Source organism: Lasioglossum baleicum, unplaced genomic scaffold (assembly GCF_051020765.1).
Source record: "Lasioglossum baleicum unplaced genomic scaffold, iyLasBale1 scaffold0021, whole genome shotgun sequence".
NCBI classification, from domain to species: Eukaryota; Metazoa; Arthropoda; class Insecta; order Hymenoptera; family Halictidae; genus Lasioglossum; species Lasioglossum baleicum.
In genome coordinates, this window is record NW_027469081.1 from 51,655 (window position 1) to 165,753 (window position 114,099).

Below are 114,099 nucleotides of genomic sequence, written 5' to 3' on the forward strand. Positions count from 1 at the left end.
TTATGTTATAACACTTATAACTGTTACGAGAATATCGGTACTGGCTGGCAGTTCTGGCTTATATCGGTTACGGTTACGATTTTGGAGAACCGATATTATGTATTTCGGTTCAGGATTTCGGTTCCGGATTTCGGTTCTCTGTCATTCTGTATTCTATATTGTGTTCGACCTAATATTTATTATTTAAACAATTTATAAATAAATAAATATTTATAATTTGTTTCTATATTTATTGTTTGAAATACCATTTCAATAATTTAAAACAATTGTTTAAATAAATAAATTTTTATAATTTGTTTCTATAGTAATTATTTGAATTGTTATTTCAATAATAATTTATTGTTAAAATAATTGTTTAAATAAATAAATTTTTATAATTTGTTTCTATATTAATTATTTGAATTGTTATTTCTCAATAATAATTTATTGTTAAAATAATTTAAATAAATAAATTTTTATAATTTGTTTCCATATTCATTATTTGAATTGTTATTTCAATAATTTATTGTTAAAATAAATAGATTTTTATAATCTATACAAATTTGTTATTTGTTTTTATTTATTTAAACAATTATTTTCACAATAAATTATTAGAATAATATAATTCACAAATAGAAAAATATATAAATTTATTTATTTAAACCAGTGAGATGAGCAACCCCCGCGGACTGCAGTGGGCCAAAAGTGAAAACATAAGAATACGCGCGGGCCGCAACCGGCAACGGACGCAATTGTTGAAAGTAACAATTGAAAATCGACGACGAAGGCCGCCTCGCCGCGCCACTGGTGGCTCATGTCGGGCGAAGTTATTTTGTTTTCTGGTTCGAAAAAAACGTCGACGTTACAAACTTGAAAGGTTGGTTTCTCAAGATAAAAGTCTGCTCTATCGCGTGGTATAGTTCAATTTTCCGCTGGACCCTAATTTTTTGAGATAAATTGAAAAATATCCTCAAAAATTGGTGCAAAAGTAGTGTCTCTTCGTCTTCAATCATTGTTTAAACATGTTTAAACAATCATAATGTATTAATATTGGATATCACTGTATTCGGGAAAGTCTACAGAATCTTTTGCTGTAAAGAACAATTCAATATCTTTTATAATAACCACAATATTTGTTCAAAGTTGAAAAATATGTTCTTTTTTCAAAGCCATGTTTTTCAAAAACTGTGCGTATAGGAGAAAAATTAAGGACAGATTCGGAATCAGCGCAAAAAACTCTATAAGAAGGACCCAACAGTATATTGAAAACAAATTTGGTGTTGGACAGTGTAATCGGTTCTCCAGAACCGTTAGGCCTGTTGCACAGTCGAGCGCAATTTTCCGGTCTCAAATACGTTCTAAAATTCTAAAAAAAATGTTACATATTTTGGATCCTAAGACGCATTTTATAGAATTTTTTCAGATTTTTTGGTTGCAAACTGTGGTCGTAAATAATGAAAAACCCCCCAAAAATCGGAAAAATATAGATTTCTAGAAAATATGAAAACATGCTTTTTACTGTTTGGTTCCTCGATAAAGTACTACAGCAGGCAGTGTCGTCAATTTTTTTCAGATTTTTTTATTGTGGGACATCATTGTAAAAATTTTTTCGACGTTTCTGCTGTGAGGAGGAAAGTTATACTTATTGATTTTACCGCGGGTGTATATTAAGTAATTTTTAACGTTATTACATGTTATTATACATTACAAAACGCAATTGTTTGACCTAAGAAATGCGATTTAATAGAAAGAAGAATTGTGTTCTGTGCGCGATATATGTACATACTGTGACTCGCAAAAATTTTCGGACGCTCTAAAAATGATAACTTTTTTAATATTATACTATACGATTTGAACTTTTTGGGAAGCTAGAACAATTAGTTTAGTACAGGATGTGAAAATAATTTTTTCAAAAATAGTAACTGATCGGAATTGTAGAAAAAATGAGAGACACTTGGGGAAACTAAAACACCTGGCAGAAGACTGTGAAGGGGTAGAAAGAATTAACATAGGTATAGAAAAGATAGTACAGGAGAAAAGAGTGGGAGAAATTGTAGAATGGGTTAGGAGTATAGAGAAAAAAAGGAAAGAATTAATCACAAGGGATAATCAAGAGAGAGGCAGGATTAGCGGGGAGACATTGGGATAGATCACATAGACAATAAGGTATTTGATGTGGCATGGGATATGGATGGATGGGTGGAGGAACGGATGAATGGATAAATAGAGGGATGAATGGCTTCGAGAATTATAATCCATGTCCAATTTCTGGGCCACGAGGCTGAAATAAATAAATAAATACGTATTTACTTACTTACAAAAAATTGCATTTTACAACATCTTTATATGGGCCGACATTGAAAATTTAATAAATACGTTTTGTAAATCTGTGTCAATTAAACATATTCTGAAAATTTCGTCAAAATCGGTCGACGTTGCAATGAGCTACAAACGTTTTAATATAAAATAATAATTCTTAAAAAATATTCTGTTATTTTACACCGATATACCCGACCCGACCCGTATCATGTTACAATGTTTCACTCCACTCCACGGCGACCGAAACCCTCGAGCTTCACTTCCCTTTTCTCCGTTCGTCATCATAGAATAGTGTTTCCTGAAAATTGAATGTCTCTAGCCAGACTCGAGTTTTCGACATTTATAGCAAGCTTGCTATAATCGTATCTTATTTGTCAAAATTTAGTTTTCCATTTAAAATATTTTGTTGTTAAAACTCATCAATAGTTTGAAATAGTACTTGAACAATATTAAAAATGATACTGAAATATTGGAATATTACAATTTGGAATGAAGGGTCTAGCCGGACGAGGTAGTCCTCCGAATTATTTAAACAGCCGTTGCGCCATTCAATTTTCGGTCAATTTTTCCCATTTACTTGCATTAATTTAATCATATAATTGCATTTAATTGAAATTGATAATTGAGATTTTTTCCCGATTTTTTGGTTCAAAATGTTAATTACACAAACTGAAAAACACGGAAAAATTCGACAAATGCAGATTTATTTGAGAAACTGAAAAGTAGCATTGATCATATTTTTAGACTAGCAACATACCAGAACTTTTTTTACGGCAGCGCGTAAACGACAAAGAGGGACTTTTCAATGACTCCAAGAAAAATGATAAACTTATTGACTCCGAGAAAAATAAAGAACTTAATGACGCTGAGGAAAATGAAAAATTTAATAACTCCAAGAAAAATGGAAAACTTAATGACTTTGAAAAAAATAAAGAACTTACTGACTCTGAGGAAAATGAAAAATTTAATAATATCCCAGTTAACAAGCAGTCTTCAATGCCTCTTAAAAATGCAATTAATCATGTAGGGATTGATCAGGTGTTTCTCGCTATATTAAAAAATATTTACAAATCCTTTGACAAATTCTGCTTTGTGGCGTCAGGATACTGCTTTCGACATACCATCACAGTTTGTATAGTATACATATATTATTTCTCCTCTTTGTTTCTAGATAAAATTTTATTATGATCCTCCATTAGTTTAACGCCCCGTTCAGCGGTATCATTGACCACCTTCAGTCCATGTTTCAGTCAGACTACTTATTACTCATAACAACTTCTTTTTCCGATATTAGAACTATTTTTACCACGTTTTTATTAGCTCGCTTTCTTGTTCTTCTGTAGATTGGAGCGTATTAATGAATTTATTTATATATAATATCTCTGTCAGTTATGTATACATATATGAAAAAACTCTTCAAACAAAAGTTGTAGTATATAAGGAGGTGGATATAGTATCAAAGAAAAAAAATTTTTTCAAAGTCATTATTTAAAGTTTTCAAGGTCACGGATGTTTTTTCTATCAACAACTGTTTATGCTATATATGGATTCTTAAAGAGAAAAAAGACAAATTCAACGATATATCATAACGTCTATTTATGTCATGATTTAAAAAATTCTCATTTTCCATTAAAAACTCATTTTCCCATGATCCAAACGGCCCCAAAATTTTTCCAGACCATTTTCTCAACATTTGTCACAATTCTGGTTTACGGGACCAAAAAAATTTCATGGTCGAAAAATAAGGTCCACCTTAATGTTGCATATACGTAAATTACGAGAAGCAGTAAAGAGTGCTTAACGTCGAAGAAGAAAATCCGGGTAACTAAAACTTAATATGTACTACATTCCACGTTATTAGAATAATTGTAGTTTAATTATGATATATTTTAAAATTGATATAATTATATCAACATTTTTTATTTACACCTAAAAACGCCACTGTCTCGGAAGGAAATGGACATTCGAGAGAAGCAATGAAATTAGAGCATCATTGCGAAAAAAGATGAGTTTGCAATAACCTCAATATACATTTTATGAAATTCTATTATAATTATAGTTATGATTGTATTTTTTAATAAATAAACTTGTGTATGCTAGTATAAAATCAATTTATATATATTATACAATTTATTTTATTATTTGTTTGACAACTAATAAATCTACAAATTGATTCATAAACTAAAAAATACTTCCTGCATTTTCGTATTCTCCAATCAGTCCAAATAAATACCATCAACCTGTTCGCGATCATATACCAATTTTTATTAATGCAATTATGACAGTAACAAAACGTTTCTATTTAAAATGAATACATATTTTGAACATAGTTTTTACATTTTTAATTTTTTGGAAGGTTAAAAAATGTAATTAAAAAAGTAATGAAAAATAAAAATTAAAAAAAAATCCCCGCTGCACGGGGACTCGAATGCTAGCTCCAGATTGCGATTCATACGCTCGACGGCTCGACAGCCGAATTTCAGTTTCGCTTCCGCCGTAAAGCAATAGAACATGGCAACATGGCAAGTGCTAAAAATAGATTGTGGCTGGCATAAGCGCACAAGCAGCGCACACGGATATAGTAAAGGTACGTTGGGGAGTGTAGCGCGCGGGCGCGTTGCTAACACGATACAGTGTCTTCTGTGGTGGCCTCTGGTGGCCTCCTGTTCCTCACTCCAGTCAGAATATATCCTAGAGGGCGTAAGAGAAATATTCGAGCGACACAGATGTCGTCAGATGTGCTAACAGTAAAGTGGGTTCTGTTTCTTGCTAAAGATGATGTAGGTTCTGTTCCATGCTAAAGATGATGTAGGAGCTGTTCCAGGCTAAACATGATGTGGAGACAAAAGCGGCACGGCCAAAACCCGGGCGTGAGCACTCTCATATACTCTCTGCTGTTAAAGACTGCCAGCCTTACGGGAGTTGGCGGGACTCGAATTTTTCGGTGTTCTCTTACGCCCTCTAGGATATATTCTGACTGGAGTGAGAAACAGGAGGCCAACGACGGAATTTCGTCGGTGCAGAAGACACTGTATTGGTATCGTGTTAGCAACGCGCCCGCGCGCTACACTCACCAGCGTACCTTTACTATATCCGTGTGCGCTGCTTGTGCGAGCCACAATCTATTTTTAGAACTTGCCATGTTGCCATGCTTTACGGCTTACGGAAACGAAACTGAAATTCGACTGTCGAGCCGTCGAGCGTATGAATCGCAATCTGGAGCTAGCCTTCGGGTCCCCGTGCAGCGAGGATTTTTTTTTTATTTTTATTTTTCATTACTTTTTTAATTACATTTTTTAACCTTCCAAAAAATTAAAAATGTTAAAACTATGTTCAAAATATGTATTCATTTTAAATAGAAACGTTTTGTTACTGTCATAATTGCATTAATAAAAATTGGTATATGATCGAGAACAGGTTGATGGTATTTATTTGGACTGATTGGAGAATACGAAAATGCAGGAAGTATTTTTTAGTTTATGAAACAATTTGTAGATTTATTAGTTGTCAAACAAATAATAAAATAAATTGTATAATATATATAAATTGATTTTATACTAGCATACACAAGTTTATTTGATCTTCTGTCTTCCTATAATAAAAAAACACAGTCATAACTATAATTATAATAGAATTTCATAAAATATTGAGGTTATTGCAAACTCATCTTTTTTCGCGATGATGCTCTAATTTTATTGCTTCTCTCGAATGTCCATTTCCTTCCGAGACAGTGCGTTTCTAAGTGTAAATAAAAAATGTTGATATAAAATGTATCATAATTAAACTACAATTATTCTAATAACGTAGAATGTAGTACATATTAAGTTTCAATTACCAGGATTTTCTTCTTCGACGTTAAGCACCCTTTACTGCTTCTCGTAATTTACGTATATGGACATTAGGGTGGACCTTATTTTTCGACCATGAAATTTTTTTGTCCCGTAAACCAGAATTGTAACAAATGTTGAGAAAATGATCTGGAAAAATTTTGGGGCCGATTGGATCATGGGAAAATGAGGCGCAGCAAATTTGAAAATTTTGAATTTTTTAAATCTTTACATAAATAGACGTTATGATATATCGTTGAATTTGTCTTTTTTCTCTTTAAGAATCCGTATGTAGCATAAACAGTTGTTGATAGAAAAAACATCCGTGACTTTGAAAACTTGAAATAATTACTTTGAAAAAAAATTTTTTCTCTGATACTATATCCACCTCCTTATATACTACAACTTTTGTTTGAAGAGTTTCTTTATATATACATAACTGACAGAGATATTAAGGGGCGTAATTTGCATTATTCGGAAGCATACAACTGCGCATATAGCTATTTTCATAGCTACATGCTGCCGAATAATGAAAATTACGCATCGTAATCGAAAAAATAGGACTTTTGAGGCAGATAGCGCCCTAGATCGATGTTTTATCTAGCGTTTTTGACTAGTGAAAAACCCCGTGTTTGTATTATCGAGAAATGAGTAAATGAATATCTTGCAATCCTGGAAGTCTCTCTACTACCTTAACTAAATTCATTAATACGCTCCAATCTACAAAAGAAAAACAGTTAAAATATCGGAAAAAGAAGTTATTATGAATAATAAGTAAACTGACTGAAACATAGACTGAAGGTGGTCAATGATACCGCTGAACGGGGCGTTAAACTAATGGAGGATCATATTAAAATTTTATATAGAAACAAAGTGGAGAAATAATATATACTATACAAACTGTGATGGAATATCGACAGCAGTATCCTGACGCCACAAAACAGATTTGTCAAAGGATTTATAAATATTTTTTAATATAGAGAGAGAAACACCTGATCAATCCCTACATGCGATTAATTGCATTTTTAAGAGGCATTGAAGACAGCTTATTAACTGAGAGTTATTAAAGTTTTCATTTTCCTCAGAGTCAGTAAGTTCTTTATTTTTCTCGGAGTCATTAAGTTTTCCATTTTTCTTGGAGTTATTCAATTTTTCATTTTCAGTCGGCAGGTCGAAAAAAGGCGTCTACCTGGAAAGTATTCCGAACTTAATGAAATTTTGACACGTCATTTAGGGGTACTCTGGGGTGTCGAATCTCAGTTTTCGACCTCGAGGACTCTGTGCTAACTTGGGGAGGGGGAAAAAACCACTACTTTTATTACCTTGTTTTGGTTTTTCGCCTATCGGGCTCGAGTCGGGTACGCGATACATCAGACACATCGGGAAGCTTATGACTAGACTGCGGATTTTATGCATGTATGACAAAAATGTACACGTTCAATTTAAAGCAGTGGACATGTTAAAAATATTTAAGGACATCAACGTATTAGTTTCAGCTTAATAGGATAATTAAAAGAAGAATACAATTTATATTTGGCTCATGTGCCGTGCAATCAATGCAAACATTTTTTATTTTGCATAAAGATCCGCAGTGTACTCATGACTCACTTTTGTCGGGCGGCTTCTAAAACAATAGAACAAGATCGCGCGAACGAGTTATCGCGATACCCGAGAATCAACTGTGCGTTCTTATGAAATAGATAATAATAATAATGGTACGTATTTCTTTCATAACTTGTCCATAATGTGATTTTTATATAAGTACATTAGGTATATTCGGCAGACATGTGCATGATCGTTATTTGTATTAAAATTTGAAATAATGCACGTTTCACGTGAAAAAATTATAAGAAAATATTTACAACGTGGTATGTAATAAGTTATGATAACTTTTCAGTGGGTGATGTTTTTATTAACTGTTAAGTAACCTACTTAACTATCATTAATCTTACACAAATTCTTAAAAGATAATATATAGTATACAATATAAAATAAAATAGAAATTAACTTAAAATAAAATCATATAAAATAAAAAACTAGAGGGTTATTGTTGCTCGCTCGCTTCGCTCGCTCGCGAGTAGGGTTGTTTTTGCTCGCTCGCTTTGCTCGCTCGCGGATAGGACTGCTCCTGCGAAAGGGTTAGTGGTACGCATGGCTAGTAGTACCTATAGCTATTAATGTTTTTTTTTATTTGGTGTGTGACTCTCCACGAGCCACACAAAGAACTTCCCGATTCGTTAGTTGCAGTATATTATTATCATTATTAAGTGTACGTTTTAAGAAAATTATACGTTTTCAGGGAAATTCAATAGTTTTCTACTTATCAAAATGTTTGCTATATGGCGTCACATTAAACCAGCATCGTATGCTCGTTGCTCGCTTGGTTCCTTGTTATAGCATACTAATGTTGCAAAATAAATTGTCTTAATTAGTTTTTCGCAAACGATACAACTCCTCATTATCCGGGTTTGCAGTAGTGATCTTGGTTTTCTTCGATACTGTTAATTTAAATTGTCCCAAAATATATAAACTGCGCTCAATTTTGAAACTCTGCTCAGTGCTACATACAATATTTGTAAAGTTCGCCTTTCTGATTTTTTAAAATCCAAACATACTTTCTCGTATGTTTGTCCCTGACTTTTATGAATCGTAATCGCTTCAGCAGGAACCACTGGAAATTGACTACGTGTGATTTGATATTTTTCCTCACTCGACATATTTACTTGATTCGATATTTTTATTATTGGTGTAAAATTTTGATCAATATTTGTGCATTTTTCATATAATCACGATAACGAGTTCTTACTTTCACTCCTACTCTGGCCAATTGAAAATCTAACCACAATATAGACGGAATTTTAGTATTTTCTTGAAAAGTAATAAATTTTAATATTCCGCATGTGTGCTCCATTAATCAATCCGTTTTCAACATCAATGTTATTAATAATTATCATATAGTTTATATTAATTTTCAATTTAATCTCAGTTAATAATTCGTTTTGAACTGATTGTTTTTTTAAAGATTGTAATATAAATTTTTTTTGTACTTTCATCGATATTCTTTGAAAATGTATTCTCGCGAGTAGAGATGATTAACTCACTCTTGCATTGGGATAATTTTCGATTATTGTAAGCGGAAACATCATCGTAAGGTACAAAAAAAAATTTAAAAAAATTTTTTTTTTTTAAATTTTAAAGAAATCGAAAAAAATTTTTTGGTGTAATTACGTTTGTTTCTTCGGTGGAAACTTTCCGTTCTCTCGTACAAATTGCATTGTTGAATGAACTTCTTTCGAAAAAACTAAAAAAACTAAAAAACTACTTGACCAAAATGGACCAAAATCTAATCAGCTCTAAGTTACAGCGGGGCATATCGATTGCATCATTCATCATCCTGATCGCGTTGTTACTTTTTCTGAAAACGTTAACGAAAAATTTGATTACATAGAAACGGCCATACGCGCACACACACGAATATGTGTCACACCATACAACGCGCACACACCATATACGAACATTTTGCTGAAAATAGTCTAAAATGACTGCAATGACCATGAAACGTGAAGATCTGCTAAAAAATCGATTTTCGATTTTCGGGGTCATTACAATAACTTCCCTATAAAATCGGGAAGTTAATTATATAGAGCCTATAGATAATACAGAATAAAATATAAACACGAAATATAATACGTATAATGTTTATATTTATATTTCGTTTTTAATTATTGCCATACTTTACCATATTGTAATCTTCTAGGTGTATTGTATAACTTCCGTAAAGACATTTTAATGATATTATCGATACATATCTAAGTTCATTCGGAGAAAATTCGTTAAAAAGCTAGAAATATTGTCTTTTAAGTTTTTCACATGAAACGTGCATTATTCAAGCTTTAATACAAATGAAGAGCAGGCACGCGTTTGGCGAATATACCTAATGTAGTTATAAAAAAACCAAGTATATTAAAAATCACGTTATAAGTAAAGAAAGAAAACCATTATTACCATTATCTATGTCATAAGAACGCAGAGTATTTGAATCTCGGATAACGCAATAACTCGTCCGCCCGAACTTGTTCGATTCTTTTCGTACCCGCCCGACGAATTCGAAGTCGAATCGAAGGGCCGCCGCCGGACTTTCTGCGACCCGACCCGACTCGACTCGAACCCGAACATCGAGCGGCCCGCACATCCCTAAATTATTTATAATTATAAATATATTATATTAAATGACCTATATTATAATAACCTATATTAGGTAATTATTATCACACTTTAAATAAGTAAATATGGCTCAAATTATGCCGTATTTAGGCTCATTTTAATTAGAAGGATCTCACAAATACGTTGGTAATTCCGTAAAAAAGATTGAAAAATAAAAAACTTTCCTATGTGCATTGGTGTAATCGGTACGCAGCCTTTTGAACTGTGTCGGCTGCCTCGTACCTCAGTCCCTCTTTGTCGTTTACGAGCTGTCGTAAAAAAAGTTCTGGTACATATGTTGATAGTCTAAAAATTTCTCTAAAAAACCTGCATTTGTCGAATTTTTGCGTGTTTTTCAGTTTGTGTAATTAACATTTTGAACCAAAAAATCGGGAAAAAATCTCAAATATCAATTTCAATTAAATGCAGTTATATGATTAAATTAATGCAAGTAAATAGGAAAAATTGACCGAAAATTGAATGGCGCAACGGCTGTTTTAATAATTCGAAGGACTACCTCGTGCGGCTAGACCCTTCATTCCAAATTGTAATATTCCAATATTTCAGTATCATTTTAAATATTTCAAGTACTATTTAAAACTATTAATGAGTTTTAACAACAAAATATTTTAAATGAAAAACTAAATTTTGACAAATAAAATACGATTATAGCAAGCTTGCTATAAATGTCGAAAACTCGAGTCTGGCCAGAGACATTATTTTCAGGAAACACTATTCTATGATGACGAACGGAAAAAAGGGAAGTGAAGCTCGAGGGCTTCGGTTGCCGCGGAGTGGAGTGAAACATTGTAACATGATACGGGTCGGGTCGGGTATATCGATGTAAAATAACACAATATTTTTTAAGAATTATTATTTTATATTAAAACGTTTGTAGCTTATTGCAACGTTGACCGATTTTGACGAAATTTTCAGAATATGTTTAATTGACACATATCTATAAAACGTATTTTTTAAATTTTCAATGTAGGCCCATATAAAGATGTTGTAAAATGCAACTTTTAGTAAGTAAGTAAATACGTATTTATTTATTTATTTCAGCCTCGTGGCCCAGAAATTGGACTTGGATTATAATTCTCGAAGCCATTCATCCCTCTATTTATCCATTCATCCGTTCCTCCACCCATCCATCCATATCGCATGCCACATCAAATACCTTATTGTCTATGTTGATCTATCCCAATCCCAATGTCTCCCCGCTAATCCCGCCTCTCTCTTGATTATCTCTTGTGATTAATTCTTTCCTTTTTTCTCTATACTCCTAACCCATTCTACAATTTCTCCCACTCTTTTCTCCTGTACTATCTTTTCTATACTTATGTTAATTTTTTCTACCCCTTCACAGTCTTCTGCCAGGTGTTTTAGTTTCCCCAAGTGTCTCTCATTTTTTCTACAATTCCGATCAGTTGCTATTTTTGAAAAAATTATTTTCACATCCTGTACTAAACTAATTGTTCTAGCTTCCCAAAAAGTTCAAATCGTATAGTACAATATTAAAGATACAATATTACAATACTAATACAATATTAATAACGTTAAAAATTACTTAATATACACCCGCGGTAAAATCAGTAAGTATAACTTTCGTCCTCACAGCAGAAACGTCGAAAAAATTTTGACAATGATGTCCCACAATAAAAAAAATCTGAAAAAACTTGACGACACTGCCTGCTGTAGTACTTTATCAAGGAACCAAACAGTAGAATAGCATGTTTTCATATTTTCTAGAAATCTGCATTTTTCCGATTTTTGGGGGTTTTTCATTGTTTACGACTACAGTTTGCAACCAAAAAATCTGAAAAAATTCTATAAAATGCGTCTTAGGATCCAAAATATGTAACATTTTTTTTAGAATTTTAGAACGTATTTGAGACCGGAAAATTGGGCTCGACTGTGCAACAGGCCTAACGGTTCTGGAGAACCGATTACACTGTCCAACACCAAATTTGTTTTCAATATACTGTTGGGTCCTTCTTATAGAGTTTTTTGCGCTGATTCCGAATCTGTCCTTAATTTTTCTCCTATACGCACAGTTTTTGAAAAACATGGCTTTGAAAAAAAACATATTTTTCAACTTTAAACAAATATTGTGGTTATTATAAAAGATATTGAATTGTTCTTTACAGCAAAAGATTCTGTAGACTTTCCCGAATACAGTGATATCCATATTAATACATTATGATTGTTTAAACATGTTTAAACAATGATTAAAGACGGAGAGACACTACTTTTGCACCAATTTTTGAGGATATTTTTCAATTTATTTCAAAAAATTAGGGTCCAGCGGAAAATCGAACTATACCACGCGATAGAGCAGACTTTTATCTTGAGAAACCACCCTTTCAAGTTTGTAACGTCGACGTTTTTTTCGAACCAGAAAACAAAATAACTAATATAGAATATTAGAATGTAATGGAGAAGCGTTTGAGCATCTTCTTCAATAAAGACATTTTTTGAAAATATCTCGAGATCTAATAATTTTTTGCCATGTGTACCCCAATCATTTTTTACGTAGAATGAACAGAAGAATCGATCTGTGTAAACAACAATATGCATTTCTACATAAAGAAATGATGCAATTGTTAATTGCACATGCACTGCTGCATCCAAAAAAAGTTAAAGACCTACAGATGTAGTTTTCTTCGAACCATTTATCTTTCTCCTTTTGCATTTTTTTGTAAATGCAATAATAACCGAGTTATGACTTGTAACAATTGCGTGAATCACCCTGTATACTTAAAATTTAAAAAATACGTTTTATAGATTTGTGTCAATTAAACATATTCTGAAAATTTCAGGGTAACCCTAAAGTTATTCTTCTAAATTTTCGTAGAAAAAATTGGTTTTCAATTTGGTTTAATTAATAATAACTGTGCCTAAAAATATGAAAAAAATTGGAGACAGTATTGATGACAGTAAGTATTTCATCATTAAATTAATTTCCAAGATGGTGGCTTTTAAACTTCGATATAAAATCTGTGTTTCTTCGAAATCTTCCGGCTTTTCTATTTTTTAAAACTAGAGTTTGCAACAAAGGCTCGGGAAAAATTAAAATACTTCTATGAATATAATTTATATTATTAGAGATTTGTATATTAGTTACATATTTGATATAAAACAATATAAACTGTATGTCCTAATCCTGGCCAATGATGATGTACGATCTGATCAGTGATGGGATTGTTGGCGCTTTTCACGCGCATGCGCGACGACTCTAGCCTCAGTCAAGTACGAAGATCGGGTACCTTGGTCGCCCTGCTAATTTCCCGCCATATAGTCTCCCACTACTTTCCCCCCCAGTAGTTCCCCACTTTCGGACGTAGACGTAGACACGGCCCTGACGAAACTCGCGCATGCGCGCGAAAAGCGCCAACAATCCCATCACTGGATCTGATCCAGTCTAAAGATGATGTAGGATCTGATCCAGGCTAAAGATGATGTAGGATCTGTTCTAGGCTAAAGATGATGTAGGATCTGATCCAGGCTAAAGATGATGTAGGATCTGATCCAGGCTAAAGATGATGTAGGATCTGTTCTAGGCTAAAGATGATGTAGGATCTTGTCCATGCTAAAGATGATGTAGGATCTTGTCCATGCTAAAGATGATGTAGGAGCTGATCCAGGCTAAGTACTAGACTAGGGGGCAGCACTATATGGGCACGGCCAAAACCCGGGCGTGAGCACTCTCATATACTCTCTGGTTAGTATATTCTCTATGATGATTTGTATAACATGTGCTTGTTCGTTATGTGCGTTGGTTTCAGTTGGTTTCAATTGTTTCAATTTGAATCTGGGAAGGCGTCATTGTGCGTCATTTCATTTCATAAATAGTTGTTTAGAATAAAATAAAGTACGATTTCAGAACCATCGTTTTCTACGTATTTGCATTGTCAGTGGAGCGATGAAATTGATTGCACTTGAGTCACGGTTTTATACTAAAAATATTTTTAGATGCTGTTTAGCATTTACACAAGTAAGATGTTATTATAAGGTAAGTTATTTACAGGAATCCTGTGTTCTTAGTTTATTTCTTATATGTACATACATTGTTGTACATAATATGTTTTTGTTGTGAATAAAATATATTGTACACGTTCAAGCAATGTGATACTTGTATGAAATATTATAGTAAATTGACATTTGTCTAACCAATAAGTAATAAGTACCGCCTATATTTTAGACTCCGGATTTTATTCCGGATTTAGACTTGAAGAGTATTAATATATTATTTTCACCACAAACGTTTTATTTTGCATAAACATGTGGAGTCTAGTAATAACAGTTACCTTTGTTTCATGTGATTTTATTCATTTCAGATTTTGTAATGTGAAGAATATACCATACTGAAGTTGAGAGAAATGTCTGGAACCCGTGAAGCTGATCAAAATAGAGATAGTAATGAAATGGAAGTTGTTGAAGACAACGCTATTATAGATGCTGACGATGAAGGTGGATTAAGAGTAGACGATGATATATACATTCCACCACCCATTAAAGCCACTCATGAACTTGATGTTAATGGCCCTAGGCTCATGATTATCAAGATTGTCAATAAGAACTTTAAAAGTTATGCTGGCACTCAAACAATTGGTCCATTTCATAAGGTATACCGCAGAAATTTTTATAAAAAGCATGCATCAGGGTTGGACAAAAATAATCAAACAAACAGTCACGAATAATGATATACATTGTGTCGCGTATCACACAAATTCGGCTTATACCAGTAGAACGACAAAGTATTGTTGGGAGATGACAAGAAGGTCTCTGGCAGGAATGCGGTGACATAGGCAAGAATGTGCACCCGATTGGTTAGCTTGGAAGGAACGTGCCTTCTATTGGCCGAAGCGGGCACACACTACTACTAGTATGCAGAACGATAGACCCCACTTGCCTCTGTGCCATCCTGGGGACCTTCTTGCCATCTCCCTACAATATATAATATTAATCCTCGATCGGCAGGAGACAGATAGAAAATTTATTCGAATAAGGCTCAACTCTGGTACATATACATTAATACTAAATTTCCTTTTTTGTAGTGTTTCACAGCGATTGTCGGTCCGAATGGTAGTGGTAAAAGTAATGTGATAGATTCAATGTTATTTGTATTTGGATACAGAGCTAGTAAAATCCGGTCGAAGAAGCTGTCAGTTTTAATACATAATTCCAGCCAACATCAGAATATCAACAGCTGTACAGTGTCTGTTCATTTTCAAAAAATCATTGACAAGGTATTCGCTACATTTTCTATTTAAATTACAAAACCGATTCTAAAATATAAATTACTTTGTTATAGCCTGAAGCAGACTATGATATTGTTCCTAACAGTGAGTTTAGCATATCACGAACAGCATTTAAAGATAATTCTTCGCATTATGAAATTAATAATAAAAGGGTGCAATTCAAGGAGATTGCAAAGCTGTTGAAGTCCTATGGTGTGGATTTAGATCACAACCGTTTCCTAATCTTACAAGTATGGAATGCAATATTGTTTTATCAATGCTTTCTATTTTACCGTTATATGTACCACCAAATTACATTCACCCGCAATTACATGGTTCACTTTCTAATCCCATTTGATATTATGAAATATATTAATTATGACTGTAGAGAGAGAGAGAATATTGATGAAACGAAGAAAATTTTAAAATAATCTATAGATAAATATACTGTGTGATAATTAGATTGCGGATCTTTATGCATTTATAGGAATATTGAGTAAATTAAATTGAAAATTGTTGGAAGATTTAAAAAATTGAACATGTCAACATATGATTTCTCTCCTCTATTAAAATCATTAAGGGAAAAATAAGATTCTATTTAGTTTCTATTCCTTGCAATCGATGCAGACAATACATTGCGGATCATTTTGCATAAAGATCCAGTCTAGCAGTCTAGTGATGATACACGTGATAAGAATACTTTCTAGCCTTATTTCATTTTAAGCCACACAATTTTATAAATTCTTAAATCCTACACTATTATATACTGTATAGGGAGAGGTTGAGCAAATAGCAATGATGAAACCTAAAGGGCAAAATGAAAATGATATTGGTATGCTTGAGTTTATGGAAGATATAATTGGGACAGTACGTTACAAGGAGCCATTGCAAAAGTTATCAGAAAAGGTAGAACTGCTTACAGAATATAGGGTTGAAAAGTTAAACCGTTTGAGAATTGTTGAGAATGAGAAAGCAGCTCTGGAAGAACCGATGCAAGAAGCAGTGCAATATTTAGAATTAGAAAACACAGTGACACAGATAGAACATCAACTTTATCATTATAAGAGGTACCTTCTTAATACTTATATGTATATGTATACAATATGATTTTATGAAATTTATAAAATTCGTTTTTGTAGATTCAAAACTATGAACGAATTAGAACAACAAGAAAATGAAGCTAACGAATTAGATACGGATGTTGCAGATCTTGTAAATAAAATTAAACAAGTTCATGATGAAAGAAGCAAGCAAAATAAAATAATCGAGGAGAAAAACAAGAAATGGAATAGCTTACAACTGAAAAAAGATGAAATTTCAACACAGTTTAATAATATTCGGAAACATGATGAATCGCTTCATGCGGAACTTGTGGAAACCAATAAACGTCGGAAAGCTAACATTGCGACATTAAAAACAGTAAGCTACATTACTATACTCTATCTATAATGAAAAGGTTGAAATATGAAACATGTAGCTTGTATAAATGAAATAATTAAATATTATTTGCAGGAGAAAGCAAAGGTAGAAGAACTCCGTAATGTGCCTGAGAAAAGCATGAAAAATATTCAGGAATGTGAGCAGCTTATTGAAACTAATGTAACAAAGAGAGAACACGAGGAATCAGTACTGGAAAAGTTAATGGTTGGATTACGTGAAAGAACGGAACCACTGTTAAACGAACGTTCTGTACTTGAAAAAGAATTAATATCTCTAAGGAAAAACGTTGACGAAGCTCGAGCAGCTTTCAATCTCGCCCAATCTGAATTTGAATTATATATTTCTGTGGAATCGACAGAAAGAGACAAGCTGGAAAAGTTGGAAAATTCTTTAAAATTAACAGTAGACACTTTAGCAGAGAAAGAGCAACACGTGAAGAATTTACAAACAAAAATTCCGAGTACTCAGCACAATTTGACCCAAGCGCAACATGCGTTGGAGGCAATAAAGCGTACAGAGATTGAAGAGACCACAAAATTGAAACGGATGAGAATGTCGTATGAAGAACAAAAGTGTGCTATGCAAGCAAGTCGATCAAGAAACAGAATTATAGATAGCTTAATGCGAGAAAAAATGGAAGGGAGAATTACTGGAATATTCGGAAGATTGGTAAGCAGATAAACAATTCCATTCCTTGTGAATGTTAATTTTATTTAAGAGCGTTTTTCTTTCTCTTCAAGGCAATCCTTTTCAATTTCATTAACATTTCGATATACCAGGTGTTTCTGAAAACAGCCCTTCCAAATGATATTAACGCGATTCATTAAAAAAAATTTGTTGCTCCCCGTGTGATGTCCCAAAGTTGCACAAAATTTTTGTTAACCGTCAATGTTGTCTTCATCTCGCTATAACTTTGTAAAAAACCAACATAGCAACAATTTGAAAGAGAGCATCTGAAACTAGAGGTTTCAGGCTTTCAAACAATTGTTTAACGATATCGATACGGCAATTTTTGACGGACTTATGATCACGTACAGTGGGACTAATTTTTCGGGTTCGAACAAGTGATCCTTTAATTCTTTTGAGAGAGGAGTGTATTTAGAATATACCAGACGAATGTCGTTTAATTTTCAAGGCTTGATAAATTTATAATTAGACTCCGACTAGATTGCAAGACGCAGGAGCTAAATATAAATTGACATTCTTCATTAATAATTTGAATGTGGTGAAAATAATATTTGAACACTCTTTTGAATCGCACTTGCTCATTTTTGTGTTATGATATTTAATTTGATAATTCTATATATAGGGTGATCTTGGAGCTATAGACGGAAAATATGACGTCGCGGTTTCAACAGCGTGTATGCCCTTGGACAACATTGTAGTAGACACAGTATCCACAGCGCAATCATGCATATCATTTCTACGTGAAAATGATATAGGACGCGCAACGTTTATCCCTCTAGAGAAACAGCAACGTCTATTGGACAGATGTAGACAGAAAATACAAACACCTGAGAATGTACCGAGGCTGTTCGATCTCATACATGTCGAAGATGAAAGGGTACTGCCGGCGTTCTATTATGCGTTACAAGATACATTAGTGGCAAATGATTTAGATCAAGCTACGCGTATTGCGTACGGCCAAAGACGGTTCAGAGTTGTTACACTGAAGGGTGAATTAATTGAATTGTCGGGTACAATGAGTGGAGGTGGGAGAACAGTACTGAAGGGTAGAATGGGTCAGAAAGTAATTCGAAACGAATTATCTGCCAACAACATTGAAAAACTGCAACGGAATTTGGACAAACTACAGGAAGAGTGTACTAAACTTAGAACCGAACATCAATCTTTAGAAACTCAGATTCATAGCCTAAGTTTAGATCTAAAAGATATGGTTGTTGAAAAAGAAAAACTGTGTATCCAAACGAAAACATTGCGAGAGCAAGAACCATCTTTACGACAGCAGCTGAAAACTCAAGAGAAAAAGGTTGCAGAGTCTGTCGCGGATCCGAGAAAGGTCGAACAGCTCAAGAAAGGGATGAATATAGCCGAAAAATCATTGGAAGAAGTAAAAGAGAATTCAAAATCTGTTGAAAGTGATGTGCAGCGTATTAGTAGGAAAATAGAGGAGATTTCAGGAGGTCGCGTAAAAGATCAGCAGAAGATGATAGCCAACCTGAACAAAACGATTGAAAAAGCTAAGGCTGAGATTTGCAAGTTGCAGGTTGCAGTGAAAACGTCTGAAAGGAATTTGAAGAAGGTCGAACAACGCATAGATAATCTGGAAAACGACGTACAAACCGCTGAACAAAGACTTCGCGATATTCAGAATGAGAAGCAAGAATTAGAGGTACAAGGGAAACAGTGTTTGCAAGAGCTCGAGCAACTTAACGAAGCTCTTACGGAAAGGGACACAGGTATGTCATCGCTGAAAGAGGAGTTAGAAAGCTTGCAAGCGCGGGAGAACAAAATGAAAGGCGTTAAAATCGATTTAGATCAAAGAATGAAAGAGTGTAAAAGCGGAATAAAAATGTTAAAACAAGAAATTTCAGAGTACACTCGAAGAATTGCTGAATTGAAGCTTCAAGCTATACCTGGCCAAGAGTCAGTGGAACTAGGGGAATTAACCGAAGAACAACTACGCAAGCTGGATGAGAAAACGCTTTTGAATGACATGCAAAATGCTAAAAAGAGATTACCGACCGATGTTCCGAATATGCAGGTTATCGCAGACTATAGAGAAAAGGATGTAATATATTTGAAACGTGTAGCGGATTTGGAAAAAGTAACGGGGAAACGCGACAGAATGCGAGAAATTTATGAAACCGCGAGACATCGTAGAATTCACGAGTTTCTCGCTGGTTTTGGGCTAATTACAAATAAGCTAAAAGAAATGTATCAAATGATAACATTGGGCGGTGATGCGGAATTGGAGTTGGTCGATTCTTTGGATCCTTTCAGCGAAGGAATTGCCTTTAGTGTCAGACCACCGAAGAAATCGTGGAAAAATATTTGTAACCTTAGCGGAGGTGAAAAGACATTGAGCTCATTAGCTCTTGTGTTCGCGCTGCATCACTATAAACCATCACCCCTCTATTTTATGGACGAAATCGACGCTGCTTTAGATTTTAAAAATGTATCGATCGTTGGAAATTACATCAACGAGAGAACGAAAAATGCGCAATTCATAATTATATCGCTGAGATCGAATATGTTTGAGTTAGCGGACTATCTTGTCGGTATATATAAAACGTACAACTGCACGAAGAGCGTTAACGTTGAGTTAAGGAAGTATTACGAAAATGGTGAGATCGCGCCACCAACGCAAATTACATCGAAAAACCTTTATACCAGCCAAATACAAAAATTCAGCTTGCTCACTCAACAAAAGGAGAAAGCTGCAACATTAAATCCTAGTAATTTTAGAACCTCGGAAAAAAAACAAGAAGGGAACAGAGACAATGCATTAAAGTAAGTACAGATAATTGATGTAAGATTCATATTTTTCCTTTTCTCATAAGATTCATTATTTTGCCAATCCACCTTAAAAGTGGCATTTAAATAGTGACTCATCCGAAGAATTAGAAATGAGTTAGACACTCTGTTTATTCTTCCATTTCTTGAAATTGTTTAACGTAGTATTTATAATACACATAAAAAACAGGTAGAGGTATTTCAAAGCTGAAGAAACATGAAATAAATTCATGGGGAATTCTCCATTTCTTTTTTAGTTCACTCGAGTTAGGATTGTGTCCAACACCGCAGAAGACACCAGTACAAAATCGACGATCTAAAGACGATTCCGCATCAGACACAGACAATCAGGACATCGGTGTAACTCCATCAAAAAAGAAGCGTAGGATATGAATATTGTAAAAACTGCTTTTTATATTTTACAGGAAAAGTTTAAAATTATATTGTACGTGAAAATAGAACTGTATAAAGGAACCGACAATTTTCAGTTGTATCTAATGATTAATATTTGATAATATGAAATGATTAATATTTTTGTGCAAACTTTGCGTATGTAATAAGCATATGTTATATTTTATACTTAAAACTTTATTTTAGTATTGATTTAGTTTAGTTTATACATTCTAGCATTAAATGCTAAGAATTGTCTAACACCATTTTCGTTCTGTGTTTAATTGCTTCCAATCATACCTATATACTTTTACGTACTGTCCAGTGAAAGAGCGTAAACTGTATAATAGCGCGATTTTATTCCGTGGCCAGTATTCGTCGGTCACAAATAAATACTTATTTACTCATTATACCTTACCCAAAATTGAACTCTTATGGATAAGATTGTCAAAAGTGCCCTTGAGCCGAATTATATCGACGATGGGTCGATTTTCATTCGACAGGGACGATAGGGCATCAAGAAAAAATGTACTGAGTAAAATTTCAACCCTGTATCTCGAGCGGGAGGGTAATTACGGGCAGGGCCGGCCTTCTTTATGAGTCTGACAATGAGTATCTAACAAAAATAACTGGATAAGAACTATTTTGAATGCCATATATAGTATATCTGTCCTTTCCTACAGGTGTCATTAAACAAAAAAAATAAAAAATCAATTTTTTTTTTAATTAAAATGAAAGAATAAAAATTTCCACCGTTGCTCCCAACATTTATTTTATTGATTCGAAAATGCTTCTGAAACGACAATCTATCCACTGTTCTTATTTGGTTATACATATTTACAGTTGTCGATTTGATTCGTATTTTCCAAGGATAATTGGCCATTGAACTTCTTTATTTATAATAATCCCCAGTATTTGCAGCTTTGAAGGGTATCATTTGTTAACGCTGCGTTCAATGTTATTGCCAGCTGATTTACCGAAATGCATCTCACAGGACAAGAAAGAGGAATACAGAAGTAATGCACAATGTTTATACAATATAGTATATTGTCACATTTCGCTTGTCCTTCAGACCCTCCTGTTTTTGTTCCTCAGACTTATTTAGATTCTAAGCTACTGCGCTTCATGCGATCCATTTTCTTTCTCGAACGTCACATAAACGTCCAAAACAAAAAAAAAAGAAACGCGTTTCGTTTCTTTCTGAAACGCTCGCATGACAATATGGCATGGTTGCAGAATTTTTGCTGTTCAGACTTGCTCATCTTTCGCTCTAGAATTCCTTGCAATTTCCGGTCTATATCTAGCATTACCTTCTAACTTCCGGATTCCTTCAAAATCGAAGTCAGCGATCATGCGTTTCTCACTGGCGAAAAAAATTGTACGCTGTCATATTACTGATATTGTATGTACAATATAAAAATAATACAACGTTCTTATCTTCTTGATTCTAATGTCAAAGTTCACGCGTTCGAGCATAAACGATGCAACCACGGGTCATGGCACGCACAGCGAACTATACAGACAACAAACTTCTTCTTCTTCTTCTTCTTCTTCTTCTTCAAGTACAGGCTAATATTTCGCAGACCCGGAATACATAAGAAAAAGAAAAAAATAAAACAAAACGATCAATAGAAAAATGCGGTATCTGGTTTCACTCGTGTTCGTCGCTTACTCAGTTTCTCCGACTAACTAATTAGTAGATGCTTATTGTCACGCATGTCGGAGTGTCTATCGGCTGCTGGTCAATTCCCATGTAAAAATATGCGATCTTCGTTTAAAGTAACACTTTACCGTTACCGAATTATTGTACTTTTACTATTGAATTCGTAATCAAATAAATTCTCTCGTAGTAATGTATTGTAATAGCTTTTTTCCGAGATTATTACTTGTAGGAAAAAGATTGAAAATGCAGTGGCCGAAGAGTTGACTTATTTGAAAGAATATCTAATTCTACTGTCAGTCCTTGCGCGCGCGCGCGGTTCTTCTCTCTCCCTCTCCCTCACTCACAAATATGTTCTATTCACCTTTTGAAACTAATCAATTGATATATGTATAGTGATCGATATCCAATCATGATAGTCGACCTGCATCCGTTAAAAACTGAATAAAGAATATTGCAATATTTGCTTTGGGATAATTATCAAAATTTGCTGCAAAGAGATCGAATTTGTAAAAGCCGTTCGTGACGTAACGTGTGAATCTACAATCTACTTGAACAATGTTCATTTTGAAATATGTCTCAACTTCCTTTAAATATAAAAATTTTATAATGACAAGTAGAATATGCTGAGCTACGAAGAAAATAACAATTTGACTCCGATAGACACTCATCTGATGTATGTTTGATTTGATGGGAATCCATGATGGACGAAACACGAAACGTGCGCCTTGTATACATAGAGATAGAGATAGAGAGAGAGAGAGAGAATATACATATACACGTAGGTAGCGGAATGCGGAATGCGGAATGACGGAAACGATTGCAACCGATACAGCTCCGGCACAATATATCTGCATTTTGATAATAGGAAATTTTGTTGACATTACGAAGATTCGATGATTCGTTATAATCGAAATTCGTCTCTAAACTTGAATGAAAATGCTTCCGATGAATCGCCGAAGCTAACTCGATGCACTAAAACTAAACCATTAATGTCGTTTAGAGCCATGTGCAGAGAAACGCATCAAGATGGTTTCTTAGATTATATTGATGAAACAGAAAAGTCCAACCTGCCAAGGTGTGTCATTCCCTCGCTACTACGCTATACGCAATCGGAGAATAGAAAATATTTCAAGTACATATGTACAATTGGAAAAATTATCGGAAGGATATTTGCGTAATATTTGTAAAAGGGAAGGGATGGAATCACCTTGACAAGCTACCTACTAATCGTTCATCTGATCCGGTTTTCTAGAACACTCTGTAGAAAATAGTTGGTCCGAAAAATGTTTCACTACCGATATGCTCGTGTATTTTTCGAATTATGCACTCGAGTAATTCTTTGAAATTCCATGAAATTTCAGTTTCTCATTCAAATTCGACGTTCTCTGTTTCATTGTCAGATATAATCGAACATCGTACGGGCACGGGCGCGGGCGCGGGAGAGTCACGGATTTCCGCTTCGACAGGCTGCGCCTATACATAGATACCGCGTTTAACAAATTGCTGTGCTATTTTTACATTGCCTAAAATGTATTATTGTTTACAGTCACACAATAGTACATTTTGCCGCAATGCATATATCCGTAACGACAATCGCTTTTATCTTTTCTAGAAGATCTGCTCTGAAATGTCCACGATGTCGGCAGTCGTTTCCAGAAATCAACGGCGACTTGCGAAAATGAACGTGCGGCGCTCGCTATGAATTCAAGATGATGGTGGATGAGGAGAAAGCTCGAGTCTTGTCGACACGATGGAAAGCGCGATGACGGTTGCGAGATTCAACTAAATAACTTGGAAAAATCAGACAGGACAATCTTACGAGCTCTGTGTGGCATTCTAAACCATCTACAATCTACATAATAGATCGTTAGCATCTTCTACGCTGTTAAGCAAAAACATGTATCTTAACTAATACCAAAGCAAATAATAAATTCCTTCAACTCTCTCTTGTATTTAGAAATAATAATGTATAAGCACTCTCTAAATCATTTTTGGAAACATCAGCCGGTTAACGGATCAACGCTAGACATGATTAATACAAAATCTTCGAGGAAAAAAGTGAACCGAAAAGTGAAAAGTGAAAAGTAACCGGGTTCCAAATGAAAGACTCGAATCACGTAATTTAGAACCGATGCAGACATCGCTAGCTTCAAAATTCAGGGGCAGAGAGTGCAAATAACTACCGCGATATGTTCGTCAAATTAGGAACTCTATTCCCGCTAAAAGAAACTACAATTAATGAGCTAATCTAATTGTAAGTTAAAAGTATTCACCGCCAACAAAGACGAGAAGGTGTACAAAACTCGTAGTTGATTTAATCTACGTCTACGGTAAAGAGAATCCGGGTTTCCTTCAAAAGCGCTTGTAAACGTATAGAAAATAGAAATTGTGGCATTTCCGTGATTAACAATATACAATTATCCTAAATAGCTGATAATCGTAAAGGAAAGAAGGACCGTAAACCAATCAAGAACTGATAAACTACACAACGGACTAAAGGGAGAGAGAACGTCTCACCGGAAAAAACACATACATCATGCATACAGTTTGTACAAAAATACGCGAAACGATAAATAGGAAAACGCGGGAAACGAAAATAAAACGATCCGATCCGATCCGACGAACCGGGGCTAAAAACCATCACTACCGCAGATCTAGACTTAAAAAAGTATAAAAAATCTAAATCGTCGAACGACGCAAGTATTAGAGTATGCTCGCGCGAGATATACTCTCTTACAATTATACATACATATAGCAACTGCGCGCGCATTCTTGTGCACGGTCGTAAGTTTGTCTGCGATCCATTCGAGAGAGAGAGAGAGAGAGAGAGAGAGAACCTTTCCGGGTTCCGTAGTTAATTCGTTAACACAAGTTTGTCCGTTAAACCTAAACGTATCCTGCATAGCCAGAATCACTTCTGTGGTTGTACGTTCGAGATTCGCTGATCGCAGCGAATCAGATTTGAACCAGCGATATCTTTTTGTTAATGGAAAAGTTGCTCGTCAGACGCGGTATAGTGGCTTCCATGGTGGGGCGTGCGTTGTTTCTTCGTGTTTGTACACAACATACTATCATTTTTAATACATATTTTTCGGTTTTTATAGTTGCGAGGCAGAAAATGAAAATTTAGATAGAACATTGATCTGGTTGAAAATCGGCTCAAGTAGAATTTACTAAATTTCGAAAATATATCTAAAACGCGAAATAAATAGACTGCCTGTTTAAATTAATATTCTATCGATGCATATACTATTTGTACAACTTTCTGCGTCGTTGTTAGTATACTTGATACCTTGAACAAACAACTTGAACTTGAAAAAGTCCGCGATTTTCCTCTAATACAATCAAATTCACACAGATCACACGAAACTCATAAAATAATCTTTTAAAACTTGGAGCAATGTTTATAATACATCTCCGAATCTTTGAAACCAGTGAACACTCCTTTGTGCAAACAAGTATACATACATACACACATACATACATACACATACATACATACTTACATACTTACATACATACATATGTATACCCGCCGCACGCCGCCATCGATAGCAGTAAATGCAAATACAATATTATTATTATCATTATCATTATTATTATGCGACTTCGACAATAAATGTCAGCGCGTAACGATAGCGTTGCCGCGCGTCCTTCGTTTTCCGACCCCCGATTTTCGAAAATGATCAATCGAAACCGAGGATCATAAATCGCAGAACGCTTGTTCGGTGTTCCAAGAGATGGCATGGCGGATAGTTAAAGAAATGTAATAAATTATCGATTAGTTACTATTGAAAAAAGATTCAACTCTTAACTGAAATACGAGCTAGGCTTAATGGAAAATAAGGAAGGATCGAGATAAAACAAAAATAATGATGCGTGTAATGCAGGAAAACTAATCAAGGAAAACAACACCGTCGGGAATGTCCGCCATATTGCGATGGGTGGGAATAGTTTATCCAGCGGAGGAGAATATTACGCGCCTTGTTTTAATGCTTACTTTCGAATATTGCTATTCGAGTATCCCTCGGAAAGGAAAATAATTCTGTTGATCGATGAGACGATAATATTGCACCTCCAGTGGAATCGTTTTGGTCATACGTCACCGCGGATATACATATCTTGAAGCCTGTTCGACATCGCATCCAGAGGACGACATTCGGAGCAAACGAGATCTCGTGGTGCGCGCGCGTACGCATTGTTGAGCAACTTTCGAGGCGCTCTTGCAGGACGTCCTGCGTCAATATGGCTGCCTCTTGTGTCAGGACGTCCTCGCGTTTTTTCCTCGAAGAATGATATCCAAATTGTATACGTATTTTCATTCGATTATTTCATATTTCAAGATTTAATATCGTCGATTCAGTTGTATTTTGGAAAGCCCACTGAAGGATTTCTTTGGGTAAACGTAGCTTTGAGGGGAGCCATCTCGGATGACACCTTCACCTTGACATATGTTGTCAAGGACACCATTCTGCACAACTTTTCTTTATAAATGAACCGTCGCTCGGCCTTAGTTCCCGAGATATTCGCGAAAAAAGAGCGATTGGAGCAGCTAGGAGTTTCAACTGGTTTGCTTACGAGCCGCTACACCCACCCATCTCGGATCACCTTGACCCTTACATATATTGTCGAGGACAACATTCTGAACAACTTTTGTCATTACATCTACCCGGTGCTCGGTCTTAGTTTTCGAGATATTTGCAAAAAGCTATTGCTAATATGTACTATGTATTTTCGAATCAAAAGTTGATAAGAATGTTGTCCTTGACAACATATGTTTGGTCAAGGTGAAGGTTATCCGAGATGGTTCCCCTCAAAAAGCTACATTTACCTTTCTTTGAATTTCTGACCTTCTTGGAAGGTCTGGTTTGTAAATTTAATGATAAAATTTCGGTCCAGCCTAAAATTAAATCGACCAGTGCAGTCCTGGTTGAAGAAATATTTCTACATCGACTTTTTCATAGACACACATATACAATAATAACAATGTCCTCCGAGCGCGAGCGTCCTGAAAATTTCCCTTCGCCATTTCTCGTTTCCTTCGAACCGGAAGTCGTCCCTGAAGAGGTTGAAGACACGCTCTGACCGCGGTTAAACCTGAGCTGGTTTCGACTTGCCGACGACCAGCATTATCTTCTGCAGGAACTTCGTGGTGCTTACTGCAATAAAACAATAACAAACGTTGTATTAATTCGTTGCACCGAAATCAAACCAATAGCCTGCTTTTCAAAAGCGAAACACAACTGAGATGTGTACACGGCCATACGTCGTAATTCAATTATATTGTTCATATTTATAAGGCTAAGCTAATAAAGCTAAATTTCAAAGGCTACGAATAGCGCGCCTCAATTGGCTCTCGAGAATCGAGAAGTAGGACCGCCACGGGAGACGGGAGACGGGAAGCGTAGCCTTCGAAAATCGACCGTCGCGCGAGTCAATAATTCCGAGCCCTGACATAGGTGTATGTATACACCACAAATGAACTGATAATAAATCTGAATATAAAAACGAATGGTCGAATAGGTGATGCATAGTATATGTATACATATGACACGTGTAAAGTGTACATACAGTGAATATACAATATACATACATATACATACACCTATATTACTATGTATGTACATAGTAACAGTGGAATCATCATTTCAATGAAAAAGTAGTAGGGGTGCGCGGGTTCCCGCATATACGGGTTCGGGTCGAGCCGGAGAAAGTCGAGCGAGCTCGAGCGAGTACTCGAGACATCTGAATGTTCGAGTAGCTTGATCGCATCGAGTAGCTTGATCGCATCGGGTAGCTTGATCGCATCGAGTAGCTTGATCGCATCGGGTAGCTTGATCGCATCGGGTAGCTTGATCGCATCGGGTAGCTTGATCGCATCGGGTAGCTTGATCGCGTCGGATGCTTGATCGTCACGGATAGCCGGAGACATTCGGATTACATTATTACATAGATTAGCCAAACTCGGACGCGATCTTTTTATACTCGTGATTAAATTTGATTTCGGTTTCGGCTATGATTCTGATGATATCGATGATTTTTTATAATGTTATACAAATCAACATTTTGAACAAATAATTACAAAAATTTGTATTATTATGTATTATTAAAGTATTATCTATTATTATTCTTTATTTGAACAATTTTTTAAATAAGTAATCTTTTATAATATTTTTAAATAAGTAATCTTTTATAATATTTTTAAATAAGTAATCTTTTATAATATTTTTAAATAAGTAATCTTTTATAATATTTTTAAATAAGTAATCTTTTATAATATTTTTACAAGAACGCTAACAGTCGAATGATTTTAATGGCTTTGTTCACGCGACAGAAACGTGCAATTTCCGCACGTCGTTTGTTTTAGCCTTTCCTTTGTTTTGACGGTTAAAACGACTTTGTTGCATTTCAGATTATTGAGATACAGCTAATGTCCGATACTAGGTGCTGTCCGGGGCTAGGGGAACTCCCCCTATATAAATATATATATATTACAGATATTTATTTATTTAAATAATCGTTTTGACAATAAATTCTTATTGAAACAATAATTCAAATAATGTAAAATAAACAAGTTTCTATACATTATAAAAATTTATTTATTTAAAAATTGTTTAAATAAATAATAATAAATAGCTATATAAATAATAAGTATACAAACGGATTTGTATACATTATATTTTGCAGCATAAACATTTATTTAAATAATTGTTTAAATAATAAATACGTATTTAAATAATGAGTATATAAATAAAATTGTAAATATTACAAAAGATTACTTATTTAAAAAATTGTTCAAATAAAGAATAATAATAGATAATAGTTTAATAATACATAATAATACAAATTTTTGTAATTATTTGTTCAAAATGTTGATTTGTATAACATTATAAAAAATCATCGAAATCATCAGAACCATAGCCGAAACCGAAATCCACAACCGAAATATATATATATATATATACATATATTGTATATTTCGTCTTATAAAACCGAGTACATAATTTAGGACCTCATTAGTGCGAATTACGAATCGTATGTTTAATCACGAGTATAAAAAGATCGCGTCCGAGTTTGGCTAATCTATGTAATAATGTAATCCGAATGTCTCCGGCTATCCGTGACGATCAAGCATCCGACGCGATCAAGCTACCCGATGCGATCAAGCTACCCGATGCGATCAAGCTACCCGATGCGATCAAGCTACCCGATGCGATCAAGCTACCCGATGCGATCAAGCTACTCGATGCGATCAAGCTACTCGAACATTCAGATGTCTCGAGTACTCGCTCGAGCTCGCTCGACTTTCTCCGGCTCGACTCGACTGTCGGGTTCCCGTAAATTTCGGGAACCCGCGCACTCCTAAAAAGTAGTCATATACAATTACGAGTATAATACGACGCACGATGCACCTCAGATATTTTTTCTTTGGAAAAAACAGATGATACAATTTTTTAATTACTACGTGCAGTCGTCACACCGAATACAAAACTACGAGGAGAATACGAATCACTGATACAATCAAAACTGAGAGTTTTTCTTTCCTTTCTTTAAAAGCAATTTTAATTTAATCCTACGGAAATCGCGATACATTTTATAAATGTTTAAACATCGTCTCAAACCAATACTACAATGTACAATACTAATTTTTTTGTAAAAAAAACACTAGTATGTACGACACGCGATATACAACAATTGTAATAAAAATATTTTGATATTCACACAGTAATTTTGCGATAAGTAATCGGGCAGATTTTAATCTGTGTCCGGTAATTCTAGCAATCGTCAAAAGTTCCTATGTTCCACGAGACATTTTATGAAAGTTGTCCTGTCACACTCGGACGACTGTCGGTATCTTGCCAGTCACCTGTCATCAGGTGACGACCACACGAAAGTGGACAGACGAGATTGTTAGCGAGAGAGAAGAGCGATTAGACTCCTTTGCAGAATCACTCCCACAATAATAAATTGGATACGCTCGTCGTTACCGGTGCACCGGAGTGTGTACAAGTTAGTGTGCGTTGTTCTGTTAATGCAGCATGCAAAATCAACGGTGGAAGATGTTTTAGCAAACTGAGACGATGGATAATGATAATACATAATATGTTATTGCTTGCAGCACGGATGAAATCGGGATTATCGAAAAGTCGTAAAAAGTAATCGCTGAGACGTCAATTCGGGTCTAGGAAAATAAAATCTGTTTACTCGCTTGCCGCGACGCGACGCGCGTCGCCAGTCAGCTGTGCGATAGTGTGGTTCAAAGAGTCAAGAATGAGGCACGTGGAGTGCACTTGTCGCTATGTTGGATTTTTTCTTCTTCTTTTAGAATAGGAGAGACCGAGGCAAATGGATTTTTCAGAGTTTCATTTATGCAATTTTTGTTTGAATCGATTACATAAATTACGCTGCTTTAATCATGGTAAAAAACAAAGGATTAATTAAACGTTCCCCTTAAACGTACCGCCTAATCCGCTGGAGGAACGGTGGAGGTACGGTAACATTTTATAATATTATTGGATTAATATTCTTATAACATGTGGCTTCAGGGCCCGCTCTAGGGGGGGGGACAACCCGGGCATTTGCCCGGGACGCCAAAATTTAGGGGCGCCATTTTGGCTCTGGCTGTAAGTGTGACAAAAATAATGATGTTTTAAATATTCAATTAATAGAAAATTTCAGACTACCCTTGCCAGACAATTTTGCTAAAAAAAAAAAAGGTCATATTGTTCACCGCGGTGCTTAGTGCTTAAAAAGGGGCGGCAATTTGTTTTTTTTACCCGGGGCGTCGTAACCGCTAGAGCGGGCCCTGGTGGCTTCTTTCAAGCTTTTTCTCTTCTGGATGAGTGGAAAAAGGATGTTGATATAAAAAAAAACAACAAGTTTCTCTTTGAGATGTCCACCGATCCAGAGGTGTAGATTCACCCCTAGAACGGATGACCAATACTTTTTATACACCCGGTACTATTGTAGCCTTAAAGGAAATACATGTCCGCACATGGCGCATATACAGGGTGAGTCCGAAGAAACAGAACACCTAAATATCTCCGTTACTTTTCGTTGTACAAAAAAACTTCTTAGGACAAAGTTACATTGTTTGAAGGGCCACATGTAACGGCGTAAGGGAAAAAATTTTCGAGGTCATTTTTTTTACAAGATTTCAAGGTCAGCGATATTTTTTTTAATGGAATGAGGTATTTTTTAATACATCAATCGATGCAACTGGACATTCGTTATAAAAAAGTACTAACCTATGTATGTCGAAAAGTTAGTAGTTGACGAGATATTTCAATTTAAATAACTCTAAAACATTATAGTTAGAGTACTAACAATAAGACGTTAGCGTTTACTTGCTAGTGTAAATTGAAGAGTTGATATTGAAATTGAAGTTGAAGTTAAAGTTAAAGTTGAAATTGAAAAATTGACATTGAAATTGAAATTGATATTAGCGTTTACTTACTTGTGTAACGTCTTAGTACGACAGTAATGGTGTTTTAGAGTTATTTAAATTGAAATATCTCGTCAACTACTAACTTTTCGACATACATATAGGTTAGTACTTTTTTTTATGACGAATGTCCAGTTGCATCGATTGATGTATTAAAAAATACCTTATTCCATTAAAAAAGATATCGATGACCTTGAAATCTCATAAAAAAATGACCTCGAAAATGTTTTCCCTTACACCGTTACATGTGGCCCTTCAAACAGTGTAACTTTGTCCTAAGAAGTTTCTTTGTACAACGAAAAGTAACGGAGATATATAAGTGTTCTGTTTCTTCGGACTCACCCTGTATATGTAGATCGTCCAGAGAATTGCATCGCGTACCAACCCTCCCCGATCTCTCCTACTTGGAATAATCGTGCGTGTCGTGCAACGAGTACGGCGATATATCGGTTTCAGAAACGGATTGCTTCGCGAATGTAGCATGCACGGCGATCGAAAAAGCAACAAGCCCCCGAGAGAGAACCTGTCCGTGATTCGAAAATGAATGCTAAGCATGCGTGGCTTGACCAGAGTAAAATTATGTTGAGTGTGTTCTGAACCTTAGTCTTTGGTCCGACGACTACCATCAGCTTCTGCAAGGTTTTGGTAGCAGCGCCTGCGGGAATAAATTAGTTGAACAGAAAAACGGAAAACGGAAAACAGAAAACAGAAAACAGAAAACAGAAGACAGAAAACAGAAAACAGAATACAGAAAAACAGAACAAAACAATTGATTAAGACTTATTCTTCTTGGTCCTAATTTATCGATTCTAGCCAGGAAGAAGCGAACATAGTAACACGGGGTCACGGGGTATAGTAAACTCAACAACTCAATATGTAAACGATTTAATCGATTAAAAGGCTAACATTAGAAAATTTTTGTTAACATTAAATCTACCACTGCCAGTCGAATGTTACCGGCATTATTTAACTTATCAAGATTCTTTCATTGTGAAAAGAACGATACATTATGTGAATCATTTTAACCGTGTAATTTTGTTGAAGGGACACATATCGGTACGGTACGCGTGTTTACGATAAAATAAAGTACGATAAAATAAATTTGGACAACTAATCATTTGACCAACAGTGTTAGGGGTTTAGCGTTGATGGATGTTCAACTTACCGACTCCTTTTTGGAAGCATTTTGGTTTGTTTTTCCATGCAACGAACACGAAATACACTGGCACGGATGTTAGGATCATCAAGCAACCGTAACCTGAAAAAAGGTATCGAATGAATAGATTTGTCGGTTGTTTTCGATCAATTAGGGTAGATTGTTTGTTACCTGTTTCTACTGGACTGGCGTACATGGGCACGATTGTCACGAAGAGAGTGGCAATAATGTAGAAGACTGGGAACACGAGGTTCACTTTGATTGGCCTATGGAGATTAGGCTGCGCCCATCTCAGCCATGGGAGACAGAGCACCGACACGCCGATGCTCAGCTGTAAACAAATAACATAATTCGCTATTATGCATCGATATACATTTATCTCAAAATTACCTCCGGAGCCGAAAATGGGAGGTTCCTGAGATCATTTCAAGCGACATTTTCCTTTGAAAAAGACGCGTGCACGGTGGCACTCGCGAAGAGCATCGAACTCTTTCCGCGTCGGAGTAAGTAATTTCGTTCGCTATCGATACGAGTTATAAAAGTGTGCTACGAGTTGAACAATTATGTGAAAGTGTGGTGGTTGTTGTATGTGGTAGTCAAATGGATTTACGGCTGAATAAGTGAGTTTCTAATTCAATAAGTTTGTGCTTCTTCTATCGTTCGGGTAAAGTTGCCGATGATGTGGGTCCTCGTCCTCACCGATTTCGATGACCTTGAAATATGTTATAAATTCGATGTTTTAAATATCTTTTTCTTTTGAAATAAAGCTCATGGAAATCGGCGAAGAGATAGTATTTACATCGATCGATTTACAATTACAAATTTTTACAATAACATCGTAAACTAAAGCCGATCGACAGAAACTGTAAAGGGAAATGTTGTTCAGAATCATGGTATTGACAACATATCCAAAGCTTATATCGCGAAATTGGCGAGGATTCATATCATCGAGAAACTTTTGTTCGTTGCGATATCGCGGCGTGCCACCGACACTCGGCTGCCGGTGCGCCGGGCTGCACGCGTCTAGCTCGCGCTCTGATTGGTCCGTGTTTTTCGTTAATAACTCGTTAACGAAGCCGCGGACGACATTTTTTCAAAGGAAAATGTCGCTTGAAATGATCTCAGGAACCTCCCATTTTCGGCTCCGGAGGTAATTTTGAGATACCCTGTATTTAATTGTAGTATCTGATTATGCAGTTTTCAGTGTTTGAGATGGTTAGTATTTACTGAGGACTAGGTTACACAGGAAAAAAAGACGAACAAGAGAAACGTAAGTTTAAAGTTTAAGGCATGCGGGAACGTGGTGGTGGTCGCCTTCGTCCCCACCACTGCTGCTTGTCGTTAAATTATACGTTTATTTCGTAAACGTGATAATCTGATGAAATTTTTCTCTGATCGTCCAAGAAGCGTATTAAATGCGTGCGAAGGTAGAAATTCAGAGACTGGATACATACCCAGGTAGCGAAGCCAACATAGTTGATCAGAGCGAAGATGTCGGAAGAGCAAAGGTACAGCATGGACAGGAGAGCCTGGAAGAAAGAAAAGCAACATTTCAATTAGCAGTTCCCGTTGTTCGAATTGTTTTCCTCGATTTCTACAGACTCGAAAATCCCTGTTGCAAAATCCTGTAGAGTCGTTCGAGAGGACGCGGACGCAATCAGGGCAGGAAATTGCAGGCGGTAATTTGGGAAAATGACTTTCGATTATACCATACATATTAGACCTAAGATCGTGCGAACCGCGATGGCTTTTCACCTAGTTCTAATTTTGTACTCGTTGCACTAATTTTCCAACATTTCTATGACGGTTTGGCATGGGGTGTCGGTCGTAGTTGTATTCAATTTTTCCAAATCCTTCAAGATGGTGGAACAAAATGGCTTGTCGAGGCGTAAATATCTAAAGGATCTAAAATCTAATGTACAACTTTGTTAGCTGTTAGTACATAGTTAGCTATTTATACATATGTATAACGATATAACATCTATCGCGGCTGCTCTTCACTTTACCGGACTCAAAATTTCTGCCTTTCTCCTACGAATTATGATGTGTATTTGGTATGTAATCCAGTAGATTTGTACCCGGCGCGAATGGAGATCGAAGTTTCGAACCTCTAGGATCAATAGTTGAGGAGCTATGGTCGCTTAAAGTTGAGCATATTTCCAGTTTGTTGACAGGTAAGGGCGGCTCGCGGTCGTCACTACAAACCAATATGGCGGCCAATATTACATACCAAGTACACATCATAATTCGTAGGAGAAAGGTATTAATTTTGAGTTCGGTAAAGTATAAAGATTACCACCCTCCATCGCTATTATCTCTTCTTTTGTAAATGTTTAGAAGCTTCTCGGGAAGCTACATTCCCTGCTACCTCGAGACGTTGATACATATGTCCGAGAGTCTGTAATTATTGCGCTGCATCAAAGTGCAACTTTTTAATAATCGTAGATAGCAGTAATTGCATTAATCAAAATATGAAAAACAATTCCTCATGAAATGTCGACGTACCATGCAGAGAACGGCTGGTGTTGGCGTAACCCTCGACGTCTGAATCATTGTCAGTATTTCAGGCATCTGACCCTCGCAAGCTCCTGCGTAGAAGAGACGCGAAGACGTCAGAAGAATTCCATTTACTGCTCCGAACGTCGAAAGGGCCACGAACACGGGGATTGTCCAGGAGAACCAGCCAAAGAGACGATTCGCGAACGTCTGTCACACAGAACACCTTTATGTATATCGCACAGAGCTATATGTACTTACGATAAGAAGCGTTGTAGCGTTCACTCGCGAAATTCAACAAGAAAATTCTAAAAACATTGTACCGTTGAGTTCTGACAAAAAGTGGTGGGGGGGGGGGGGGGGACAGAAGCAAGAGGGGTCATCGTTCCGCATAGCAGTAGTTGTACTATGTGTTTGTGTGTGTGACCGCTTCGGCCAATAGAAGGCACCTCCTTCCAAGCTAACCAATCGGGCGCGCATTCCTCCCAGGGACACCTTTTTGTCAGAACTCAACCGTACATGTATGTATGTATTAGGGTGGACCTAAGCTATACTTGGCGAAAAATTTTTATCGAGATACAAAGCACGACGCCCCCCAGAATGGTTCTCTTTGGTGAGAAAAAAATTTGGGCAAAGTTTGAAATCGATCGAAAAAAAGGATCACGTGGCGCATTTAAATTGAAAATTTTGAAAATTTTGAAATTCATCGTAACTATAAAGTATTATATATCGTTAGATTTGTAATTTTTTTTTAAATAAGAATATGGAAAAATTATATGACCTTAATCAAAAAAAAAAATAACGATGACCTTGAAATTTCGAAAATTTCATTTTTAAAAAAAATTTTTTTTATGCCATTATATTTACCATATTGAACAGTGCAACTTTTTCCTCTGACATTTTTTCGTATAACCACAAATAACAGAGATATGTCATTTTGTATTGTACTATTGTACTATACATGTGAATGAATATTTTGAATATATTCTACAGAATAGTGATAAGGAACTATTTCTTATATTCTAATGTAAGGCTATCCGCTTTTAAGATGGCAAGGACAGAGCGGGTCACCAAATAATACGCCGATCAATGGTGAAGCCGCTCGCCAAGAATGCATTTTATTAAATGAACAGACAAACAATACAAAATCTAGAGAGAGAATCCAAACTTGACAAGTCACTGGAAGAACCGGTCCTCAGACCCGAAGTGGCTGTAAGGACCCGTGCTGCCAGCGTATTTTATGACGCTACCCCTCTGGGTTTCCCTGAGAGGGAGGTAGCTGTGTGGTTCGCCTGTGCTGCAGACCCTCGACGTTCGATTTACATGTTTTTCGCTATTGTTGTTTTCGTTGCGTCAGGATATTGCTGGCGGTAATCTTTTACCATTTGCAGTACCAACTGCTTTTCTTCCTCATTGCGAGCTAAAATTTGATTGTATGTAATCCTGTATTAGCTTAACGGCTCTTTCTGCCGAATCATTGACCACAGGTAAAGCCTTAACTATATCTAAACCTAGTTTGTAAGAATCTTCATCTTGCCAAACTACTGGATCTTTTTTTAAAAATTCTGTCAATATATTAAATCTACTAAAAAATTTTCGGCTTTCGTCTGATATAAAACCTGAAATGTCCTCTTGCATGTGATCGGCCACATTAGTTGGTAAAATGACAAATTTTTTATAATAATCGCCGCTACTAAAAGGTCACTAATTGATCAAGAAACTCTTGTTCCTGTTGATCTTGTATCTGGGATCGTCGTTTACAACTCTTTTGTAAGACCTTCCACTTGTGGTATAATGACTCCAATTTCTCGACACAGCGACTGTTTAACTGAACTGGAATTTTGGCCTTTTCCCACAACACCTCCACTTCTTTAACAACAAGGTGTGCACTAGACCGAATGTTCAATTTCACTTTCCGCAAATTATAAAATAGCACTCCTAAAACTTGTCGTTTCGATGGCAACTTAGCGTCAATTATCTGATTTTCATCATGTTCTAATAAGAACAGTTTTTCGCGACTTCTACTTTCCATTGGGCTTCTCAATTTATATAGAAATTGAGTAGTCTTCCTGTATGACTACTGTAACGTCTCGCGTCTGCCAAATCTGGATTGAACGACGATGATCACGAGTCCGATTTTGTAAGTTGAGGTGATAGTTGATCAAAGACAACACTTGAGGTTGTATGTTCGCTTACTCGATACTGATGATTACAGTTCGTTAGCTCAGACAGATCTAATCGGTGGTTCTCTGATACATCTAAATCTTACTTCGGTGTGGATGTCGTTTGTTTGAAAAAGCGTGATGATTGGTTGATGGAGTTGAAAGTAATTGGTGGAAAAACTTGTAAGGATAGGAGTAGGAATAGGAGTGGGAGTTTAAGTACGGGTTGTTATAAAATTTTTAACGAGGGTTTACATCTGTTTCCCGGGTGTGCGCTTATGAATTTCAAGATAGGTAAAATTGTAAAAAAGTGGACTTAAGGTCCACGGGGTACATCTGGAGGTAACGTAATAAATTATATTCGGTCATAGGTAATAAATGGATATGTTTAAATATCTGTTATTTGTGGTTCTACGAAAAAATGTGAGAGGAAAAAGTTGCATTGTTCAATATGGTAAATATAATGGCATAAAAAAATTTTTTTTTTAAAATCAAATTTTCGAAATTTCAAGGTCATCGTTATTTTTTTAAAAATTAAGGTCATATAATTTTTCCATATTCTTATTTAGAAAAAAATTACAAATCCAACGATATATAATACTTTATAGTTACGATGAATTTCAAAATTTTCAAAATTTTCAATTCAAATGCGCCACGTGATCCTTTTATCCGATCGATCTTAAATTTTGCACAAATTTTTTTCTCACCAAAGAGAACCATTCTGGGGGGCGTCGTGAAAAAAATTCGTTGGTCAAAAAATAAGGTCCACCCTAGTATGTATACAAAGTACAAAGTAATGGTCATCCGTCGTAGGGGTGAATCTACACCTCTGGATCGGTGGACATCTCAAAGAGAAACTTGCCGCAAAATTGTTTACAACAAAGAAAATTGTTGTTAAAGTTCGTTTTTCACATCAATACCTTCTACTCGTCGAGAAGAGAAAAAGTTTGACAGGGGAGCCGAGGAGCGAGCTCGAGGCACGCACACGATTATGTCCTGTCTCATCCACACGATCGGGTGGACTGTAGTACACATGTATAATAGGCTTTTGTCTACACGTATAGTTCTACACAATGAAATTTTGAAAAAACTTTAACAGCTTATATCTCGATAACTATTTGTTTGCGGTTTGCGGCTTGCGGATTGCGACATGTGGCTTCTTTCAAACTTTTTCTCTTCTAGACGAGTGTAAGGGGTTGATGTAAAAAACAACTTCACCAACAATTTTCCTCGTTATAAAGAATTTTGCGGCAAGTCTGTTTTACTAATGACCACCGATCCAGAGGTGTAGATTCAGCCCTAGAATGCATGACCATTACTTTCTTATACACCCTTATACAACTTGTTTTTTCATTCGATCCGATGCAATACCATTTGATCCTTCACCAAGACCCTTCTCTCGCGGAGAAAGAAACTGTGCGAACGCGCAATTACCATTGTTTGTTCATTCCAACGTATCGTTGCCCATCGCCAATTTATCGAGGCTATAAATACCACGTAATTACCGATGTGATTGGATTTTGATTACGCTTCTGTTAACTTACCACTGCCACGGCCTCGCTCCCCAGCACTTCGACAGGACTAAGCGTCGTGTAGAAGGCCACGTTGGTGAACACGTAGACTAGAGTGACGAGGATGCAGGAGATGCCTATGGCTCTCGGTAAATTTCTAGAATCACAATAGAAACAATCAAGTATTAATAATTTATTAAACCCTGGCGCCTCGTAGCACCGAGTTCGACAACTCGAGATCGTGAAAACTCTTAAGATAGAATACATATATCAAATGTGTTCAACTGTTTTGTTTAACAACTGAGAAATTGTAAGACGAGGAAATAGAAGGCGTTTCCAATTTTATCGTTAAAACGAGATTTGTTTTACCATTCAAACTGATATATCTCTGTTTGAAAAATCACGACTGGTAGGACGATGCGTTAAGTTAAGGTTAAGATGATAAGGAACCCAGAAGCGTGTACAGTGTACAGTGTACATAAACACGGTTGCGACGATGGTAATTGAACGCCGAGAGTAAGGCGCAAGTTCATTGATCGTTTAAATGATTCTAATGGATCGTTCTCGGCGATCGATAGTAGAAAATATTTGACCTTGAGGGGCTTGGGACATGGAACAAGAGCCCTTGTTTGACCACCAGCCTCTCCCAGTCAATAGAGTTGAGCATTGCGACCCCCTCTTTTAATTAGTAGATACGCAACACCGGCTGTTGCAATCCCTATTAATCGTTGCACGAGATTTCACCGGACACACTTGGGGTTAGAGACGAGTTAATTCCTCTTTCAAACGGTGTTTCCAGTTCTTATTCCTGTATCGAGATTTCCATAGTTCTGTTTAGCTTCAGTTTAGTATGCATTGTACATACTTTGTACTACATGCGATATGCAAAATTGAATTTCCACGGTTGCTGCGTCTGAAGAAGTCTTAAATTTACTCTTACCAAACGATTTACAGGTTGAAAATTTCGAATTTTCAAATATCAAAATGAATATGCATCTGAAAAGTTCCTCGTTTAAGCCGTTACATTAAATCTTGAAATTGAAATTGGAAGACAAATCTCTTTAACCATTTTATTGAAAGCGATTCTCTTTTTTTTCTCGTTCTCATAATCTCAATGCACAATGGATTCTTGTCTAATTGGGATCAAAACAATTCGGCCGAAGCAGCTGTTCCCACTTGCGTTAACTTTTATGGTTACTTCCCCAATCAGCGTATCCTTTAAGATTTGCCCTGAACGGGCGCGTTTGTCCTAATTAACAAGAATCCACGACGCTTTCCTATTAAACGGTCTCTTGTCTTATCGTTGGAACGGTTCTCTCGACCAAACTATGAAAAGAGCCGCGAAATCGATTCCGAAAAGATCACGCGTACTCGTTGTAGATAACGTAGATCACGTTTAATCGTCGATCAATCCTAACGAGCTTATCATCGAGGCTTTGAAAAAACAAAACGAATCGGTTGCATACTTGACGGGGTCCTTCAGCTCCTCGATGATAAAGTTCAAGTAGTTCCAGCCATTGTAAGCGAACAGTCCCGAATAAAAGCTGAGTGCTATAGACGTCACTTCTGTGTTCGTGTTCTCGAACGTGAAATACTGCGTGTTTCCTGCGAAGCAAAATGCACACCATCGATCAAACGCGAATCGGTCGAGCCAATCCTTCGAAACATTAATATGTACACATTTCTGTCATGTCGTATAGTCAATTATGTATTTTCATATTTTCAATTTTTTCTATTCGACTTAATTCCATCGATATATTAGAACATTTCAACAATCGTGCAGTACATAACACGAATTGCTAGCTTGGTTTAACGCTACGATTTTCTTCAACCGACTGACACACGCTCTTCGTACAGGAAATGCCGGGTTTTCTACTGCAACAAATTCATTTCTGTTTTTTTCTTTTAATTTTTTTTTTGTTTTATTGTTTCGTCTTGCGTAGTGCGTAGTAAGCAGTGACTGCTGAAATCGTCGCGCGTGTCGGTGAGCTAATTTATCGGAATCAGAGGAGTTCTCACGACAACGTTAGTCTCAAAGGAGCCATTTGCAGGGCTAAATAGGTCAATTCAAGTGATTCCTTGCAACGAATCGTCCCCGCCTGTTTAATCCACCTTTTTGATTGGGCAAATTGTCTCGTCCGGCACGTGAAAAGACGCCTAACCGTCTTACGTTGCGGATCAGGGTGGCGTGGGCGACGGAACATTAACTTCTTCCTCGTTCTTGCGTTTGCTGTTGCTGTGTGCACCCGAGACTAAATCATTCTTAAATCACGAGCATTCTCGAATATCAGTTGCCATCGCTAGGCCATCGATCTCGAGCAACTCTTCGCAACGATAGATAGCACTCGATCGAAAGCTCTAACAATAACGATCGTACGATTGCATGTATTCTATTCTATGTAGTATATTTCGGTGATTGACAGGACTGGAAACACTGCGAGACCTTGTAATCCGAGGCGAAAGTCGATCGAACGAAGGAGAAAAAGATTAGCGATCAGCGAACGCTTCTCTCCGAGGAGAAATAAAAACGGCCAAGGATATATCGTGCACCGCGCGCGCAACATTTCGACAGTCCGTTGCCGAAGATAGTTCGTTGAACTTACCGGCGAATAGCTGATAAGCACCGGCGAAGATGATGACGAAGAGAGCCAAGAGCTTCGCATAAGTGAAGATATCTTGTACTCGCGTCGCCCATTTCACGTCCCAGCAATTTATGAATGCTAGGATGCCTGGAACAATGTCGAACATATATCTTATTTCCAAGGCCTTTATCAAAATTTGAATTTTTAGTAACGTTGTGACAATAACTTGAAATTAGTGGCAATTATTCGATTGTTAAGCAACTTGGTCAATTTGTAAAACTGCAAGAATCCGAATATGTACCTTGTTACTCCACACCTCCACCCAAAGCATAATTCTCAGTTCTTAAGAAAATAATAATACATATAAGTATAATACATAATAATTTTGAGATAATTGATGTAAAGATTCGACCAATCCAATCTCCAATCCAATTCATTAGACATTTAATGTGCTATTTAAACAAGAATAGGTTTCTTTATCTATCGTTTACCACATGAATAGATGCGATAAAATAGATGTTGAAAAAATCTATTGATCGCGCGTTTAACGAGTCCGTTCAGAAAACTCGTGAGACCCGACAAGATTGTATGCATGTATTGTACACCTATGTAGAACATATGTTAACAACGACAGATGAATAGATGGATGGTTGATCAAAGAATGCGTTGCTCGGAATGGACTGGTTGATTAAACAAACAATGAAAGCTTATCGATGCGATCGCGTTTAGCATTAGTAGGTAGAGACAACCGGTATGTAGTATATTATGACTACTGACACGCGACCCTCGACTACATACATACATATGTATGTATGTATAATGGTACGTTGGCCGACTATCGTCTACATACATACTACATGCTACATACGTACATACATATACATATGATAAGCTAGGATCTCCCTGTGCGTTGATTGCTTTCGTCGTGATAAGAAAAGGTTAGCGAATGTTAATGAGCGATGATAACATAATGCAACGGTGACTGTGGACTTTTCTGTCCTGTAATTTGACTCATTTATGTCGCGAAACGCCAAGATTGTTGATTGATTGTTGACATGTATCCGATGGTTGAAAGCGTAGCGCTCTCTACTCATTGTCAGCCACCGAAGCACTGTTATTTAAGTGGGACATTCCTTTTGTCTCGAGATACACCTGAACCTATGCACTTAGTAGCCAAGTATTGTAGGTACCTACATTTGTAGATTGTTTTTTATTTTTCTTTTCTCTCTTTTTTTTTAAATCAATACTTGGCTAATTGTCTAGACATTAATAAGTCCTACTATTATCAATGAGCACTATTTAAAATTGTATAGTTGGAGATTTTATAATATCGTACAGGTCGAGATAGAAAATTGAGATTGTCTCAATTTCAATAATTAGTGTAATTACTCCCAATTCATCATCAGCTAAGCGCAACCAATGCCGGAATTTCTAGTCAACGTGTACACATAGTCAACGTGAACAGGGACACCACCATAGATTGAAGATGTTGTCCACAAGCTCTCCACAGTTGATTAAGCGTCGATCAAACGATATCGCTTGCCTTCGAATCGTGATAGACGAATATGATTATCGTTATCGATATCGAGTCGCGATAAACCGGTTACGGAAGCGGGCGGCCCAACGCTGGAGACTAACTGGCACCAGCTTAGCGAACCATGACGCTGGACAGGGCAAAAAGAAGTGTAGATTTATCGACCTATCTGACTGTCCGTTGGCAAACCAGAAGGGTAGTTCACCCTAACCGGGCCACCGATATACTACCTACGTATGTAGACAACCACTAATTGTCAAAGGTCAGATTAGGTAGGCACCTGTCCTCTTTTTACATTATCTGCGTTTTTCAGACCACCGTTTGATAAAAGTGATGAAAGTGTTGCTTAGGTAGTCGGGGCCCTGCGACCTGCGTGTCCTTGGCAGATTGGTTGGCAACAAGAAAGAAAAGTTAAAAACGCCTGCTGATGCAACATCTCGAAGAATATCGCGAGATTCTTTCCGCCTGGTCCCCTCGTGTCTCTTCAATCATCCGTCCCGGCGCGGCGCGCCGCGCCGCCCCGTCCTGCAACGATCGTTCCTCTTTCTTTGGCCGATCGTCTTCGTCGAAGTTGTCGTCGTCGTCATCGCCGTCGCCGAGCCGCGTCGGTTCTCTTAGTTAGACTATTGCCGGTTCTCGGTGTCTCGTTCCGCCTTGTACCCCCCTTGGCGAATTATGCTGTTGTGCCCACCAGTTGACACGTTATTAAAAGATTGCATTTAATCGTAATTGGACGCGATTGCTGGCCGCGGTCTTTTCGTTCGGCCGAAGTAGTCTGCCTGGATGAGACTGTGCGACCGCTCCGTGGGCCCAAATCGGAATTTAGATAGTCCGAATCGATATGTAAGTATGTAAGTCGATTATTCCAACGGTCTAGGAGAGGCAGGGCCGCGCCGGACGGTAGGAGGTAGGAGGGATATGTACCCGCGCGCGTATTTATGTTTATACAATCAATGATCCGAAATCAGACGTCATTTACTAAACTAATTCTTCTAGCCTTACAGAGAAATTCAAGTCGTTTGGTCCATTCATAAAAAAATTATTCTGATTTAAAAAGTGTGTTGAATCAGTTATGCTCCTTACTGTATATGCGGATCTAGCGATGTGTGCGTGTGCCACCACACTCTTGCACGGCCGCCAAAATCGCAATGTACGCGCAAGTAGCCGTTTTTAAGAATTGTGAAAAAATACATCTTTAAGATTGGGTTTGTAGATAATGCTTCATTTTGCCCGGTAATCCGAAACTGGAAGGAAAATAAGAATTTCGAAGGGGCGTATTTTTACGATGGAGAAAAAAATGTATTCATAACATCGTGAAAACAAATAGAAAATCGAAGAGATTTGAAAAAGGTAAAAAGGGCGGATTGGGTGGTTCGTTATGGAGCGCATCTTGAAAAAAAAACAATTTTGATGCATCGATGCATTGGAGAAACGCAGCCGTATATTTTTCTTTGAAATGGATAGCCCAGACTTCGGAATGCGCCAGCCGCGATGCAATTCTGCACCCCCATCCTCTTTCACCCTGCACACTGCAGACTGCACACATTCCTGCACAGTTCTGGACCCATATTTCATCCCGAGGCGCATTAGGAACACAACTTTGCATCTGATTTCGAGAACCGAAAGGCGGATTGGCCCGAAAATAAAACAAACAATGGCGAGAGAAACCCCATTCGATATTATGGTGGATGCTGCTTGCGAGCATTCATATTTCCAGGTCATTGTAGTACATATGTATGTATCTCGTAAAAAATGAAGAAGCTACTGAAAGAAACGACACTGTCACTGCGTCGTTTCTTATGGACGTAGCATTAGCTTATTGGGGGAGCTCATCCTCGATATTTATGCCGTTATTTAGAAGAAACTTCAAACAGGACAAATAGTGAAATACTTGGTAGGAAGTTAATTTAGTATCGTGTACAGTGTACAGTGTACAGTGTACAGTGTACAGTATGAAATTAATGTGGTACATACCTATTTATCGAACAAGTAGCACCCTCTGATCCTCTACATTCTACATGTAATTAGGAGTCTAATAATTCCTCTATACCAGAGTTGGGCAAAATATGTAATTAGATACAAAAATTACATACTTTTGTATCCGAAGCAGAAGGATCCGAAGCTACGGATACATTTGTAAGTAGTATCTATATCTACTTCAAAGATCCTTTCGGATAAACAAGTTTAGCAATTCACTTGTTAGCGGTTTTGATGCCGAGATACCTGGCTGGCCGTGGAGTTGCCCGGCCGTGTTTATTGTACTATGTATGTACTATTGTGTTCTGGGCTCTGGGCTCAGGCCTCGGGGCCCTCAGCCTCGGAACGTGTTCATTCAGCCTCGAGCTGATCAAAAGGATCTTGAAGGATCCGAAAGGATCTTTTTGCCCAACTCTGCTCTATACATACATACTCTGTGTTTCCTACTATTTTTTTATACAAATACTGTAAAACAAATTGCTACGTTCTGCAAGGCGTTACGTCGCGCGTCGCTGCTCAAATGCTCTAAACAAATTACAGCATCCAGAACCCATTTGAATTCTAGAACAAAGCCTACGATAAGGAACACATCGAATTGTACTAGGAAAGTATCCATCGCAGCAAATTGATCCCGATCGTCGATGATTTTACAATACACATAATGATCACGTAAACTAACGATTCTCTCCATAATTGTACGTCCTGTTGCAAAGATCGATTTCCCCTTGGAGTTAATCATTGATCTGCATCACTGCAAACTCGTTCTGGGTACTCTGTAATTTCCTTTCGCACCACTATGCACTTATGTACTATGTATGCGCGCATAACGGAGAAACAACGGTAATCTACATTACATACAATAACCATTAGAATGAAAATGTTGCTTCGAAGGAAAAATATTATGTTCTTGTGGAAAGCTTTCATTTGTTCCGAATTTTTTGTGAATTTATATTCGAATAAACTACCGCGATCCGCTTAGAAATATTGATACATATACATATGTATTGTATTTGCGTAACGATAACGGTGATACCAGGCGAAAAACCACGTGTAGCTAAGAGGATGTTCCGACGTGAAAATGTCCTGGGAAGGAAACGGAACGACTTCCGCCCGTTCCACGTTCCTGTAGAACGGACCGTTTAATTTCCGACTAATCGCGGGCCAAGCTTCCGGCTCTGGCAGCTTCGTCTCTGATCCTTGAATCGTCGCGTCGCGCGTCGATGCGAATAGATTCCGGTGAACCGACAAGAACGCAACGAGCTCCTTTTAAGTATTTGCTCGGGTTCTTCGGGATCGTTATTAAATCCTTGGGGAATTCCTCCTCGCGATCGTGCGATGGAAGTATGTACATATTCTCCACGGTGCGGTGCGGTGCGGCATCATTCTTGTCTCTTAATTTCTGATTCTCTATTCTTCCCTTTAGTTAACTTTAGTAATTCCACGAGTTTGAAAACAACATATTCGTTTCCGAATTTCTCAAGCTCTATCTTACTATGTAATCTATTCTTCTATGTAAATAAAAATGTAAATGTTGGTCTGTTCATAATCTAACAATAAGATCTCCGAAATGGCTGAACATAAATAGAAAGCTGGGGTTTGAGCCATTAGACGCGGCGCGGCGTTTCTTGGGGAAGGTTTAGGAGAAAACCGCATTCGAAAAAGTCCATTCTTTCAAAAGTTGTGACATCATTAGTGGCCAAAGACGACTTTTTTGCTCCCTTTTGGCCACGTTTTTGCTTATAACTTTTGACTGGTGGCACCTATATTTAATTTGAGGTACTCATTGGGTGAGGGAGAGAGAGGGAGATAGGTGAATCTAATATATTAAGTAGAAAAGTATGTCTGTTGCGCTTTCTCTTTTCTTTCTATTCCATTTAACCAGATTGAGCGACAGCAACGCGTGGCCGGGTACAGCCAGTTACTAATAATAAGTTTGCAAACTCTACCGAATAGCGTCTCGACTGAAAAAATCGAGCATCTTGTTGAATAAGCAAAAGAGGCGTATTTTTTTATGATCCCTTCTTTGCAGGGAGTCACCGCAGGAATATCGTGTTCCCGAGGCGCCCGCACCTTCCCGTTCTTCCGCCTCGATGTCGCGTCGCGTCGTCGCGACCACGGCTCTGCCTATCGTTTTACATTTTACAAGAACATCGCGTCGCGTCGGTAACACGTGCTTGCAGAAAGGTCTCCGGTATCTCGCGAATATTCTCTACGGTTCCAGGTAACGCAACAACGCGTCCACTTCTCCGGAAAGGCCAATTATTTTATCAACGCTTTGTTCCGTCGGACACGGGTTTTGTTAGCGAAGGGACGTGTTTTACGCGGTTCGCGCGTTGCGAACGCGTGTGCACTGTGCACGGCTCTCGAGAACGTATGCATGTTCGAATCGAGGTTACCACGATTTTTCACGATCCCGTTTTCGGTCCGAGTAAGCGGAAAACGTTCATAAAAGTCTCGGCATTGTGCAACTCGTCGTCGTGCCGCGCTGCGCCGCGCTTGGCTTCGCGAAACACGCTCGAATCGCGAAAATTGCTTACGTTGGACTCGCACAGTTCGTCACGAAAATTTTCAAACGAAAGCGTATTCTCTAGGAGATATGTTGTAGATAACGAAAGAAATGAAAGCGTTTTATTTTTATAAAAAAACAGGCGAGCTTTTAAAGAACATCGTTGTGTTTCTTTAGAATTTTCAATATCTACGACAACATCACCGAGAAGCAATTCGATCCGACGAATAATTGCCGAATATGAAAATTCGCAACTGGAGTCAGGTTACTTGAAAAGGGTTTTCTTAAATTTGAATATTCAAAGTTTGATATTCTATAAAGAAATTGTGTGTCTGAAAGAGATGGAAATGATGAAAGCGCCGAATAGAAATTTTCCTCGACTATGTACGTAAGAATAGCCGAAGCGAGCGAAAGTTTCCAACGTAGGCCACATTAATTTCTGCTAACAACGAGAGACACGTAATAAACATCCGATCTGCACTTATCGATCCCCTCGACGTCGGATCGTGGAATTCAGGTCGCAGGAGAAGAACAAGTAATCCATCCAATCAGATGAGAACAGCGAATTGCTTTATGCTCGGAACCAAGGAACAATTCCCTGAAGGATTCGTTATATATACATATAGACCTTGGTGCGTTACTTGCTAAATTCCCGTAAGACATCCGCCGGAGAACAGCAATATCCCAGAGAAAGTAGGAAAGCAAGCTGCTCCAAGGCTGGGCTTGTTCAGAGATTCGCAAATTGTTCGGGTAACGAGGCGCTGTATCAACGTTTAAAAACTTCCCGAAGGACGTCGCCTACTATTCACGACAAAAGAGTCCGGGTGTTGAACGAAGAAAGCATTGGAGAAAAAAGCGAGGACGCATCCCACCAACCGTTACCGGTATTGTCGATCTTTTTGTTTTGCCGAAGCAGTAGTCGGCCGGAAAAGTGGAACAAGCTCCTCTCGATTCGACAAACTGTCCCCGAGAAGCCCACGGATCGCAGACGATAGCATAATCGCCTTTTCCGACGAAAATCCGCAAAGGAAACAGAAAAGGTCAGCGTGAAAGACAGTTCGTTTAAGAACAAAAGCTCGGAGACGTCGTCGATCCACTCTTTTATACAATTTTAATTGATCCGGTAAAATACAAGAGGACTCGGAATTGGTGATAGTCCAGTCAACGAAAAGTTGTAGAGGGAAATGGAAGGAACAGAATTTTTAACTTTGGATCTTTGTTTGGACTAGTTAAGAGGTAAACATACTAAAAGTCTCCACTCCTAGGAGTTGAGCGAGGTGCAGGGGGGCACGTAGAAGGTCCTTTTTCGGTTTTTCACTTATATCTCGGAAAACCAAAAAAAAACTAGAGGGGTGTTGTTGCTCGCTCGCTTCGCGAGCTTCGCAAGTAGGGTTGTCGTAGCTCGCTCGCTTTGCGAGCTCGCGAGAGGGTTTGTGGTACGGATGTTATTTGGTGTGTGACTCTCCAAGAGTCACACAAAGAACTTCCCGATTAGTTAGTTGTAGTATATTATTATCATTATTATCATTATGAAGTGTACATTTTAAGAAGATCATACGCTTTCAGGGAAATTCAATAGTTTTCTACTTATCAAAATGTTTGCTATATGGCGTCGCATTAAACCAACATCGTAGGCTCGTTGCTCGCTTGGTTCCTTGTTATAGCATACTAATGTTGCAAAATAAATTGTCTTACCTAGTTTTTCGCAAACGATACAACTCATCATTATCCGGGTTTGCAGTATTGATCTTGGTTTTCTTCGATACTGTTAATTTAAATTGTCCCAAAATATATAAACCGCGCTCAATTTTGAAACTCTGCTCAGTGCTACATACAACATGTGTAAAGTTCGCCTTTCTGATTTTTTAAAATCCAAACACACTTTCTCGTATGTTTGTCCCTGACTTTTATGAATCGTAATCGCTTCAGCAGGAACCACTGGAAATTGACTACGTGTGATTTGATATTTTTCCTCACTCGACATATTTACTTGATTCGATAATTTTATTATTGGTGTTAAATTTTGATGAATATTTGCATTTTTCATATAATCACGATAACGAGTTCTTACTTTCACTCCTACTCTGGCCAATTGAAAATCTAACCACAATATAGACGGAATTTTAGTATTTTCTTGAAAAGTAATAAATTTTAATATTCCGCATGTGTGTGTGCTCCATTAACCAATCCGGTTTCAACATCAATGTTATTAATAATTATCATATAGTTTATATTAATTTTCAATTTAATCTCAGTTAATAATTCGTTTTGAACTGATTGTTTTTTTAAAGATTGTAATATAAATTTTTTTGTACTTTCATCGATATTCTCTCAAAATGTATTCTCGGGAGTAGAGATGATTAACTCACTCTTGCATTGGGATTAATTTTCGATTATTGTAAGCGGAAACATCATCATAAGGTACAAACAAAATTTTTTTTAATTTTTTTTTAAATTTGAAAAAAATTGAAAAAAAATTTTTTTGTGTAATTACGTTTGTTTCTTCGGTGGAAACTTTCCGTTCTCTCGTATAAATTGCATTGTTGAATGAACTTCTTTCGAGAAAAACTAAAAAAACTAAAAAGCTACTTGACCAAAATGGACCAAAATCTAATCAGCTCTAAGTTACAGCGGGGCACATCGATTGCATCATTCATCATCCTGATCGCGTTGTTACTTTTTCTGAAAACGTTAACGAAAAATTTGATATCATACAAACGGACATACGCGCGCGCACACACACACACACGAACATTTTGCTGAAAATAGTCTAAAATGACTGCAATGACCATGAAACGTGAAGATCTACTAAAAAATCGATTTTCGATTTTCGGGGTCATTACAATAACTTCCCTATAGAATCGGGAAGTTAAGAATAAAAATATAAGCGAATTGTAGAATAACATCGATGGATAGAAAAATTGCAAGAACAGATGCTACATAATGGCATATTATAATAATATGCCATCTGGCGTCGCATGCGCCATTTTCTGCATTCGTCAACTCCTCGAAGGAATTACATTTGGAAAGTACGTTCTTAATCTGAAGGAACGATTAACGGTGAATTTTGGACGATGTTCGATGAACCATATTCTAACTGTGAATCGAATCAACTGTTGAATTAACTAGCCCAAAACGATCAAAGGGTGTCGAGTGCCGACAGTGCCGAGGCGACATGAATACGGGCCTCGTATGAAAAGAAGAAGCTGAGCAGCGAGATAAACCTTAAGTAAAGTAATTCGATTAACCGACAATCTGACCGTGAATTATGCCGCGCGCGGAACGTCTTTTCAATTACAAAAGACGACGGAGTTCTCGGAAGAGAATGGAAATCCGCGGACAATCGGAACGGTTCTTGGGGGGGGGGGGGCCGGCCGACGGGGAGGAGGAACAGACTCGGTGATTCAGCAAGCCGAAATAGGATTTAATCGGCTTAATTTCCGTGAGAATATTCCGTGGGAATATATTTCGTAACAACCTAAGTCACACAGTACCAATAAATATTATTTATTTACCTCATCACATTCTAACAGAAGTCAAGAAATAATTGGGATGGGACGGGAAGAGACGAAAGTAAAAGAGTAATGAATGAAAAACTGAATGTATGTAAAAAGGGAAAACGATCGACTCACAGATGCAGCAAGCAGCGAGTATCCTGGTTGCATCATCGGGCGGCGTGCAGTCGGGAAACACCGGCTTCAGAACGTACACGCTGAAAGTCAAGGCCACGATGGCCTGGCTGCAAGGCCGCACTATCATGCACTCGACCCACAGTCTGACGAACGCCATGAAAGGTCCGAAGGTCTCCATGATATACGCGTAATCGGCGCCCGACTTTCTGATCATGCACCCGAGCTCCGCGTAACAGTACGCGCCTACCTGTTGTACAATCATAAATCATCACAACACTTGATTAGCCGAAATCCCGTAAACGTAAACGTAAACGTAAACGTAAACGTAATCGATTCCACGAGATACATACATATATCGTATACACTGTACACGCTTCACCCTTATCCTTATCGATTCACAAAACTCACGGAAGGAACAACATTTTAGGAAACGTCTGTTGTGCCAACGCACCCAATGTACAATAATTCGAATCCAATTGGTAAATAGTTATACATAACTCGACTGTGGATTCAGATTCTATGCACCTATGACAAGATAGCGATACATTGTTTCCAACCTACTCAACTTATTATTTAGCACAAAGATGCACTGTCTGGCGATAACAATTGTTGTTGATACGTTACCCACTGGCGCACACCGCGGCAATCAATTCATAATTTTTCAAAGCACATGGTCCATGGCTACAGACTTTTTAATGGATCCTTCGAAAGCGACTTGAATCGAGAACCAACAATTTACCTCCGATATCTTTGTTTGCACCGAAAATTGATTTTTTGCTTGGCAATAATTATAATATGTTGGATATCTCATCGATCCCACGGTTAGGATCGGAGAAGCTCGAGTCCACGGGTCAACAGACGCAGCAAAAGGAAAAAGGAGAAAGGAGAAAGGAAAACCGAATAGGCAATCAACCGAAATAAAGAAGAAGAAGAAGAAGAAGGGTCGACGTACCGTGGAGAAAATGCCGGAAGCTGTCCACACCAAAAGACTGGCATTCACGCTTCCCGTGTACTTGAGGACACCGGTGGGGCTAACGAATATGCCAGAACCAATAATGGAACCAACGATCACCGTGATGCCGTTCAACAGGGACATCTTCGCCTCTAGTTTGATTTCATCATTGCCACCTTTATCGGCGACCGGGACCGTATCGTATGGCCCCTTCTCGCCATCTTTGATACTTCCCGACTTCGACATCCTTTCTGAAACAGGCCCAATTAAACAGTTTGTTAAGTCGTATTGTTCTTGACATCGCGACAATATTTTATTGCAATGTTTTCCCCGTAATTATACTTTAAACTGTTTCTATTCGAAGCGTATTCGACAGAATTCAACAGCGAATTTCCCACGGTTTCAATTATTCAGACCAAGAACTGTTCGCTGAGAAATTTCATTTTCCTTGGACCATCGAGAAGCACCACCTGTTGATCGAGCCGGTATAAAACGAGCATTCTCGCGAAAATAGTAAATCCAAGGCCCGACGCGAACCGTGGAGTCTCACGCGCGAGATTCATTAGATAAAAGCGCCGCCGCACCGCCTCGCGCCGCCCCGTGCCGTTACATGGAACGCGGCCCGAACGGACTTTTCTTGTCGCGTGTTCGTTCGTTTTTCTAGACCATCCGAGAAGACGTTTCCTCGTTCCACTCTCCAGCTTTTCTTCTGAATAATGCATCGAGTGCGGAACGATTCACCATTCGGAGAAGAAGCTCGTTGGAGCACGAAGCTTTTACTCGTAACGAAGTACATACATACATAGAATGATTCACGTTCGAGATCCTAGGCAAGATAAATGAATGGCGGAGCTTGCGGAAAACATTTAAATAAATCATGAGGCTGACGATCGTTGTGGAGAAGACTTTCATTCACATAAATATGTACATAGATACTACATACACTCTTATACGCCACTGTTTTTCGAAAATGTCCGTCCACTGCGCGCTGTTTCTATTTACATACTGCGGAAAACGGAAAGCGGAAACTTAACTGCATTAGACTGTAGATTTTATTGGCATCTACAATCAATCGAACGCGAGTTAGATGAAATATCAAACGGTAGAAACACCAGACAACGTTGATGCGTTATTGCCATTGGAGAAAATTGATTAAGACTCCGTGCCGACACGGCGGAAACCGCGCGTTTTTGACCGCGCGATTTTAACCGCGCGGACCTTATTTACACTAGCGTATATGGATTCGTTCACACGCATCCGCGCGCTCAGACAATCAAAAACAGAAATCGCGCGGTCAAAAACGCGCGGTATACGAGATATAAGCGGAAAACCGAAAAAGGGGACCTACTACTTTTAATATGTTTACCTCCTAACTAATCCAAACAAAGACCCAAAGTTCAAAATTGTGTTCCTTCAATTTCCCCCTCTACAACTTTTCGTTGACTGGACTAGATCTAGTTCAGAGATCGAAGAATACGAGAAAAAATAGTCGACACGAGGGATGATTCGAAAGTCACTCGGATTCAAGACCAATTGTCCCGCAAACTGGTTTCGATCCCGCGTACCACGCGCTGCTGGATCAGCGATCCAATTCGATCATTCCTTAGCGTTAGCGATATGTACATCGACGCGCAAGCCTGATGACGAATTTTCGATCCAGCAGATACCTAACGTTCGAACTTGTTGATCTTCGTGGATCGATCGTCTCAGCCCCTCTACATATTGTATGTATGTCCCACGCTACAGCGAAGCATAATCGACCAATCGGTGCCGCGAACGTCGACACACACCTTTCTATATCACCTGACGAACTTGTCCGAAGGTGACAGACCAGTTCTTAATCGTAATAGGCCGTCGCCGTGATCGCCTTACCGGCCGTTTATTTAACCAGATTCCGCGAATTCCCTAATTGCCCGCCTGAACTGCTGATCGGCCGCCGCGCCGATCCGCGCCGTTCCTTTATGGAACACACGTTTCAGGGTCGTTTCACACGATCCGATCTGCATAACTGCATCTGGTGCACCTGCAAAGTCGCCCTCCGATTCTTAAATATCGATTTATGTTGTACATATTATGAGACGCCTTAATTGTTCGTTAAGACAAGCTAATCAACAGATACGTTTATTAATAGAGGTGTGCGAGACGGTACGGGAATTCCCGAAAATGTCCGGGAATCCCGTGGATTATTAATCTAATGCGAAAAAATATGAAAACCCATAATCGTGAAAGTAAAATTTAAAGGTTTTCTGTCATAAAAATTCAATTTGAGCATGTGTTATTGTTTCACGTTATACATACATACATACATACATACATACATACATATTATACATACCATGTATGTACATATGTATAATGGGTACATCGAGTATCCTAATCGTAAATTATTCTATAATTTATCTGGCCTTCGCGGACCAATGATAAAAACCGAATCGCTGGACCGATAACAAGTTATCTATTAAATTTCTTCGATTCATATTTAGTAACCAAATTATCAACTAATAACTGCTATTAGTCTAGTCGTAATCCTGTTATCGTTATTCTCTTCATTTCTGCGCATTCTATTTCCTTACTCCTTAACGATATTATTATACTAGACTACTAGACACGTAAACCCGGTTAGAATTGATCGTAACTGGTATATGTATGTATGTATGTGTATGTACATATGTATGTATATCGTAAACGTCGTGAAGTAAGATATCGGTATTGTAAGATATTGGATAGAACTGATATGCGATGCCAAACATAACCCGTGGTGTTTACGTTTATATGTATGTACATACTTGGATCGATTGTGTAGCAGAGTGAATTTCGCTGATAGAAAAGTGAAACAACTTGGAAAACGCAGAATCAAGAGTTGAATCGCGAGAATGTGCAACACCGATTGCGTCCCGACAACAGAATTCAGTTCAATTTGTGTAGCTAGAACGAAAAGCTACGCTCCCCAATCGATTCACGATTTAACGAAACAACGCGACGCGACGCGACAAAGGAAACGATGCGATGGTCCTAAATCAGGAATCGAGGAAATCCCGTATCGTATCCGGTATCCGCATACCAAATGTCCCGTACGTGTCGCGCATCCTTGTCCTCCATTTCCAACGATCAACAGTGGCAACGGAAAGCATCCTACTGCTTATTGGGTCCGTGGATGAACTAGTATCGAGGTACATACGTGACACATGTTAACGATTTATTAGATCACTTATATTGTTAGATCACCGAAGAGAACTCGCGGACTGAATCGCCGCGCCGCCGCCGCGCCACGCCGGGAACAGGATCACACGCAAAGCGTTCCGCTCGTGATTTTATTACGCGCGCAAAGCGAGATTAACTGCTCACTCGTATTAACGCCGAACCAAAGCGGCGAAGATAACCCTCTGTCTCTCTTTTTCTCTGTCTCTTGTTTCCGTGAGTTTTTATCAGACCATTTACGTTCGAGATGCCCGAGGAAGGGCGAGCGCACGATCGATGTAATCGCATACGCGTAACCACACCACCTAGGCAACCTGAGAACAGGTACAACCGTGGATCGTCGTTTCGATCGAGTTTTCTGCGGTGATTCGCCAACTTCCGATCGCGATCCAATTTAGAAACTTCGATTAGAGACCCCCGTTTAAAATCCATAATCGATCTTCTAAGCTGCACGAATAAATCATGCCAAACGCCCAGCAACGCGTTGTTTCAGCAAAAACAATCACGTGGCGCCATATTTCGTCTCCTGTTTAATGTGCCGTATCTTTCCCGCCCTCTCGTGTGTCCCAACGCTGTTTCCACAGTGAACGAATATGTACATTATTGTACATAGGTTACTTCCTCTTCCTCCGTGCAAAATATTCTGTGCAAATATTCGTGATACAGCCGTTAACTAGCGCAGTCGTCTAAATCTGTCCAAAATCGGCTAAAAGTCTCGTCGAAATTTGTCGTTCGGAATTTATATAGTGGGTGTTTAGATAAATCGTTGATAATTTATCGGCAAAACTTCAGTTGTGTTGATTTTTTAATGTGAAACTGTTTTCCGATTAAAACGATGCCAAACAATAATTTTCAAAAGATTTCCAAAAAATCATTTCAATCGGAAAAACGTGATAAACATGCTGATAAGAGTTTCGTAGAAGAATAACCACTGTCTACAAAGGTGTGAATGATTTATCGAGTTTACAAGGGGTTATAAGGGTTTGCCACAAGCTCAAGAGAATTTTCGAAAAATGCGCAGTGGAATTGCTAATGCGTTGAATGCTAAGTATTCCAATCAATGAATGCTTATAAGGGGGTGTAGAGGGAAATGGAAGGAACACAATTTTTAACTTTGGGACTTTGTTTGGACTAGTTAGGATGTAAACATACTAAAAGTCTCTACTCCTAGGAGATGAGCGGTGTACAAGGGGTCACGTAGAAGGTCCCCTTTTTCGGTTTTCCGCTTATATCTCGGAAACTATGCGTCCTAGTGATATGACCATTCTTACACAATTAAAGCTGACAAAATGTGCCACAAAATTGATTCGATTCAGTTTTTCGCTATCTTGCATTGTTTCCGAGATATCCGCGCTCAAAGTTCACTAATTGTGCTGAAAAGTTAGCTAGTCAAATAAGGCTCTTCTTTTTCACAATTAGTGAAGTTTGAGCGCGGATATCTCGGAAACTATGCGTAATAGCGAAAAATTGAATGGAATCAATCTTATGGCACATTTTGTCAGCTTTAATTTTGTATAGAATGGTCTTATCGCTAGGATCCATAGATTCCGAGATATACATAAGTGGAAAACCGAAAAAGGGGACCTTCTACGTGCCCGGCTATACATCGCTCACCTCCTAGGAGTGGGGACTTTTAGTATGTTTACCTCCTAACTAGTCCAAACAAAGATCCAAAGTTAAGAATTGTGTTCCTTCCATTTCGCTGTACATACAACTTTTCGTTGACTGGACTAAAGCGTAAAGTCTCTGGAGTACACTCTCGGCAGAATCGGTTAGATGGCGTGATCCTAAAGATTCAATATGGCGGCGGCGGCGCGGCAACCCTCTTTAATTCGCCCGCCTAATACGACAGTCTGGCATTCGTACAGCTTCGAGCCTGTTCTTCGAACCACGCGCACACGTGCACGCCGTTGCACAGGTACGAAAATGCTGTAGGGCGTCATTCCTTTCATCGTTCGCGATGCACATGGCCGAAAAACTGTTGGGAACTGGCCTATAGTCTGCGGCGAACGAACCCTTTCTTAGGAGCACATTACCGGTTCCGAACTCGTCCCTCCGCGGACCTACGATTCGAGGCGCGAGATTCTTTCTTTTGCCAGAAAGCCCTTCGGGTCAACGTGTAACAACTCGTAATCACGATGCAATCTTCGCTTCTGAATACCGCCTTAACTTCTTTTATGATTATCCTATCGACTACCCGACCCGCATCAACCTATAATATATGTATATGTATGTATATGTATGTATGTATGTATGTATGTATGACCGATTCTATCATGGCAAGCGAACGTTACAACCTCTGCAGGAATCATTTTCATTTTTATTTCGACCGAATTTTATAACGTTTATGCATGTTTCGGCATTCGGCACTGATTCTTATTATGTAGCAGACCGCGGAGTTCAAGCATTTAGCAGAGAAATGGGAAAATTGCAAACGCAAATATACAAAACGGTAAATATTTTTCAAACCCAAACTTCACATACAAGGTACATAGTACATACATACGTATGTAAACCATTTTAGACTAGTTGTACCGAATGCTCAAAATTGCGCAACCTTTGAAAGCGGGAGGTAGAAGTTCGTTAAAAATACACCTTTGGGGAACCTATAACGGTCTCGCTGCGTGTACGCGCGTGCACAGAGAATGAAATTTCGAGTTTCGAGGCTCCTGAAACTTTCGTGGAACGGTTACGTCAGTTTTTATTGATCCTTCGCCGACAACGTCGCGGCGCTCCTCGCTCCCCGCTCCTCAGGCGTTCTAACGGTAATGAATCCTCAACTTGAGGCACTCGTGAATGTGAATGATAACCACCTGATATATGTATTGATCCCTTCGTGCAAGATGAATCAACGAAAAATTCTTGTCGACGCAAACAATTTTTACATTGCATAATAATCCGCGGTCTAGTTTCTCCATGTTATTTGGAGTTATTTGTTATTTGGATATAAATTACGAGTTGGTTTGATAATCTGGTCTACATTATTCATTTTAAAATTATGTTTGTTCTTTTATTTTGATGTTATACGTAATACTCTTATTATGTACAATATAATTTCTCGATACATATTACAAATACATACATACATGGTACGATATGCGTATTGTAGGCGAAGAATGAAGAAACCTCGACAAGCGGAAGCCTGCCTTTTCGGCTACCGAAATCGGCAATTCACCAAAGGACGCTTTCGGCGCATTTGGTGGCTGCCGCTCTGCGACGCGGCGCGACGGGATCGACGACGATCCTTTGATCGGTAACTATGTACATACATACATACATATGTATACGTGTATGCGTGCACGTGCATATCCGTAGAGCTACAGTATATCAATCAATAATAATGAATTACTTTAAAACACACGTATCATATCATAATCGACTTGTTGTACATCTTGAATGTTAGGGAAAGGTTCGAATTATTTTTAAACGGAAACGTGCGTACACTACATACAATATGGTCGGCCAGGTAGGTAGCCTCTTACCGATAGAAGGTTTTCCTATTTGTAAACACAATATCTTATTCACAAAACAGCCATTGTAAGAGAGTTCTAAGTATGTAAGTAACAGTTGTCAAAGTAAGTTTGCCGTGCAAACGATGCCAGTGACCCTGACAACCAACCAGAAATTCTACCTAACCATGTACCATACGTTAGACATAGTGCATCGATCTGTTTGCAGGAAAGCGGCAGACTGTTGTGTTAAGAAACTCTGTATGTTTGGTAACGCTAGAATGACGAATAGTCGAGCCAAACAATACTCTTTCGACAACGTAAGTACTTACGAGCCTAACCGGACTCGAGGCAACATTTTTTCCGTTACATTTCACATTGGATTTCAAGCGGGAATTTGGCATTGATACGCTTATCGGGATCCTGGGAGTCACGTGACCAAACATATCATCCCTCGTGAAATTGCTAATCCTGTTACGAATTATTACTAGATAAATTAATAGTATTCTTTTGCTTTCAACCAACACCATGGAAATCTTATCAGGAGAAGAGAAAATACTGCGACAGAAAACGTAAAAAATAAAAACGAAAAAATTTGTCAAGATTTCCGAGTCGCTACATAGAACGTTTGTATTTGTATGTATGTACATATAATCTCGAGGGTTTGGATATGTTGAGGGATTAATTTACCAATGGGGCAGTCGATTTTAATACATAAATCGCACTGTTCGGGCACGAGGTAGAAGACGATATCCTTCGGATGAGAAGGAAGGCCGTTTAAATCGCGATAATTCGCGAATCGAGTAAGAAAAGGCTAGTTTCTAGCAGCACGCGCGTAGTGGCGTGGCGGACAGGAAAATCAATAGGCCACGTGGGTCGCCGACCGGGTTTTCTGAACCCAGTTTTCATCCCACGCTTCGCGAGAGAGAGAGAGAGAGAGAGAGAGATATCCCGAGAATTCCATCCACCAACCCTCCACCTCAAAAGATCCACCAATTTTCACAACAACAAAAACCATCCCTCGCCAACTACTCATCGCCATTTTACCACCGGGGGTAGTGTCCGGTCAACCAATGGGACTCACGATATCCAATCAGTTTCTTACATCATACCCTAATATTGATTTCTCTGAAACATTCGTTGAAAACCCACAGAAAAACCACTTGTCAATTACTCATATCAACCAAATCCTTACAGAGAAACAATTGAACCTATCGCAAACCCCAACATTAATACACGAATATGTACAGAATTCCAAACCCCTCGAAAAACGGTAGGAAGCGACGAACGATACGATGTTTCCACGTGGAATTTGTCCGGTAGCGATGAGCAAGTCTCGCGTGAACGATGGGGTTGTTCGAGGAAATGTTTTGTCACTGTTCGCACCAGTTGGCATGAACTTTTCACTCAAGATTTCGTCAAAGAAGCTACCGCGGACGGTTGGCGTAGCGGCACGCGATCCGAGGACCCGATTGCATCACTTACCTTGGTGTCTGTGTGCTCCGTGGCCAGCTGGAAGGATTCGCCGATGGAGAAAGTGTCACTGATCACGAGTCGATCGCGGGGGTGCTTGTGGTCCGGCGCTGCGTTGGTACAGGGTCCACCCTCAGAGCATAGTTTCCCGTGCACCTCGTGGTCGATCGGTGTCCGTGCTTTTTTTTCAAATTCTCTCAGGCAATCGAACCCGTTCTCAGGTTCTCGGACGTCGCGTACGGAAGCGGATCGATTTCGCGATCGAGCACGATGGGACTCGCGAGAACGAGAGCCACCAAACCAAACGAAACGAAACGAATCGAATCGAATCGAACCGAACAGCGCACCAGTCGAGCTCTGAATGACTGTTGTCGAACGGCCGTTCAGTCCGAGGGCTTCGCGCATTATAACGTGCCACGAACTACGAACGAGGGCTGGCGCATGTCGTCTGCTCTTTCCTTCTCTCCTCCTCCTCTCTCTCTCTCTCTCTCTCTCTCTCTCTCTCTCTCTCTCTCTCTCTCTCTCTCTCTCTCTCTCTCTCTCTCTCCCTCACTCTCGGCCGCTTTCCATTCCTGTCTCTCGCTTGGTCTCGCTCCCTTACACTCGCTACGGCGCGGCGCGGCGTAAGAACGGTGTATGGCGTATGGTGAATGCGTGTATGCGCAAGAGCTTGTGGCGGGCTGCGGTGTTGGTCCTGTCGATCGTGGGCTTTTCGAGCACATTCTGACCAAAAACGGTTTTTATCAATTAAGCGTTTTATGAGTTAATACGAAGCATGTCTATCGGACACGCGTCTTTTGCCAAGATATTAACAAACGATGTACATCCATATAGACACTGTATAGCTGTGATATTAATGAATGAATAATGTATCAGCGAATAGTTGTGTTCCATATCCAGTATTTCATCAATATGTATCATCGTTATCAACTTATATCCATGTGTTAAGAAACGTAAAGCAAGATTCACCTTCTGCATTCTGCGGTGTACTAAACAAATTCATAATTAATACAATACAATGATACACATTAGATTGACCTGACCCCCCCCCCCCGTAGACCATTTAACGAAATATATTCTTTTATTTTAATTTGAATGTGTGTGATTTTCGCGGTTAAGTAAAATCAATGACATATTATACATATACAATATATTCAATCTATTCAGCTGTTGAAAATGATTCGTTAAACTGGTAATTATTGTAGACCCTGTATATTATACAAACTTACACACCTGTAACCTGTAACTGCATCGCACGATGCACGGGTAATCTGTATCGATTGGTCTATCGGCTGTCTACCGCGGCGTGGCATACGCATAGTTTTATACCATACCTATACCTACACCTATACCTATACATATATGTATATCTTGCGGCTTTTACCGACGATAAGCATCGTTTATAATCAGTTCTCCACAGGCTGCCCGTAACATTTGCACATCGAATCAGTCAATACTCGCCACTTCTGTTTTGCTTAATCACGCGTTCTAATGCATTTAAAAACGCATTCTAATCTCGTCATCGGATCGGTGAAATTTCAAACTTGAAAATTAATACCTTCTGCTGATACATCTCGAGAGACTGTACATGATTTGATTTCACCTGATTTTCGTGGTTAGTGGTTACCGATTCGTCGCGTCAAAAGTGGAATGCGAATAAATTTTCATTGAAAAGTCCTCGTTTCGTTGTGTTTCGGAGTTTCGGAGTTTCGGGTACACGACGGATAAAGCGCATAAGATTCACAGTCTAGTTCAAGTCGCGAAGACCAGTAATGGATAAAATGATTTAAATTAGGGTTGACGAACTGGCAGGCCGTGAACTTATGATGTGTGACTAGTTCCCCTACTTTCCTATTCCGATTAGTTGTAGGAGAATGGCCTCCTTCATAGTACATTGTATGTACTTTACTTCGACGATCTATTGACCAATCTTCTTATTATCAACCGATAATAATTAATACATTGGTAAATGCGCTATCTCTGCGACGTTGTTCAACATTTTGTTCGCATTATTTTCAAGCAAATTAAAACATAGCGATAATAGCAAACAACTTGTGACCTGCATAAAATTTCCATTTCACATTGCAAGGTAATCTCAGATTGCATGCATACTATTGCATACGTATTTTTTCTGCGTCAATGGCAAAAATGAGAAGGTGCAATTTCAAACAGTTGAAAAAAAAATTGGAAGATCCGAAGAGTATGAAACAGGAGGACAACCGAAGGAACTGCAGTGATTTTACAATGCAGTAGATAGATATACATAGATATAGAAACATAAGTCAGAAATGTTGCATTCGCGGGATTACAAACAGTACACGCGAGTGATAATAAAAAGTAGCATATCTCGGAGCAGGGAGCAGGAGACCTTGTTGCGGAGGAACGATTTTGTTTTCACTTGTTGCGCGATCAAACGCTATTGCGCCGGAGTATGTATGTATGTATGTATGTATGTATGTATGTGTGTATGTATGTGTATGTATGTGTATGTATGTGTATGTATGTGTATGTATGTGTATGTATGTGTATGTATGTGTATGTAGTCGTGTTCGGAAAAACTGCTGCGAGTGAAATTTCGTTGATGGAACCGAAAAGTTTATTAATTACTACTTGCAGTTTAATCGAGCAAGCGTCGCGCCGCGCCGCGCCGATACGATGTTTTCTTCAATGGACCTGACTTTTAGGTAAGATCGTGACGATTCATAAATGAACGTTATTTTTAAAGAACTTACGAGAACGGAACTTCCTCGATGGAAGACGTCATTAAAGATCGGTACGTGCTTTCCCGAGATTTTTCCGCGGAACTCGTTCTTTTCATCGATCGGTGGAACGTGGGGAAACACCCGCCATCTCTGATCCAATTAAAATCAATGTGTCACGCGACCGTCTTGGCTCTTCTGCTTCCTTGCGTTTTTACTTCGCAGAAATTTCCAAACGTGCAAATTCCGTCAGTTGTACGCGCGGTTCGATGAATTAGTTATTAGTTTGTTTGAAAATTTATCTCTTGACGTGCCGAGACGTCGCGACGCGGACACGTCACACGTTCGTTAGGTCGTCGTACTCCTTCAAGTAAAATATTAATACATAGTTAATATTATCAGCAACACGTGTCTATCACCTTTCCAGGAACGACAGGAACATGTCTGTTTTAAACTCATACGAATATTCATTGTTTCAAATGGTGAGTTAAATAGCGAACGATGATTGTCTTTGGTCGCATCGAATGTTATTTAAATGATATGTTGACGAGTTTAAGTACTCATGGAAGGTTATTCAACAATTTTTAAAAATCGCTAAAAATTCGGAGTTAGGTTTCTCTAATCGTAACAAATATTTCTTTCTGAAAAAAATGTAAGTTTACCTATAAAAAAACTGAAGGTGACCTTGATATAACTCTGGTAAAGAAAGGTTGTGCATTTTAGCTAAAAAAATTTCCGATCGAACCACTAGCAACGGAGTAATCTAATTGGAAACTGATCGCGCTTCGTGACTCACTCTATATATCGTTCATTATTTGCAGATTGCATAATCTTGTTTCTCGATCTTGATTTCGATGACTGTCTCGCAGACGAGAGAATCACATGTTTACCGAGTAAACAATAATGTAGTTCTGATGAGACACGAAAAGGGTACCCTGAATCTTTAGATCAATTGTATTCGCTCCGCTTGTGTGTTATCTTGCAATTTCAATAAAAAACTAAAAACACAAAAACACAAAGAAACTTTTTTACTAATAATATGTAGGTACGTAGCATTGATATGGCCGTCATTCACAAGACACCACCAACTATTGCATACTCTATATGTATAATTAAATTGTTTAATCATTGCGATAATTCTATACTCCCCGTTGCGCTACAACCAAGTTTGCAATCATTAGTCTTGCGAATCTTTACGTGTATGCGTACATACATATTACAATATAAGTATGTATTGCATAGAGAAAAATCTGAAAAAAATTCGAAAGACTAAAAATCACTATATCGTCCAAGACAAATAATATTACATTAATAATTCTATAATATCTATTATAATATATTACCTTACCTGTTATATTACCTGTTCGTTTAAGTTTAACTGGGCTCCTTAACCACGGAAGCGAAATTCTATTCAATTCCACATGCAGTGCCTCTAACTCGGCCCCTAAAGTTTTTTATTGCTAATCTGAAAACTGTTATTTGCGGTTTACCGATTGTTAGGAAATTAGGTTGTCGAAGGCATAGCGACCTCCGCCACAAAGCGGAGGAAACTCAAGGCTGCACGTGCCCCGCGGCCCGCGGTACCATCGAAAGTTGTCTCGAACGTTGGAACCTGGGCACAAAAGAGCCTGCAGCTGGGTCTGGACCGAGGACTCCGCAAAGTTAGACAAAAGGGAGGATCCCGGTATAAAAGGGTGCGAGATCGCCCTACGAAAAGAAGCACAAGGACCGTCGATTCGGTTTCCATCCCTCGAAACTCGAAAGTCCCTTCTTGCCCAGGTGCGTGCCTCTTTTGTGCTCTTGTCACGATGTTCTCCCGTTGGACGTGAATTAACCGCGTGAGCGTGAGCGTGAGCATGAGCGTGACCGTGAGCGACATTAAACTGAACAACTATTGTACTATCAACCGATCTCTCTGCTGGATCAATCAAAATCACGTCAAAATACGCAAAAACGATCGAATAGAAAATATTTCTATTGTCACTCTACATATTCTACGGATACAAAATACAAACCAATTAGTCAGGGTTACAGAGACGAAGAAACTCGAAATTGATCGATGTTGAAGACTGAGCTGAAAACTCAAAAGTTTGCAGTTATTTTTTCAATCGGTATTCTCGTGTTTCAGACGTGTTTTTCGTGGTGGCGCAAAGAATGTGCTAGCATAATCAAATTAACAAAAATACTTGGTTGACAGATTCGTACAAAGTAAACTGCTTTTACGTCTCACGTTATCCCGAGTCTCGCAAAATAACATTTCATCATATGTCCTTCGTTGAATTCGTCTTCGTTGAAGAATGTAATATTATGTATCTTTATACATATATAAGTAATGTATTATCAAGTTTCTTAAACTTTTTACTAAGCAATACATACGTACTACGTAAATTAAAAGCATTTTAGACTTCCGAAATGAATGTTCGTCGCAACATTAAAACGATCAAGGAACATTTACAGCTAACCGCACGATACGGCCGCCAGGATCTCCAGCGCCAACCAGGTGTCTCGACAACGGGACAAAACAATAGCCTCGCGTTAATCGTGGAATTTCTTTCTTGTTCCAGCTCGAAGAAAATTTCAGAATCGCATAATCGCATAATCGCGTCGCGCGTCGGTCTCTTGCGTTACCATTACTTTTTTCTTCTCTTTTCGATGTCACATTTTTGCAACATTCCTCGAGCAATGGTTCATTAAACATGCAAATTCGTGGCGGTACCAACCTTCGCGCGGTCGACCCTCCGGGAATAGTATATCATTTTTTTCCATGGAATTGCGGGCCTTATCTTTCGAGTTTACACGTTTATGCGAGCCGATATTACCGGTAATGACTACTAATAAGGAAACATTAGGTTCCCGGTGAATGGGCGCGACCAGTTCATTGTGAATGTGCGACTAGCACCGTTCGATCCCGAAGAAGGATCATAAAACGGTCATTTTCTTCCGACCTACCGTTAATGTGAATTGTGAAAGCTGAGAAACCATTCGCGGATTAGGTACACGCCTAATTACGTACATTCTATGGCCGTTCTAAATTGAAAGTCAACTAAAATATGATCGAGGGAACTGAACGCGTTCACAAGCATACTGAAACGTTAAACGAGCTACTGTGTAAATTATATCATGGTTTATGCATGTATTGAACGAGCCAACGAAATGGAAAACTAATCACGACTGGATTCATGGCGATGCCGTTTTCCGAATTAGATGCTCGCGAGGGGACATTCGAAAGAATAATATGTAATGTATCATATTGCGTTTCGACTTGACCGATATTTGGCCTAAAATCAAGTTTTAGGTAAGTGGGAGATCGGACCGGATGGATCACCGAGAAGAATTTTCTGACGAGCCGGATGGTCCGTCCGTTGTGTAGGAAGGTGTTGAATGACGTCACGGAATCGATACGATACTTTTTGCGTCTACCTACGTCACCGATGACACCGGGATTCATCCTTGGCGAATCGAAGTGCTCGAAATCAGGGTACCGTGCCATTCGCGCAGTTCCCGTGGATTAACTAAACGCTCCTCTAATGCAATTTGCCGGTCTGTATGGAGGCGAGAACGAGCTTGAGATGTGCTGCGTTACCGAACAAGTCCAATTGCACTATTCTCCCTCAATTTCCCTCCGTTCGTCTTCATTTACAGTGCTGTTTGCCGAGGAAACCCGGGCAAATCGCGGATCTTTCAAGTTAATACATTGGCTGGCTGCTGCTCACAATCAGAGTGCTATACACTATACATACATAGATATATACAATACAATACATATAGTATGTATGTATATAGTTCTTGTGCCTTTCTGGCTTTAATTCCACTCGAAATCGCATCTTCCGTTTCCGTTCCGCAAATAATGAAATTTCTAACTTTCACAGTACAGTATGAAAGTCGGCGCGTTCTTTCAATGTAATATTCAAATTTTCCTAATAGCTAAATTCATTACAAATTTAAATTGTTTAATTGAATCCAGATGTAAAGTACCATTAAATATTTTTTCTATAATTTCTGATAATAAACGTACGTGTGGCTATTTAAGGTTTTCACTTCAAAATTTACTGTTTCGCTAATTTCTGCAGGTAGCCTAATTAACCATATAGTATAGTATATATGCAAAAATACATGAGCGGACTTGAAAACCTTGGAATAAATATAATAATATTCATATTCGCGACGCACGACGTAACGTACTTGTTGGTCGATACCGTTCGAATGGTTTGACAAATATTTGTTATATTGGCACAACATAAGGCATAAGGAAATTAATACTCGTGCGGACGAAAATGGTAAAATTCGAAAAAAGCATGTTTTATAGTATAGGAAATACAGTAGAAGCAGTTTTCACGTCGTGACGCAAGAGGAAATTATCGCGATTCGAGAAGAAATTGAAATGTGTGAGAAATACTTAATTCGCTTAAACGCTTGACATCTATCGCAAGAGGATGAAAGAAGAAAATTTGCCACCGAACAAACAGACAGACAAACAAACAAACAAACAAGAAAGCGAGCTAATAAAAACGTGGTAAAAACGGCACATATGTACATACTACATACATACTCACCGCGTAACGGTCACCGTGTTGTGTCGTACACTTGTATGTACTTACTTACACTTTCTGCATCTCGATAACAAATGACGCGTTGACACGGTCTATTGATATGTATGTACCGCGGGGCCAAATCAAAACCGAACCCTTGGGTCTTAAGTCCGCGCGAGGGTCGCAGGTACGGCGCGGCTACCCCCTCTCTCGCGAATTTTTCATTGGTTTAATTATTAGGCCGTCCACACACGGGTCGATCGTCGATTCGGTCGACGCGATTCCAGTCGCATGCGATTCCCCCCTCCACGTGACTTCCAATGCAAATGAATGGAGAGCCACACACGGGTCGATTCGTAGTCGACTGAAATCGACTCGACTGAAATCGCGTCCGTCGCATGAACCGTCCACACACGGGTCGATCGTCGATACGGTCGACGTGATTCCAGTCGCATGCGATTCCCCCTCCACGTGATTTCCAATGAAAATAAATGAAGAGCCGCACATTGATATCGCCGCGATTCTAATCGCGTGCGATCGGCAGCGAAGTTGGAAAATCGCGTGGATCGTACGATTCGCGCGACTCATGGAGGTAAGTTTGTGCAGTTCATGTAATTTAAATGATTTGGCCATTATTTTTTGTAGGTTGAGTGCATTGCACTCTTCGATGTGGTCTATGTATTTAGGTTACATAGGTTATTATTTATTTATTATCTTTTTTCATGTTATTACGCATACTAATAACATTAAGGTAAGCTTATTATTTACATAGTTGAATATAATCATGTAGGTTTATGAAAAACAAAAACAAAAGGCAATGTAAAAAAAATTGAAGTCACAGGGATTGATAAACTGTTGTACAATTTTCTGTGGAGTGGGAGTGTTCTTAGGGAGTTGTCTTCTCAGGTCGATTTAATCCGGAAGTATTACCACTTGGTATATTGAGCGAAGATTGAGCAATGCTCAACTGAGGAGTTACAAAAGGAGAGCTTTGCTCCTCATAGATGAGGTTGGTGGAAGTTCAACAGATATCCCTCAATCTTCGCTCAATATACCAAGTGGTAATACTTCCGGATTAAATCGACCTGAGAAGACAACTCCCTAAGAACACTCCCACTCCACAGAAAATTGTACAACAGTTTATCAATCCCTGTGACTTCAATTTTTTTTACATTGCCTTTTGTTTTTGTTTTTCATAAACCTACATGATTATATTCAACTATGTAAATAATAAGCTTACCTTAATGTTATTAGTATGCGTAATAACATGAAAAAAGATAATAAATAAATAATAACCTATGTAACCTAAATACATAGACCACATCGAAGAGTGCAATGCACTCAACCTACAAAAAATAATGGCCAAATCATTTAAATTACATGAACTGCACAAACTTACCTCCATGAGTCGCGCGAATCGTACGATCCACGCGATTTTCCAACTTCGCTGCCGATCGCATGCGATTAGAATCGCGGCGATTTCAATGTGCGGCTCTTCATTTATTTTCATTGGAAATCACGTGGAGGGGGAATCGCATGCGACTGTTCATGCGACGGACGCGATTTCAGTCGAGCCGATTTCAGTCGACCACGAATCGACCCGTGTGTGGCTCTCCATTCATTTGCATTGGAAGTCACGTGGAGGGGAATCGCATGCGACTGGAATCGCGTCGATCAAATCGACGATCGACCCGTGTGTGGACGAAATCGCGTCCGCCGCATGAATCGTACATGACGAGCAAGACGTACGAACTTCACGACGCGATTACAATCGACCCGTGTGTGGACGGCCTTAGTTTCATTGGTTTCCAAATTTAAATAATTTAGCACTGCATGTAATTCATTAAAAATTAAATAGCGTTCTTTTAAACTAATTTTTACAAACACTTTCTTCAGTATTGCAAGAGGTATTTCTAAACTAACGAACTTGGTCGTATTTTTGTTTGATCTCACAACTTTTTACGGCCATAGGAACTTGTGGCTCCTGTTTACAGGATGTTTTTCTTGGGATTTAGTTTGACCAGAGAGTATATGAGAGTGCTCAGTGCTCACGCCCGGGTTTTGGCCGTGCCGCTTTTGTCTCCACATCATGTTTAGCCTGGAACAGCTCCTACATCATCTTTAGCATGGAACCGAACCTACATCATCTTTAGCAAGAAACAGAACCCACTTTACTGTTAGCACATCCACCGACGAGATACTATTAAAGACTGCCAGCACCGACGAGAGACTGATTAAAGACTGCCAGCCCCTGTGTTATTCAGCGGGACGGCCCGTACCGGACGGGTAACCGGGCGCAACGGGCACGGGCACCGACGAGATACTATTAAAGACTGCCAGCCTTATGGGAGTTGGCGAGCCCGAATTTTTCGGTGTTTCTTACGCCCTCTAGGATACTTTCTGGCTCCATCCAGAGAAACAGAAGGCCAACGACGGCATTTTGTCGGTGAAGAAGACCACTGAGGAGATTCTCGTCGCGATGCATCGGCGAGAATGCGAATTATCACGAAACTATATCGATTATTATTAAATGTTACATTCTCCGCCATATTTCAGACGATGTTTTGGCATTATTGTGGCACTATTTCGAATTTTTAGCGACGTGGTATATCAGATCACTGTAACTTTCACGTTATCCCCGCGCCCGTTGCGCCCGGTTACCGGGCTCGCTGAATAGCACAGGGGCTGGCAGTCTTTAATAGTATCTCGTCGGTGGCACGGGGATAACGTGAAAGTTACAGTGATCTGATATACCACATCGCTAAAAATTCGAAATAGTGCCACAATAATGCCAAAACATCGTCTGAAATATGGCGGAGAATGTAACATTTAATAATAATCGATATGGTTTCGTGATAATTCGCATTCTCACCGATACATCGCGACGAGAATCTCCTCAGTGGTCTTCTTTACCGACAAAATGCTGTCGTTGGCCTTCTGTTTCTCTGGATGGAGCCAGAATATTTTTATTTTATTTTTTTTATTTTTTTATTTGAGCATATTTTGAGCTGGGTGAGGACTCATTCTGTAGAGGAAGGTTAAATACAGGGCGGTCTTCTCATGAGATTATGTTTATATCTAATAATATGAGTGCCCAAAGCACCGACGAGAAACTATTAAAGACTGCCAGCCTTACGGGAGTTGGCGAGCCTAAAATTTTTCGGTGTTCTCTTACGCCCCCTAGGATATATTCTGACTGGAGTGAGAAACAGGAGGCCACCGACGGCATTTCGGTGTTAGCAACGCGCCCGCGCGCTACACTCACCAGCGTACCTTTACTATATCCGTGTGCGCTGCTTGTGCGCTTATGCCAGCCACAATCTATTTTTAGCACTTGCCATGTTGCCATGTTGTATTGCTTTACGGCGGAAACGAAACTGAAATTCGGCTGTCGAGCCGTCGAGCGTATGAATGGCAATCTGGAACTAGCATTCGAGTCCCCGTGCAGCGGGGATTTTTTTTTATTTTTATTTTTCATTACTTTTTTAATTATATTTTTTAACCTTCCAAAAAATTAAAAATATAAAAACTATGTTCAAAATATGTATTCATTTAAAATAGAAACGTTTTGTTACTGTCATAATTGCATTAATAAAACTAGAGGGTTATTGTTGCTCGCTCGCTTCGCTCGCTCGCGAGTAGGGTTGTTTTTGCTCGCTCGCTTTGCGAGCTCGCGGATAGGACTGCTCTTGTGAAAGGGTTAGTGGTACGTATGGCTAGTAGTACCTATAGCTATTAATGTATTTTTTTTTATTTGGTGTGTGACTCTCCACGAGCCACACAAAGAACTTCCCGATTCGTTAGTTGCAGTATATTATTACCATTATTAAGTGTACGTTTTAAGAAGATTATACGTTTTCAGGGAAATTCAATAGTTTTCTACTTATCAAAATGTTTGCTATATGGCGTCACATGTAGTCTACCCTCGATTTGTAACTAGAAAGGAACTAGAATCTTACTAGAAAAATGACTCGAAACATGGGTTTGCGCGCTGTCGGTTTTCGTCCTTATTTGAGCAAAGTTTGGGCTGAGTGAGGGCTTATTCTAAAGAGGAAGGTTAAACACACTGCGCTCTGGTTACGAGGTTAACGAGATTATGTTTATAACTAATAATATGAGGGCCGAAAGTAGAGAAAAAGTCTAGGAAAATAACCAGCAGATTTCAATGCATTTTTCTGTCTCCAAAAGACTTTATGACTTATGAGATAACCAGAGCGCAGCGCGTTGAACCTTCCTCTTTAGAATGAGCCCTCACCCAGCCCAAACTTTGCTCAAATAAGGACAAAAACCTACAGCGCGCAGACCCAGGTTTCGGACCCAAAATCTAGTAAGATCCTAGTAAATAGCAAATATCTAGCAAATAACTAGAATCTTACCAGATTTTCGATCGAAAAAGTGGGTCTGCGCGCTGTCGGTTTTTGTCCTTATTTGAGCAAAGTTTGGGCTGGGTGAGGGCTCATTCTAAAGAGGAAGGTTCAACGCGCTGCGCTCTGGTTATCTCATAAGTCATAAAGTCTTTTGGAGACAGAAAAATGCATTGAAATCTGCTGGTTATTTTCCTAGACTTTTTCTCTACTTTCGGCCCTCATATTATTAGTTATAAACATAATCTCGTTAACCTCGTAACCAGAGCGCAGTGTGTTTAACCTTCCTCTTTAGAATAAGCCCTCACTCAGCCCAAACTTTGCTCAAATAAGGACGAAAACCGACAGCGCGCAAACCCATGTTTCGAGCCATTTTTCTAGTAAGATTCTAGTTCCTTTCTAGTTACAAATCGAGGGTGGACTACCCCCTTAAACCAACATCGTATGCTCGTTGCTCGCTTGGTTCCTTGTTATAGCATACTAATGTTGCAAAATATATTGTTTTAATTAGTTTTTCGCAAACGATACAACTCATCATTATCCGGGTTTGTAGTATTGATCTTGGATTTCTTCGATACTGTTAATTTAAATTGTCCCAAAATATATAAACCGCTCAATTTTGAAACTCTGCTCAGTGCTACATACAACATGTGTAAAGTTCGTTTTTCTGATGTTTTAAAATTCAAACATACTTTTCTCGTATGTTTGTCCCTGACTTTTATGAATCGTAATCGCTTCAGCAGGAACCACTGGAAATTGACTACGTGTGATTTGATATTTTTCCTCACTCGACATATTTACTTGATTCGATATTTTTATTATTGGTGGCAAATTTTGATGAATATTTGCATTTTTCATATAATCACGATAACGAGTTCTTACTTTCACTCCTACTCTGGCCAATTGAAAATCTAACCACAATATAGACGGAATTTTAGTATTTTCTTGAAAAGTAATAAATTTTAATATTCCGCATGTGTGCTCCATTAACCAATCCGTTTTCAACATTAATGTTATTAATAATTATCATATTGTTTATATTAATTTTCAATTTAATCTCAGTTAATAATTCGTTTTGAACTGATTGTTTTTTTAAAGATTGTAATATAAATTTTTTTTGTACTTTCATCGATATTCTTTGAAAATGTATTCTCGGGAGTAGAGATGATTAACTCACTCTTGCATTGGGATAATTTTCGATTATTGTAAGCGGAAACATTAGCGTAAGGTACAAAAAAAAAATTTTTTTTTAAATTAAAAAAATTTTTTTTAATTTAAGAAAAATGAAAAAAAAATTTTTTTGTGTAATTACGTTTGTTTCTTCGGTGGAAACTTTCCATTCTCTCGTATAAATTGCATTGTAGAATCAACTCCGTTCGAAAAAAACTAAAAATCTAAAAAACTACTTGACCAATATGGACCAAAATCTAATCAGCTCTAAGTTACGACGGGGCACATCGATTGCATCATTCATCATTCTGATCGCGTTGTTACTTTTTCAGAAAACGTTAACGAAAAATTTGATACCATAGAAACAGACATACGCACACACACACACACACACACACACACACACACACACATACGAACATTTTGCTTAAAATAGTCTAGAATGACTGCAATGACCATGAAACGTGAAGATCTGCTAAAAAATCGATTTTCGATTTTCGGGGTCATTACAATAACTTCCCTATAAAATCGGGAAGTTAAATATATTAATACCTCATTGTACCTATAGGTATATGATCGAGAACAGGTTGATGGTATTTATTTGGACTGATTGGAGAATACGAAAATGCAGGAAGTATTTTTTAGTTTATGAAACAATTTGTAGATTTATTAGTTGTCAAACATATAATAAAATAAATTGTATAATATATATAAATTGATTTTATACTAGCATACACAAGTTTATTTGATCTTCTGTCTTCCTATAATAAAAAAATACAGTCATAACTATTGTAACAGACCTACAGAACGTAGGCCTGTTACGAACAAACCCCTAGCAAACCTCCACCGGTTAGACACGACGACGCGATCTAGTAACGTACCACCGGCCTCCTGTCACAACAACAACACCGCCTGTACCGCACGTACCCCGCACCCAGGCCCGTATTCCAACGGGAATCCAAATCAAATTTCCAAAATACTGTTCGAAAGACGGTATACGTCACCAGCAAAATACCGCACCGCACCACCATCCCTTACCTCCAAACCATCCCTATAAAAGCCGGCACGAACAGACTAGAATCACCTGAGTCTGCCAGCAGTTATCCAGGAACAACCACGTGCGATATTCCAGTGCTGTGAGTATTCTACCTGTAACCGTTGTCCACGTCTCCGCCGTTATCGGCATCCTGGTTCCGCTGGTACGAGCCGTGCTCTACCTCGAACACTCGGTGTGTCACCGGTCTCTTTCGCTAGGCGCGTCGCCTCCGAGAGTCGACGATTAAGAAGCGGTGTGTCACCCTTCGACCTCGTCGAAACCCTGTCGTCCTGCCGGTCCGCTGGTGCGAGCCGTGCTCCACCTCGAACACCCGGTGCGTCACCGGTCACTTTCGCTAGGCGCGTCGCCTCCGAGAGCCGACGAACAAGAAGCGGTGCGTCACCCTTTGACTTCGTCGGAGAACCTCCTGTCCAGTTATCCCGTCGCTCCGCTGGTGCGAGTTGTACTCCACCTCGAACATACCCGGTGCGTCACCGGTAGATTTCGTGATACGCGTCGTCCACGAACTCGGCCGAACTAGAAGCGGTGCGTCACCCTTCGACGTCGCCTAAGAACCGCCTAGAAAGTCACCCTCGTGAGGCGAGTCGCCCACGAGGCCAGTCGAGCCAGACAAGGTGCGTCACCTTGATCGAACTCCCTGAACGACTGTCCGGAGGGACTTCGATGACCCGTGCGTCACGGCCATCGAAGGACCACGACAACCCGGCCTAGGTAGGGAGATCACGACGACAGTCGTGATCTAACTCTACTCCTGTCCATCCTGCCCGCGTCCTACGCCACATACAGGTTCAGGTAGCTCTCGCACGGTCACACATTCTAAAGTCACGGGCACCGTAGTATTTCCACCGAGCACTGTATCCTGAGGCACCGTAACATACGCGACCGAAAGGCAGCGAGTATAATTTGTTTAACCGCAACCGAATCGTCTCAGTTATTTCACCCGCATCGACTCCGTTCCTCGCGTCGACACTCCACTTGTCGTTTAGAACCCTGGGTCGGCGAGCTGTTCAACACCAAGGAGCCCGAACGCGAGGAAGCCGAACGACGACGAAACACACCTGTTACATGGCGCCCGAACAGGGACTGACGGAAAGGCATCCGCGTCGCGAATAGCTTTTCAAAATAAACAATCACCGGTTCAACACGGTAACGCGCGCGTAACCAGAGGACCAGTACGCCGCGTAACATTCCTGAGCCGCGTTGAACCGTGACCGCGCCGGCACACACACGCGTTTCGTACCCCAGACGCCATCTCTGGATGCGCACCGGTATTACCCGCCCTGAGAGTCGAAATTTCAAACACGCCGTCGCAAACCCCGGCCGAGGAAATCGGCCAACCACCAGGACTACGGACGAACGCCGACAACAGTGGGCCGATCTAATTAAACTAGAGATCACCAACCTCTTCAACATGACCGAACCAAAGACCCCGCAATTTGTAAACACCATGCAACCAGGCACGTCCCACCAAGCCGACACAATGGCCGGCGCCAATAGAGCGGCCGCAAACGAGCAAGACGACACCGGAAAGAGAATGGACCGGATGCGCAAGTGGGGATGCACGACGGACGGCAAGGACCCTTTCCGGTTTCTCGAACGGATAGGGGAACTAGCCCATTCATATCACATCTCCGACGCAGAATTATTAGAGGGGGTACCGGAACTTTTGCGAGGAGACGCCCAAGACTGGTACCGGGATAACCGCTACCAGATCAACACATGGGAGGAATTCACCGCAGACTTCCTGATGGTCTACTCCGGACACAAGACCCCGGTGCAACGGGCCCGCGAAGCACGAGCACGCGTACAGAAACCCGGAGAACCGTTCCATGAGTATATGAACGCGCTCACCACCCTCATGAGACGAGCGCTCATCCCGACGGACGAATATCTGGAAACCATCTATGAAAACATGCTACCAGATTACACGGCCATCATCGATCCAGAATCGATTTCCAGCATCCGAGACCTGCTCCGACACGCGCAACGCATCGAGAGAGCCATAGAGCGGAAAACCCAAATGCAACGGACCGCCAGCCGGCCTCTCGCCGCCGCCATCAACGAGAACCAGGACCACACGCCAAGCCAGACACGCGCCGATCCAATCGAGGCACGACTCGCCCGACTGAGCAACACACCCCGTGGGGAAGGGGAAGCCAGTGCGATTCAAGGTGACAACACCAACAGCTACAGTCGAATGACACACTGCTGGCGGTGTAAACAAAGGGGCCACACCCGTTTCGAGTGCAGAAACGCCTACCGGAAATTCTGTTCGCGATGTGGTCGAGACGGAATACTCACGAAGGAGTGTCATCCACCGGGACTCGTCGCACCCGATCGCTCGGGAAACGACGCACGGGGCTCGACGCGAACGGGCGAACGCCAGCCCCAGACATAAAGTATACGCCCCGCCCCTTCCTACCGATTCGAATATTAGGAAGGGAAATCGACGCCTTGCTCGACACCGGTGCCCAATTGTCTTGTATCAACGCCGAAGCGTACGAATGGGCGCTCGAACAAGGCATGCAAGCATCCGAACCGAGCACGCTAATCAGCCTAGCCGACGGCACGAGCGTGCAACCCGCCGGCCGCATACGACTGTCATTCACCGCACTAGGCACCGAAAACCAGCAGGACTTTACCATACTGCCGAATATGGGTCCGCCAGTACTACTGGGCATTCAAGCTATCGCGGCACTCCGAATGAACCTGAAGCCGCCATACGACATAGCAACCTGGCCCACCGCCTGCCTGTCCGAACCATGCCAGCAAATGGGCCTCCGCGTACCAGATGAAGGTGCCCGCCGACAGTTCGACGACTTCCTACAAACGGAAATGGAACTGTTTGAAACGGTCCCGGGACGAACAAATCTCATCGAGCACCGTATCAAATTGCTCGATGAAACACCGCTCAAACAGCGCTACCAACCCAGAAATCCGGCAATGCAAGCAATAATAAACGACGAAATTGAGAAAATGCTCAATGACCGAATAATAGAGCCGTCCAGCAGCCCGTGGAGCTCGCCGGTGGTAGTTGTGAAGAAAAAAGACGGAAAGCCCAGGTTCTGCGTCGACTTCCGTCGACTAAACGACCGATCCGAGAAGGACGCGTACCCATTGCCACATATCCAGGCAACTCTCGACAAATTACGAGGGGCGAAGTATCTGACTACCCTCGATTTAAAAAATGGGTATTGGCAGGTCCCACTCGAAAATGCCAGCCGACCGCTCACCGCCTTCACGGTACCGGGAAAGGGTTTATTCCAGTTTCGAGTCATGCCGTTCGGTCTACATTCGGCACCCGCCACATTTCAACGGCTGCTCGACCGAATAATCGGTCCTGAACTCGAACCATACGCGTTCGCGTACCTGGATGACATAATCATCGCCAGTAAGACCCTCGAGGAACACCAGCGACATTTGCGAGAAGTCTTTCGACGCCTCCGCGCAGCCGGACTCCGCCTGAATCCCGATAAATGTCGATTCTGCGTTAGCAGCCTCCGCTACCTCGGACACATTGTCGACCAGCAGGGGATTCGAACCGACCCAGAGAAAACGAGCGCGATCGCAAAGATAGCTGCACCGAAAAACATACGGGAAGTTCGACGTTTTCACGGCATGGCCTCATGGTACCGGCGGTTCGTACCAAACTTTGCGGAAATAGTAGAGCCGCTCACGCAGCTTACACGGAAAAACGCAAAGTGGAAATGGACCGAAGCCGAGGAGAATGCATTCCAGACACTGAAGGAGAAACTGGTCACCGCACCAGTGCTCGCCTGCCCGGACTTCGAACAGCCGTTCACCCTCCAGACCGACGCCAGTGACCACGGCCTGGGAGTCGTGCTCACACAGGGCCCCGCCAACGAAGAAAGAGTTATCGCATATGCCAGCCACACGCTGAGCACCACAGAGCGAAACTACAGCGCAACGGAGAAGGAGTGTCTGGCCGTCGTCTGGGGAATTCGGAAAATGAAACCTTACCTAGAGGGTTACCATTTCACGGTTCTCACAGACCACCAGGCACTCCGTTGGTTGCAACAAATCGACAGTCCAACCGGACGACTGGCGAGATGGGCCCTCGAACTACAACAGTACGATTTCGGCATCCAGTATCGGCCAGGAAAGCTGAACCATGTAGCCGACGCATTATCCCGCATCGAACCTGTACCAGGCGTCAGTCTCCTCCGCACCAAACCGCGTATCGACTCCTGGTACGAAAAGAAGATGGAGGCCGTGCAACACGATCCCGCCTCAGTTCCCGATTTCCGGATTTACGAGGGAAAACTGCAACGACGAATACCGCATCAGCTCGATTATAACGAGCCAGATTCCGGAAACGCATGGAAAATATGCATACCGGCGACCGACCGAGAGGCAGTGCTACGGCAATTTCACGACGACCCCACCGCGGGACATCTAGGTATCGCCAAAACGAGCGTCCGCATTGCCCAGAGATACCACTGGCCAGGGATGTTCCGAGACATCGCGCGATACGTGCGCAGCTGCGTCAGCTGCCAACAATACAAGTCACCGCCCGTACCGCCACCAGGACGCCTCCACGCTAATCCCGGGACGCAACCGTGGCACACCGTGTCCGTAGATCTGGTTGGGCCACTGCCGCGATCACGCCGCGGACACATCTGGCTACTCGTCGCACTCGATCGCTTTTCGAAGTGGGTCGAACTTACACCCCTTCGAAAAGCCACCAGCACTGCTGTCGCCGCGGCGATCCAGAAGGATATTATCCTACGGCACGGAGCGCCACAGATCATTATATCTGACAACGGACGCCAATTCATTGGGGAGGCGTTTACCAGTCTACTACAGGCAGCCGGCATCACGCACCGCCGTACACCTCCGTATGCACCACAGTGCAACCCGGTCGAGAGAGCAAACAAAGTCGTGAAAACAATGCTAGCTCAGTACGTCGGGAAAAACCACGACCGCTGGGACGAAAAGTTAGACGAGGCAAGGTTTGCCATCAACACCGCATGGCATGAGGCGACCGGATACACGCCGGCATACCTGAATCAAGGCCGAGAGTTAAGAGTACCAGGACAGCAAGCAGCAGACGAGCCAACCGCCACCCCGCACCAACGCTGGAAAAATCTACGAGAAGCCCAGGAACTGGCCAAACTCCACTTAGCGCAAGCCTTCGGCAGACAAGAGAAATATTACAACCTACGACGCCGCGAGTGGAGACCGGCCATAGGGGATCGCGTTTGGAAAAAGGAACACACGCTGTCCGACAAGGGAGCGGGCATAGCTGCTAAGCTAGCCCCAAAATATAGCGGTCCCTACACGGTGCAACGCATAATATCGCCAGTTATCGTTGACCTCCAGGACGGAAGGAGAAAATGGATTCGACACATCCATATCCAGGATCTCAAACCGGAACACTTCCCCGAAAACGACGCGTGCCCGGAAAGCATCGAACCAGACGCCCCCGCGGAGCGAACCAGGATGCCCGCAACCGCCCCTGACCCGACGACTACCCCGGCCCCACGCGGCCGAGGCCGACCCCGGAAAATAATCAGTAGCCTTTATTCAATTTCCAGAATCATGCCAATGGACGATTTTTACGGGGAGCTGAACGATCTGTTCGGCGACCTATCAGACTTCGACGAGAGACCACGGACGCCAACCACCCCCGCTCACCTAATACGGGGAGGGGACCAGGCGACGGAGCTACCCCGGCAAGAAGCGATAACCCCGCAACCAGCCACGCCAGTCAACACCACCGTCTCGCGGTACCGCATCCCAAAACTCGCGGGAGCGCGAGGAGGGACAGCGCCACCAGCAACAACCCTGACCATAGCGGGCAACACAAAGGGCCCCTCAGGGACAGAGATCACGACGCGGAAAGCCACCCGCCCGCGACCAGTCGCTACATCGCGACGGGCACTAGGTGGCCCCGATAGGGAAAGGGATGACACCCCCACCCCACCGCAGAAGAAACAGAAGACGGTGATCCGGGCCGTAACATGGCGACCAGGGCCAGCATATGAGGGCAACCGGCCACGGTCCGAATCGACCTCCAGCTCCCGGTCCAGCTCATCCACGATCCCGCCCACAACCATCGAGGAGCACCGGAGAATGGCGGGACACGGGCCGTCCATTGGGCTCCCCGCAGGGCTCCCCGAACCACCCAACTGGTGGAAGGAGGAGGACACGGAGGCCCTGCGACCCCCGGTCAAAAAGCGAATCTCGCGGGCGAAAGGCAAACAACCAACCCCTCGAGAGTCGTACCACCGCGGGGAGGCTCGACCGGCAAAACCCGTCACCACCGCACAACGACCAGCGAGGCCAAACCAGGCAAAAGCACCGCCACCCCGAAAAGAAGGGGCCCAGCTGCCACAAGAGGCCCCACCGTCCGGGAACACGCTGCCAGGCTCCTCACGAACACAAGCAACGGGCCCAACAATCCTGACGGTCAGCAAGAAGGCGTCCTCGTCTCCAAAACACAGGAGCCGAACAACGCGGTACATGGCCACCGAAAGGGCACATGGGACGCCAAAGCTGGCACTAACACACCCGCCGACACAGCCGGCCAACCCAGCACCACCCACCCGGTCCAGAACAGCGACACCAGCCAGCTGCGAGAAACGCGCTGAAGAACAGCAGCCGGAGACACATACGGCCAAAGTACCAGCAAATGAGCAACCGGGAAATGAAGGCCTTCCCACTCCCCCAGGACACCGCGACGTCAAAACGCCGATCCCGTACTCGGGAAAGGAAGGAGCGTGCCCCTCAACTTGGTACTTGTTACCCAACGGACGACGGGTAGAAGTACCGCTACGACTGGTCACCTCCAAGCGGTTCCTAGCATCCATAGGGGACGAGAGGTGGGCCCTCCACTTCGACCGAAGTGGGCGACTGATACGCTGCCGACAACGTGAGGGGCGAAGCACATAATTGTATACCGGTGATTTTCTTCTGCGATACTTGTACCATTATGTACTACATTTCCACATTTACACAGTTTCTTTTGAATAAAACCAGTCTCACCGCCTTTCGCTCGCTTTCCCGAAGAAGGAGGGGGGTGTAACAGACCTACAGAACGTAGGCCTGTTACGAACAAACCCCTAGCAAACCTCCACCGGTTAGACACGACGACGCGATCTAGTAACGTACCACCGGCCTCCTGTCACAACAACAACACCGCCTGTACCGCACGTACCCCGCACCCAGGCCCGTATTCCAACGGGAATCCAAATCAAATTTCCAAAATACTGTTCGAAAGACGGTATACGTCACCAGCAAAATACCGCACCGCACCACCATCCCTTACCTCCAAACCATCCCTATAAAAGCCGGCACGAACAGACTAGAATCACCTGAGTCTGCCAGCAGTTATCCAGGAACAACCACGTGCGATATTCCAGTGCTGTGAGTATTCTACCTGTAACCGTTGTCCACGTCTCCGCCGTTATCGGCATCCTGGTTCCGCTGGTACGAGCCGTGCTCTACCTCGAACACTCGGTGTGTCACCGGTCTCTTTCGCTAGGCGCGTCGCCTCCGAGAGTCGACGATTAAGAAGCGGTGTGTCACCCTTCGACCTCGTCGAAACCCTGTCGTCCTGCCGGTCCGCTGGTGCGAGCCGTGCTCCACCTCGAACACCCGGTGCGTCACCGGTCACTTTCGCTAGGCGCGTCGCCTCCGAGAGCCGACGAACAAGAAGCGGTGCGTCACCCTTTGACTTCGTCGGAGAACCTCCTGTCCAGTTATCCCGTCGCTCCGCTGGTGCGAGTTGTACTCCACCTCGAACATACCCGGTGCGTCACCGGTAGATTTCGTGATACGCGTCGTCCACGAACTCGGCCGAACTAGAAGCGGTGCGTCACCCTTCGACGTCGCCTAAGAACCGCCTAGAAAGTCACCCTCGTGAGGCGAGTCGCCCACGAGGCCAGTCGAGCCAGACAAGGTGCGTCACCTTGATCGAACTCCCTGAACGACTGTCCGGAGGGACTTCGATGACCCGTGCGTCACGGCCATCGAAGGACCACGACAACCCGGCCTAGGTAGGGAGATCACGACGACAGTCGTGATCTAACTCTACTCCTGTCCATCCTGCCCGCGTCCTACGCCACATACAGGTTCAGGTAGCTCTCGCACGGTCACACATTCTAAAGTCACGGGCACCGTAGTATTTCCACCGAGCACTGTATCCTGAGGCACCGTAACATACGCGACCGAAAGGCAGCGAGTATAATTTGTTTAACCGCAACCGAATCGTCTCAGTTATTTCACCCGCATCGACTCCGTTCCTCGCGTCGACACTCCACTTGTCGTTTAGAACCCTGGGTCGGCGAGCTGTTCAACACCAAGGAGCCCGAACGCGAGGAAGCCGAACGACGACGAAACACACCTGTTACACTATAATTATAATAGAATTTCATAAAATATTGAGGTTATTGTAAACTCATCTTTTTTCGCAATGATGCTCTAATTTCATTGCTTATAAAATGTATCATAATTAAACTACAATTATCCTAATAACGTAGAATGTAGTACATATTAAGTTTTAATTGCCAGGATTTTCTTCTTCGACGTTAAGCACCCTTTACTGCTTCTCGTAATTTACGTATATGTACATTAGGCTGGACTTTATTTTTCGACCATGAAATTTTTTGGTCCCGTAAACCAGAATTGTAACAAATGTTGAGAAAATGATCTGGAAAAATGTTGGGGCCAATTGGATGATGGGAAAATGAGGCGCAGCAAATTTGAAAATTTTGAATTTTTTAAATCTTGACATAAATAGACGTTATGATATATCGTTGAATTTGTCTTTTTTCTCTTTAAGAATCCATATATAGCATAAACAGTTGTTGATAGAAAAACATCCGTGACCTTGAACACTTGAAATAATGACTTTGAAAAAATTTTTTTTCTCTGATACTATATCCACCTCCTTATATACTACAACTTTTATTTGAAGAGATTTTTCATATATACATAACTGACAGAGATATTAAGGGGCGTAATTTGCATTATTCGGAAGCATACAACTGCGCATATGTATAGCTATTTTCATAGCTACATGCTGCCGAATAATGCAAATTACGCCTCGTAAACGAAAAAATAGGACTTTTGAGGCAGATAGCGCCCTAGATCGATGTTTTATCTAGCGTTTTTGACTAGTGAAAAACCCCGTGTTTGTATTATCGAGAAATGAGTAAATGAATATTTTGCAATCCTGGAAGTCTCTCTACTCCCTTATAAATAAATTCATTAATATGCTCCAATCTACAAAAGAAAAACAGTTATAATATCGGAAAAAGAAGTTATTATGAATAATAAGTAGTCTGACTGAAACATAGACTGAAGGTGGTCAATGATACCGCTGAACGGGGCGTTTATTAACTAATGGAGGATCATAATAAAATTTTATATAGAAACAAAGAGGAGAAATAATATATGTATACTATACAAACTGTGATGGAATATCGACAGCAGTATCCTGACGCCACAAAACAGATTTGTCAAAGGATTATTAAATATTTTTTAATATAGAGAGAAACACCTGATCAATCCCTACATGCGATTAATTGCATTTTTAAGAGGTATTGAAGACAGCTTATTAACTGAGAGTTATTAAATTTTTCATTTTCCTCAGAGTCAGTAAGTTCTTTATTTTTCTCGGAGTCATTAAGTTTTCCATTTTTCTTGGAGTTATTCAATTTTTCATTTTCCTCAGTGTCATTAAGTTCTTTATTTTTCTCGGAGTCATTAAGTTTTCCATTTTTCTTGGAGTCATTGAATTATTGCCATACTTTACCATATTGTAATCTTCTAGCCCAACCAGCACACATCGTCTCATAGATGTCTGTTTCATGTCGTCGTCCCGTCTGAACGTCTATGTCCCAAAGATACGTCTTTTAGTCGCCAAAAAGATATCTTTATGGAGACGTTGTTTTCACAGCAGAGGGTGAACGTCTTTCAGCTGTCTCATTTCAGTCGTAAATGCAACGTCTCCATAAAGGGTATCTTTTTGGCGACTGAGAGACATTTTCCGGAGACGTTGTTTTTCCTACGCCGCCGGTAAAGAGTGGGGTGGAGTAGGGGGATACAGCTTCTAAGGAAGAACTTTTTTCTGTGCACTTTTTCGAAAAAAGAGCTCTGCATGCTAATCCGCAATAATACAGAGAGTATTTCAACGCAAAGAGCATTTGGAAAAAGTGTACAGAAAAAAAGTTCTTCCATAAAAATGTACACTTTTGTTGTTTACAAAGTTCCAAGAGCCAAATCCAAAAAAGGGCTCTGTACGGGACCCCGCAATAATGCAGAGAATATTTCAACACAAAGAGCATAAAAAAATATTGCTTCTTCGCGAAATGCGGCTTACCCGCGTGATCGAAAAAATCAAGCTGTTTCATATATTCTCTGTCAGTGTCTTTCCTGCGAGAAACATATCTGCTTCTCTGTCTTCGTAGTTCACCCCGAGTGGCGCTGTTGAAGTTACTATTTTTGGTCCGGCGCACATGGTCGACACCGGTCGACACCAGGTTTAGAGAAGTGTCTAATTGTATTAGTGTATTGTAATAGTGATAATTTATCCGACGAGTGTATATTTACAAAAGTAAGTACTTCCATTGCTGTTATTTGTTACCGTTAGTGTTTTTTGCTGATGCCCTTCCGCTATATTCGAAGTTTACTATGGGGTTGGCAAGAAAGTCAAAGAAAGTACTTTCGGTATTGTAAGGGGGTAGACTGCTTTTTCCAGGATTGCAAGGGTGCGGGATTGCAATTGATTGCAATCCTGGAAACGAGTCTACTGCCCTAATGTGTAAATAAGTGTGAAGTCAAAAAATGAACAAAAATTGGTCATATTTCCATTCCTTCATTCTATTTGCTATTTTTCTAAATATATTCTTTAATTAAATATATTTACGTCGTAATTACATATATGTTTAAATTAGTCTCTAAATTTTACCATACTTTTCAATTCTTAGAATATATACACACAAATGGAGATGCCTACAAATACATGGACCGTTGTCCAATTTTTGGCGGACGGAACGGTAGAAGCGGTGCCAAATAGTTGGCTGGAAGGCGACAAATGTTATTGGCCACCGGTACACAAATCAAAATTGAGCAACGCAATCCAACAATGTGAACTGCCTCAACCTTCGTGGGAGCACTTTTCTGTAAAGATCTTCAAAAACAGTACCTTTGGTAAGTTAAAGTAGTTACACACCATACATGTATAATTAAAATAATAATTATATAATGCTTCTAGATGGCTACACGAAGGCTAGAAGAAAAGCAAAGGAGGCCGAAGAGACCAATGACTTGTTTAATAAATACACTTAAAATAGCTGACGTTTATCTTTCATTTTCATTAAATTAACAGAATGTGATATGCTACATAACAATTTTTTATTTTAGGCAGCAGAAGTGCACAATACGGGGGGCACAACAGCTACAACTTTGCCAGGAAAGTCTAGGTATCATTATGACTGACGTGCTGGCATGGCGGTCTGCTATAGCTGATTGGGCCGGAAGGGCAAAAAACCGTTTGCAAATTATCGAACGGCCAGCCTTGTTATATGTAATTATCACCCTGTAACGCGACGAGGAACGAGACAACCCCAGGGGTGCCAATCCGCCTCGGCACTACCCTGAGATTAAGAAAAGAATCGCGCCGCGACCGAATGTTCTAGAAGACCGCATGTTCGAGAAACTTCTAAAATCCCTAACAACGCCCAAACAAGGGTTAGCAACGACTAGTATAAATACCGGTAGACGATCGCGGAGAAAACACTTTTGCTGCGCCTGTGGGAGAGGACGAGGTAAGACCACGGCCGCCCATAGGTTAGGGAGAGTACGAAGCAATGCTATCGGACGCCCGGCAGCTCAGGAGAGGACAGGGGTTGCACCTGGACGCCTCTCTGGATAAATGGGAGAGGACGGCCATGAAGGCCGGCCGCCCGCCGAGAGGAAAGAACAGGGTAGCTTCCTGGCCGCCTGAAAGTAGGTTCACCAGGTTACTCTGTACGTCTTGGAGAGGACGGCCATGAAGGCCGGCCGCCGAGCTTACAGAGGACACCTGGTGAAACCGAGTCGTCGTCGTTTTTCCCAATAGGAGAGTACGGTTGAGATAAACCGGACGCCTGATGGGAAAACCTTTTATTAGTAAAATTATTTTAATCTTTCGTTGCTAACCTTCTTCAAAGGTTTATTGTAAATTCTACGAAAACTTTCGATGTATGAAACTAATTGGAAAATATATTCTTTGTTCAGAGAGAAATCCCAATTCCTATTCCTTGCGATACGAGAGAGAGAACCTGTTCCTACTAGTATGTCGGATCCTACAAAAATTTTGACGCCCAACGTGCAGGCCGAGGCTCACGACCTGAATTCCGACTCCATCTCCAATTCTGACCTGAGTCCCAGTCCAAGTATCCAGTTTTCACCGAGCCAATTTTCCCAGCTCCTGGGATCCCTGAACGATAAACCTCCTGTTTGTCTAAAAAGTTTCACGAGATGTAAGGAACGTTTCGATGGCTGTCATGACTACATGAAAGTCAGCGCGTTCATCGCCGCTATCTCGATATTTAAGGATATCGAAAATATTAGCGATGAAAACGCTTTGAAAGGATTACCACTGCTCTTCGAGAAACACGCAGCTATCTGGTGGCGAGGTATGCGAGGATCCGTATCAACATGGAAGGAAGCCTTGGATACGATCAAAACAACTTTTGCACCTCGACGTCCCGCACATCAAATATACACGGAGTTGTTCCGGACCACGCAGGACGCAAACACTCTGACGGATCTGTTTATTAGCCAGAAACGGGCACGGCTGGCAGAATTGCCAAACCCGCACCCGGAATCAGTCCAAATAGACATGATCTACGGTCTCTTACGCCTTCCACTTCGGAAGAAAATTCCCCGGGAATCGGTAAAAACATTCACCGACCTGATCAAGCGTGCCCGAGAAGTAGAAGATCTCGAGAAGGAGACCCAGGGTAAACAACGACAACCATCTACGCATTACCATCGGACGGAGGGGATATTTGCCAAACCGTATCCCAGGGACCACCGCCGCTGCAATATTTGCCGCCGCCCAGGACACGCCACCGCCGACTGCCGTTTCCGAAAAAACAACGTGCCAGTACCGAAGCCAACGACCACCTCAACCACGCTGCAGCCAGGATTCACGCAGCCCCCAGTGAGTCGCACTCCGCTGCAATGCTACGGATGCGGTAAACCGGGAGTCGTACGCAGCAAATGCCCGGACTGCACGAAGACGGCCAAAACCCCGACGTCTGCAGCATTTTGCACAGTAAGTGCAACCATACATCCACGACAGCGACCAGCGGTCGACATCACCATCGCCGGAGAAAAAGGGCAGGCCTTCTTCGATACAGGAGCGAAGTGCAGCGTTGCGAGTCAGAGCTTGTACTCTCTGTTGAAGACGAAAGGCTACCTATTCGAAGAACGGAAAATGGAAGTCGCGCTGGCAGACGGAAACCCACGCATTCAGGGTGTTAAAGCGGCTCATCTTGAAGTAGAGCTTCGTGGTCGCTGCCTCCGGACCACCTTCATTGTCTTGCCGGAAGGAAAGGACAACCGAACTCTGCTGGGCGTCGACTTCATCGAAGACGCAGGAATTGTATTGAATGTTCCGCAGCGGACATGGCATTTCGTGGAGGCACCAGAAAATCTACACGATTTCCAGGATGAAGTTCTGTTTGGGAATGCATCTTTCGGCAAGGGGGAGACCGGAGTCCCTCTATTATCCTTAACGACAGATGCGATTCGCGAGATTCAGAATTTCGCGAAACCTCCGCCGAAATGTCTGAGCCCGATTCGGGAAGTTACAACAACACTCCAGGCTTACCTGCAGGAGGAAATCGAAATGGAGGAACCAGTGCCAAACGCAAATTATCCAGATATCGACAATTTTTTCGAGAGATGCATCCAAACATTTGAGACGAGGATGGACATCGCTACCGTCGACATCGGGGAAATAAGGGAGGACGAAGCGCCAACACATCACCGAGCAAGGAAGCTGTCCATAGAATAAACACCGAGGACCACGCTCCAATCGCTGTGCCGCCATATCGCATACCACCCGCAAAGAGAGAACTGCTGCGCACCGAAATAGAAAAAATGATGGAAGCAAAAGTCATCGAGGAATGCGAATCACCATGGGCCGCACCCGTAGTTTTAGTGCCTAAAAAGGACGGCAGTATTCGGGTTTGCGTGGACTATCGCAAACTCAACGCCGTTACCATTACTGATTCGTATCCTCTGCCACGGATCGACGACCTGCTCCATTCGGCCAAGAGAACGGGATTCATGTCTGCGCTGGATCTACAATCAGGCTATTGGCAAATTGGCGTACGAGAAGAAGATCAAGACAAAACGGCCTTCACGACACCTTTCGGAATTTTTCGATTCAAGCGGATGCCGTTTGGGTTGAAGAATGCACCGGCTACATTTCAACGCCTCATGGACCGGATGAGAGCTGGTTTAGGAGATCGCAATATTCTCGTCTATCTGGACGATATATTGGTACTCTCCGCCAACTTCACCGAGCACCTCGAGGACTTGAGAGCAGTTTTTAACAGACTTCGCCAATTTGGTCTCCGAATGAATCGGCAGAAATGTCGTCTGGGATGCCCGAAAATCAAATATCTTGGACATGTATTGACAGCAGAAGGCATCCATCCCGATCCTGAGAAGGTCAAGGCGATCCAAGGCATGGCTACACCGGCGAATCTGAAACAGCTGATATCCTTCCTACAAACTTGTTCATGGTATAGACGTTTTGTACCAAATTTCGCTACAGTTGCCCAACCTCTGACCCAGCTAACAAAGAAAAAGGCAACCTGGGAATGGAAGACGAGTCAACAGCAAGCATTCGAGCACCTGAAAGGAGCCCTTATGAGTCCTCCGATTCTGCAATACGCCGACGAGAAACAGTCCTTCATCATACGTACCGACGCCAGTGCCTATGCCATAGGAGCAGTTCTGTTACAAGGCGAGAAGGAATCGGAACATCCCATTGAATATGCCAGCAGATTACTGACGGCGGCGGAACGCAACTACTCAACCACCGAGAGAGAGGCATTAGCAGTTGTTTGGGCTGTTGACAAGTTCCGAGGATACATCGAAGGAACTCCTGTTACTATCGCCACGGATCATCAACCTTTGAAATGGCTCATGTCTCTGCGCTCTCCAAGCGGACGACTCGCCCGATGGGCACTGTTATTACAACCTTACTGTCCGAATATTCAATATATTCCAGGTCGATGCAACGTTGTCGCCGATATGCTGTCAAGGTTACCGAGCGAACCATGGAACGAAGAAAGCAGTACGGAAATCGCAGAAATTTCCGTCGACATACCAGCACGAGGACCAGCAGTAACCCGAGAGGAACAACTAAAAGACGAGGCCCTGAAAACCATAATCGAATCACTTGAATCAACTACACGAGACGACGAAATGATTAAGTGGACCACGAGGGGATATTTGATCAACAACGGAGTGCTCTACCGACACGCTCCAAATGTGGACATGGAAAAAGCTCAGCTGGTAGTACCTTCACACGAGAGGAAAGAAATTCTTCGAGCATACCACGACGATGCCACTGCGGGCCATTATGGAGCTCAGCATACGCTACATCGGATAATCAGCCGATACTTTTGGCCTGGGATGAGCCGAGAAATCGCAAATTACGTTCATGCTTGCGTGGAGTGTCAAAGGTATAAAGCAAACAATTTGAAACCAGCCGGTTTGTTACAGATGCCCGTCATGCAGCAAAGATTTGAAATACTCGCCATGGACCTCTTTGGGCCTCTGCCGACCACAATGAGGGAGAATCGATGGATCTTCATCGTGGAAGACGCAGCCTCACGATGGGTGGAACTGTTTCCACTGCAGCAGGCAACGGCGGAAGCCTGTGCAGAGATCCTCATCAACGAAGTTATGCTTCGTTTTGGTATGCCACGGCGAATCATCAGCGACAATGGCACTCAATTCATCAGCGGGGTCATGCAGCAGGTAGCCCACTGTTTTGGGCTGCAACAGGCGTTCACCCCTGTCTATCATCCCGAGGCCAACCCGGTGGAACGGAAGAATCGCGATCTGAAGGCGCAGCTTGGAATCTACGTCGGTAGAGACCACTCTACATGGGACGAAAGGCTGCCAACCATACGATTTGCGATGAATTCGGCCCGGTGCGTGACAACCGGGTACTCAGCAGCCTTCCTTACGTTCGGGAGAGAGCTGAGAACGCCCGATGACGCCAATCGGGACTTGAGGACCATCATCCAAGCAGAAAATTTCCTGCCGGAAATTACTCCAAAACTGTTGACACTGGCGGACACGATGCAGATAGCCCAGCAGAACCAGGAACGTCAGCAGGAGCAGAGGAAGGAGTATGCCGATCAACGACGCCGGCCCAATCCTGGTTACGAGAGAGGAGACCTGGTGTGGGTAACCACTCACACCCTCAGCCGACGAGAGAGGAACTACACAGCGAAGTTCGCACCAAAGAGGGACGGACCATACGTGGTGAAGCGCCGCATAGGGTCCAACAGCTACGAGATCGAGACCCGTGAGGACCAGCCTGTGTGCGTAGGGGTGTACCACACCTCGGCGCTAAGGCCCTACAACGGAGCACGGGCGAACCCACCACCAGATCCAGTAACAACCATCCGTAAACGAGGGCGACCTCGTAGGCAGCACGAGGGTCAACCAACACAGCGTCCAACGAAGCAAGCTCGGCGCAAATGAAGGAAGTCCTGGACTACTCGTCGAGGACGCCGTCGTGTCCAGAAGGGGAGACTGTAACGCGACGAGGAACGAGACAACCCCAGGGGTGCCAATCCGCCTCGGCACTACCCTGAGATTAAGAAAAGAATCGCGCCGCGACCGAATGTTCTAGAAGACCGCATGTTCGAGAAACTTCTAAAATCCCTAACAACGCCCAAACAAGGGTTAGCAACGACTAGTATAAATACCGGTAGACGATCGCGGAGAAAACACTTTTGCTGCGCCTGTGGGAGAGGACGAGGTAAGACCACGGCCGCCCATAGGTTAGGGAGAGTACGAAGCAATGCTATCGGACGCCCGGCAGCTCAGGAGAGGACAGGGGTTGCACCTGGACGCCTCTCTGGATAAATGGGAGAGGACGGCCATGAAGGCCGGCCGCCCGCCGAGAGGAAAGAACAGGGTAGCTTCCTGGCCGCCTGAAAGTAGGTTCACCAGGTTACTCTGTACGTCTTGGAGAGGACGGCCATGAAGGCCGGCCGCCGAGCTTACAGAGGACACCTGGTGAAACCGAGTCGTCGTCGTTTTTCCCAATAGGAGAGTACGGTTGAGATAAACCGGACGCCTGATGGGAAAACCTTTTATTAGTAAAATTATTTTAATCTTTCGTTGCTAACCTTCTTCAAAGGTTTATTGTAAATTCTACGAAAACTTTCGATGTATGAAACTAATTGGAAAATATATTCTTTGTTCAGAGAGAAATCCCAATTCCTATTCCTTGCGATACGAGAGAGAGAACCTGTTCCTACTAGTATGTCGGATCCTACAACCCTTATTTTAATATTATTATTATAATGATTATTCATGTGCAAATTAATAAACAAAGATATTCTTATTCAAGGTGCAGCGGAGAAAGCCAAAGTGGACGGCAGCCGCAAGAAACATGAACAAAGCGAGTGTGACCAAGTGATTTTAATTTCAATATATCTGTGGTTATCAGGAAGAACGCCGCATGTCACATATACTTTCACTTTCGATCGCTAATACTTTGACATAGGAGGTTGGTTAAATTGCATTGTTGTCTGAGCCTTCCAAACGTGTTTCCATGACTTTTTTTCTGGTAAATATGTACAGTAGCGGACAAAAGTGTAAGACCGCTCTAAAGAAGACGATAACTTTTTTAATATTTTACTATACGATTTGAACTTTTTTGGGAAACTAGAGCAATTAGTTTACTAAAGGACGCGAAAAGAAATTTTTTCAAAAATTGCAATTGATCGGAATTGTTGAAAAAATACTAAAAGTTGATTGTTTATTTAAACATATCCTGAAAATTTCGTCAAAATCGGTCGACGTTGCAATGAGCTACAAACGTTTAAAGATGGTAAAAATTGCAGATTTTCGGCAATAAATCGTGAAAATCTGCAATTTCTACCATCTTTAAACGTTTGTAGCTCATTGCAACGTCGACCGATTTTTACGAAATTTTCAGGATATGTTTGATTGACACAGATCTACACAAAACGTGTTTTTTAAATTTTCAATATAGGCCCACATAAAATAATTAAAAAATCAACTTTTAGTATTTTTTCAACGATTCCGATCAATTGCAATTTTTGAAAAAATTTCTTTTCACATCCTTTAGTAAACTAATTGCTCTAGCTTCCCAAAAAAAGTTCAAATCGTATAGTACAATATTAAAAAAGTTATCGTCTTCTTTAGAGCGGTCTTAAACTTTTGTCCGCTACTGTAAATCCTATACTCTAAAGTCTAAAGCTCAATGAATGCATAAACTCGAATTTTTGAAATTGTGACATGCGGCGTTTTTCCTTACAACCACAGACATTATCAGTAATATTTTATTTTCACTTTTATATTTTATTTTAATTTTTATATTTTTTAATTTTAGTATACAGGGTGAGGCGCCAGAAACAGGCCCCCTGAATAAGCATTAATCAGATGTTAGTAGCTTTTTTGTAGATGGACGCGTAAAGGACATGTGAAGGTCAACTTAATTTTTTTAAATGGAATGAGGTATTTTTTAATACATCAATTATGCAGCTGGACATTCATTATAAAAAAGTACTAACCTATGTATGTCGAAAAATTAGTAGTTCAGGGGATATTTCAATTTAAATAACTCTAAAATACCATTACTGTCGTACTAAGACGTTAATGTTTACTTACTTATGTAACGTCGTAGTACGACAGTAATGGTATTTTAGAGTTATTTAAATTGAAATATCTCCTGAACTATTAACTTTTCGACATACATAGGTCCAGCTGCATCATTGATGTATTAAAAAATACCTCATTCCATTTAAAAAAATTAAGTTGACCTTCACATGTCCTTTACGCGTCCACCTGTAAAAAAATAATACACTACATAATGTACCCCTTCAGACCATGCAACTTCTGTATACAAAACTTTTTCGTGCAACGCATACTTTGGAAGTTATTATAGGTGTGCAAGTTGCGTGGACCACCCTGTATACTGATTCTGATGTTTCAACTGTATATTTTATTCAATTTTTATATTTTAATTTAAGTGTATTAATTTTAATGTTTTAAGTGCGTGATATTGTATTTTAATTTTAATACTTTATTTCTAATATATTAATTCTAATGTTTTAAGTGCGTGATATTTTATTCTGAATGTAGTATTTTATTTTACGCATACTTTGGAAGTTATTTATTGGTGTGCAAGTTGCGTGGACCACCCTGTATACTGATTCTGATGTTTCAACTGTATATTTTATTTCAATTTTTATATTTTAATTTAAGTGTATTAATTTTAATGTTTTAAGTGCGTGATATTGTATTTTAATTTTAATACTTTATTTCTAATATATTAATTCTAATGTTTTAAGTGCGTGATATTTTATTCTGAATGTAGTATTTTATTTTACGCATACTTTGGAAGTTATTTATTGGTGTGCAAGTTGCGTGGACCACCCTGTATACTGATTCTGATGTTTCAACTGTATATTTCATTTCAATTTTTATATTTTAATTTAAGTATATTAATTTTAATGTTTTAAGTGCGTGATATTGTATTTTAATTTTAATACTTTATTTCTAATATATATTAGAATTTAATATATTAATTTTAATGTTTTATATATATTATTTTATATATATTTTTATTTTATAAATAGTACATATATTATTATAATAAACTATTTGTTCGTTTACTTTAAACTATTATCGTAAATTGATTTTTCCCTCCCACTCCCTTTTCGCATAAATACGTCTCTCTAACAAGCTCAAGAGACTTCTGAAAGTCGCCTAAAAGATGCCCGACAGAGTCGTGGAACATGTCTCTACAATGCCTGAAACACGACTAACAGTCATTCTCAAGACCACTTTAAGACAGGCAACTTTGTAACAAACGACCTTCCGGAGCCCTTGTAGAGACTTTCCGGAGACATTCGCAGACATCTTTCAGACATTTGAATGTCTAGCGGCAGACATCTTTCTGCTATCTTTGAGCTGTATCTGTGCTGGTTGGGAGGTGTATTGTATAACTTCCGTAAGGATATTTTAATGATATTATCGATACATATCTAAGTTCATTCGGAGAAAATTCGTTAAAAAGCTAGAAATATTGTCTTTTAAGTTTTTCACATTAAACGTGCATTATTCAAGCTTTAATACATATAAAGAGCAGGCACGTGTTTGGCGAATATACCTAATGTAGTTCTAAAAAAACCAAGTATATTAAAAATCACGTTATAAGTTAAGAAAGAAAACCATTATTACCATTATCTATGTCATAAGAACGCAGAGTATTTGAATCTCGGATAACGCAATATGTAACTCGTCCGCCCGAACTTGTTCGATTCTTTTCGTACCCACCCGACGAATTCGAAGTCGAATCGACGGGCCGCCGGACTTTCTGCGACCCGACCCGACCCGAACCCGAACATCGAGCGGCCCGCACATCCCTAAATTATTTATAATTATAAATATATTATATTAAATGACCTATTATAATAACCTATATTAGGTAATTATGATCACACTTTAAATAAGTAAATATGGCTCAAATTGTGCCGTATTTAGGCTCATTTTAATTAGAAGAATCTCACAAATACGTTGGTAATTCCGTAAAAAAAGATTGAAAAATAAAAAACTTTCCTATGTGCATTGATGTAATCGGTACGCAGCCTTTTGAACTGTGTCGGCTGCCTCTTACCTCAGTCCCTCTTTGTCGTTTACGCGCTGTCGTAAAAAAAGTTCTGGTACATATGTTGATAGTCTAAAAATATGATCAATGCTATTTTTCAATTTCTCTAAAAAACCTGCATTTGTCGAATTTTTGCGTGTTTTTCACTTTGTGTGTAATTAACATTTTGAACCAAAAAATCGGGAAAAAATCTCAAATATCAATTTCAATTAAATGTAATTATATGATTAAATTAATGCAAGTAAATGGGGAAAATTTACCGAAAATTGAATGGCACAACGGCTGTTTAAATAATTCGAAGGACTACCTCGTCCGGCTAGGCCCTTCATTCCAAATTGTAATATTCCAATATTCCAATATCATTTTCAATATTTCAAGTACTATTTAAAACTATTAATGAGTTTTAACAACAAAATATTTTAAATAGAAAACTAAATTTTGACATATAAGATAAGATTATAGCAAGCTTGCTATAAATGTCGAAAACTCGAGTCTGGCCAGAGACATTCAATTTTCAGGAAACACTATTCTATGATGACGAACGGAGAAAAGGGAAGTGAAGCTCGGGGGCTTCGGTCGCCGTGGAGTGGAGTGAAACATTGTAACATGATACGGGTCGGGTCGGGTATATCGGTGTGAGACTACTAATCAAACAACAAAGCTTAATTATTTATCATTACTTTTTTATAGGATTTTCCTTAACATATTTGGTGAATTTTGTTTCTTTTTATGAAAATGATACCAAAATTATATAATTCCGATGATATTTGCTTATGCAATGAGCGACGCAAGTTTCGGACACAATGAAGGACAGCGTCGGGAAAAAAAGAGACGCGGGAAGTCCTTATTCTTTTAAGATTTCGACTTCGACTTCGTCTGCTAGCTCTTCGCCTCGTCGCACAATGTACTCATAAATGAATCATGTTTCAGGAATTGGTTCAGTTCAGAATGAAATAAAATAATGTTACACGCACTTTTTAAATAGCGTCATATATATGGTGCAAGAAATATTCGTATAGAGTCAAATAGAATTATTTTTTTAGATATCTTCGTACGAAGTACTGCCTCTAAATAACATTGTATGGATAGGAGCCGTCGAAAATTAGTTTAATTAGTTAATACTTTTATCTTGTTACTACCTCGACTTTAATAATTGCAGTCAATAATGCTGTCGCGCATTACAAGTATGGGATAAATAAGTAAAAAAATTAATTTTCTGTTTCCTACTAAGGATCTTAATAAGAACGATTGAATTTTGTCATTACACAACATAACAAAATATTTTTTAAGAATCATTATTTTATATATAACGCAATAATGTTCAAATTACTTTTAAATTCCAATACATTTGTAGAATATTACGTAGTAATTACTTCCATTTTTCCTACATCTATAAACTATCGATTATATTGTAAACAATTATTACAATGGTGATAATAAGGAAAATAAGAATGCAATAAGAGAATTATATATAGTATTATAAGGCAATTACAGAATAGGTAATGTCAGCATTCTACTATATCATTCTTCTTCAACTTGACGAATATCTCGTCGATTGTGGAACTTTTAGCGCTGTGGTATATCAGATCACTGTAACTTTCACGTTATCCCCGCGCCCGTTGCGCCCGGTTACCGGGCTCGCTGAATAGCACAGGGGCTGGCAGTCTCGTCGGTGCCCAAAGTAGAGAAAAAATCTAGAAAAATAACCGCAGATTTCAATGTATTTTTCTGGCTCAAAGAGACTTTTTTGACTGATATGACGAGAAGAGCGCCTTGTAATGAACCTTCCTTTATCAAATGAACCTTTGTGCAGCTCAAAATACGCTCGTATAAGGTCAAAAAATCGAGGCGCGTGATTTCATTCACATTAGCATAGATTTCCCCATGAAGACAGAGGTCCTCTCGGATGCAGAGCCAGTCTAGAGCCAATTTTAGTTCAGTTCGTTCAGACGAGATGGCGCCTAATCAGGAAGACTGTCAATCGAAGACTGCGATATTGTGCAACATTTCACTGCTGCACTGCTGTCATCGTGGAATCATAGCAAAACTGACACAGATAAGTTAGATATTCTCATCGGTGGCACTAATATTAGTGCGAGCTGCCCTGTGTAACGGCACAGACTTAAGATTTGTACAGACTGTGCACGCTATTGTTCAGTCGCGCCGGGATCCTGAATTACCGACCCTGTAGAAAATGCCCTAGCACGACAGCGGACTCTATCGAAATGGAACGGTCAGCTAGTGAACTACATGACGTTACAACGCGAAAGGTGTTTGGCTCAGGACGCTAGATTTTACAGCGTTGTCAGCTTTAAAAGTGCAATGTTGCCGGATTATATTCGTACAGTAACCGTCGATGCCCGCCTGCCCGCTTCGAAAGCGTTTCAGCGGTTTCTTGTCTGCTTTCCGGAGCTGTCGAAATTCAGAGTCATATTGCTCCTTAATTTAAAGTATAGAATTTTCATTCGTTAATAATTTTATTAAACGATTATCTAAATATTCGTTGACTTGTTAAAAAATCTTTTTAATGTTTTTAATTGTTTATGTAAATATAAAATTTTGTAATGTTTTGATATTTTTAATTCGTAGATTGTTTAATGCATTCACGTAAACCTAGGCTAATTATATATGTACGACGTTCACTTAAGTAATCTACAGAACAAAAGTATAGTTTTAAAAATTATGTTTTGTTCATATTGGTAACAAATGTTAACGTACCCAGATAACACAGAGACATCTTGAAGACGTCTTAAATGCGTATGCTGTCGGACATTCAAGGTATCTTACGGACGTCTTGAATGTCCTCCGAACGTATTCCGAACGGCCTACGAAAGTCTTCTCAACGGCTTTGTTACTAAACCGTACGTTCTAAAAACGTCCCAAAAATATCCATTAAACGTCTAAAAAACGTCTAATCGACATTCTTGGAATGTTTTTAAAACGTACGGTATTGTAACACAGACCGTTGAGAAAACTTTCGTAGGCCGTTTGGAATACGTTTTTAGATGTCTAATGGACATTCTTGGGATGTTTTTAAAACGTAAGGTATATGTAACACAAGCCGTTGAGAAAACTTTCATAGGCCGTTTGGAATACGTTCGTAGGACATTCAAGATATCTTGCAGGTCCAAAAATATTAATTAAATATAATTAATATATATACATATATATATATTTGATTGGTCATGTGAAAAAAAGAGACTGGAAGGGTCCCAGTCCCTTTTCGCATGACCAATATCATATATATATATATATACATATATATACACAGGACATTTAATTATAGGAAATATATATGTGGTTTATTAACAATGAAAACTATTATAAATAACAATAAAATCTAAAGGTTTTTATTTAATCTGGCCGCAATTCTGTCCGCCGCCCTTTTGAGCCACATTTGTATGGCAATCTCGGCTTCTCGTCTTGTTGCACAGACGCGTACCTTTTCTGCAGCACCTTGAATAAAATTTCTTATTCTGTTAATTTGTACATGAATCATCACTTTTATAATAACACTAAAATAAGGGCGATACTTACATATTACGAGGTTGGCGATATTTCCCCGACAGCACAGTCTGCCCGAGCCCACCGCCGGACCCAGCTAGCCGAGCCCCAGCCCGACACGTTACGGGCTAACGCAATGCTTGGCTCAGCGTTGAGACCAAATCAGGACGATTTAGCCTGGCCCCTGTGCACAAAAGGGCGCGATTTTCACCTGCCGGGGGCTCGAGCCCAGAGCCTGACGGCCGGGCTGGGATTCAGCCTGTTTTTGAGAGGGCAGCACGGTATCACACTAATGTGGCCAATCAGTGCTTCGATTGGGCCCAACTTTTCTCGCGCATGCGCGACACAGGGCGGGTCGCATCAATGTGGCAGTACTTTGCAAATGCGTAGCAGTCTCCTTTGTTACCGACAAAAGTATAATAAGTTAATAAATAAGACCTTTGAGGGCGATTGCTGCCTAGATTGACCTTTATTTGGCGTTTTTGACTACTGAAAAAACCCGTGTTTGTATTATCACGCAATGAGAACGCGAATCCCGCACCCTTGCAATCTTGCAAATCGGCTGAATCCTAGCCCGGCCGGCAGGCCCTGGGCTCGAGCCCTCGGCAGGCGGAAAACGCGCCCTTTTGTGCACAGGGGCCAGGCTGAAACCGAGCCGGTGTGCCGTCGGGGTTAATGTACTAAAGGGCTTCTTCCCCTTTCTGCCCAACCAGCTATATGTCAACGCCAAATTATTCGTAATTAGCGTCGACAGAACTCTTTTTACAAATTGGTAAACGTTCTCGCCGCCAATTTTGTATAATTCCTGAACCTAAATTAAGAAGTTATTAATATTACATTCTGTTAACTATATCAAAATGAAAGATCAATTTCAGGTATCAATAAATTTTACTTACGCCATCTTGAAATTGTTCGCCGCTATTTAAGATATTCTCAAAAGTAGAGAACTCCTCGTCCGTGTTGAGCGGAAACTTTAGCGGCGAAAATCTCTGTAAAAATGGGACCCTCTCTCTATGGTCTTCTCCAGCGGCTATCTTGTTCCCCGCTTCTTTTAATTGACGCACTTCTTCTTTTAAATCCTTTACCTCTTGAAGTACATCGGTGAGGAGAGCTCTGAAGAGATGCCCTTGTTGTTCTATGTTCTTCATAGATTGTAGTAATGTCTCCAGGCCCTCCTTACTGTGTCCAGCTTCTTGGTTTCCTATTAATTGTTTATTACAAATTATATTTGTTAAAGTAAATTTACTTATTATCTCTAAAACATTTTCCTTAACTTACGAACAATAGATTGCTCCGCCATATCCAGCGACTCCTCGTTGTCGGCATGCGAATAATGTGAGTCTGAAAATAAAATATATTTTGATTAAAAACATTTACTAATTACAGAAAGTGAATCATGTATAACTATCGACATCCTCACTGATGGCCTCATGGTGTTGTTGCCTCCTCCTCTCTCCCCCTATATTTGCCAATAACGATGGGGATCCGACATCCTCGTTGATGGCAGTGACTGAAAATGAAATATATTTTCATGAAAAAAGATTTACTAATTACAGTAATATTTAATGTTTAATATGTAGGGTGCTTTTGTTTGTATTTACATACCAATCTTACTGTTAGTCCTCTGTCTTGGGGGAGAAGGAAGGACAGAGAGAGTACAATCAGACGACGATTCGTCGTCATTGTTGAACCGTGGTGGTCGCGAAATTCTCCTCTTTTTCAGGGCACCCGTCTGGTCAATCTCTGACTGGAGGTCGCTGGTATCTTCAGCCGCCTTCGCCTTCCTCCTCGCTTTCGCGTAATCGTCTAAAAGCATTGTATAATTATTATTTTAATTGTGTACATGTACGGCAGGTACGTCAAACACGCAGCCCGTCGACAAGTAGTTTGGGGCCCGACCAAAAACTTTGACACTGATGATGACAATTTATATATGTTCTCCGCTCCAAATTCACCCTTCTGCAAGTGAATTTCACCTTTCTGTAAATCAATTTCACCCTTTTACAAATCAATTGCACCCTTCTGCAAATCAATTTTATCCATTTAAGAATATTTAAAATTAATTATTTATTTATTTCGATTAAATTATATATTTATTTAGACACACGTGTATTCACGTACGTCAACTGTGTCATTACTCTGCGAGGGAAGACTCAATCTCTATCTCTATATATCTCTATATCTATATTTCTATCTCTATCTCTATTTATAATAAAATCGTGTCTGTCTGTCTGTATGTATGTACTTATGTATGTTTGTAACGGCATCACTTGAGAACGGCTCAATGTAGAAAGCTGGGGCTTGAACCATTAGACGCGGCGTTTCTTCGGGAAGGTTTAGGAACAAACCGCATTCAAAAAAGTCTATTGGTTCAAAAGTTGTGACGTTATTAGTGAAAAAAGTCAACTTTTTCGCTCTCTTTTGGGCACGTTTCTGCTTATAACTTTTGATCAAATGGACTTTTTCGAATGCGGTTTGCTCTAATACCTTCTCGAAGATACGCCGCGTCTAACGTTTCAAACCGAAGCTTTTTACGTTCTACCGTTCTCAATTGATGCTGTCACAAACAGCCCAAATACGACTTCTTCGCACACTATTGGGCACGTTTCTGCTCAAGATGAACAGATGTACGGTGTACACATATAACTATTTCAATTTACCGAAATTGCTATGGTTAAAAAGTTTCACTGAAAAGTGATCCCACGTTGTTCGAGGTGTTTCCGTGTTTTTTATTGCATTAAGCAATTTTGACTTCTTTAGCGGTGGCCAGTAACACTTATGGCCTTCTAGCCAGTTACTTGGCACCGCTTCCACAGTTCCATCCTTGACAAACTGAACAACAGTCCATGTTCTCCTGCTGTCTTTCAAATAGTGTGCCGCCTCCATTGTATGTGTATTACCTAAGAATTGTAAAGTTCGGTAAAATTTAGAGACGAATTTAAACAAATAATTACGATATAAATACAATTAATTAAAGAGAGGAATTAAATAAAGGATCTTGCATCAACCATCTAACAAAACACACGTCTTTTCTCTTCGATCCCTCACCACATCCCTTTATCTTCCGTTTACTGCAATTTTCGGTAACGGAACAGGCACAGATAAAAAATTTAAAATCGTGATCTTTACTTTTTCAAAAAACAATTATTTGTACATTAGCTAGTAAAGTAATCCTTCTAACGTCTCAAAAAAACTCAAGCTGTTGGGTCGAATTTTGAAAAAGTTATTCGGTTTTAGAAGGTGTACGAATGCTTTGTACACCCACTGTGTAAATATATATTTATATATGTACACTGTATATACTTACGCGCAACTTCGGCCCACAGCAACAGCAACAGCGGCAGCAATCGCAAAGCAATATCTTCAGCAACAGCAACAGCTTCCAGCAGCAACCGGAGAAATTGTATCTTTAAAAAAATGTACGAAAATTAATGAAAGTTTTAGTAGAGATCACGGTTTAGAACGTGTACTAAAATACACGTGTAAATACACGTGGTACGTGAACCGTGTACATAGTACGAATTTAAGGATCCGTGAAAACGTGTACACGGATCTGTCTGCACGGATCCTTAAATTCGTACTATGTACACGATTCACGTACCACGTGTATTTATATAGACGAGAATTGGGGATCTCTAAGTTTTATCAATGAAACAAACGTAGTAGAAGGGCATAAGCAAAAACACTAACTCGAACAAATAACACCAATGCTAATACTCACTGTTAGATTATGGGTATGTATATAAGTAAAAACCACACTGTTTAAAATGATTTCTGGAGAATACTGGAGGCGCGTCTTTATACTTCGATGGAAACGCAGGAATGACGAACGCTCAGATCAGAAACAAAAGAGCAACAATCCTATATGAACAACTGAGGATCGAGGGTCCCATGCCGCGGAAAATATATGCTATACGTGCTGTTGCTCTTCTGTTTTTGATCTGAGCGTTTGCCATTCCTGCGTTTCTATCGAAGTATAAAGACGCGCCTCCAGTGTTCTCCAGAAATCATTTTACACAGTGTGGTGTTTACTTATATACATACCCATAATCTAACAGTGAGTATTAGCATTGGTGTTATTTGTTCGAGTTAGTGTTTTTGCTTATGCTCTGCTTCTACTACATATTGTTTAATAGCTAAAGTTTTTATTAATTTTCGTAAATTTTTTTAAGGATTCAGTTTTTCCGGTTGCTGCTGGAAGTTGTTGCTGTTGCTGTTGCGCTTACTGTTGCTGTTGCTGTTGCGTAACATCTTACTTCGTCACACTATTATTGACAAAATGACAGCAAAACGGAAAATGCAGAAATATTATATGCGTGCTAAGAGGTTCTCACTTGCTTCGAATCCATCTTTACATCAGGGAACCTCTACCTCCACCTCTAATTTCGTTTATTCAGATTTTGTTAATAATATTGATAGTGAAGTTTTCGTAGAAAACATTCAACCTGAAATACCGAATTCCAGTAACAATTCCGCAGAAAGTCTTGCAAATGAAAGTTTTAATGTTCTGCTAGCAGAGTGGGCTATAAAGCGCAATATATCTCATTGTGCAATTAACGATCTGCTTTCTCTTTTAAAAATGCCAATTACGAATAATTTACCTTCAGATGCTAGGACTCTTTTAAGGACCTGTAGAAATGTAGAAACAAAACAGGTAGACCCGGGAGAATATTATCACTTTGGTTTACAAAATACAATATTGAATTTAATTGAAAATGTAGACATTTCTTCAATCGACAACAACATTATTCCAGTCAACATTAATGTAGATGGTTTACCATTGGCTAAAAGTTCTAAAAGTCAGGTTTATCCCATTCTGTGTAGCATTGCGGGTGATAAAAATGTTGGTATGGTTGGTATATACCATGGTAACGATAAGCCTGCAGATCCCAACCTTTTCTTAAGTGATTTTGTCCAGGATACAGTGCAAATAGCCAACAACGGATTTTTAATTAAGGGGAAATTGTATTATTTGGAAATTAAAAATTTCATATGCGATGCTGTTGCCAAGGCACAAATTAAATGTATAAAAGGTCATACGGGATACTTTTCGTGCACTAAGTGCAAGGCTGAAGGAGCTTTAAAACAAAGTAGAATGTGTTTCCCTGATGTAAAGGATATCCGTTTGAGAACAGACGCTGAGTTCAGATCGCAAAGTCAGATAGAGCATCATGCTGGCTCATCAATTTTAATGAATATCCCGGGAATTAATATGGTCGATTCATTCCCTTTGGACTATATGCATCTAGTTTGCTTGGGTGTTACGAGGAAATTAGTTGTTAATTTGTGGTGTTGTGGTGAACCTAAGACAAAAATATCAAATTTAAAAATTTCAAATATTTCAAATGCACTTATTCAGCAGACCAAAAATATTCCGGCAGAATTTAATAGAAAACCTCGCACCTTGGCCGAGGTGAAAAGATGGAAAGCAACCGAATTTCGTCAATTTCTATTTTACACCGGCCCAATAGTTTTATTAGGTAATATCAGTACAAGTAGATATTTTAATTTTCTCACTTTGCATGCAGCAATGACCATATTATCAACATCCAGACATTTTAATCTCATTGATTACGCGTCAGAATTAATGACATACTTTGTCACTTGTTTTAAAGAGCTGTACGGTGAAAAACACATCACGCATAATGTCCATAATCTTCTGCACATAACACAGGACGTTAGGATTAATGGACCGGTAGATAATTTTAGCGCTTTCCAATTTGAAAATTTTTTGCAAACAATATTACACTGTATCAGAAAAAACGATAAACCATTACAACAAATAGTTAAACGATACACCGAAAAATGTAATCTTGCTGCAGGAAAAGTGAAAAATATTAAATATCCAATTTTTGAGAAGCAACATTCAGAAGGTCCGTTAATAGGAGATTATGAAGTATCCAAACAGTATAAAATAATTATTTACAGTAATTTCATATTAAAAATTACTGAGCCTGACAACTGCTGCTGCCTAAACGACGGTAGCATAATTCTCTTAAAGAATGTCATAATCGCAAATAACGTATGTCAAGCAGTTGCTAGAAAGTTTTCGATTTTAAAAGATTTTTATGAGAGGCCGTGCAAATCTTCACAATTGGGCATTTTTCTAGTAGAACAGTATAACTTGGGGCCCTTACAAATTTTCAATATTAAAGATATAGCCTACAAGTGTGTAAAACTAGAAATCGACGAAAAATTTGTAATTTTCCCATTACTCCATTCGAATTGCTAAAAATTCTACATTTGTTCAATTAATTTGATCAATTTCAATTTAAACAATTTCATTGTATGTATAAACCGAGAATGCCACACAGTACAACATATTATTCTGTACCATATAGATCGATAGAGTATCAAATTCTGAGTATAAAAGTGTTGACCTTCATATGTCCTAAACCTAATAGTTAACGCGACACAGCACGTAATGGTCGCAGCATCCTGTAAAGCTCTTCGAAAACAGCACTTTCGGTAAGTTATAATTATTATACGCCATAAATGTACAATTGAAATAATAACTGTTTAATGTTTCTAGACGATTACATGAAGGCCAGGAGTAAGGCCCGAAAAGCGGAGGACACAATAAGCGTCTGCTGTGGGAGGTAGAACGACCTCGACGGAAAAGGTCAAGCACGACATCGTTCAGCATGGACGTCAACGTCGACTCGCCCGAGGAGGAAACTATTCTCAGAACTCCTCCATACATAAATATAAGACAGAGGAACATGGGTATGTAAATCCAAAATAAGGAAGCACTGATCTATATAAACCATTATTCTGTAATTTGTGTCTTTTCAATCAAAATATATTTTATTTTCAGTCACTCATCACCACGGCAACGGCGAGGAGTCGCTGCAGGGTGAAAGCAGCACTACATAATAAGCCACTTCAACTTCAACTTTAACTTTCATTGTCTCATAAATGCGAGTACATCATTAGGACAGCATTAGTGTGTCAGAGTTTGGCCAATCTAATCCGAATGTGTTTCCGTCTACTCGTGACGATCAAACTACCCGAGTAGTTAAACGTCTCAAGAATAGCGCTTCAATATTTTTTTTTCTATTTGTACACCCGTAAAGTAGCGTAAACTCTTCATTGAAAGTCGAGAGATTTCAAGGAGCACTTTGCGTTCTTAAACAGTCTCTGTAGAACAGCGTTTGTTTATTGGCGATTCTCAAGTGTTTTAAGGAAAATTATGTAAATTCGTTCAGATTTAATTTTACTATCATCTAAATTAATATACAGTTATTAATATTTGAACATTTCCAATCATTCTGTAAGTTTTTTTACGATTACAAAACTTTATTGACGATTTTGTCAAGTATCCCAACCAGCACAGATACAGATCAAAGATAGCAGAAAGATGTCTGCCGCTAGACATTCAAATGTCTGAAAGATGTCTGCGAATGTCTCCGGAAAGTCTCTACAAGGGCTCCGGAAGGTCGTTTGTTACAAAGTTGCCTGTCTTAAAGTGGTCTTGAGAATGACTGTTAGTCGTGTTTCAGGCATTGTAGAGACATGTTCCACGACTCTGTCGGGCATCTTTTAGGCGACTTTCAGAAGTCTCTTGAGCTTGTTAGAGAGACGTATTTATGCGAAAAGGGAGTGGGAGGGAAAAATCAATTTACGATAATAGTTTAAAGTAAACGAACAAATAGTTTATTATAATAATATATGTACTATTTATAAAATAAAAATATATATAAAATAATATATATAAAACATTAAAATTAATATATTAAATTCTAATATATATTAGAAATAAAGTATTAAAATTAAAATACAATATCACGCACTTAAAACATTAAAATTAATATACTTAAATTAAAATATAAAAATTGAAATGAAATATACAGTTGAAACATCAGAATCAGTATACAGGGTGGTCCACGCAACTTGCACACCAATAAATAACTTCCAAAGTATGCGTAAAATAAAATACTACATTCAGAATAAAATATCACGCACTTAAAACATTAGAATTAATATATTAGAAATAAAGTATTAAAATTAAAATACAATATCACGCACTTAAAACATTAAAATTAATACACTTAAATTAAAATATAAAAATTGAAATAAAATATACAGTTGAAACATCAGAATCAGTATACAGGGTGGTCCACGCAACTTGCACACCAATAAATAACTTCCAAAGTATGCGTAAAATAAAATACTACATTCAGAATAAAATATCACGCACTTAAAACATTAGAATTAATATATTAGAAATAAAGTATTAAAATTAAAATACAATATCACGCACTTAAAACATTAAAATTAATACACTTAAATTAAAATATAAAAATTGAATAAAATATACAGTTGAAACATCAGAATCAGTATACAGGGTGGTCCACGCAACTTGCACACCTATAATAACTTCCAAAGTATGCGTTGCACGAAAAAGTTTTGTATACAGAAGTTGCATGGTCTGAAGGGGTACATTATGTAGTGTATTATTTTTTTACAGGTGGACGCGTAAAGGACATGTGAAGGTCAACTTAATTTTTTTAAATGGAATGAGGTATTTTTTAATACATCAATGATGCAGCTGGACCTATGTATGTCGAAAAGTTAATAGTTCAGGAGATATTTCAATTTAAATAACTCTAAAATACCATTACTGTCGTACTACGACGTTACATAAGTAAGTAAACATTAACGTCTTAGTACGACAGTAATGGTATTTTAGAGTTATTTAAATTGAAATATCCCCTGAACTACTAATTTTTCGACATACATAGGTTAGTACTTTTTTATAATGAATGTCCAGCTGCATAATTGATGTATTAAAAAATACCTCATTCCATTTAAAAAAATTAAGTTGACCTTCACATGTCCTTTACGCGTCCATCTACAAAAAAGCTACTAACATCTGATTAATGCTTATTCAGGGGGCCTGTTTCTGGCGCCTCACCCTGTATACTAAAATTAAAAAATATAAAAATTAAAATAAAATATAAAAGTGAAAATAAAATATTACTGATAATGTCTGTGGTTGTAAGGAAAAACGCCGCATGTCACAATTTCAAAAATTCGAGTTTATGCATTCATTGAGCTTTAGACTTTAGAGTATAGGATTTACAGTAGCGGACAAAAGTTTAAGACCGCTCTAAAGAAGACGATAACTTTTTTAATATTGTACTATACGATTTGAACTTTTTTTGGGAAGCTAGAGCAATTAGTTTACTAAAGGATGTGAAAAGAAATTTTTTCAAAAATTGCAGTTGATCGGAATCGTTGAAAAAATACTAAAAGTTGATTTTTTAATTATTTTATGTGGGCCTATATTGAAAATTTAAAAAACACGTTTTGTGTAGATCTGTGTCAATCAAACATATCCTGAAAATTTCGTAAAAATCGGTCGACGTTGCAATGAGCTACAAACGTTTAAAGATGGTAGAAATTGCAGATTTTCACGATTTATTGCCGAAAATCTGCAATTTTTACCATCTTTAAACGTTTGTAGCTCATTGCAACGTCGACCGATTTTGACGAAATTTTCAGGATATGTTTAAATAAACAATCAACTTTTAGTATTTTTTCAACAATTCCGATCAATTGCAATTTTTGAAAAAATTTCTTTTCGCGTCCTTTAGTAAACTAATTGCTCTAGTTTCCCAAAAAAGTTCAAATCGTATAGTAAAATATTAAAAAAGTTATCGTCTTCTTTAGAGCGGTCTTACACTTTTGTCCGCTACTGTACATATTTACCAGAAAAAAAGTCATGGAAACACGTTTGGAAGGCTCAGACAACAATGCAATTTAACCAACCTCCTATGTCAAAGTATTAGCGATCGAAAGTGAAAGTATATGTGACATGCGGCGTTCTTCCTGATAACCACAGATATATTGAAATTAAAATCACTTGGTCACACTCGCTTTGTTCATGTTTCTTGCGGCTGCCGTCCACTTTGGCTTTCTCCGCTGCACCTTGAATAAGAATATCTTTGTTTATTAATTTGCACATGAATAATCATTATAATAATAATATTAAAATAAGGGTTGTAGGATCCGACATACTAGTAGGAACAGGTTCTCTCTCTCGTATCGCAAGGAATAGGAATTGGGATTTCTCTCTGAACAAAGAATATATTTTCCAATTAGTTTCATACATCGAAAGTTTTCGTAGAATTTACAATAAACCTTTGAAGAAGGTTAGCAACGAAAGATTAAAATAATTTTACTAATAAAAGGTTTTCCCATCAGGCGTCCGGTTTATCTCAACCGTACTCTCCTATTGGGAAAAACGACGACGACTCGGTTTCACCAGGTGTCCTCTGTAAGCTCGGCGGCCGGCCTTCATGGCCGTCCTCTCCAAGACGTACAGAGTAACCTGGTGAACCTACTTTCAGGCGGCCAGGAAGCTACCCTGTTCTTTCCTCTCGGCGGGCGGCCGGCCTTCATGGCCGTCCTCTCCCATTTATCCAGAGAGGCGTCCAGGTGCAACCCCTGTCCTCTCCTGAGCTGCCGGGCGTCCGATAGCATTGCTTCGTACTCTCCCTAACCTATGGGCGGCCGTGGTCTTACCTCGTCCTCTCCCACAGGCGCAGCAAAAGTGTTTTCTCCGCGATCGTCTACCGGTATTTATACTAGTCGTTGCTAACCCTTGTTTGGGCGTTGTTAGGGATTTTAGAAGTTTCTCGAACATGCGGTCTTCTAGAACATTCGGTCGCGGCGCGATTCTTTTCTTAATCTCAGGGTAGTGCCGAGGCGGATTGGCACCCCTGGGGTTGTCTCGTTCCTCGTCGCGTTACAGTCTCCCCTTCTGGACACGACGGCGTCCTCGACGAGTAGTCCAGGACTTCCTTCATTTGCGCCGAGCTTGCTTCGTTGGACGCTGTGTTGGTTGACCCTCGTGCTGCCTACGAGGTCGCCCTCGTTTACGGATGGTTGTTACTGGATCTGGTGGTGGGTTCGCCCGTGCTCCGTTGTAGGGCCTTAGCGCCGAGGTGTGGTACACCCCTACGCACACAGGCTGGTCCTCACGGGTCTCGATCTCGTAGCTGTTGGACCCTATGCGGCGCTTCACCACGTATGGTCCGTCCCTCTTTGGTGCGAACTTCGCTGTGTAGTTCCTCTCTCGTCGGCTGAGGGTGTGAGTGGTTACCCACACCAGGTCTCCTCTCTCGTAACCAGGATTGGGCCGGCGTCGTTGATCGGCATACTCCTTCCTCTGCTCCTGCTGACGTTCCTGGTTCTGCTGGGCTATCTGCATCGTGTCCGCCAGTGTCAACAGTTTTGGAGTAATTTCCGGCAGGAAATTTTCTGCTTGGATGATGGTCCTCAAGTCCCGATTGGCGTCATCGGGCGTTCTCAGCTCTCTCCCGAACGTAAGGAAGGCTGCTGAGTACCCGGTTGTCACGCACCGGGCCGAATTCATCGCAAATCGTATGGTTGGCAGCCTTTCGTCCCATGTAGAGTGGTCTCTACCGACGTAGATTCCAAGCTGCGCCTTCAGATCGCGATTCTTCCGTTCCACCGGGTTGGCCTCGGGATGATAGACAGGGGTGAACGCCTGTTGCAGCCCAAAACAGTGGGCTACCTGCTGCATGACCCCGCTGATGAATTGAGTGCCATTGTCGCTGATGATTCGCCGTGGCATACCAAAACGAAGCATAACTTCGTTGATGAGGATCTCTGCACAGGCTTCCGCCGTTGCCTGCTGCAGTGGAAACAGTTCCACCCATCGTGAGGCTGCGTCTTCCACGATGAAGATCCATCGATTCTCCCTCATTGTGGTCGGCAGAGGCCCAAAGAGGTCCATGGCGAGTATTTCAAATCTTTGCTGCATGACGGGCATCTGTAACAAACCGGCTGGTTTCAAATTGTTTGCTTTATACCTTTGACACTCCACGCAAGCATGAACGTAATTTGCGATTTCTCGGCTCATCCCAGGCCAAAAGTATCGGCTGATTATCCGATGTAGCGTATGCTGAGCTCCATAATGGCCCGCAGTGGCATCGTCGTGGTATGCTCGAAGAATTTCTTTCCTCTCGTGTGAAGGTACTACCAGCTGAGCTTTTTCCATGTCCACATTTGGAGCGTGTCGGTAGAGCACTCCGTTGTTGATCAAATATCCCCTCGTGGTCCACTTAATCATTTCGTCGTCTCGTGTAGTTGATTCAAGTGATTCGATTATGGTTTTCAGGGCCTCGTCTTTTAGTTGTTCCTCTCGGGTTACTGCTGGTCCTCGTGCTGGTATGTCGACGGAAATTTCTGCGATTTCCGTACTGCTTTCTTCGTTCCATGGTTCGCTCGGTAACCTTGACAGCATATCGGCGACAACGTTGCATCGACCTGGAATATATTGAATATTCGGACAGTAAGGTTGTAATAACAGTGCCCATCGGGCGAGTCGTCCGCTTGGAGAGCGCAGAGACATGAGCCATTTCAAAGGTTGATGATCCGTGGCGATAGTAACAGGAGTTCCTTCGATGTATCCTCGGAACTTGTCAACAGCCCAAACAACTGCTAATGCCTCTCTCTCGGTGGTTGAGTAGTTGCGTTCCGCCGCCGTCAGTAATCTGCTGGCATATTCAATGGGATGTTCCGATTCCTTCTCGCCTTGTAACAGAACTGCTCCTATGGCATAGGCACTGGCGTCGGTACGTATGATGAAGGACTGTTTCTCGTCGGCGTATTGCAGAATCGGAGGACTCATAAGGGCTCCTTTCAGGTGCTCGAATGCTTGCTGTTGACTCGTCTTCCATTCCCAGGTTGCCTTTTTCTTTGTTAGCTGGGTCAGAGGTTGGGCAACTGTAGCGAAATTTGGTACAAAACGTCTATACCATGAACAAGTTTGTAGGAAGGATATCAGCTGTTTCAGATTCGCCGGTGTAGCCATGCCTTGGATCGCCTTGACCTTCTCAGGATCGGGATGGATGCCTTCTGCTGTCAATACATGTCCAAGATATTTGATTTTCGGGCATCCCAGACGACATTTCTGCCGATTCATTCGGAGACCAAATTGGCGAAGTCTGTTAAAAACTGCTCTCAAGTCCTCGAGGTGCTCGGTGAAGTTGGCGGAGAGTACCAATATATCGTCCAGATAGACGAGAATATTGCGATCTCCTAAACCAGCTCTCATCCGGTCCATGAGGCGTTGAAATGTAGCCGGTGCATTCTTCAACCCAAACGGCATCCGCTTGAATCGAAAAATTCCGAAAGGTGTCGTGAAGGCCGTTTTGTCTTGATCTTCTTCTCGTACGCCAATTTGCCAATAGCCTGATTGTAGATCCAGCGCAGACATGAATCCCGTTCTCTTGGCCGAATGGAGCAGGTCGTCGATCCGTGGCAGAGGATACGAATCAGTAATGGTAACGGCGTTGAGTTTGCGATAGTCCACGCAAACCCGAATACTGCCGTCCTTTTTAGGCACTAAAACTACGGGTGCGGCCCATGGTGATTCGCATTCCTCGATGACTTTTGCTTCCATCATTTTTTCTATTTCGGTGCGCAGCAGTTCTCTCTTTGCGGGTGGTATGCGATATGGCGGCACAGCGATTGGAGCGTGGTCCTCGGTGTTTATTCTATGGACAGCTTCCTTGCTCGGTGATGTGTTGGCGCTTCGTCCTCCCTTATTTCCCCGATGTCGACGGTAGCGATGTCCATCCTCGTCTCAAATGTTTGGATGCATCTCTCGAAAAAATTGTCGATATCTGGATAATTTGCGTTTGGCACTGGTTCCTCCATTTCGATTTCCTCCTGCAGGTAAGCCTGGAGTGTTGTTGTAACTTCCCGAATCGGGCTCAGACATTTCGGCGGAGGTTTCGCGAAATTCTGAATCTCGCGAATCGCATCTGTCGTTAAGGATAATAGAGGGACTCCGGTCTCCCCCTTGCCGAAAGATGCATTCCCAAACAGAACTTCATCCTGGAAATCGTGTAGATTTTCTGGTGCCTCCACGAAATGCCATGTCCGCTGCGGAACATTCAATACAATTCCTGCGTCTTCGATGAAGTCGACGCCCAGCAGAGTTCGGTTGTCCTTTCCTTCCGGCAAGACAATGAAGGTGGTCCGGAGGCAGCGACCACGAAGCTCTACTTCAAGATGAGCCGCTTTAACACCCTGAATGCGTGGGTTTCCGTCTGCCAGCGCGACTTCCATTTTCCGTTCTTCGAATAGGTAGCCTTTCGTCTTCAACAGAGAGTACAAGCTCTGACTCGCAACGCTGCACTTCGCTCCTGTATCGAAGAAGGCCTGCCCTTTTTCTCCGGCGATGGTGATGTCGACCGCTGGTCGCTGTCGTGGATGTATGGTTGCACTTACTGTGCAAAATGCTGCAGACGTCGGGGTTTTGGCCGTCTTCGTGCAGTCCGGGCATTTGCTGCGTACGACTCCCGGTTTACCGCATCCGTAGCATTGCAGCGGAGTGCGACTCACTGGGGGCTGCGTGAATCCTGGCTGCAGCGTGGTTGAGGTGGTCGTTGGCTTCGGTACTGGCACGTTGTTTTTTCGGAAACGGCAGTCGGCGGTGGCGTGTCCTGGGCGGCGGCAAATATTGCAGCGGCGGTGGTCCCTGGGATACGGTTTGGCAAATATCCCCTCCGTCCGATGGTAATGCGTAGATGGTTGTCGTTGTTTACCCTGGGTCTCCTTCTCGAGATCTTCTACTTCTCGGGCACGCTTGATCAGGTCGGTGAATGTTTTTACCGATTCCCGGGGAATTTTCTTCCGAAGTGGAAGGCGTAAGAGACCGTAGATCATGTCTATTTGGACTGATTCCGGGTGCGGGTTTGGCAATTCTGCCAGCCGTGCCCGTTTCTGGCTAATAAACAGATCCGTCAGAGTGTTTGCGTCCTGCGTGGTCCGGAACAACTCCGTGTATATTTGATGTGCGGGACGTCGAGGTGCAAAAGTTGTTTTGATCGTATCCAAGGCTTCCTTCCATGTTGATACGGATCCTCGCATACCTCGCCACCAGATAGCTGCGTGTTTCTCGAAGAGCAGTGGTAATCCTTTCAAAGCGTTTTCATCGCTAATATTTTCGATATCCTTAAATATCGAGATAGCGGCGATGAACGCGCTGACTTTCATGTAGTCATGACAGCCATCGAAACGTTCCTTACATCTCGTGAAACTTTTTAGACAAACAGGAGGTTTATCGTTCAGGGATCCCAGGAGCTGGGAAAATTGGCTCGGTGAAAACTGGATACTTGGACTGGGACTCAGGTCAGAATTGGAGATGGAGTCGGAATTCAGGTCGTGAGCCTCGGCCTGCACGTTGGGCGTCAAAATTTTTGTAG

The 114,099-nt window shown here is 40.4% G+C and overlaps 3 protein-coding genes and 3 long non-coding RNA genes across 10 annotated transcripts; 4 read left to right on the top strand and 2 right to left on the bottom strand.

Moving 5' to 3' along the window:
• Positions 1-14,066: 14,066 nt before the first annotated feature.
• Positions 14,067-21,201, top strand: LOC143219283 (structural maintenance of chromosomes protein 4-like). The gene is made up of 9 exons (XM_076445297.1): positions 14,067-14,340; positions 14,666-14,953; positions 15,386-15,577; positions 15,643-15,819; positions 16,343-16,635; positions 16,708-16,987; positions 17,081-17,677; positions 18,318-20,482; positions 20,743-21,201. The coding sequence occupies exons 2-9, from the start codon at positions 14,708-14,710 to the stop codon at positions 20,876-20,878; spliced, it is 4,086 nt and encodes a 1,361-aa protein (XP_076301412.1). The 5' UTR covers positions 14,067-14,340; positions 14,666-14,707; the 3' UTR covers positions 20,879-21,201.
• Positions 21,202-21,902: 701 nt separating this feature from the next.
• On the bottom strand, positions 21,903-61,067 carry LOC143219284 (large neutral amino acids transporter small subunit 1). 4 transcript variants are annotated; one of them, XR_013011288.1, is made up of 12 exons: positions 60,624-61,067; positions 52,492-52,742; positions 51,540-51,786; positions 41,912-42,037; positions 40,775-40,913; positions 39,342-39,465; positions 35,645-35,845; positions 34,594-34,668; positions 33,311-33,470; positions 33,149-33,241; positions 30,261-32,638; positions 21,903-27,697 (listed from the first exon to the last, which is right to left on the bottom strand). XR_013011288.1 is itself a non-coding variant. In XM_076445300.1 (12 exons), exons 1-12 carry the CDS (start codon positions 55,665-55,667, stop codon positions 27,695-27,697), a joined length of 1,590 nt encoding a protein of 529 aa, XP_076301415.1. In that variant the 5' UTR covers positions 55,668-57,017; the 3' UTR covers positions 21,903-27,694. The 4 variants fall into 4 exon arrangements, 2 of the variants coding, with proteins under 2 accessions (XP_076301415.1, XP_076301414.1); XR_013011287.1 differs by lacking the exon at positions 60,624-61,067 and adding an exon at positions 55,553-57,024; XM_076445300.1 differs by lacking the exon at positions 60,624-61,067 and adding an exon at positions 55,553-57,017 and having other exon boundaries at positions 32,583-32,638.
• Positions 57,087-61,168, top strand: LOC143219285 (uncharacterized). Of its 2 annotated transcripts, none has more exons than XR_013011289.1 (3): positions 57,087-57,607; positions 58,799-58,942; positions 59,368-61,168. It is a non-coding gene; the product is annotated as an uncharacterized LOC143219285 (long non-coding RNA). The 2 variants fall into 2 exon arrangements; XR_013011290.1 differs by lacking the exon at positions 57,087-57,607 and adding an exon at positions 58,249-58,454.
• Positions 61,169-84,539: 23,371 nt separating this feature from the next.
• On the top strand, positions 84,540-86,010 carry LOC143219176 (uncharacterized). Its single transcript, XR_013011254.1, has 3 exons — positions 84,540-85,012; positions 85,386-85,608; positions 85,673-86,010. It is a non-coding gene; the product is annotated as an uncharacterized LOC143219176 (long non-coding RNA).
• A 12,677-nt stretch (positions 86,011-98,687) lies between these two features.
• Positions 98,688-103,200, bottom strand: LOC143219255 (uncharacterized). Its single transcript, XM_076445258.1, has 9 exons — positions 103,186-103,200; positions 102,159-102,258; positions 101,512-101,751; positions 100,457-100,657; positions 100,272-100,361; positions 100,130-100,192; positions 99,748-100,052; positions 99,533-99,662; positions 98,688-98,803 (listed from the first exon to the last, which is right to left on the bottom strand). Exons 1-9 carry the CDS (start codon positions 103,198-103,200, stop codon positions 98,688-98,690), a joined length of 1,260 nt encoding a protein of 419 aa, XP_076301373.1.
• Positions 103,201-105,403: 2,203 nt separating this feature from the next.
• On the top strand, positions 105,404-107,828 carry LOC143219128 (uncharacterized). Its single transcript, XR_013011245.1, has 2 exons — positions 105,404-105,577; positions 105,669-107,828. It is a non-coding gene; the product is annotated as an uncharacterized LOC143219128 (long non-coding RNA).
• Positions 107,829-114,099: the final 6,271 nt, after the last annotated feature.

What these genes read in the sequence shown, in the direction of transcription:
- LOC143219283 (XM_076445297.1), top strand. Translation starts at nt 14,708, where the DNA reads ATGTCTGGAACCCGTGAAGCTGATCAAAATAGAGATAGTAATGAAATG. An exon ending in CAACTTTATCATTATAAGAG is followed by an intron (nt 16,636 to 16,707) that starts GTACCTTCTTAA and finishes TCGTTTTTGTAG; the next exon opens with ATTCAAAACTATGAACGAAT. An exon ending in ACATTGCGACATTAAAAACA is followed by an intron (nt 16,988 to 17,080) that starts GTAAGCTACATT and finishes TATTATTTGCAG; the next exon opens with GAGAAAGCAAAGGTAGAAGA.
- LOC143219284 (XM_076445299.1), bottom strand. Translation starts at nt 55,667, where the DNA reads ATGTACCTCGATACTAGTTCATCCACGGACCCAATAAGCAGTAGGATG. An exon ending in CTTCCGGCATTTTCTCCACG is followed by an intron (nt 51,787 to 52,491) that starts GTACGTCGACCC and finishes ATTGTACAACAG; the next exon opens with GTAGGCGCGTACTGTTACGC. An exon ending in GAGCTGAAGGACCCCGTCAA is followed by an intron (nt 39,466 to 40,774) that starts GTATGCAACCGA and finishes TTGTGATTCTAG; the next exon opens with AAATTTACCGAGAGCCATAG.
- LOC143219255 (XM_076445258.1), bottom strand. An exon ending in TTTTAACCATAGCAATTTCG is followed by an intron (nt 100,658 to 101,511) that starts GTAAATTGAAAT and finishes CAATGCTTTTAG; the next exon opens with ACGATTACGCGAAAGCGAGG. An exon ending in AAAGGGGAAGAAGCCCTTTA is followed by an intron (nt 98,804 to 99,532) that starts GTACATTAACCC and finishes ATTTTATTCAAG; the next exon opens with GTGCTGCAGAAAAGGTACGC.